The following is a 140,497-nucleotide window of genomic DNA, read 5'->3' as shown; positions in this document are numbered from 1 at the left end:
TTCTCTTTCTCTTTCTCTTTCTCTTTCTCTTTCTCTTTCTCTTTCTCTTTTTCTCTTTCTCTTTCTCTCTCTTTCTCTTTCTCTTTCTCTTTCTCTTTCTCTTTCTCTTTCTCTTTCTCTCTCTTTCTCTTTCTCTTTCTCTTTCTCTTTCTCTTTCTCTTTCTCTTTCTCTTTCTCTTTCTCTTTCTTTCTTCCTCTTTCTTCCACTTCCTCTTCCTCTTCCTCTTCCTCTTCCTCTTCCTCTTCCTCTTCCTCTTCCTCTTCCTCTTCCTCTTCCTCTTCCTCTTCCTCTTCCTCTTCCTCTTCCTCTTCCTCTTCCTCTTCCTCTTCCTCTTCCTCTTCCTCTTCCTCTTTCTTCTTCTTCTTCTTCTTCTTTTTCTTTTTTCTCTTTTTCTCTTTTTCTTTTTTTTCTTTTCTTCTTTTTTCTTTTTTCTTTTCTTTTTTCTTTTTTCTTTTTTCTTTTTTCTTTTTTCTTTTTTCTTTTTTCTTTTCTGGCTTCAGGACTACATGGAGACCAGCGTTTGCTAGCAATAATGCGGCAAGCAATACGTGAGTTATTAATTTTAGACAACAGTGTTTGGTATCATGAATATTCCATTCCAATGACTATTTAAGGGACCTTTCCATTGCCTTGCGGTGTTCAATGAAGACATGACATGTTCTGTTGAACATTATTTCAACCTTGTGTTTGATTATGTATTCTTCCATTTTCCTCATAAAACTACCCTTAATACATTACCATCATTAAGGCATATAAGAATTTAATAATACAGCACTAGTAATGGAATAAATCAGTCTAATAAATAATCCTTATGGCATAAATTATGCATTTTAGCATGGGTCTTCTGGGAGTAGTGGAGGAATGTAAGTTAAACTGTGACAAGGAATATCTGTTGCATAAACATTGGCATTTTTACCCACTTAGTTTGATCAATGGCTGTGTTACACAGTAGCCTTCATAATATATATAATGATTGTGGTGTAAGTACAAATGCTCATTTGTAGGAGACCAAAATATTTTCCTTTGGCACATTTTATTGAAATAGAGTCATTGCAAAGAAAACTTTAAAGGTAGGATTAGTGGTAGGACTTAAGGACAATTGCTTAGTGTGATGCATAGGTTAATGGCAATTCTGTGGTCGCTTCCTTGCACATCACATTGAATAATTATCCTTTTTTGCTTCTGGAAACATAATTGTCTATGATGGATGGGAGGTAAAATTCAGAACTTGGGATGAAGCCCCACCTTATGATGGAATAGCTGCAGATACTTTCTGCATTTGGAAGAATTCATTCAAGTCCAGTCTATATCTTTCTAGCCTTTCAGGTCATGCAAACTTAGAAAGTCATAGACTACCTTGTAAGAGAAAACTGATAATTCTTCTGCTCTTTTCACCCATCTACTGTGCAAACGAGAGTTGTGGAGTTATCCAGGATAGAAATAATAACCCCTCTACCTTTTATTAAATACTGCTTTCTATTTTTAGGACCTTGACATTGAACCAGGAGTAATGAATATCTCTGTAGAGTACAGCTGAGAGAATAATGAAAATGAACGTTCTCTCACAGTTGTTGGAACACATTTTGGCAATGTACTTCAGTAGTATTTACAAATGAAGTTGACTGGAAAATTTGTAATAAAATACTCTGAAAATATACTAATTGGATGAATTAAAAATTGTGGAAATATGTTGAAAGTTTTCAGGTGAAAAGTCCTTTTTTTTTTTTTTTTTTTTTTAAGTCCTGGAGCATCTCTTACCCAACTGAGACAGAACTTTAAAATCTGCCATTCTTATTGGAAATGTGACATGTTAACACAACGGCTTTATGAAAACATTAAAATCATTCTGGTTTGTTTCAGTGTAAAATGAAAACTATTGTTGAAAATGTAGTGGTTTTTTATGAAAAGTCAACTTTATTTGTGATTTCTTTCATTCTCTCAGCATTTTTCAGGGCATATTTTCAATGGGATGTTCACGTATCGTGAAATTCTTGACTGCACAGAGAGTTAAAAGAAGATTTATGTCATATTTAAGTCTTATTTCAGACTATGGAATAGGGATTAGGTGAAAGATAAATCATATCATGTAAGTTGATTGCCATGCCTAGGCATAAAGAATTTTTATTTTTTTCCTAAGAAAAGTTCTTGGTATTTATTTTCAGGGAAACAAACAAACAAACAAAAAGCCCACAAAAACAAAGAGCACAGTAAGAAATCTAAGTGCTGATTTATTTTAAACTTAGCTTGCCTGCTTGAATTGAGAATCTGTGCTACATGTACAGCTAATGAAGAAAGATGAGCTTCTACAGGAGTGATTGAGAGCAACTCTTGTGTGCCTTTGCCTTGCTAGCAGCTTGCTATCTCTGTAGACTTGACCTATCACATACCATGAACACTGAGTGTATCCTGCAAATACACAGCACTTGAAATGATAGCAGTTGGTAAGATTTCTGTAGACTGATATATTTCCATATTGATCATTCGTAAGAATTCATAAGAATGAGCTTGGGTATCAGTTAAAATCTTATCCTCTTGCCAAACAGATCAGTTATGGTGAATATTTTAATGAGGAAATTAAAAATAATTAGAGGAGTGTCAAACTGTTTCTGAGAAAATTAAGCCCTATTTTAAGACTGCATCTGCATCTGTGCTTGTGCCAAACAGGTATTTTTAATATCTGAAGATTTTTTCCATTTTAACACATACAGCATATGAATGAAATCTACTGGCTTTGATGAATTTAATATGAGGGTTTTGTTGCTTTATTTATTTATTTATATTTTCCTGTAATGCAAACCATGGGAACTTACCTTGCTGTTTTAGCTACATTATGAAATAACACCTTCAGAACATTACCATCTTCAGAGACTTTAAATATGAACAGACCTGTAAGTAATTAATTTATGCAAAAAGATCTTTATTTAATCATTTTAACCAAAGTGATTTCATTATAGGATAATATTTTTTTCTTCATAAATTTCCGTGGAGTAGTTGAGAAACTCACAACTGCTTCAAGGAAAAATTGAAGAACATTCAATTATTTTCTTTTGTATTAGTGGAATTTAAATGTACATTTAAATCTTTTGCTCCACTACATAGCTAATACTTCCTTTTTATTAGTGTTAGGGAGCTCTTGGGACTGGTAAGGGCTGGCAGTGCCTGCAGGGCACTGGCAGTTTGTATACATTATTTGTGTTTTAAAAACTGGCATTGCTCATTTTTGCAAAGGAGTTCTGAAGAATTTGTGCATCAGCTTTTATTTTTGAGTTATTTCTTTCCCTAAACAAAGCAAACAAACCACTCGACAATAGTCATTAGAACATCTGAGAAAAAAGTGGAAAGTCTTTATAGGTAAGTATGTGGTATGCCCAAGTAAACACTTAAATGCTTGTGCTTATTTAAAGAAAATCCATGCCTTGAAGGCGTGAATGATATTTACATAACAGTTTTACAGCTCCTGCATGACCTACTGTATAAATCTTTAATTCTGAGTGAAGTTCAGTGCATCAGAAATATACAGAGAATGCAAAGTCTGTGTTTTCATGGTTACCGCCTTCTCCCCCTTCATACTTACTGATATAGTTTTATTTTACTGCCATAGGTGAATTTTGATAACCCTCTACCTCCTTGGATACTTATAGACAGTTTTGAAATATTAGGTAGCTTTGTCTCCTAGTTTTTGGATCACTTCAATCTACCCATAGGCTGTGCTAATCAGTATTAAAATCCCCTGAATCATAAATTTCTTTCTCCAGTTTCAGTTTCTTTTTTTCTTCTTCTTTTTGCATATTACATAAGAATTTCTTGTACATGAAGCAGATAAATGGTTTATAATCCTAATAAATTCTGTGTGAGACAGATTAAATTTCTGCACGCTCAACACAGAGATTTGCAAGGCAGCGCTACTGGTACCAGGGAAGGCCATGGCTGCCCTCCAATACTGATGTTTTTCAGGTGTCCTTTGCATTTTCACCTTTGCTTTTTACATCCCGTCACTGTATCTTCTACCCAACAAAAAATTTTGTGGAAATCTGAGTTCCTATGGAAAAAAATGGACCATAAATCTTTTAGGAAAATCTACAAAAAATATCAAATTAAAAGTAGTATAATCTGCTGAATTTATTCTGAATAAATTTATTGAGCAAACTAAGCCCTTGATCAGTCTCAGCCTAGTAAAGACACTGGCCTGGCTGTCACAGGAATTGGGTATCGAATCACTCCTCTCAAAGTAAAAATTTTTTTTTTTTTTTTTTTCCCCAGAAGCCCACTAACTGTTGTTGGCCTAACAAGTTGCCTGGTCTTAATGCAGAACTTTACCAGGCCATTTTTCGAGAATCTATTTGGTTTATTTTTGTTCAGTTCAGGAAAATGAGATTGAGAACACAAATTGTTTATGTGGGGGGGAAAAAATCTATTTTTTCCAATTACTGGAGACAGTGAGAAATGAGAGTTTCCTAAGGAAGAACAAAGGTAATGACTGCATTTTTTTACATTTATAATTCATTTCCTGGATCTGCCTTTGAATGTGGGGTAAATCAACTTTGGTAGTTGCTAACAGCACGACACTGTTTTCCTGCATATTCATGCATACATTCATCAGCAGCTATATGGATGGGGGCGGAGGGAGACAGCAGGTTATGTTTATTCCTCATCTCTTTATGTTCCAAGCAGTAGTCTTGTCACCCATGCTAGTCCAGTCCTAATTTTGCTTAGATAGGGAATGCAGCTGGGGCACATGGAAGAACAAGAAATGCATTATTATGTCTTTACTCTCCTGGCCAGCTGTCCAGGCAAGTATAATAATGTTTTGATTATAACAGAATGTTGGAAACTAGAGTACTAGATACCAGAAAGCACCATGGCTGCATTGTCTCCACTCAATTCTACAAATATTATTTTTACTTGGAACTATATTTACTTTAAGCTTTTGAGAAGGGGTGAAAAAATAAGTCCACGGACAAAGAAGCTGATAATCAGGAAAAAAGAAAAAAGAAAAAAAAAAAAAAAAGGACAATGTATTATAAAGGAACTATATGTTTTTAACTTTCAGTTTTCCTGTTGACTGTTTTTAAAGGCAGCCACCTGAATAATGCAGACAAGTAACTTTCGATATGCTGAGTTCCTGGAGGGTAGGAAAGACACCAAAAGACTTTCCTGTTTTCTTCAGCAACAACTCCATTTAAAACTTTGCTGATAGTTCTGAGCAAATTCCCAATTACATGAATCTCTTGATCTTTCTCTTTCTCACTCAGCCATGCATATTATTAACTCTCTCACTAGCATCTGTTTCAGAGTTTCACTACCAAAGAGAATTTCTGAATAGGTTGATAATGTTTTCTGCAGCAAATATTTTCAGTTTCAGGATCCTCAGAGTTCTATAAGCATCTTCAGTCAGCAAAAATGTATATATATATTTATTTACTATTTCATGGTTACTGACAATTTCTTATTAGTTGAAAAGATAGGTTTCTTCAGAGTTATGAGGAGTGCTGTCCTCAGGTAGGCTTACTGAGTTATCAAAGAGTGGACTTTGGTGAAAGAGGATGCAATTTCCTCTTAACTGAGTAGCTTGATCTAGAACCTGGCAACCTACAGAGTCTACCAGCAGTTGTGCATGAAAACAAATAAATAAATAAATCTGATTCTTTTTATAAAAAATTTATCATTAAAAATAATATGGCTGTTTCTTGCAATTGTTCAATGGTTATTTTTCCAATGGAAATATACATATGTATTTTTTTTTTGGTTTTGTTTTTTTGACAAAGTATGTTCAATCTGTTTGTAGTGTTCCATGTAAATTTATGTTCCTATATAAATATTTATCAGAAATAGCAAGAGCGGGCTTGATTTAGGCCCACACAAATGCAGGAAGACCAGCTGCACTCTTCAGAAAGAGCTGGTAGCACATGAACTCTCTTTCAATCAAGGCTGATGAGTTTATTAGCATATGTGAGCTTGTGTGGGAGCTTCACTGGTGGGAAATAACACAGCAGAGGGAAGAGAGCCAATGATCAGGGTGTCTTGTCTGAGTAGTTCGTACTCTAACTTATTCCAGGTATGGAATTACCTAAAGCTTCTTCCAGGTGGAGCGTGTCTCACAAGCTGAGATGCTGGTCACCTCTATTGCTCTCCAAATATTTCATTCAAAACTCTGAAAGCCTCATCTGCTCTAATGGTTAAAAGAAACTTGATAGCACCTAGCAAGTAAGGTGCAGAGAGAGGCATATATCAATCTGGTACAATAATACTGTCTTCTTATGCTCACCTATCTGTTACAATCTAGATAAGAGATGGTAGATATTAAGTGCTTTGAGATAAGTTGTCGGAGTTATTGCAGCATTTACATTAGTGATTCATTTTAAAGTATAAATAAAGTTTTACACTGAAATAAAAAGTAGCCCTTTTAGTAGTGATGCACATGGAAAACAAATATGCCAAAAGATACACCAGAATTCAAGGCCACTAATTTCTATTCCTTTCTCATATCTACTTTTAAACTGTAAAATTAGTTCATTGCAGTATTTTTGATCTGCTATCTATTTCTTTAAAAATAAGCTATTGCATTCAGGCCCCTGTTTAGCACAATTCCAATCTGCCATTTGCCATTTTGGATGCCAAACATGCAACATGTTGCATCCTCTCCATGACAAGATGTCACACGCAATGGCTTATAACTTTTAAACAAAGAATATAAATTTATTTGGTGTCTTTGAGAGAAGTATCCAAGATAATACTACTGGCGAGAAATGCTCTGTTTTTTCATGATATGAGAATAAATAGGAATCGCTGAGGCGATCAGTTTTGGGTGGGTGAATTTTGCAGCAGAGCAGGAGATTGTGGCATAAAGGGGGGATTTTCTGACTCAGAGAAGCCTCAGGGAGTTCAGAGTCTTGCCAGGGTCCTGCAGCTCATGCAAGAGAAAGAGATAGCTGCTGGAGTCACTGCATCAGCTATGTCAGAGGTCTCGACCCTGAAGAACACTGATGATATCTTTTTGACACAGATGGTCGAGGACCCAATGAAGAGAGGTGTGCTGCTGGACCTTGCTGAACAAACAAAGAGGGTCAGGTTGGAGATATGAAGGTTGGGAGCAGCCTTAGCTGCAGTGACCATGAGACAGTGGAGTTCAGGATCTTGTGAGCAGGAAGCAGGGCAAAAAGCAGAATCACAATCCTGGACTTCAGGAGAGCAAACTGTGACCTAGATCTACTTGGAAGAACCCCATGGATTAGGGCCCTAGAAGAAAAGGGGCTCCAAGAGCTGGTTAATATTCAAGCATCACTTCCTCTGAGTTCAAGATTGGTGTATATCCATGAGTAAGAAGGCAAGCAAAGGGGGCAGGAGACCTGCATGGATGAGCAAGAAGCTCCTGGCAAAACTCAAAAAAAATAAGGAAGTATACAGCATCTGGGAAAAGGGACAGGCCAATGGGGGGAATATAGGGACATTGTCAGAGTAAGCAGGGATGTGATGAGAAAGGCCAAGGCACATTTGGAATTAAATCTGGCAAGGGATGTCAAGGACAACAAGGAGGGCTTCTTCAAATACATCAGTGGCAAAATGAAGACTAGGGAAAATGTGGACATACTGCTGAATGGGGTGGGTGTCTGGGGAAAGCCTGCCTGTGTCTCCTGTCAAAATAGCTTTCCAGGAACCAGGAGGCCCATCATCATAGTGAAGAAACAGCTGAGAAGTTTGCATTCTTCCTCCTTCCTTCCCCCACCCAATGACAAAGATTCTTGTGCAGTTTGGGGGACTTTCATTGCTTTCTAACTACACCCAAAGTTATAGGTTTTGGCCAAAGACCTAAGGTTCAACTTGCCAGATTTTCAAGAGTTTCTTCACTTAAAGCTGCAGAAGTACTTCAGCTTTTATTTTGCAGTTGGTGGAAACACCTCTGGCTGCTGTTTTGTCTTTGTTTCCTAAGTATCTTCACAAAACCTACTCAGGAGTTCTGACCATCCAGATACTCTGTTACTAGAGGAATACTGAAATTCAGCTTTCCTGGGAAAATTAAGATAATATGACTGTGAAATTGAAGCCTGAACATGTTAGTTACTGAAAAACAGAAACTTCACAGCTTTACTTTCAAATTTTGGCTGTAGTTCAGAAAAGTACTTTAACACATGCTTAAATCCTACTAACTTCACTGAAATTTAAATGTGTTCCTAAGTGCTGTTCTTACTAGGAAAGGTCATTTTGGTGGAGCCTTTCGTTTGGAGAAGAACCCTGGACAAAAGGAGGAAAAAAAAAAAAAAAGCTTTGGAAAAAAACAGCAAAGCTTTTCTTGTTGAATGGATTTCAATTAGTCACTGTAATCTGCGTGTAAAATAGGGTAACAAGATCTGTTCTCCAAGTGTTTTGAAAAAACACTGTTGGCATAGTGTTTCTTTCTACATCACCATAATTTCTGTCTACAAGATTTACAATTTTTGCTTTTAATCTATTATTTTATTAACACAAAAAATATTACTTGTTTTTGTCATGGTGGTAATGTTTACATGTATATTGCTATCTTCTATGTACTTCTCTTTTACTTTCCTCTATCTACATCTACATTGGAATTTAATTGATAGTGGATTCATGTTATTAATTTTATTCATACAAATATTTGAACAGTACAAGTCAGAGGCAGATTAAAGCTAACTGGAACCCTCACAAATCAAGCTCTTGGCTCTGTTGCACTTTTCAGTGGAATGTGAAAATTTTTGCAAAGAGAACAAAGTTGCCATCCCAGCTGAAGAGGCTAGTATTTGCGTACTTGGAAATGTTGTGGTAACCTGAACACAAATTAATACCCTTTTGATATTCAGTGAGAATGATCGCTTGTTTGGTAGTCTCTATTTCCCTTAGAAAGTAAATTGTTTTTCTTTTTACCACTGTGAGCTCAGTCTCTGTTCTTTTAGAATTGAAACAATTACTTCTGTTTTCATCAAGGGTTTGAACTAGCATTAGATTTTATATATTGGGCAGTGGAAGTCCCAATAAGAGACTTTGAATTTACAACTTTCCAAACACAAAAATTGCTGTCTAGCATATTTTATGTTGTTTCTTTGTTTGTTTTAAAAGAAGAAAACAAATGTACGAAATATGTTAAAAATAACAGTTTTAGTAAAAACTCCTCAACTGTTTCTGCAACGCTGTTGTAGGAAATTGATTCAGCCACTGTAAATCTGTGACCTTTGCAAGGGCTTCCACTCACTGCCCATGTCATTACTTGATTTCCAATGGAAAGTGAGGGCATGACAAGTACTATTTGCAGCTGGTTCCAGTCAGTGCTTATGATAGTTCTAACCTTGGGGTTAGGGAATAGTGTGTTTTTCAGTTTAGTTCATTGACTGTCTGGCCCCAACTCTAGAAATAAAAGAAACAAGGGAAAGGCAGATAGGGAATATGATTACAGGCAGCTTAATTCGCTGCCTGTGAAACAGTCAGCTATTTACCTTCCAGATGAACAAAGTACAGACAAGAGATACTTCTTATATCCACATGTCACTGTGTGGTGCTCTGGGTTTCTGATCTTGATTGTTGTAATATGCCTAGAAGATGTATTAATTGAATTGGACATGTTAACTTGTGTATGTGTGCCTTCTGATGCACATTCATGCACTTGAGAGTGGATTAAGGTTATTCACATCAACATAGCTGGTGTTTGTGTAATAAAAAGGAGTACGTGTATGTGGAGGAATATCATATATGTGGCAGAGCAAAGTATCAATTCATAGAGATGTAATTCTGTGTTGCAGAATGATGAATTCTGAACCTTGGAAAAAAGGGCAGGTAGCTTAATAGTCAGCTAATGGTTTATGTCTTGGCTAGATTTTCTATCACTCACCAGTCTATGAATGTTTAGTTGTCTTCAACTGTGGGAGTACGTATCACGGGTGGAAAAAGGAATGAGGAATGTTATGCACTTCACTCAGGAGAGGGAGAAGCAGGAATATGATTTATTGATAACAAGGCTTATGCGACTTACCAAAGATTTGATGATGGCAAGGTACACCTGATTGTAATTGGAAGATACACTTAATTGCACACTGTATAAAAGATATTATTTACTACTCAAAGACACTAAACAAAAGACATTATATACTACATAAAGACTATATAAGACACTGGGTTAGGTGATACTGCATCAAGGACTCTCCTATTGAGTCATGAGGTTCACAGTAGTACCCTTGCTTTTTAAACTCCTTGAACTGAAGAGGTAAGGAGCCTAGGTGATGCTGAATCCAGTCCTAGTCCCAGAGTTGGTCAATGGCTTATGTCTAAAGCATTATATGTATTATTCAAATCCTTTATGCTACTTAGCTAAGATTATAAAGTATGACCACAAAGCACCTTTACAGCATGTTAGCATGCTGTTACTTTCCCAATCCACTTACTGACTATCTGTAGTGGTAAGGGTCCTCTCAATCTGCACAGTAACATTAAGATGCATCCCTGCCCAAGGGAAGGCCCTTACGTGCAGCCTGCTGTTATGTCAGGAGAGCTCAAATGGTTCTTGGGCTGCACAATATTTATGTAATAAGATGACTGACTGATGGTCATATTTGCATAGAGATGTTAGTTTTCTTCCAAATTTGGCTCAAGTGAGGTTTTTTTCCAAATTTGGGCAGCACTAAGTGTGTGGGTTCATTGCTCAAACTAGTCCTTGGCTATTTGTCTTCTGTCTCCCCCAAATCCAGGACACAGCCATCAGGACTGCCACTGATAGTTACCTGCTTAGGCTGGATGTGCTGCTTAAGCTTGGAGTGTGGGACAGGGGAATAGGAGTACACTGTCATAGTATGTCTGGGGCTTTTTAGTAGTTACTCATGCTATTTTTGTGATTTCATAGAAATTGTGTCCCTGTGTTCTAGCCAAATATTTCGGCATCCAAATCACCATCTATTCTAGTTACAGCATCAAAAAGAAAGAAAAAACAAACAAACAAACAAACAAACAAAACAGTAAACTTTTTTTTCCCCAGAGATTTATTCCATAGCTTGTTTAAAGAGTAGCAACCCATCCAGGCAGGTTATACCTTCTCCCAAACACCACATATGTAGTTTCAGGAATTTACTGGGTTTGGTTTTGACAAGGAAAATGTATCATCTAAGTAGTTTATGTCCTTTTCTCCTCAATACAGTTAACATCTTGAACATAAAAGAAATCTTGATTTTGATTTGTATTACCTGTGGCTTGTTCCCTCAACCATCCAGATCTGTCGTACATCTTTCTCTATATTTGCTGTTGGAATCATTAAGTTGCAAGACATATAGGTAACTTTCTAGACCTGTACAACACTCATACAACCAATAAATTTAATAAAAGAAAAAACATATGTCTGAGAAGTAAAGTACTGGTACTGACAATACCAATAATATATATTCTTGACAGATTATGGGGCTACTAGAGGTCTTGCTAGCTTCTTTGAAGACATTTGTGGAAGGATTTTTCTGTGATTGATGTATACAAGTAAAATAAATATAAAAAGCAATAACTATAAAATAATGCATTGTCTGTAATATATATACAATATTTTATTACATATATGTACTCCAAAACAGGAACAGTAAAACTGATCAGTTGAAATCATACTTAAATAAATTAAAAATATTATATTAAACGATAATTTTGGTTTTGCTTGATAAGAAATGGCAATCTGATATTATTTCTGTACTTTTAGTTGTCTTTCTTTAATTGTGTGCTGATGTTTTTCGCCAGCCCAGCTGAAAAGTTTGAGGAACGGAACAAGAAAATAAATAAATAAATAAATAAATAAAGGATACTTAAAGAGATGTTTTCTTCTGTAGGTAAAGAAACGTGATCTAAATCTAACCACAGGGCACATGGCGCATATAACTTGAACATTATACTATTGAAAGCTATGAATATGAAAACTGCAGAAGCTTTTTTGTTCATAGTAGGTTAAGATGTAAAATTTGTATTTTAAAACTTTAAAAACTTTAATCTTGCAATGAATTAGTAGTTCCCAGTTCAATCCACTCAGTTTATGAAAATTAAAAAGATCTGTGCGGAGATCAGATTTTAGGATCACATCTAGACACTGATTTCTTTTCGCTTTTCTCAAATTTTAACATATTTTCCTCCTTTCATTATGTTCTTCCTCCAGTATATCGTTGTATCCTTCTGTCATCCTTGCAGAGAGCTATCTCCTGGCTAGCTATAGGAATTTACTTGATATTTGAAGAATTTATTTTGCCTTGTAGCATCTCTTTGTAGAATACATTTCTTATGCATTTCTTGCTAAGCCCTTTTTTCGTTGAAAACAAAATACCATTTTTTTTGGCCTGCAGCAAAAAAAAAAAAAAAAGTGTGATGGCACCCCCACAGCTCAGCAGGAGGTCACAGCACTAGAACATCCATGGTGGCCCTGCTGCCAGAGTTGGCACAGCTGGGAAGTCCCAGACTGTCCATAATGTACACTGAGGTGTCACTGCTGGGGAAGCCTTTCACAGTCAGGGACAAGAAACTGAATTCCTTCTCAGTCTAGCAGGCAAATGAAGGATTGGATAAATGCATTTATTATTTGAGTGTTCTCCTATACAGAAGACACTCCAAGCTTCAGAGCTGTTGATTTTCATTTGCTCAATCTATGTAATTAACCCAGCATACCATCTCCACAGAACAGCTGTGCAATCATTGGTAGTTATTATATTTGAATCACAGCATATTATATTGAACATATGAATAACTATGATTTTTTTTTCTTTTTTAATTGCATTTTTCCTGGAATGTTTCATTTACTAACAAATGTTAGGTCCAGCCAAAATGTAAATTTTTTTTCGTCTAGTTACTAATTAGCACTTAATGGACTCACATATAGATATGCTTTATTGTTATTAATATTATGTAAGGTGGGAAAGTGCTTTTTGCAGAAACAAGGAGATAAAATACCCTCACATGAATGGTAAAGACATCATATAATTCCATTAGGAATATTCAAAGTGCCATAGAACCATCTGGATATCTCTTTGTTGAGTTATTTTTCATGATTAATATATCTTATCACACATTTATTCATTGGTGAAAGTCTGGTTGATGAACACCAGACAAAGAGACCATGCTGTTTTCTTATTTTATGTAAAATCAAACATTCGTATTCCCTCGGAAATAGCTTTTTAAAAAGTTCTTTGTGTTCTACAGAACTTATTTAAAAAAAAAAAAAACCACTAAATGACATCAAGAAAGGTACTTTCCTTTTCTGAATAGACCATTTAGAACAAGCCTAAAAAATTAAAGAGTCAAGTTTTATGAGAGAAGGAATGTCAAAAGAAACCACTATATTCAAAGAGAAAATATCTTAGTAGTGAAGATTATTTGTTAGACAGGTTGAAAAGATTTCCTTTCCATTTAGAAGAAATCTAATAGCATAACTTGATATATGGTACCATTTCTTTCAGAGCAAGGCCCAGACTGGAATAACATCAAGAGTTCACTCACATTTTAACTGCATAATAATTAGTAGGAGTTTAGTGAGCAGCACAGAAGTGAAATTCTCCAAAAATATTTTAAAAGCTACCTAATAATCTTTACTGCTGTGGATCACAGAGCCACATTTTATAGGTTATGCTTAAAGACAATTTCTTTATCTGTTTTTGTGGTGCTTGTACAACGATACAATAATGTTTCACAGAGAGGCTTATAGCATGATCAGAAAAAGCTTTGAAATACTTCTATATTATAATAGACCTAAGAGTTACAGCCTTATAACACTGCCTTGAAAGAAATGCATTTTCACGTACATAAACAGCAGAGTTTGCCTGCCTTCCTCTTAGAAAATTGGTTCATACAGGCAGATCAGTTTAAGTCATTTATTACTGTACATTTGCATGCAACCTTTTATACTACAGTCAGTCAAGACACACTTTGTACATTCTCTTTCCACTGGGATTAAAAAAGCTTCAGCATCCCTTTGCTACCGTGGTTTGTCCCCTGTGTAACAGAATTTTCAATGGTTCAGCTAATTTGGAGACCTACAAGCTTTTTGTTCTTGTAATTGCTCTAGAAATGTCAAAAATTGGTGCAGCTAACATTTGGGACCTCTTTATTTCCGCTATGAAAATCAATATGGTGCTTAGAAATAAGCATTCAAAGAAAAAAAAAATATATATATATAAACTTTCTGTAAATTAATGTCATAAATACTAAATTGGGCAAAAAGTGTAATTTTACTTAAAGATCCTTGTACAAAAATATAAATTATACAGAGAAGTGCTTTGTGAAGCACAGTGCATCTGACATGTTTTATTGTTTTAATATGTTTTTAATAGTACATTTTTACCATTTTTCTTCTTGTTCACCGAGTTATTATTAGGCAACCACAATTAATAATTTAAAGGGGCATATTCTGGCTTTTAGTACATTTATACGGCTCCCCTGACAGTAATAAGAGTCTAAAACATGCTGTATATTCTGATATTTTGTTCATAGCATGAATCTGGTGTCACTTTCTATATCATTTTAGCTAGGAATTTTCCACATTAATTTTACATTTACGCTATGTATGTTTTTGGTTTTATAATACTTTTCTTCAGACAGAAATTATGGTCTCCAGAGTCTTAGCTACCTCAGTTTTTTCTCTCTAGAATTTCCCAACACTGTTACCTCTGGTTCAGTTTGCAGAACTAGAAAAGCTGGCAGCACCACCAGGATGGGAATACTGGGTAGAGTGGCTTTGAGAAGCTGCCGTGTCACAGGTACTGATGGTGCCACACTTGTGAGAAAACATCATGCAACTTCATGCCACCCTAGTGCAACTCTGCTGGGGCACCAAAGGGGTTTAGGGCTTTATCTGCACTTCTTAGGAGCTCTGCTTCAGTTTGGGCTCAAGTTCACAGACCAAATAGCTCAAAAAGTTGCATCTATGCTATTTAAAAGTAGAACGCTTGGATGTGAGCCATTTTGTCAGTTTTTGTCTGGCTTTCCTTATGTGGAAGTCCAGTTAGCTCACTTCTAATTAAACCTGAAATGTGGGCCAGCTTTGTGACAGTGAGAACAGCTAGGGAGTTTAGGATTGCGTTCTTGTTCCAAGGTAAAATGACAGAACTGCCATCGCTTAAATTACCAACTTGGCTTTTCCTATTCAACAACTCCGTTCAGCCTCATTCTTTAATCTTTTTTCCAGTGTTGTCCTTTCTCCTAACATACATCATGATAGCTACAATGTGTATATCTATATTTTTGTGTGCAAGAGACACACATATTTCTTGCGGTGAAATGTGACGGTCGTATATGACTCAGATTCTCAGGGAAATGATGACCTGTGCTGCCACAATGCAGTGCATGCACATTGTTTGTAGATGTGTTCCTTGTAAACTATGTAATCAGGAGGAGACACTTTCATACCACCTGCACCTACAACACTCACAAAATCTGTAATCATTACAGCATTTCAAGAAGCATGCCTTGTGAAGTTTTATTTGCAGATCCCCGAAGATTGAAAAACCAACCTATAAAATCTTACTGTGGGTTTGTGTGTGTGAGTGGTGAAAACTGGTTGCGCAAAAGAATCATCTTATAATGTCATCCTTTATCCACTTGGACAACCTTCAGTCCGAACTACTAATTTTTATAGTGACCCCAGATGTCAGGTTTTTACATGGCTCACAGGTAGCAATCTTATTGTTGTTATTGTTGTTTGATCTTTTTACTTTTTTTTTCCCCATCTTTTCAGCACATATCACTAAAAAACTTCAACAGTGCATTTTAGGCCCAGACAACAAGAAAAAAAAAAAAAAACACAGGATACTGTCATTTTTCTTATACCTTTTAACAATATACATGGCAAGGAGTAGGCACTAAATTGCAAATCCTGGGAAGTAAAGAAAATATATGTAGGCTTGAAGCCTGCAAGTTGATTTGATATTAATAAAATGTATTCATTTTGAACATAAAACCAGCTTCCCTTTTCTTTAAATTTACAGTTTTCAAGAACACCCTATACCCTCTATGGAACAGAATGATGAGTTAATTGTTCTTGCAAATGGCAGCTTTACTCGGCTGTGAGTTTATGAGGCAGTAAATTTGTCTCATAACTTGCAGCATTTACCCAGCATATCTCTATGATGCTGTGAGCTATTTATTACCAAGTGTGTTTGGAGGGAAGGGAAATGATCATATTAGTACTCAGAGGAGACATACTATGGTGAAAAACATATTTTGCAAATAGCATCCTTTTGGTCTCTCATTCTCTTCCCAGTTCTTTTCAAATACAGGTTTACTGAGATCAATGAGTTTACGGTGGTGTATGTCAGTTGGAGATGGCTAAATAACATGTATAACCCAAGAATATTCAACTTAATCTGTAGACTAGATACTCGTATATGCTGATGATACTCATAGAAGAAGCATAAATCAGCCTGAATGACTACAGTGAAATGTAATGAAGAGCCATCTAGCCAAATTGTAGATGTATGGGTAAGGTAGCAATATATATAACTATACTTCCCACGAGTTTCTCTGAGTTTCCAGCAATTTGGAACTTGCTGAATGCAACAACACTGGAGAGCAAATATTTTCTGAATCGGAAGTAGTGCCTTTTGTTTTATTTATTGTACATTTAAATGCCATCTGTCACACTTGTATCACTGAAACTGCCTATCCATTGTACTGGTTGTTTTTGTAATGCTTGCATATATGTAAAGCCATAAATAATTATCAGAGCCAGTAATTTAATGGACTCATACCTAAGTTCTGTGACAATAAAGATCTGTTCTCAGTACAATTCATTGTATGCAATGTATTGTAAGTGTAGTCATTTTCAGTGGTCCTAATGTATGCTAATGCTAAACAAAGTATGTAAATCCAACTTATGAAGTCTGTTTTCCCCTTGATATATACAAATAACTTCTCTTAACACTTGTGTGAGCTAAGCCTTATTTATTGTTAACAGGAAAATTAATAGCTCAGTGGCAAGAAAGACCTGACTAGTAATGCTGTTTTGCATGAGAATGAACAAAGTAGATCAGTTAAAACAATTTTCCTGCCTCTCCCTTCTTATCTTTTTTAAAAAGTTATACTTTAATTTTCTAGTAATATGTGCCTATACAGCCCAGTTCCTATTCACTGATATATTCTGTAAATTTATTCTTGGGGCTACTATCAGAAGAGAAGATTAATGTTGCTCTGCATGGAAGTAAGAGAGAATCACAGAATGTTTAAGGTTAGAAAGGGCCTCTGGAGGTGATCTGGTCCAACCCTCTGCTCAAGTGTGGACACCTAGCAGGTTGCTCAGGACCATACCCAGATGGCTTCTGAAGATCTCCAAGGAAGGGAACTACCCTATATCTCTTGGCAACTTATTCCAGTGCTCTTTAACCTGTACAGTAAAAAAGTGCTTCCTGGTATTTAGACGGAACTTTATGTGTTCCAATTTGTGCCCATTGGCTCTTGTCCTGGCACTGGGTGAAAAGAGCCTGGCTCTGACTTCTTTGTACCCTCCTTTTGGGTATTTAAACACATTAGTAAGATCCCACCCCCCCCCCCCCCCCCCCCCGCCCCGAGCCTCCTCCAGGCAGAACTGTGCCAGATCTCTCAGCCCCTCCTCACAGGAGAGGTGCTCCAGTCCCTTTAATAGGCTGCCCAGGGAAGTGGTTGAGTCAAAATCCCTGGAGGTCTTTAAAAGACATTTAGATTTAGAGCTTAGTGATATGGTTTAGGGGAGGACTTGTTAGTGGTAGGTCAGAGTTTGGACTAGGTGATCTTGGAGGTCTCTTTCAACCTAGATGATTCTGTGATTCTGTGATTAATCATCTTGGACTCTTTCTAGTATGTCTAGGTCTCTCTGTACTGGAGACCCCAAAACTGGACACAGTACTCTACAGGCAGCCTCACCAGGACCACCTCTCTTGATCTGCTGGTGATACTTTGCCTGATGTAGCCAAGTATACCGTTAGCGTTCTTACTGGCAAGGGCACATTGCTGACTCATGCTCAACATGGTGTCCACCAGTTCTCTCAGGTCCTTTTCTGCAGAGCTGCTTTCCAGCTGGGGGGCTCCCAACATGTATTGATGCCTGGGGTTTTTCCTCCCCAGTTGCAGGTCTCTACACTTCTCCTTGTTGATCTTCATGAGATTCTTGTCAGCCCACCTCTCCAGCCTGTCAAGGTCCCTCTAGATGGCTTCAGGGCCCTCTGGTGAGTCACACACTCCTGCCAGATTTGTGTCATCTGGAAATTTACTGAGGGTGCATTCTACCCCATCATCTAGATCATTAATGAAGATACTAAACAAGACTGTACCCAGTTTTGACCCCTGAGGTACTCTGCTTGTTACTGGCCTCCAACTAGATTTTGCACCACTGACCACCACGGACCTCTGGGACTGTCCGTTCAACCAGTTTTTGATCCACCTCACTGTCTGTTCATCCAGCCCATTCTTCAATAGCTTCATAAAGGATCTCATGGGGAAAATGTTGTCAAAGGCTTGTTAAAGGTCTTATGGAGAGCAAGGCCAGTTTTACTCTTGGGAGTATGGATTCATCTTGTGCCAGAAGAAGAGGTCTTGCCCTCTCAGTATTCTCAATTGTAACACAGACTTTTTAAACTGGAAATGTGCAGAGGGGCAGTGAGACTGTTTCCGCAAGATTCTATTCTCAGGCTGGGCTATAGCCTATGCTGCTGTGACACTGACTTTTAAGTTTCTACAATTTTCATATCTCCCTCACTCGTATTTGTTGCCATTTCAGTCCCTGAAACTGTCTGGACTTAGTAAATGCAGAAAACAGTTTTACATCAAATATATGCTCCCTTTTCTGGAGCTCCTGTCTTCTAAGTTGTGTCTCTGGGAACTTAAACGATGACACACAGACAGGTCTCCTTAAAAATGATGAAGTATGACACTCAAGCAGGCTGCAACTGTCACTGGGTCAGTAAGGATTTTCATTGCTCTAAGATCTTCTGTGAGTAGATCATTTTTGTATTTATTTTTATTTGTTAATCTGGCACCCAGTTTTAATGCAGGTGACATGTTCTTTTCACAATAATACTTAACTGAAACCATAACTAGCTGAAAACACAATGTATTTCTTAAAAATATGTTTTGCCTCTGAATACTTGCTTTATTACTTTTCATAGATCTTGCATTTACTTCCTATTTATAAAAACAAACAAACAAACAAACAAACAAAAAACCAATGAGCCAAAGAGAACAAAGAGAAGAGCCTGAACAAGCACATTTGTTCATGGGCCCTCTACAAGCAGAATCAGGGAGCAGCAGGAACAAGGTTTCCTCCATCTGGAAGCTAGTTGATGGCCCTGACCAGTCTCCCATGGGTCCTCCCCCCAACACCTCCCCATGACTCAAGAGCCCGATTGCAGCTCAGTCCAGGACTGTAAGTTCCTTGACCATTTATGCTGTAGTTGTGCTGGTATCCAGTCCTGCATAGACCTTAGGTTTATGTTGCAGCCTGGTTTCTAGCCAACCCTCTGTCCTAGTCTACTGCTGCTATGGGCTGGACAGCCTGGCTTGACTTTGGCCATGGTTTACCACTTGTGGTTCTGGCTATGGACCCTGCAGCCAGCACCCAGTTCTGCCAGCTCCACTCAGCTACTGTGGGTCTGCACCCAATCAGCAAGGTGGCCTGAAGTGGGCACTGCGGTTTCTTAGGAGTGTCCTATGTGTTGGCTAAATACCAAATTAAATCACAGAATCACAGAATGGCTGAGGTTGGAAGGGACCTCTGAAGATCATCTAGTCCAACCCCCCTGCCAAGCAGGATCACCTAGAGCACATTGCACAGGATGGCATCCAGGTGGGGTTTGAATATCTTCAGAGAAGGAGACTCCACAATCCCTCTGGGCAACCTGTTACAGTGCTCTATCACTCTCACAGTAAAGAAGTGCCCCCTCATCCTTTTCCATTCTGTCTAATAAAGAGTTATTCCTTATTTTAGGGAATAAGTATGGACAAATTTGGACTGAATGACTCTGAATGGCTCCTTTTACAGTATCGACTCGAAATGTAGTCATAAACATGTTCCAGTGATTATTATTATTGTGTATATTTTTCCCAGTTATTAACCGCAGTGTAACAGGAAAATCTCCATTCTGTATTTCTTGACCTTTCTAGATGACAGAAAAATAAATCTTCTCTAGAGGCCCTACTCACTTGCTGAGAGCTTTTGCCAACAGTTACCAAGCTTAGTGCCTAAGTCTACAAACTTGTACATATATGCATGTTTTGAATATTGGTGTTTGCATCCCAATTAGGAAGTAGGTCCTGTTCAAGAATAAGCAAGCAGTTGTGTAAGTAATACATCTAACTTTATTACTGCCAGTGATGTCACTTACTGAAGCATTGCCCTTTGCTAAGTTCTTATTTGCAAAAAAGAAAAGTAGCTGCCCATTATAAATATACTAAAACTTTTAGATGAAGAAGCCTCTATACTTGCGTCTGTTTTAGAAATAGCTATTTTTTTTTCTAGTTTAAAACAGATTTTTCAATTAACAAATTCACAGCTTCCTTTCAAACTTTACTTTTATTAATGTTATCATCCTTGTTGACTAAAAGTCAGAAGATGGTTAAATCAAATGAATCAAAAAATTATATCTAAGTGATATAAATACTAGTGCAGAACACTCCTTTTTGACAAGCAGGAAAAGGATCTAAGGTATAAGAATTTTACAAAGTGAATTACAAACTGTTTCATAATGAAGTCTGGCCAGTCAGCCAATTATCCATTAATCCATCTGTGCATTCAGGAATAAAAATAAAATTAAGTTTGGGTACCACAGAGAAAATCAGAAAGGCTAAAGCCCAGCATGAGCTCAACCTGGCAATATGGTAAAGGATAACAAAAAATGTTTTTACAAGTATATTAATGGCAAGAGGAGGGTCAAGGAGAATCTCTATCCTTTACTGGATGCAGGGGGGAACATAACTACTGAGGATAAGGAAAAGGCTGAGGTTCTTAATGCCTTCTTTACATCAGTCTTTACTTATCAGACCACTTATACTCAGGGTACTCAGCCTCCCAATCTGGAAATCTGGGATGGGGATCAGAAGAAACCCCCCAAAGTTCAGGTGGAAATAGTCAGAGACCTACTGCTCCACCTGGACTATCACAAGTCCATGGGGCCAGATGGGATCCACCCAAGGGTGCTGAGGGAGATGGCAGATGTGATTGCTGAGCTGCTTTCTAACATCTATCAGCAGTCATGATCATCCAGAAAGGTCCTGGATGCCTGGAGACCTACTAATGTGGTGCCTATCTATAAGAAGGGTCATAAGGAGGACCCGGGAAACTACTGGCCTGTCAGCCTGACCTTGGTGCCAAGAAAGGTGATGGAACAGGTCATCTTGAGTGTAATCACACAGCATGTGGGACAACCAGGGCATCAGACCCATTCAGCATGGGTTCATGAAAGGCAAGTTGTGCCTGACCAGCCTCATCTCATTCTATGACTGGGTGACCTGCCTGGTGAACGAGGGAAAGCCTGTTGACGTAGTCTATTTAGACTTCAGCAAAGCCTTTGACATGGTCACCCACAGTATTCTCCTGGAGAAGCTGTCAGCCCATGGCTTGTACATGTACACTATTTGCTGGGTTAAAAACTGGATGGGTGGCCATTTTACAGATGACACCAAGTTGTGGGGAAGTGTCGATCTGCTGGAGGGTAGGAAGGCCCTGTAGAGGGATGGGTCGATGGGCAGAGGCCAATGGGATGAGGTTCAACATGGCTAAGTGCTGGGTCCTGCACTTTGGTCACAACAACCTCATACAGCACTACAGGCTTGGGGCAGAGTGGCTCAAAAGCTGTGTAGAGGAAAAGGATCTGGGGGTGTTGGCTGACTCTCACCTGAACATAAGCCAGCAGTGTGCCCAGGTGGCCAAGAAGGCCTACAGCATCCTGGCTTGTATCAGAAATAGTGTAGCCAGCAGGAGCAGGGAGGTGATTGTCCCCCTGTATTCTGCTCTGGTGAGGCCGCACCTCGAGCACTGTGTTCAGCTTTGGGCCCCTCACTACAAGAAGAACATCGAGGCCCTGGAGTGTGTCCAGAGAAGGGCTACGAAGCTGGCGAGGGGCCTGGAACACAAGTCCTGTGCGGAGCAGTTGAGGGAACTGGGGTTGTTTAGTCAGAAGAAGAGGAGGCTCAGGGGAGACCTCATTGCTCTTTGCAACTGCCTGAAAGGAAGTTGTGGGGAGCTGGGGGTTGGCCTAGCATATAACTAGCAATAGAACAGAGGGAATGGCGTCAAGTTGCACCACGGGAGGTTCAGGTTGGAAATTAGGGGACATTTCTTCTCAGAAGGAGTAGTCAGGCATTGGAACAGGTTGCCCGGGGAGGTGGTGGAGTCACTGTCCCTGGGGGTGTTTAAGGAAAGGTAGGACATGGTGCTTAGGGGCACGGTTTAGTGGGCGATATCAGTGGTAGTGAGATGGTTGGACCAGATGATCTTGGAGGTCTTTTCCAACCTTAACGATTCAATGATTCTATGAACTGGAAACATATCAGTATTTTCTAGGCTTTGCTTATGCGCTATGACAGAACAATGGTCGCTATGACAGAATAATGGTCTGAACTTGCAAATGAAAAGTCCAAGCAGTTTCCAGCTACACCATGGAACCCCTTAAAGTCCCCCATAGAATCACAAATATTCTCTAATGTAATGCAAATTTAAAAATGCATTCTGCATCTTTGGCAGAAGAGATGATATTCTACTTTCCTTTGAAATATTAAAGTAGTCCTTTTGTTCCAAGGATCTTAAAATATTTTTTTCAAATACTAACGAGACTTTGAGGCACTCTTCTGGTTCAGGTATAAAAAAGATTGCAAATGAAATTGATGACAGTGAGATCCTGACTCTCAAGTGCCTCTTAAATCATTGAGATGATGATGACCTGTCTTGTTTTCAAGTTCCTGAGAGAGAAAGAGAGAGAGAGAGGTGGATGTATCCCAATATTTCTGTTACTTTTCAGTTTACTTGGTCCAAGTCTTTCTTCTGTTACTGAGACTCAATAGAGCATTTACAGGAAAATCCATGTCTGAAGATTATAAGGCTATGTTGCTGAATTCTCAGTCAACAGTCCTTTCCAGAAATACTGATTCCCTTCTTCTTATATACTGAAAAAGCAGCAATTATAACAGGGGATCATGTTTTTAAAAAGTGCCACTGGTTAAGATTTCCCAGCACTAATATAAGTAGGCAAAAATCCTTAAATAAACATATACTGTATTTAGATATCATAAGCCTCCAGTCTGTCTTCTTAGAAAGACATGAGTTCTTTCTGGAAATGTATGAAATGTATTCTATTCGGAGATAATCTCCTTTTTGTTGCACAGATTTAGACTATTTCACTTCCTCTGCTGTTTTTTAAGTAACGTGTTCTGGTACAAAATATTTGCAAAATCTAGGTGAGTTATCTTACAGATTTGTGTGTGGAGGGGTGGGAGTTCTTTGGAAGACAGGATATAAAAACAACCACTTAAATTAGTGACATATATAAATATCTGTACACAATATTCTTCTCTCTCCTTTATACCCACAGAAACAGCTAGATGCCTAGTGCCCACAGCCACCTCCAGAAATGTTTTGGTTCACATTCTGGTATCCTTGTGTCAGATGATGAAAACTTTAACTTCCTAGCACTTAGGTTGTGAAGCTGATTTTTACAACACAAACCTAAGGTCATAATACTTCAGGCATTTTTGGACACTGGAAAGGTTTTGGATTCTTCAGCCAAATATAGTGTTTATACTTCAGTCAACTGTCTTGGTGATCATGGACATCCTTTCTGCCTGTTTCAATGGCATGCAGTTGGCATTATATTTCTCTAATTCTGTTAGCATTAAAGAAACACGGAGATTCAGGGTAACCTTGCCCCTGGGAGGATAAATATAAGCACAACTTTGTTACAACTGGCCAATGCAGAAAAGTAAGACAAGGATTAGAAGTACACAACTTTGCATGTAGTGATTGTTTCTTTGAAATTTTCTTGGAGTGACATTGACATAGGATATTCCCTTGCCTTGGGGTAAAATTTATTCCTAATGAAAAACAACAACAACAAAACACACACACACACAAAAAACAACCAACCAACCAAAAAAAAAAAAACAACCACAAAACCCAACTCTGTTCTTTTATAAGGATATATACATATGTACCCAGCATATGAGTACTGAACGTACATGACCGCATATATGCTTATGAGTGTATTTATACATGCATCTGACTAACTGTATCTTCCTGGGGCAAGGTAAAAAGGGAGTAGAGGTTCCTTTTAAGTTTTAAATCACAATCTTGTCAGATTGTTGATCAGTCTCATAGAAGTTTGCCTTATATCGGTGAGACTATGACTAGTGCAATAACGCAGTGTTTGGCCCTCTGAACATAAAGCAGTTTGCATACAGCCAAAAGACAACTGCTGCCCTTTGTCTGCACTTCAGGTGATATTGGTAATGTGTTTTGCATTCACCTTTGAGTTGCCCATCGTAAAGGAAACAAACTACATTTTTGTTGTTACTTCTTTCAAGTGATTCCCCAGCTGTTAGTGGTTTGGTATACTGAAACTTCAGCATCCAATGCAGATGGAAAATAATGGGGGTATATTATCTCTGAATTTTTGGAGTGCAGAAAAACATAGATGGTGCTTTTTTTTTTTTTGGTGTGGGCTGATTCATATGGGACCACGTGTGTAACAGCCCTGCTGTTATGTAATGGTCTGCCCACACCATATCACATACCTTCCCATCTTGCCTGCCTTTCTCATCAGCCTTGCAATTAAGTCTGGGCTGATCCTTTCTGGCAGCTCACCATCTGCAAAACAGGAAACACTGGCTTTGCTGTGATTTCACACTTCTCTTGATTAACCTCATTTACGTCTGAGAGCCTTTAGGAGAGCCATATAACACATGGTGGCTGCAGCCACATTTTCTTTGGGGACAAACAGGCAGAAAGGCAACAGTGATGGAGTACAATCTGGAGTACGCAATAGTGCTGTCTGAACCTGTTAGCTTCTCTTATACTTCAAAGACTGTGTGTTATGAAATGAATGGTCTAATTTCAAGGCATACAACTCTACCTTCCTAGAGGGAATTGCACATATTGCTTTATGACCTTGCAGCCTACTTCCTAGTGGATAAGCACAACTGGAAGGATGAGGCTGGCCCAAGCTCTGCAAGCAGCAGCTTCTATTTTAAATGGCAATCACTAGAAAATCAAATTTTCTCTAATTGCCAGTGTTTCTGTAGATCGCTTTCTACTAGCCAAGCTGCAAGTCCACAGCAAGGAGTGTATTAAGTATTACTGTCAATTATCTGGCACTGTTACTTCCTAAGGCAGGCAGTACTGAGAACCAACTTCCCAATAAGTTTTGTTTGTTGGTTTGTTTTCTTCAGATGTTTCTACAGTCAAACCACATTTTTCTTCTTCTTTTAAGGTTGGTAAGGAGCTATTCTGACCATTCAGTTTGCTCCATACCTTAGTAAGAACCTCACTAGGTAACTGTCAAATCCCCTTTCTATCTCATGCTGACTCTCTAAGTCATAGCTCTGCCTGTAAGGAGATTTGTGTCTTTTCAATGAAAGATCCTGTGAAAAGAAATAACTACTGCTTCATTGCTGAATTTGTTCCATTTATTTTCAATATAAAAAAATACACATCATTTCTTGTTTAAGATTGTGTAACTTCCTAATATATAAATACTAGTCTTTTCCTAATATGTAGAATGAAGCACATAGCTTTTATTTATACAAACTTTTGATTCACTTTGCTGGTCTGACAGTAAGCTTCCCTCAGATGGATATGATTATGACAACTGCTTCTCTTCCCATCTTATTTTAACTTTTCTTAATTTTCTCTTTCTACTGCGAATCTCCTTGCTCGGTTGCCCTAGCTCATCATCATGGCCTTTTCCTATAGGAATAGGAGAGTTTCTCTTTAGCATCACAACTCTTATATAGTGTGTTTTGCAAATGTAACACACTACAATAACTCATTAGACCATTTTGGTCTTCTAGACAGATACTGGCTACCTTAAACCTCTTTCACAGTCTTTGCTTGTGATTCTGTCTCAACCCATCAAACTGTATCACCAATCTAATGAAGACTGGGGTGCAGAAACAGCATTTTCCATATCAAGAATGTGCTTTTATTTTGACCTCATGAACTCCCTGAAGTTGTGGGTGAGAAACTTACAGAGGTTTAAACCTGATTCCCTTTGATAGTGTATTTTCAGGATATTTTTTAAGTCTCAGGTTATTTCCAATGTCTCCAAGACATTATTCTCATCCAACAGCTTGTCATCTTCCTGCCTTAGCTTTTGATACTACCTGTAACTGTGTTTTTCCCTGTCCATGCAATTCCTTTTATGACACTAATGCTTATCTGATATTGAGTGCTTCTAACGTTACTGGCTCTGCTCTAAAGGTTGCTGGGGTTTATACTTTAAAAAAGTGTACAGTGGGTTTGAAATATTTTTGTAGGGACCAAAGTAAAAAAATATACTGGAACTCCATAGAAAATGGCCAGAGGAAAAAAAAAAAATAAAAATATTGTGATTTGGGGACTACATCTGAGATTAGAGACTGGTAGTTTTCATAGTGACATGATTTTTTAAAAAAAGCATAATAATATGAAACAGTGTTTTAATTACATCAAACTGAAACATAATTTGATGTGTGTATATGAATATGGTAAATAGATGTGATCAGGACCCTGTAGTGTTTCATTATTGAGTTATGCCATGTAAAACATGCATAAGAACTCATAGTGAACAAGTATTCCCGTAATAATTTTCTTTTAAGCTATACTCAAGCAAATGTTGTCTTCTGGAACCCCAGGAAATTCTCTATAGCTATCTATATGTAGATCCGCATATTGGTGGAGAGTAAGATGTTCAAAATCAGAAGACAAATATCTACTTGTAATGTAGTCACTTAGAGATACACTGAAATTTGCTATATGCCTCAAATACTAAATTCATTGGAGCTATCCATGTTAAAAAGACAAAATTCTGTCTTTACTGACAATTATATTTATGGATACAATTAAATTTATGCATACATGAGACTGTGATTATAATTTGTGAGAGTCCCTTTTTATGTTAAAGCTATCTTTATTGAATTATATTATAGTCTGCATAAGAAAGGCTGTTACTTTTAATTTCAGCAGTTCATAATCATTTTAGGACAACAAAAACTTCCCTTAGTACAGGAGTAACTTTTATGAAGATCATAATATGTATAAAAACATAAAAGGACACCAAGTGTATCATGTTATCATACCTGTGAATAGCCTGTTGCATCAACCACTTCTGAAACATGCTTTGCATTGGTGACTCCATTATTTCTCGACAATGTGAGATTGCATCAGAAACCTTACTAATAACCAAAAGTGAGGCTCTGCTTTGAGTCATTAGTCTGTTCTCCAAACATGAGAGAATTTATGGTAGAAAAAACAGCCAATACAAACAGAAGAAAAATTATTTTAACACACAGTCCACAACAAAATGTTGATGTTAGTAGGGTGGAAAAGAAAGGACGATTCCACAATGGGGCAATGCCTAGTCATCTGAGTCTTCATCATGTGAGAGTTTGCATTGCCTAATATGATTATCTGTGTAAAGGAAAGTTCCAGGGGCAGGTCTGTATTTTTCTGTTGCTCCAGAAGACAAACATAATTTCTAAATCTTCTCCATGCTTAAAAGATGCTGTGCACAAAGTGTTTCAGAGTGTTTCAGTGCATTTAAAGCCTACTAGGTAGACTCGGTATACACTGTAACTGAACTACCGAAGACTTAAAATCTGGGGAAGTTTCTGCCTTCATGGAAGGATGGGAAAAAGAACAAGATGTTCCTAGGTTAGTTTCTCCTTAACTCTACTCTTGGATCTAGCTCTTAAACAGGCTAGATGGTGACCTGATGGTCACCAAAATTATTAGAGAATCATAGAATCATAGAATCATCTAGGTTGGAAGAGACCTCCAAGATCACCTAGTCCAAACTCTGACCTAACACTAACAAGTCCTCCACTAAACCATATCACTAAGCTCTAAATCTAAATGTCTTTTAAAGACCTCCAGGGAAGGTGCCTGAACCACTTCCCTGGCAAGCCTATTCCAATGCCTAACAACCCTTTCAGTAAAGAAGTTCTTCCTAATATCCAACCTAAAACTCCCCTGGTGCAACTTTAGCCCATTCCCCCTCGTCCTGTCACCAGGCACGTGGGAGAATAGACCAACCTCCACCTCTCTACAGCCTCCTTTAAGGTAACTGTAGAGTGCGATAAGGTCACCCCTGAGCCTTCTCTTTTCCAGGCTGAACAATCCCAGCTCCCTCAGCCGCTCCTCGTAAGACTTGTTCTCTATTAGTTGATAAACTAAATTTAAAGGATACCTAGAACTGTTAAAAGTACAAACAAGGCTAAAAGTCCAGGCAAAAGCAGAGGAAAGAGCAAGGGTAAGAGTTCATAATACATAAACAGAAGCAGCAATTAAAGATAAGAGATTAAGCCAGACCCAGGATCACAGAAAGCTAAAATGGGAACAGAAACTTATATAGCAAGAAGGAATCAGACATAGTTGGGTGAAAAACAGAACAGGAGGATATATCATAATGCAGACCCAAGAGGAACAAACAGAAACTGGAAATAGTCACGCAGTATCATAGACTACCATGACATGAATCTGTGCTTGATAAACAGCCTTCTGGACAGTAGTAAGCATCTCTTCCTACAAATCTTGCCTCCACTAGACCATCAGAATTGTGGAAACACAGCTTACCAAATTAAGGGATACTTTCTCAGTTCAAGCTTGTGATCTGTAAATGCTATCTCTCATTTTACAGACACATTGTGAAAATAATATAATCAATGTTTAATAATGGAATCATAGAACCATGTAGATTGGAAAAGACCTTCAAGATCACCTAGTCCAACCATCAGTCTGACTCACATCACTAAACCATGTCCCTTAGTGCCATGTCCACAGATGTCTTAAATACCTTCAGGAATGGCAACTCCACCACTTCCCTGGGCAGCCCGTTCTAATGTTTGACCACCCTTTCCATGAAGAAATTCTTCCTAATGTCCCATCTAAACTTCCCCCAGTGCAATTTGAGATAATATTCTCATGTTCTATCACTTGTGACCTTAGAATAGAGACTGACACCCACCTTGTTGTAACCTCCTTTCAGGTAGTTGTAGAAAAGAATGACCTCTCCCCTCAGTCTTTTCTTCTCCAGAATAAAAATGATGTAGTAGATCACTTATATTTTCCTGTTGGAATACAGGACCTTCATCTCACTCCCTGTCACTGTCTTCGAACTCAGGGGATTGGGTACCCTGAGACCAACTGGTCTTACTAATAAAGACTGCTGTCCTTCTATGATGGACAAGCCTTAGCAGCCTCTCTCATGAGAACAGCCTGGTGGGCATCTCCATTAACCTGGGATTTCCCTGGCTCAGAAAAGAGCCCTGTACACCACGATCCACCACCCTGAACATCCACACAGCCGAACTGACCGTCTCCAGAGCAGCCTGCCTTGCCATGTGATGTGTGTGACAATTTACGAAATGCTATACAGAAGAGTATCATAGAAAAATCTGTGTGAAAAGTAATGCCAGATTTCTGAGCTGGATTTGAGTAGCATGCAGTAAATAAAGCACTTCAAACAACAAGGATAACACCAAATATTGACTAGCTGCTCAGTAAGTGAGCCACATCCATATTGTGCCCTGAGGCAGGCATTCTGTTGGAAAAACAGTGTGTGCTCATGTAATTAAAGAGTATAGCATCATACACCCAAACAGGGGGGTTAGAAATAATTGGCACTACAGACTGCAGTCTGGTATTTCATAACTTTGGAGTTTTTCATTTTACAGCTTTAGAGATGGTCATTTATAATGTTGCACACTGATCACAGTAAAGCACCTGAGTATCTGGAATGGCTGTACCTCTCTAAGTTTCAAAAGTCTTGTGAGGATGAATAAATTGTCATATTTCTTCTATTTATAATGGGAAACATCTCATGTTTTCTTCCCCTTGTTCTGAAAATGTCAGCAAGATTTAGCTGATTAATGAACAGTTGAATTACCTATTTGTTTTTTAGATTAAATAGTCTGCAAATAAGGTAATACAATACCTTGTAAAATTAACTACCAATTCATATTTTTATATACATTCAAACTATCTAATCTAATTTTAAATATATATACATATATATACACACACACATATGAAAGCTTGGCTTGGAAAATGTGGGTAGTTATATTGTCTACTATTTTGTTTTGTGCTAATGAGATTAACAGGGAATTGTTTTACTGACATTTTAATGTAAAGATCACATGACCTCCAGTATTAATTATTTCCATGAGCTAGTTCGCAAATGAGTCCTTCAGGGCCTGTGACATCTAGGAGTAAATTAATCCTCTGAGTTTTATATGATTGTTGGATAATATTTTAGCTGAGCCATTAATTTTGGAAGTTCTAGTCTTCCATAGTTTTTACAGGCAAAGGTTTTAAAACATCTCTGTAACTCTGTTAGCCTTGTGACCAACTTAAAATGAGACATATGGACCGTAGTTTGATGGAAAGACTTTAATATTTCCTAGACGACTGTTTCCTTGCTTTAATTCCAACCAAAGCAAGACAGAACGATACAAGGTTAGCACTGCAAACTGTGCAGTATATGTTGATTGCCTTTAGCAATTGTCATAAATCATAAAAGAAGAAGAATTGAGATAATATAGTGGAAAAAAATATGGGTGAATTGGAAAAGCATTGTTTTGCATACAATTATTTTTTTTAATATCTGATAGTAAAAGAAAAATTGACACTTGTCTGCTTGATAAAACAATGAATTACTGATATGAACTGTAAAAGGGGCAAAAATCTGCAGTTGTAAAAAAAGTGCAACAAAGCCTAAAAGTTGCATTAAATGCTGCAAAGAAGTACATTCCTTGGAATTTTAAGATGATAATATATTAATTGTGATCCCAATCATAATTCCCTGGATGGACCACCCACAGATCCTGGGTTATTTGGGGATTTTTTTTTTTTTTTTTCATCAGAACCAATAATTTATGAGCATTTTTAGGTCATCACAGTGCTCAAATTGGTGCAACAGAGACTTACACTATGTTGTATCCTTTGAAGACAGACAGATTAATATCATCCATGTGCATGCCTATATACTTTTATAGAGTCCTACTTAACTCTTACTGTACTGGATTTAACTTCAGTTAAATAACAGTATTGGGAACAGGCAATATGTACCACCAGTGACCAGCCTGTGTTAATGACTAGTGAACAATTCATTGAGCAATGCCACAAATACTGTGCTAATCATGGTTCTGATACTCTTTGAGACACTGACAGTGGCTGATAAGTAATGCTAAGCCCACTGGAGCAGAGTCATTTAGAGATGCAATGCCTATTTGCTGTCCAAACTCTCAAAGGTTAGAAAAACTGCACCTAGCCTTCACTTTCGATTTGACTGATGTTCCTAGTGATACTTTCTCCACATAAATAGATTGACTAATTGTTTCATTACACAATTATTCACAAATGATTATAGGCCATTTATTGTAAACTCTATGCTTTTTCACGAAGTGAATTAATCAGCCATCATTCTTGTTCTGAGACACAGGGAAAACAGATGGCTACAGCATATACGGTAGGAAAGACTGTCTCTTGCCTCTGCAGCCTAAATGTCTAGTCTGTCAAGAAAATTAGTTTATTCTGCCTCTGATTTACTTGAACTTCAGCTATTTTGCCTCCAAACTGCACAAGAATATAGAAGTTTTAAATTCAGATTTTGCATTCATGCATTTGAAAGAAAGGGATTGTTTCCATAAGAAAGCAAATTACAATTTCTACACCTAACTTAGATAGCTCGACTGATAAAATATTTCTCTGTATGTTTGAAAAAACAAAACAAACAAACAAACAAACAAAACTGAATGCAAAAGGAATCTGCCTAAGAAGTCATTGCTGCAAAAATTCAGATTTTTTTTGTCTCTGTTTTTGAGGATTAATGTTGATCATATTTGTGTGTTTTCATGTTCTAGTGATCTTATTAAGTTCATTGGATTTTCCTCGGTTTTAGAATGCTGCTTTTGAGCCATATCTAATATAGAATATGGACCTGCTTCTGATGAAGCCAACTGTCTAGGTTTATTGTTCAATTATGTCTCCTCAGTTACCACACCAAGGAGAAAATCAGAGGCACACTAAAAAAAGCATTGTATTAACTGGGTTTTCAGTGAGACTGAGAACAGCTCTGTCTCTTCACTTCATCTTCTGAGACAGTTGTCATCTGAAAAAAACAAGTCCTTCCAATACAGTTTCCTCATCTCTCTCTGGCCAGGCTTTGTTATTGGGCATTAAAAGAACTAGTGATATAAAAGGCTGTAGCTGTTGTCCTTTAGCCTTGGAGCACAAAAACCACAAGCCTGCCTTTTGCTGGTCCTTGTTCTGAAGCACAAGGTGATGCCAGCCTCACAGTCAACCTTCCTTGGCAGCAGTGGGATCACAAATAGAGACTTTTTTTTCCCTTTTCTTATTTTTTCCCCTATTTTCATATTTATCTTCAGAGGATTGTAGGATTGTGCAGAGATCAAATTGTAAAGGAAATAAATTATTTAGTGGCATTTGCCACTCCCATAGAAGAAAGAGGCATTCTTTATTGAGATCTGTACAGTGAACAAAACAGCACATAGTTTGATATTGGTGTACTTCCAGTATGCCAGTGTTTCACATTCTTTTTCACATTTGTAAAAAAAAATATGTGTTCTGCAGTGCAGCCCTGCTAGTGTTAAACTTCCAGACAGTTCATCAGAATCACTTCATTATAATGCATTGATTCATAAGGTAAGAACAACCCTCAAAGAAGGAGACAGTTTCACTCTGACAGATGAAGTATAATGGGCAACATCTCAGCTCTCAAAAATTAAGTGTATATCATTGCAAAACAAAGAAAATATATTTTAAGTTTATTTTTCCATGTAGAGAAGTGTCAGGTTTCATTCTGGTGCTTAGATTATGGCAAATTTATTTTGGGACCACGTAAGACTAAAAGGTTTCTGCTCTGTTCTCCATCTTGCATTTGCTCCAAAGGACAGAAACTTTTAACCCAGAATCCTTTTATTTCAGTGAATTCTGAGCAAAATCAAATTATATCTAAACCAAGTTCAGAAATTTCTAGATCCCCTTAAAATGGAATTTTCTGCTCAGCTACATTTATTATTACATTTAAATATATAATTCATTATTACATTATTATACTATTATTTAAAGATAAGGAACAAGGCTGTTTTGAGCAATGACCTATACAAATTGCAGAATGCTGTTAGGCAGCTTGCTTATAGACATTGCTACAGAGATATGACATGGCAGAATCCTCTTTTCCGTTTCTACATCGGGTCACACATTTTCGACATTTTTTTTCTGTCTGCATCCTCCAAACAATTGCCAAAGGACTTTTACAAAGAAAATAGATGTAGCTTTATAAATACAAGTAGGTCAGTTCTCCAGTCCCTCCCCTTCTAGTATTTGAGCACGCTTGCAGTTTGCTAGCAAGTTAGAGTGGGTAATTTCTAAGTATTGACTTTGTCTGTCTGGGAACAGTGCCCTGTCCATCTATTTTTTTTTCCTCCATCCCCAATATCCCGTGCCAAATTTTTGTTACAAGCCTTTATGGCAGGGATTGCAATCTCCTTCCTGCCATTACCTAGCAGAAAGGGGCATTGCAGTTGACATCCAAGTGCTATAGCATTAATACTTGGTTACAAAATACTTTTGTAGCCCTGTAACACAGACTCCTTTCAGATGCTGTTTTTGTGAAGGGCTACACTGTGTGTAAGAATGTGTAAACATTTCTTGTGGTAGTCCCTTTGAAAACCCAATTACTGAGCACAGCACTTTCACTAGAAGTGCTTGTGAATACTGTGCATTAATGAGGAGCTATAGTAACTATGTTTATGTGCTCTTGATTTAGCTACTTAATGTTATCTTACTATGAACACAATAAACTATGGCACTAGGTCTTCAATATGATTCATTCATTGTTTATGATTAAATAAAAAGAAATGTGTAATAATGCATTTCATCCCACGTTGGTAGATAAGTGTAAATCTTTTGTCATTTGTTGGAAAGATAATAACATATATCCTTGATTCCCACAATCTTATGAATTACTTTCAACTACTTAAATGTTCTCTTGACAAATCAGTAAATAAACAAATAAATAAATAATGGGATTCAGTAGTAGAATTCAATTTTTTATGTTAACAGAATAGAATAGTTCATTTGGAAAGGACCTACAAAGATCATCAAGTCCAACTGCCAACAGGAATTTTCCTAAAATGCAGCTAAAAAAACATGGGTACACACGTTTAATGTGCATGCATGCAATTAAAGTATCTAAAAATCTATATATTTAGAAGATTTTTGGAAGTGAAGTAGCAGAGGGTTTTTCCAATTAAATATTTTCCTGCAATATTAAACTGCTAGCTGCTGATATGTTTGTATATTTAAAATTTGTAAGTAATGTAACTAATGCAAATTTGTGCAATCAAGACCTCTGTGTAAGACATAATTTGAAGAATTTTGACTGAGTAAATATATAGAAATTTAACCTGTGACACTGAAAAACTTGGAGAAACTGAAAATCACTGGCTACCTAATTGGAATTGGATGAGGTAATTAATACTTCTGAAAAATCCACTAACTTCCTATTTGCACTTACAGACGATTTAAAATTCAGGACATCCTCTACAGTTATGATTTGGAATCCTGAGGATGTTGTGTTTCTAATGAACTAATTTTCAAAAGCTAATTACACCTGAATGATCTAGTCTGCAACAAAACAAAATTTAAGTTGACAGCATTTTACACACAATTTGGGTATTACTCATTAGAGCCCAAGGTAATAAAAAGTATATATTATTATATTCACAGTAGGCTAGATTATTTTATTTTTTTTTAGATTATCTGAAAATATTAATTTCAGTGCAAGTGCATTTGTTGTTTTTCTCTGGGCAGAGAGACAACCTGTGGAACACTTATTTTGTAAGTATATGATATTTTCAGAATTATAGGTACAGCCAAACAAGCTTTACAAGGATCCTCTAATACAAGTGAACTCATACATACTGGATATACACTGTTGATTAAGAAATAAGATGTAAGTAAAATTAAAGTAATGTTTGCTTTGAAATTGTATCTTAAAGTAGCATATGGTTTATATTCTCTGAAATAGGCAGGTCATTTTAGTCATTGACAAATACTGACGATAATTATATTGTTTAGACTGTAAAAACAGGTGTGAATATGAATTAAATGGTATGACTGTTAAAAAACAAAGGAAGGCTCTTCTCACACCATTAGGAAGAAAATGGAGATTGTTCCTGGGAAAGCCAGTCATATGACATAGCTTATAATGTTATATTATGGGCATTATATTATATATTATTTATATTATTATTTATATTATTATTTATTATTAGCATTATATATAATGCTATATTATGGGCATATTATATATTATTTTGGGCTCCCTGGTACAAAAAAGACAGGGATCTCCTGGAAAGAGTCCAGCAGAGGGCCACAAAGATGGTACAGGGCCTGGAGAATCTTCCCTATGAAGAAAGGCTGAGAGACCTGGGTCTGTTCAGCCTGGAGAAAAGAAGACTGAGAGGGGATCTCATCAATGTGTATAAATACCTGAGGTGTGGGAGACAGAGGGATTTGGCCAACCTCTTTTCAGTGGTTTGTGGGGACAGGACAAGGGGTAATGGCCATAAGATGGAGCACAGGAAGTTCCGCACCAACGTGAGAAAGAACTTCTTCCCGGTCAGGGTGACGGCGCACTGGAATAGGCTGCCCAGGGAGGTTGTGGAGTCTCCTTCTCTGGAGATATTCAAGGCATGTCTGGACGCCTACCTGGGCAGCCTGCTCTAAGGAACCTGCTTTGGCACGGGGGTTGGACCCAATGATCTTTTGAGGTCCCTTCCAACTCCTACAATTCTGTGATTCTGTGATATTACTGCTATTTCCAGAAGAATAATTCTGTTGAAAGATGGTTGTTTCCAGGAATATAGATATGCTGCAAATTAAGACTTCCTTATTATTGATAATTTCTTTCAAAGCAGTTTCTCAATTGAAGAGTAGATGAGCATTCCTAGTAGACTGTCTGCATGTTATCCAAACACAGAGAGTTTCAGGCTTCCTTCTGATGAATTTTGCTTGATTCAAGATAGTCCTTTGCTGTTTGATTTTTATTTTTCATTTTTTTGGAAACAGGTATTTGCACAAAATAATCCAAATTAGAATAAAACAATTATATGGCAATGTTAATCTCAGCTAATAATCATACTAATGACCTATTTTTAGACAAAACATTATTATTATTATTTTACCTCTGCTATAGTCTTCTTTTATGATTATGTGAATGAATCTTTCAAAACAAGCTGAAACTTCCTGCATTTGGCACAATACAGTAATTTTGATTGCCTTTCTTTTGTTCCCCCTAAGAGCTATTTTTCATTTCTGCTTGAGACTAAGAAGCCCTTTTTTTTCTTTTAATCTGTTTTTTTTTTTTTTTTTTTTTTTTTCCTGGCATAGGCACGATCAATAAGAAACCTGCCTCAGTACTAGGAGAGAATGATCTTTGCATTCTCAGCTGATGATACTGCAGAAAAGTTTGACTCTGGTGTCAAGCTATTATTTCTCTTTATTTTCCAGCAACATGGAATTTTCCTAATACATCTATATATAAAACTCAATGAGGTCATTTGTTAAAAATGAACACAGATGTCTATAGTTCTGCTTGACTGACAGCATTTGTCTTCACCAAACATTATTTAGAGAGTCATTAGAGGTTTTACCAGGAACAATTTTAAATGTGAAGAATGACTTGATAATACAGTTTTGAGAGTAGTCTTGCAGCTGTATTACTTCTCTGTTGGTGAGATGGTCAAAATAACGACACTTTTATTTAATCCCTTCTTAAACAAATATGTCAATACATATGTCCTATCCTCCTTTTAACTTTAATGACATATTTTGCCGAGTTCAAATCTTTCTTCCATTTGTAAATACCATAAACGTTCTTATGTACAGGATAGAAATAAGCCAGTGCAAACAGTTAATATTTCGTACTTCATTCTTCTACTCATGATGCAGGTAATTTGGGACAAACTGTTAACACCTATTAAGTATTTGTTCCCAGCCTGGTCTGCATTTACAAATTTCTGCTTGCATTTTGCAATTGACCAACAATAATGGCCATTTTTCAGTTTGTATTCCTTTTGTTCACATTTTGTCGACCCTCACAGACTTACAAATGGCTATTTACTGAAGTTGTTATTTATATGCTACTTGTACAGTTCCTGCATTGCCTATTGGCAGAATTTTCATAGCAAATGTATAATGTAATGAGAGCAAGTCCTCAGCCTGAGTGGAATAGCTGATGGTTTGATAAATCAGAGCCCAACACATCAATGTATTAGGAAATAATCCCAAGGGCAAAGACACTAGCTATAACACTGAGCTGCTCAGATTACATACAGACTTATGCTGTTGACTACCGCAAATATGTTGCTGAAACCTAGATACACTGCTTTTCTTTATGCAGTTTACCCTCTCACAGCTAATGTTACATACAGCAAAGTAAGAGGTACCTTTACAGCTCACCCCCAGGCTTCTCGAGGGTAGCAATAGAGCAATTTGATAGTGTTTAGCACAGTATCAGTCACTATTGCCCAGGTTTTGGAGGTTGCAGAAATGACTGGAATAACATGATAGTTGAGACCTTCTGCAGGCTTCCTGTGGCACTGCTGGATTTCACACATAGACCATTTAACAGTTTTCTTTCAATTTGTTTCTTAATTATGCTTCATTATATTCCACAATTTGCCAAATGCTAATGCTTTTTCATGGGGACATTTGTTTTAATAAACTGAGCATCATACATGCTGCAGCAAAAGTTGAACAGTGATCGATTTTATATTAATTATAAGTTTTCATTTCAGAACTGCAAAGAAAATGTACATTTTTATCATCTATGGCGAGTACTTCCAAGTAATTATCTGCTCAGATCAATTGTCTTTCATTTTTGTTCTGCTAGCAACACAGTACAATGAACCTGAGAAAGTAACCTCTGTCCTTATCGTAGGCATTGCACCATGGCATTGTAGCAGTGTTGCCATCCATAGCAGAACCACAGGAGTTCAGGAAATCTTCATGACAGTCCATGGAAAATCTGCAAAGTTGACTTTAACTCACTGTTTTATGGGAAGGCACCAGCTCATCTGAGCATGGAACACAATTGTTTTGTCCTAGAAGTTATGAATCAAAATGTTCTGCTGTGAATTTTCTTACTGACAAGATAGATTGAGCCAATGTATATAAATTGGTGGTTCAACTATCAGAGAAGATATTCAGCCCACTAAAAGTGGTAAAAAGCATTGCTTCATTGCTTATAGATTGCTTCAGTAGTTGATGGTAGTTCTCTGTAAATTCATTTTAATATTATCTAAAATAATAGCAAAGTGTGAGTAGGGCAAGATGTCATATTTGTCTTTACTGAAGTTATCCACGTGTCTAAATATAGAATTTTTAAGCATTGAATAGGAGATTTTAAATATGGAAAATGTTGTGATGGAGGTTTGATTTTCCAATTGCTAGCCTTAGGAAGCATTCCTCTTAGAAGTCCAAAAGAGGAATCATTCTAGAATGACAAAATTTAATCTTTTTTTTTTCATTTGTCTATACAATTAGACTATAGTGCCAAGCTACCTCTTGTGAAAACCTAAAGAAAATATTACTGGTGCACAAATAAGATATATTTCTCTTCAATGAAATAAGATAATCAGCTGAGGAAGAAAAAAAAACAGTCTATGTATTTAATTGGAATAGGACTGTGGAAATTAAAGGTGGTATTCACCCCATCTTTAGCAAAAATAATGCAATCTAAAAATTAAGAAAATGGCTTGTTACTTTTTTTGAGTTGTCTCAGTAATCTGTGGAGATAAATATTCCCATAGTGTTGTTCACCCCATTCCAAAGACAAATATCTGACTGGTGTGATGAAATAGTCATTCAGCAGGTATTTGTCTCTACTAGTAAGGACAAAGAAGACAAGATGAGCAGCTTGAATCAGACACCTGGCTTTCACTTACATAACTGTACCAAATTCCATTCTGAGTGTTAGCATTTTGAGAATATAGTGCATTATGTCTCTTTATTTTTCAGCACTGTATTAGGTGGGTTTTGTGTTTGTATTATAAATTCTTTAATTAAAAAAAAAAAAAGAACACTTAATCCTACAGGAAAAAAAAAATCCTCATTGATATTGAGAACTGCAGTTTTTTGTGCTGCTGAGAGTCTCTTTATGTACTTGCATCTGGACTGCAAGTCTGGATCTTGATATGCTGTCAAGGTTGAAGGCTGCATGTCTGACAGCCTTTTGTAGTTTTTGCCCATGCTTATGGCTTTTAAGATTACTATAGTTCACTGAATATATAAATACAAAATTTAGATCTATTTTTGCTCCATACCAAACTCACATTTATTGATAAATTTTGCAGATTTCATATATTTACTTATGATTTCCTTTCCAGCTATTTTGACAAACTGAAGTATGTACAAAACATAAAAGGCACAATGGAGGAAACAGCTGTAAAAACTTCAGAGCTGTGATGGAAAAAAAAAAAAAAAGCAGCTTTAAATTCTGAGTGGTACTTTTAGATACAATTTCAGTTTACCAGGAATATTCTTCACCTATAATATGTCTAGGAATGTTTCCTAAAAAACGTGCTACAAACAGCTAAGTAATGTCATTAATTTGCAGTTAATGTGCACGTTGACTCATTAAACAAATGTAAACTTCTGCGTAGTATCAATGTAAGTAGGTGCAGATTGCACTCTAAATGCATCAAGCGTATAGTTCAGAAGTTATCCTTTACTTTGTATGCACTGCAAGAAGGTAGAAGTCTGAAAGCAGGATATCTAGAATGCAATTTATAGCAACCACTCTCAAAACATTACTAATGAATTGGTTTTCAGGTGACTTAAAGTATATTCCTTGACTTTCAGTTATTTCTATATTCATAGCATATGAAATCGTATAATTAAAATGTTTGATTTATGGCTATATAAAATTGCAGTATTAATGTTATATGAAATAAATGAATTTTAAAATTTTAAAATGGATTTTAAGTCAACTTAGTGCTTGTGAGGTGCATTATATAGACAGCTCCAGAAAGCATGCACAGAGCAACTGTGGACTGCGAACTATCACAGGGGCCACAAGCCTATTATTGGGCACCCACTATTACAGAGCTAGGCCAAGGGTTTACAGAGCCATTTTTTGACAGGGTCAGTTATCCACTACAAAATAGAATGAGGTGAATAGAATGCCACAAGACCATCAATCACCTTTCAGATTATCATCATATTTAGTCCCTGTGGATGCAGGTCTCATTTGAAAAAAAACAACACCAGTCTTGGAATTAAGGAGGTATCATAGCCCAATGGACAAACCAAGGATTTGGACATGGAAATGCAGCACGCTGATCCCAGCTGTGCTGTGTAATCACTATGTCAGCAATGCCGAGGATCTGAGAAGAGTTTAGGAGATCCACCAGTTTTATTCAGGCCATTTGTTCAGAGATCATTTTCACTGTGAACAAATGTCGAACTGAGTGGTGTTTATGAATTGTTCATTTCTGATTTAATTCATTTATGAGTTTAATGATGTTATGAAGTCAGAATATGCTGACGTTCAGCTTCTGTTTTTTTCATCCTAAGTCTCAAGTAAAGTGTATAAACCAGCTTATACTGGACTGAGTTGGTTATTCCATAAATTCTAGCTTTGAGTTATGATTAGGTATCTGTATGTCATACTGCCAGGTCTATTTCTGAAAGGGGTTACTGAATACGATAATCCAGAAAATTATAAGAATAAATATCAGATAATTATAAAATAATGATTAATGAAAAACAAACAAACAAACAAAAAAACCCACACACATCATAAATGTATTCATTGATAAAATAGAGGTTTCAAAAATATTTGCAAATAACTTAGGAATATAACTTGTGCACTACCATTGAAACTACTGTTTGAGGCCTGTTCATAAATATTATGCTTCTTTAGATTCATGAAAAACTCTTCATTTTGCATATAGTGGCTTAGTATTAAAAATAATATACTGACAATACTAAATAATGAAGCTAATGTTCATTTTCAGAGTATGTCTTATTGCTTAGTTTGGATGCCTGTTGCATTATCATTTGGATGCTTTTTATTACTTTTAATGGTATGTATGTGACATTCAAAGAAATATACTATAACCATTGCTTTTTCATTGCTAAAGTTGCAGAAAGTAGTTTTAGTGCCCTGTTTCTAATAACAGTATGTTTCTAACAGCATTTGCATTAATGAGTAAATTGAAATATTAAGTTGCTGGCATATTTCATATTTCAAATACTTTATAAATCAGACTTTATTAACATATTGCTTAATAAAAGCAATTATAGGTCATTTATAAATCAGTGTAAACCGCTAATTTTCATTAACAAGATGTGGAAAATAGCTTACAATATTATTAGATACTGCAAATTTTCTTTCTATTATCAATGGGTATTTTGTTTTAGAAAAGTTTACTTACTGTTCAGTGGGATCTTTGTAGCTTAAAGAAGCTTTATTTTGTATTTATATTTGTATTTGAATTGTACTCAGATTACTACACTATTTAATAATAAACTAAGTAATAAGTGCACAAGTAATGACAAATATAGGAATATCCTGCGTAAAAGTAGATAGAAACATTTATGATAATTTCAGCCTAGTATCCACATATGTCTATACTGGCACACTTCTCCTAGGCAAAGGATGTGTCCAAAAGTTTTCATCTGTCCCATGAGAGCATAGTCTAGAAAACCTCACTCTTGATGGCATGCCAGAGCTCAGGTAAGAAAGCTCTGCAGATTTTTTCATAATTTCTGGTCATTTTCTGTCTCATCCAATATATTTTATTTTTGAACAACTTACAATCAGACAGATAGCTCTGTTTGGTCATTTGTAGTATGTATATCACTGTGATAAAGGAAACTGTGACAATGGCCCCCAGAACATAAACTGCTACAGGGTTGTCTTTTTTAATTTTGCAGGAAAATTAAAAGCATCCCTAAGTTCTTTTGGGTCACTCAAAATATTTTTCTGTAACGATAGTCCTTCAGATTTCAATGGGAAGCTTGGTTGCAGATGATTGGCAACACCTGACATTTAAAAAGATTATACTTCAAAGTCTAATTAGGCTCAATTGTGAACACTTTCATGGCTGATCATCACCAGTTGAGGCACCTCTTGCTGACGAACATTTCCAGAGTGACCAGATTTACTTATCTCAACTGACGTTTGACAGAAAAAAAATGCAGTTTTGTCCATGTAAAAAGGGAAAGTTCTATTGATTATGTGGCCAACTGCAATGCATGTTGCTGTCCCCCCAAAATTTATTATATATCTAGTTACTGTGCTTAAAATAAAGATGGAACAATAAGTATTAAATAAACAAACAAACAAACAAACAAACAAAAGAACTGGTTTTTTACAAAGTAGCTTTTGGAATTATAATTACATAGTCAAAAAAAATAATTTTATTAGCTAGCATCCAGTTATAGACCCTTTAAAAGTATATGATCAACATGATTCATCCTACAGGTTTTAATTTGTTCCCACTGAAGTCAAAAAGATGTTTGAATAAATGCGTGTGGTGAAAGTAGAGGACAGCAGCATCTTGGAACCTCAGCAGCCTTAGTACAGCATCCTGACTGACCAAGCATGCCACAACACGAAGACACAACATTTACCCCATATTTATGTGCAGACATTCACCCATGGCCCTCTGGTTTATTATCCATGTGTAGCTTAGCATGAGGAAGAGGAATGAAGCAACGTTTGCAAGAGACTAGTGAGCCAGACCTGGCAACGGTCCAAGGAAATCTCCCTGACAGTTCTTCATTTCATTGTCTTTTGCCCCTTAGAGAGGTGGAGGATATACTTGCTTGCTTATTCTCAGAGTTACCATCTGTCTGAGCACAGACAGATCTGGCATTCTACAAAGCAAATACTAAACCAGATGTCTCTATGCTTCTCCCTTAAGCTTGGAGTCTGCCAGAAACCAGGGACAACTGCACTGGCACAATACGTCTTTGTCCCTAAGCCTAATGTTGTTGGTACGGTCCTCTTGGTGCTGATGTGAAATGCTTTTTTTTGCAAGTGTGCTTCCCCGTTTGAAACGGGGCAAGATGACATCTGCAACCGTCATCTGCAGCTCTTGTGGATGCAGCAGAGTTCTGACAAGGTATCAGCTCACAGCTTTTGATTAATTTGGGGGTTCTGAGGAAGATGTTTTCTTATGCTATCCTAATTACTGATATGCAGTATTTTTATGTTCTATTTATTTATTTATTTATTTATTTTTGTAGCTATGCAAAGTCAAAAAAACTGAGTACTACTATCAAGTGGGAGGAGGGTATCCAGAATGCAGTATATTCTTTTACCAAAAAAAGGAGTAATATGCCATCCAATTTGAAAAAGGAGCTGTGTAGCAATATGGCATCAGCACCTTACCTCAAGTATGCGATTGCTTAATGCATTTTCTCCTCAGTATTGCCTTTGACCTGTTTGGTTTCCCAGATCTGACCTGTTGGGAATGCTAGAATGAATCTTCTTTCCCTTTACGTGAAGATAGAGATGGACTATATGAATGACTCTGAAGGCAGAATCTGATCTTGAATGAAATCTAGATTAGGATATAGCCTTTTATGATTTTAGAGCAGGTTATATTAAGAGCCCTAGAGTCAGAGTACACCGTTTATCCTCAAAGCAGGTAAAACAGGGGCAGCTGTTTATGTCTGTTCTTTTAAAAAGCTAATAAATATTCCTGAATACCACTCATGGTGGTTAGTGTTAAAATAGAAGTCTGTAGCTACGGAAGAAAGGAAAATAAAATTCCATGCTGAAATTCAGCACAGTGTAATCCTTTGGGTAGTGGTGCACACTTGGTCATGGAAAAAGAATCAAATTCATACATGTACAGCTGCTTAACTAAACCACTTGCATCAAGGCTTAAGGGACAAAATCTGGGAACTTTAGTCCCCCCCCCCCCCCCCCCATGCCCCAAATAATATATATATATTATATATATATACATTTTTTTTTCTGTTATGTCACTAAGGGATTAATTTCCTTTACCTTCTGCACTGAGTAACTAGTATGATCTAGCAGTTCGGTGAAGGCCTGATCACAAATACCACTTTGGATCTTACTCTATCCAGCAGAGGGCACTGATACACATATACAGTATTAAATGTATATTAAAGGTTATTTTGGCAAATAGTTCTTCAAAAACATTTATCAGAAGCCTAATTGCATGATTATTGTTAATACAATATATGTGTTTATTATAAAAGTTATTATTTCTATGCTTTTGTGTCACTAGTATTATTATTTTTACTGGCTAACAATTTAAATGAATATATTGAAAAATAAATTATTTTGTATTAGTACTGTACTGTATTTTGTCTTTTTTTTGCCATCTAAAATGCATACACTAAGTTTTTTCATCAACGATATTTTGAAGGAGAATCATTTTAAGGAGAACCTCTAATCAAATCCAGTGTCTTGCTGAAATCAGTACTGAAGCACTGATTATGGTAAGTGGTATCCTTTACGTTGCTTCCAGAAAGTCATATACTACGTAAGTATGAACCTTCTGCAGTTCCTATATTGTGGAAATCCATATCAGGGATGGTAAAATAATAAACAGCTGAGCATGATCACTGTGAACAAACTGAATTTATTTCTGACTTAATTAAAGCACGTTAATAGTTTGAGAGCATAACTTTATATGCCCAAATGTTCTGAAGATACAGATTACTAGGGATAAAATGGACTTAAACAAGAGCTACAAGCCTCCCAAAACACCTCATACGTAGCTCAAAAGATAAGATAAAAAAGCAAAATGTTTTGGCTGTTTTCAGTCTGCATGTGTTAAGACTGGCTTGATCAAGTGTAGTGGGTGAGCTTTCCTTTCAGAAGGTTAAGAGTTATCAGTCTGTTCATAACATTTCTGCTTTGAGTTGAATGCAGTTTCAGAGTTAACTAATCACACTGTAATTAGCAACAGGTATGCAAAGTCACACAGAGAGAAAGTGGAATGCAATTTTCATTAATCAATTCATTAACTCATTTTTTCATGGAAAGAAGGAAAAGTAAATGCCTACTTCTGTGACTTGAAATAATGATATAATCAAGGCTGCAACTCAGTAATAAAAGGTTGCAAATCACTGGACTTGGTTTTGTTGCCATCAAAGGCAGCATGCAATGAAGGTAGGAGTTGGCTGTAAGAAAGCAGGAATTTTCTCTGCTGAGGCTGAATTGAAGTTAGCTCAATCAGTGTTTGAATGAATGGGGAATTACAACTTTCACAGGCACTTCACATTGGCTGATCATTAAATGTCCTCACAAGCAATTACAAGGGCAGAATACAGCAACAGCTGTAATGATCAGTGTTTTCTTTCATTGCCATTAATGCTATTACCTGCTTTACTAAACAACTGTTCCTAGAAGCTGTCAGTTATCTTAGCAAACGATCTCCAGCAATGGCAGAATGGTTGGCTGGGCTAATAGGTATTTAATTCTACTATTCTCCACAATTCCAGAAATACTCGATATAGAACACAATTGTTCTCAACTGAAATCTCCTTTCTACTTTGACCTCTAGAGTTGCTTTTGTAGCCTTTTTATTTTCTTCCTCTTTTAAATTTAAACATCATCCATAGAAATAGAAACCTGAATCATTCAAACCTGACTGTTAGCTAACCTCACAAAAATTTTCTTGGTAGCTCACTAGATTCTCTGCTCTTGAAAAATGTAAGTTAAAAACAATTGACTTGACAACTGACTTGATATGCATCAAGTCTCTGCATGCAGAGAAAGCCTTTGACACAGTGGTGTGGAAATAATTTGCTGATCTTAAAGAGGTTCATGTTCTTTTCAGTTCTCTGTTCTTTGCTGGCAGAACAATGGCTGTTTGCTATTGATTCCAAATTGAATAATTATTTTAAGTATCCAGTGTCACTACTCTAGGTAATTCAAGTTTACATACAATTTTATATTATTATAAAAGATGAATTTACACTTTTTTTACTTCAAAATATAAATAACTATCCAGACCTTATCTCCATTGGACTATTTGGAAAAAGTTTTGATCATATTGACTTAAAACTATGTAACTCTTTTTCATGATTGCAGGGACCATTAGAAAAACTAGAGCTAGAGAATGAAGCTGCCTAATTTATTTTTTTTTTTAGAAAACATTTTTTTAATATATATATATATAAATATTAAAACATCTTAATCACACTTCACCGTCTTTAAGTGCTGCGCATTGTCCTTAAGTGGAAAGCCAATAGGGAGGCTGGGGAACCTCCCTGTGATCAGTCTAAGGGAGCAGATGCCTTCATTTGGAAATATAGCAAGCAGAAGGAAGGGTTTTGTGTGCTTGAGTGGAACACTGACTACAAGCATGAATGGCTGATAGAAAACCTTTAGGAATTCAGGTGGGAATATGTTGGCCTGTACTGTCTTTGTTGAATCTGGTTTTGAGCACTTGATACACTTTGAAGCAAGTTAAACTAAGCATACTGGCTTGAAGAGATATGTACAGAATTTTAGGGAAGGTAGATTAAGTCACTTTGAGACTACTGTGTAACAGGGCATCATTTTAATCTCACAGAGCCAGTGCTAGTGTTAATACATTCAGATTGAGGGTCATCAAAGACCTCTTGGAAATAGCTGAACTATAGGAACTTTACTGAGTTGAACAATTAAAATATGTTCTTGGTCTTAGCAAATAATTTTATTTTTTTTAATACTTTCAGTATTCTGTGTATGTATAGGGAATTGTGACTCTGGCATTAGCTGACCCTGTCACCCTTCAGAAAGATTATTAATTTGCCAAAGCTGCCTGAAGGCAGCTTTCATCTTTCTCTAGAGTTTTAAGTGAGTCAGATAGCTCTGTGGCAGGAAACGCCAGGACAAAACTGCAAGAAAACACATAGATCGACATAGAAGAAAAGACGTGAAGGAATAAGTATAAAAATAGTAATGAGATCTGTAGCAGATCAGATTTATGAAGCACATTTTCAATTTATACATAAAATTGAGCTATATAAGTCTTAATTTGTGGACTTAACATTCTCAGTATATTATAAACAAGTGTTCTTGTTCTTTCTTTAGCAATAATGAGATAGAAAAGTAGTTTTTCTGTACCTCTAAACTGAACAGTTTAGCAGCTGGTCTGGGCTTGTTATTGTTAAGAGAGATAGCCTTATCTAGCAGATCTGATTTGTGCAGCACAATGAAGTTTTGAACTCAGTTTGTTTGCTCCCAAATGAATTCTTGTCTGTTAGACAATACATCACTGACTGCAATTTGCTGACACTCCTGTTCAGGATAATTTTCAGTTATAGAAAAAGTAGAGCACCTATCTTTCTGTGAGATGTAGTGACCCTTGCTACAACTTTTCCTGGCATGGCAGATCACATAACAAAATCTGTTCCTTAGAAATTGTATGGGAAATATTCATCATTCATGTTGGTTTGTAAAACTCATGCTATGGAAGCCGTAAGGTCATTTTGGAATAAGACCCATGGATAAAAACTATGCCAAGAAATTATAGAAAGTCAAAGAATAGTTTTCCACCTGACCCTAGAGATACTAAGTACCTTGTACATCTACTGAGGAATACGGATTTTGTGAGCTGTCTTTAAATTCTCAGAAGGAAATTGTGTTCTTTTGTGATCTTATCAAATGCTTTTGTGGACAGTATAACCAGATCCAGAGTCTACATATCTCAGAGTATCCCAAATAATAAAAGTAGAGATTAAGTTATTTCTGAAAGCCTACATGAGACAATGCTTTTCCCTTCACCTACCCCTTACTAACCATGACATTTTCTGAAGCTAATAATCACATAAAGCACTATGATTTTCATGAAGCTGTTTGGAGATCTTTCTGCTGTTCATTACTACTGGTGATAATGCAGCATTAATAAAGCATTAATTAATTAATTAAGCATTTTAAAAATCCATTGGTTAAGGAGGGATGAGTTCTATTTTCCTCTTTTTATTCACAGGAGAAAAAGCCTCCTGGCCTCTGTGGTTTAAACCACTGAAACTTGCAGATACATTCCTTTCCTATATGTGAAGCTTAATGGTTTGTGCTGTTTTAACTACCTCAAATTTAGACAGGCATTAGATGACTGACTTACTGATTATATTTTTATGATAGCATTTGAATCAGTCTGAATCAATTTTGTATCTTGCTGTGCCCTTTTCCAACTGCCACTAGTTAAATACTATGCCAATGCATATATATTCATTACTGTTTGTTTTATTTACATTTTTTTCTGTTTTACTTCATCTATCTGAACACACAATGACCAAAAGCCTCGTTCTGTGGTGCGCACTGAGGCCGAATGAGTGAATAAACCCCTCTGAGAAGTGATATGCCTCTAAAAACATTATCTTCATTTAAAAAAAATTATTCTACTGTACGTTTGCCCACAGCACTTTCAATATGGTTCTACTTGATGTGTATGCATTCATTATCTTATCATAAGTGTAGGTTCATGGATTTGAACCAGACAGAGCTGGTTTGTGAATTCATTGAAGCATTACATTCAAGGAGAGGAAATTCTGCATAATAAAAAGAAACTGGTTGCAGCAATTATGACATTCTGGGAAGAGGCTTCTTGGTACATAATTGCCCTCGTCACTGGGAAAGGAAAGAAAATGGATGCTTTGATCAACTTTGAGGAAGTGCTACTCTACAAGCCAGATATATTGAAAAACATGGAATAAACATGTCCTAATAAAAGTCTATGATATTGTAAATCTGAGCTTGCTTTTTTAAATTTATTTTTTATTTTTATTTTTTTTTAGTGACACAAAGGCATTTAAGATAACATTTACTCTTCTGGAAAAGTGCAGTGAGTAGGATGTAGCAATTTAATTAATGATGCTGTGCAATGCAGAACAAAGGATGACTATTTTGTGCCATCTGACCCCTGACAAAGCTAGGGCATTAAGCATGCTAAGCTATACAATGTTTTTAGAATTAAAAATTATCAAAATGTCCCATATTTGGTATGCAGTGTATGCAGAATTTTTATTTGGTTTAGTTTTTGAAGTTCAGCTGCCTACGGCAGAAATCATGAGGACCAGCAATGTGCTACAAAATCTGAGAAGCAGGCTGGCACCAAAGTTTAAAAATGCAATCCTGGGTCATTTAAGCAGCATGCATACTTGTTACATCCTAAGTGATAAGGATTCCAGCTTGTGCTTGCATGTTATCAGTAAGACAGTGCAGGGTCTCAGGCTTGGTCTTACTAGCTTTCATCCCCAGTTGCCACCTCGTGGGACGCACCTGTATCTGCAAAGCCACTTTGATGGCTTTTGGTGTGAAAATTGTTCAGACATGCCCTATTTTCTGGCTGCATGTTTAACAGAGTCATTGCTGCTTAGGTCTCATTTGCCCTCCATGCTGCCTCTCCTTCTCTATCACTCAGTGTTTTTTATCCAAGTGTTGTGTCTGTCCTGCCATCAACCTCTAGGACAAATTAAATAAACAAATCCGCAAACATTATGTATTCTTTATAACATGGCCAAAATCTGAGACTTACTGTAACTCTTCATTTTAACATGCTTGTATATTTAATGTACTTTAGAATTCTCTGTTAGTTAATACTCCTTGTATTACATATAGTAAATTTTGAGTTAAAGTTCATACGCATCATTCATTTACTTTTGCTTTCTATGAATATTCAAAACCTTGAGTCAACTTCGCATGGAGATTTGTAAAAGTTGAATTTTCAGTATGAAAGCTTTAATTTTATCAACTACCAAAAGAAAAGAAAAGAAAAAAAAGAAAGCAGTACGTGTCATTTTAGTTATTGAAGCAAGTATCCAGTTAGGATGAAGGAATAATATCATTCGATTTGCATAATTGCATGTCAGCTATCTATCTGATTAGCAAAACACAAACTGTAAACTGACATTCTTCACAGATCACCAAAGGATAATGAACTTATTGTTAGCCAAGAGTCATTCACTGCAGAAACAAACAAACAAAAAAGTCTGAACAGCAAGTGCATTTGAAATGTTCTGGAAGTCTTCATCACACAGTTGTCAGAAAGAGCTGCAGGAAGAAATCCACATGTATTTTGTGAAAATTTACAGAGAGGTATATAATCCATAAAAATATCTCAGTTTCTCCTAAACAAGCACAATAAATTCACAGTTTTCTTCCAACAGCTCTGAGTATCAGAGTAAGATAAATGCACTGCATCTTGTAGATGTGTATGATTAGTATCCTTGCCCAAACATAATCATCACTGTAGCCCAAACATAATCACCACTGTAAATAAATACAAATTTAAATAGTATTTGATTTTTTAAATGGACAAGGAAGCATTGCTTCTTTTTCTTTTTCTTTTTTTTTTTTTAATATCTTATTTTCCAGATTCCAAAGTGACATTTCTGACCAGAATTATTATACTTAGATATTTTTTTCTGCATTTCTGTGGACAGCACTTGCTGTCTTTTGCCAGATTTTTTCCCAACCCATAGAAGAGCTGGTTGAGGACCAAGATAGCTGTAGCTTACAAGATATTGTCTTGCTGACGATAAAAAAAATTGCTGTAGCAAGCTGATCTGAAGAGGGATTGGCTGTTCTGCTGAGATTTTCATTTACGTGTCTGAGCTAGTTATTCTCATCTTTACTTTTATATTGCAAAACACTGGATTTTACTCAGGCAAACACAGGGTCTCTGAGTGCTATTTTTGGTCTCTGTAAATGTCTCTTGCACATTAATTATCCTATCTATAATTGACACAAAATGGTTTGTTATCAGTCCATAGTTTAACTATGTGGCATTACTTTGTTGTTTCATGAGGTTAATTTTTCTTTTTCTTTTGCTTATTTCTGTAAGGACAGACAATTCTTTTGTTAGTTAAGCACTTTTCTTGCCTGCATACTTCATATAAGTGGTCAACCAAACTCTCAAAACGTCACCTGGACTTTCTCCAATTTTTTCATAACTGCATTTTTTTCTATTGCTTCCACAATAGGGAAGGCTTAAGCACTTGCCTTAGGCTGGTATGAAGGTATAAAAGTACTTATAATGTGAAATGCCAAAGGTGAGCTAAAAGCTCCATATCATGTTTCACCCTGATTTTGCCCATATTTCAAGAAAATGCAGCAGTTCACACTTTTTACTTAGAAATGAATCATATAACAATAGAATCATTTATGTTTGAAAAGACCCTTAAGATCATCAAGTGCTTTCTGGAGGTCTGGAAGCTCCTATGAGGAAAAAAAAACAAAAAAAAACCAAAAAACCTATATATATATATCTATTTTTTTTTTTTTTGGTGTTTATGTGTATGTGTTCAATGATATTCCATTCTTAGGGCTTGTGCTGAAAACCTCTTTCTCATTTTCCATGTTTATCCCATGGACAAACAGTATCTAACTGATGTTTCAAATGATCTCCTTTCTCATAATGATAACTGTTTGCACTTCCATGATGATGAACACCCAGGATTCTTCTCACTGACCTCAGCAATGGTAGGGTTATTTAAGCATTATCTTTTCAAAGTTATTCCATTTAGAAGCCTCAATATGGCTTTAAGACCTTGGCTTCAAGTACTTAGGCCTGAAATCTCTTGCAGTGCAAACAAAATAATTTTTGCTTACATTTCATTGATTCCTGGCAAGTCTGCTCTACTAACCAATGTCTGGAGGATGTTTGTTTTGAACATGTGTTCTGTTAACAGACTAGGGAAATATCAAATTATTTTTCACAAATCTATGTAAGCCTAAGAGTTTTATTTATTTTATGTCTCACTTTTTTTTTTTTTTAACATGTTCAAAATACCCTGTAAAAATGAATTAGATTCTGATTCCACTCATGTCAGTATACCTGGACTCACATTCAGAAACAGGCTGAACAGGCATCCCAGCTGTAAATTATATGTATAAAAAGCGGTATGACTTGAACCTCCTTAAAGAATCAGCACTCAGATCTCCAAGGGTATATTGGCAACCAATCTGAATTACTTGTGCCAACCAAAATATGTTCAGACGAACTGCCTAGTGAAGTGTTTCTGGTAAATCTAATTCCAGAAAAAGTGACCTGAGATACCATCACTCATGGCATGAATGCTTCCAGTCCATCACAGTTAGAAACCAAACATATTAGCTTAAACCAACTGCAGTGGCTTACAGGCTCTCACAGTAACTAAATTTTAGTGTGTGACAACTCAAAAACATTAGAAATCATGCTTTATGCCACTCATCTAGAATTGCAAGTTTGTGTGAAAAACGTGTTTAGTTTCTTCACATGTAGAACTGATGAACAGGGCTTGAATGATCACTGTTTTAGCCAAAAGCTACCTCTAGTGATTGGAGTTTGTCTTGCCTAGGTAACAAGCTAGCTGGCATATGCTATATGAGCTGTGTGAAAGCAATCTATCTGTTTTGAAATTATACTTGTGATGAACTTGAAAGTAGAAGTCCTCTGCTTTTTCATGCTGTGTCATCTCCTACTACTGTTATATATCATCCTTTAGGTAATGTTCTCTATATGAAAATCAAGAAAGACATAGATTTCTAACCTTTATCTACTGAATATATTTACAGGCATTCACACATTGCTAGATGTGCCAGCTTTTTAGTCAAAAAACTGATTCTAACAACCAGAAAGAAATACTTAGTTGATGCCTATCAACTCCAGATTAACTATTTGAAACAACTTACTGCCATGAACTGCCAAGTCTTCTCAATTGAAAGTGTTTTTCATCCTGTTAATAAAGATTGAAACTGAGATACGTGGAGTTGGCTTTTCTATGATTATACTGCTGTTGACACTACAAAGGAAAGTACTACTTGGCAGATATAGGTTGTTTCTAGAAGATAACATACAGTATATTAGTATTTATTATTTCTTTCTGGTATTGTTTTGAGACCCTGGGCAGAACTGCAAGGGTCTTCAAAAGCATTTTTTTCAAAAACAGAAAAAAAAAAGTGTATACAAGAGGAGAAAGTCTTCACAAGAGGAGAATATCTGTGCACTAAGACTAATAAAATTGGTAGCAAATGCAAAAAGAATGTGAAGAGAACAAGAGTTGTACATCACATAGATCAATTTTAAAATTCAAAAAAGCATCAAGATATTCTGAGTACTTGCAGATTTCCAGTTCAGGTGAATGAACTTTCTAAAATCTGAAACATCTTCTTTGCATTGCTTTAACACTGAATACATTTGATTGGTCCAGAAATACATGAGTTCTGAACCACCAATTTATTTTCCTAAAGATAATATACAGTAATGTCCTATGTGAGACATCTTGAGAAGCAGACAATATAGGAATGGGAACAATTATATTGGGTGCTATTCCAGAACTACACATTAGTTATATTATATCCATAGATACACAAATTGTTGTTTTTGTAACAAGACCATTTAGAATAGATGCTATCTTTTTAGAGTCTTAGAATCATAGAATCACAGAATATCCAAAGTTGGAAGGGACCCACAAGGATCATTGAGACCAACTCCTGGCTCCAAACAGGACCACCAAAAAAATAAACCATGTATCTGAGAGCATTTTCCAAATGCTTCCTGAACTCCAGAACGCTTGGTGCTGTGACCACTTCCCTGGGCAGCACAACCACCCTCAGTGAGGAACTTTTTCCTAAGATCCAGCCTGAACTTCTCCTGTCTTCATCTCAGATATGACCATACAAAGTATTACTTATGATTCTGATTGCTCCATATGTGCAGTATATACACAGACTAGTACTTTCCTTTCTCTTTCCTGCTTTTCCATAACTATAGGTGATTGACTGTAGACTGTGCCATACACAGCCAAAGGCTTTGTTGCAGGTGGCATGGAAGATCAGAACCTCTTTGGATGTGAAGTTATGCCTATGCCATTATAAAATAATGGCGTTATGCCTATTTATACCTGAGAAGGCTCTGTCCCTAAATGTACAAATAGATATAATAATGGTGAAATGATGTATTCAAATGTCACTAGTTAACATTCCTGTCCTAGCCACTGATTATACCTCTTGAAGAGCTCCAGGTACTTAATTCTGCCAAATGTTCCCTGAATGTTATTAACCACTGTTGTGGTCTAAAAGAGAGTACAAATATTCAAGTGAGAGAGAATTAAATAGAAAATACATTTCTCCTACTCCTATTTGTGCACTTTGCATGAACCCAGACGTTGTTCATTACAGGCTCTGACCTGGATCAGGATGATAAAAATACCTGTTTCAGCAGACTGAAGAGTCAGTGGCAATGTATTTTCCCTTATATGTTATTTTTACTTGGCTCGTGCTCTTAATTAGCAATATATTCAGTGGTACCTTGACCATTAGTATAACAAAAATGAAACCAAAACAAGGAAATCAATTTTTATGACTGAGTTAAAGGAAGCTTTATTGGGTTGTGTGTTGTGTTTTAATTTTTGTAACAGACGTCTTGGGCAACATCTGTGGATGTTTACAAGGAATTTTGTAAATCCATTACAAAAATGTAAAGAAAATTATAGTGCAAATCACCATCAAATTAATGCCACAATTAATCAATAGGTTCACAGCTCTCAAGAAAGCACACTTGATTTATAATGAACCAAATAAACAGAGACACATTTCTTGTGGATGTTTCTTTCTGTAACTGTTTGATAGTTTTTGTATTATCATTGTATTTTTCATGTTATTCTGCATTACTGTCTTCATCTTTGATTACAGTAGGTTGAGAGGGTTTCACATGACTGAACACGGAATAATATTTAATCTGTTTATTCCAAATTTACATAAAATTTTATACTCCTGTTTTCCTGTGCAATGAATTTAAGAAAGGAGGAAGGTTAAAAAGCCTGTTCAAGATTCAGTGTCCTGTTAGTTTCTCTATCATGTTGATGAATCTTGGCAACCTTCATGTGGTAAGATAAGAGCAACCACATATACACATATATATTTCTCTCTAAATGTTTACCTATACGCATTATATATATAGCAGATTGTAACATTTATTTATTGTGTGCATATATGTATGCATGCATGTATCTGTGTATATGGAGGAATTAGCATTAATTAAGAATGTAATATCAAGTTCCTCCAGCATTAAAAGTTAAGGTAGTTCTTCAGTTATTGACTAAACCACAGTGTACATTTTCAGTAGGATTTTCAGATGTTCTTGGAATCAGTCTAAATATGCTCCCATGAAAGGTAATGGAGAAATTTCCAAAATCTCTCATGAGCAACTAAATACTTTTACATATCATATTGTATGTACAAGCAATGTACAGTAGTGGTTGAGAGCCACATTTTCCTTAAAAGATGAAATAAATTTTACACCAGAATGGCTCTAAGATTAAAACAAGCAAACAAACAAAATCCAACCCCTTTACAGCCCCAAGCTCCCACAAAAATATTATAAATGTTCATGGCTAGACTATGACTTTGATTAACTCTTAGCAATGAGTAACTTCAGTTAGGTTAGTTGCAAACTCTGAACTTCTTATTAATGGTGTCACTTCTCTGGAATGTATTTTAAAAAAATCTTAAAGGAAATAAACTGGAGCAACTGTTTTTCAAATTTGTGGGCCAATATCTCTAAAATGAAAAAAAAAAAAAAAAGGACATATACAACAGGAACATCCAACCTTACGTGAGTCTGTCTGAACCTGTCAATCTGACTGACATCCTCTTAAACAAAGTATCCACATTTTCAAAAGTGTTTTAGGTGCCCCAGCTTCTGTATGGTGAACTTCATACAGAGCAAGTGAAGGTAGGAGCATAATGGGCATCTGTGATTAGCCAGCAAGCTAAAGAACAACAGTAAGGGAGATATGTCATCACAGGCAACACCAGCAAGAGAAGGTGGCTTGTCTCAGATAGAAATGGATCTAATTTTTCTCTCCTGTAATGACATGAGAATTTTTCACCATTGTTCAGCTTGCTAGCTCATGTGGAAAGGCACCGAGGAACTGAATCAAAGGAATTATGAAAGTATAAATAAAATGAAGGATCAGAATCCAGTTTTAATGTTTTCTTTTACATATAAAGATCCCTTTGAGGCCATTGAGTTAATTTCACAGTACAATATTAAGAATTTCTTAATCTATCATACAGTTCTTCATGGTAGAAAAGAAAAGGTTAGTTCAGTAATGAGATCCCAAGTCTGTTGCTGTGATTATTGTGATTCCCTTTTTGCTTTTGATAAAATAGACCTTTGTCCCTATGGGGGTTGTACAAGTCCAAATCAATGAACCAAAATTGGTTCCAACACACCAATTTTGGTTCATTGATTTCCAGGCCAACATTCCTTTTATTTACTAGACAAAATCTCACAATCTGTCAGTAATATCTGTAATCCATTTTATTTGAGCTAGTTTCAGAGTTTTAGTCTTCTTTTCATTCTTCTTCTATTATCAGTAATTGTTTCAGGTAACTGTTATATTTTATAGAAGTCTACTTCTCACAGCTGAGCACATACATAATGAGTATTTCATGGCTACACTTAACTGCAAGTCATAAAATATACTGAACCTGAATTTATTACAGACAAGAGCGTCTACTGTTTAGGCAATATATATGTATACACATACATGTATATATACATATACACACACTGGATATTGTCATGCTTTTATCATGACCCACCATTGAGAGAAGTCTGCTGCTTACCAGGAGCTTGATATAGGGATGTCACTGAGAGACTACCAAGCCTTGTACAGTCTAATAACCGTTATCCACTGCTGTTGTCTCACATGGGCGACAGTGGATTTTTTTTCCATTACAATGTGGAATATAAAATTTTCACATTGTTAAAGACAAAAAGTGGCAATTACTTGACCAGTTTGAATTTTAGTAAGATTTTATGTTTTTCTCTTAAAACAAATAGCATTCCATTACACCCCCATGACAAATTTAGTATTTATTTGAAAACCCTTTTGTACATTATTCTGGGTTTTAACCTGGCAGGCATCTAAGCACCACACAGCCATTCACTTGCTCCCTCACTGCCCACAGTGGGATGGAGGAGAGAACCAGAAAAAAAGAAAGGTAAAAACTCATGGGTTGGGATAAAGAGAGTTTAATAGGACAGATAAAGAATTGATACTACTACTACTACTACTACCACCACCACTACTACTACTAAAAGAAAATACAAAGGAAGTGATACACAACGCAATTGCTTACCACCTGCTGACCAATGACCAGCCAGTCCCTGAGCAGCAGCACCTCTATCCCTGGCCAACTCTCCCCATTTTTGCTGGTCAGCATGACACCATATGGTATGGAATATCCCTTTTGACAGTTTGAATCAGCTGTCCAGCTCTGTCCCTTCCTAGCTGCTTGGGCATCACCAGACTCTTTGCATGCCAGAGAGTATGAGAAGCAAAAAGAGTCCTTGACTTGGAGTAATCACTGCTTTGCAACATTGGTGTGTTATCAACAGTATTCTCATCCTAAATCCAAAACACAGCACCATACCAGATACTAGAAAGAAAACTAACTGTATCCCAGAAAAAAACAGGACAACTGTATGTGAAAATATGTGTCTGGTATCAAAACTATCTTTCTTTTGTGGCCTGAACATCCTTATATAAAATCTGAAAGGCTAGAAAAAAAAAAAAAAAAGAATAATCCAAAATAAATGACCTCAAGTTCCATTTTAAATCACTATATGTGACTGAATGAAGTTCCTAAATTTTGTTTTAAAATCTCTCTCTTTTTATTCAAAACAACTTCAGGAGAATTGTGTATTCTGATTCAGTTAGTGCTCTTAAGAAAATATAAAATTAATGATTCAAGAGATCTTACATTGGTGCACTTTAAAACATGTATTTCAAAGGATAAGAGAAAGATACAGGCATCTGATATTTTTAATGTATTCATCTTTCTAAAAAGAAGTGAAAAGTCCAATTCATTGTACATTACTTTGACTTGTGAACCAGGAATGCTATGGAAACTCCAAGAATTCCTTTTCTGATTGCTAAATTGCTGTACTTAAGATTTATTTATTTATTTATTTTATTTTTTTAACATCATGGCTTCAGTTCTAATCAGAGAAAGAATATTTGCATATAACCTCACATTTCAAAAAAACCTGTGTTTTTATGCTTATGAAAATGGATGTTTTAGGAGAGGTGATAAGATGTATCTTCCACCTACTTCAATGGACATTTTTTTTCCAATCCATTCGTCTTTCTACCTCGCCTTTTTATTTTCTCATTCTGGCCTGAACCAAAGCTAACTGAAGTGAATTGAGTGACTTCCATAATTTCAATGAACTCCAGGATGGGACCCTGGAGTTGGTGTTCATGAAGAACTATATGTCTACTTTTACTTCACGAACAGCATCTGAGTCCTACATTGTAGGTACACCTTGATTCTCACTATTCTGACTGATAATTTTACTGTCATTTATTGTACAGAACACCCCTGGCAAAGGCATTCTAAAAATATTTTTATATAGCACAGTAAAATGAGCTACTGAAATAAGCACAACGAAAGAAGTAAAAAAATGAAAGAGAGAGTGCAAACTAGATTTATGAAAAGACAGGTGAAATGGAAATAAAAATAAGGGAGAAGAGATGACTATATGGCTAACAAGTTGCTGAGAATAAATGAGCTTTTAGAAAAGGTTTGAAAGAGCACATTGATGTAGGGGAATGAATTGAAGATGGGAGCTTATTCCACAACAGACAGGCAAGAATAGAAAGGGTGTGTGAAGTCAGCAAGGATGAGAGAATTAAAATTGCCTTTATGTTCTTGCTTTCTGCATCTCAACAAACAACATTCAGCAATCAAAGGTTAATAACCAGCAACTTGTCATAATTGTGCAGCTCTCCTCCCAGACTGGCACAGCAGCTGCAAGGCAAAACATTCATACTTGCCAGCTATGACATGCCTTGATAATTCCAAAGTAATACTGAGAAAGCTGGAATTAGATTAATAGAGACCGTAGCAAATGGAAGGAGTGATAAACAACCAGACCATAGACTATCACTGAAACCTGCCCAGAAAGAGTGACAAAAAAAATAACCAAACACACACACAAAAAAAAACAACAAAATATTCACTGCTGTTATATGAACTCTGACAACATAGTTAAGGAGCTGTTAATATATGTGAGAAAGTGCTTACAAACATTGAATTTCTTCAGAGAATTTTTTTCTTACTCTATGTTCCTCAAAACTGTATCAGCGTGGTTTCCTGACACTGGTATGTTTCACAGAATCACAGACTGGTTGAAGTTGGAAAGGACTTTTGGAGGTCATCCAGTCCACCCCCACCCCGTCCACCTCCCTTAAGCAGGACCGCCTAAAGCATGTTGCACAAGACCATGTCCAGATTGCTTTTGAGTATCTCTAAGGAGGGCGACTCCACAATCTCTCTAGGCAACCTGTTTCAGTGCTAGGTCATTCTCACTGTAAAAGAAGTGTTTCCTGATGTTCAGACAGAACCTCTTTAGCTTTGTTTTCTACCCATTGCTTCTTATCTTGTCACTGGGCAACACTGAAAAGAGCCTGTCTCTTTACTCATCTTTGCATCCTCCCTTCAGGTATTTATAGATATTGAAGAGATCTTCCTCCCAGCCTTCTTTACTGTAGGCTAAGCCGTCCCATCTCTCTCAGATTTTCTCATGAGAGACACTCTAGTCCCTTTAGCATCTCAGTGTCCCTCTGTTGGAGTCTTTCCAGTATGTGCATGTCTCTCTTGTACTGGGGGGCCCAAAACCGGACCCGGCACTCCAGGTGTGGCCTCACCAATGCTGAGTAGATAGGAAAAACCACCTCCTCTGACCTGATGGCAATATTTTGGATAATGCAGCCCTCCACTAGCCTTCTTTGTGGAAAGAGCACATCATTGGCTCAATTTGCCATTGTTATCATTTGAGCAAAGTAAGGACAAAGGCGATTCCAGTCTGTTTCGTGTGCCATCAACAGAACTGCCACACACTTGTTCATTACAGAATAATTACTGATGTTAGTAATATCTGAGACAGAAAGAACACGGCTTGATGCTTCTGATACAGACTTTGTTGACTTTGTTATGAATAGTATAACAAATATGGGAAGAGGTGTTCAGACAGTTTAAGCTACATACATCTTATAAGAAAATCAGTAATGGAACATAAACATTGTCAAGATGCTATTTTCAATGTTGCTCTTCTCATCTTAATTATATTTTAACAGTTGAAATCTAACATGAAAAAAAAGCAAGCAAACATGGTGAGCAAAAACAACTGAACTGATAAAGACACAGTGTGCACATGCAGTACAGCAAACACAGGATGTAGATCATGTAGTTTTTGAAGAGGGAGAAAAATAACCCAAGTATCATTGTGCTTCAGCTCTCTTTTCAAGATTTCTGGGTAACTATTGGAGTGTTTAGGGCAGGATAAAATCCATGTATTATTCATTAATTGTGCAAAACAAGTCATATAAATCTCAGTTTATAGGTCCTGTTAGAAAGATGCACCGCTTCTAAAAGTTAAATACAAGATTTTTTGTAAGTCACTTCTTTTAACATGTTAAATGGGTTTCAAAAAATCTTGATATGGTATTTTATTTTCCCTTGTCAAGAACATATTTATTTTCCTTCCTGATATTAAACTCTGATTTTCTTGATGCAGTGATGAATTCTCTGGATTGTTGCTTTACAAATAGTTTTAAAAGAACAGAATAAGCAGATCTTTATAGCAGAATTATTGTTTTCTAAGCCAGAAGTACTATTTCTGAGGCCCCATTAAGACATCAATAGGGGCACAGTAGCCCAAGAGTCAAACACTGACAGTGCAATAAAGGTAACTGCTTGTTTTTGTTTGTTGGTTTATTTTTCCTGTCTTCCTAAAGGAAGGTTATTATAAGATACCGGATCTTGTAGGAATTCCCCAGGTTGGTCCTGCCAGGAGAAGGGAGAAAAGCTGTGCAGCATGAATCATTCTTAACCAATCCCTCTTCATAAAACCTTCATTCTTTTGTACCCCACCAGAATGGGTCTACCATTCACAGTGTCTTGTCTCAGGGTCTAGCAGACACAACAATATGTGATCCCCACCTGTGAGGCTGGAGGAAAATTATTTAATATCTTCCCTTAGGGATCTAGTCAGTCATTTGTAGAAGACTTCATACCTGTCCACTGCTGGCGCCAAGAGTTAGATATTTTTTTTGAACAGAAGCAAAAATTTGTTATTCCTTCACACTAAAAAACACAGAAAATACTCCTTCCTCCACAAGTGTCATGGATAAAGCCTGCATTGACTGAAACAGAACCAAGATTTTATTCCTTATGCCATTGTAACAGAAAATTGAAAAAGGGCACAGCCTCAAACGCTGACAATTTGAGTCCACCCATAAGAAAGCATAGACAGTTACTCATGTAACTGGCATAGACAGGCAGGTAAATGGACCATAATATTTGATCATAAATTTTTAATTTTTGCTTTAGAATTTACCAGATCATGCTAATTCAGTACAGAAAATGTTAAATACATGTGTGTGTGTTTGATTCCATGCTTCAGTGCCACAGTGGCAACATGAGAATAGAAGACAATAGTGGTGTCATATAGACTCATTTCAAAATTCTCTAAAAAGCCTTTTTTTTATATTTTTATTTGAGACATACAATAAATAAGCATATTCTCATGATTTCACTGTTGTTCTTTTATTGTGTTTCTAAAGCAATGTTTTCAGTCTACGTTTGGCTTATATGACTTTTCATGAAACAGTGATGGGAAAATGGCTATTTCCAGACCTGTACACATTTTAATAATCTAAAATTTTCTCATTTACTCAAATGAAAGACATATAACAGAAAATAAAATCTATATAGTTACATAATTGGATAAGAATATCTGGTTCAGGGTTTTTCAGTTTTTTCATTTGTTGCTGTTGTTGTTTTCTTTGTTTTGTTTATAAATATTAGAGAAAGGTCTTTAAAATGTTAATTACAGAACTCAACATATTTGCTTATCACAGTCAGGAAACAGTGCTCTGATCCATTGTGACTTCCAGAAGAAAAAAGAAAGAAAAAAAAAAGAAAAAAAGAACTGTTATCAGATACCATACAATTCAGGAAAACAGTGATATTCCACATAATGTTAACATGTTTTGTCTCTAGATTGTGCTGAAATCAGTTTTCAATTCAAAGTCAAATCCCAAGATCTTTTGAAATGACTGTAGATGAAATATATGAACACAATAGCATCTCAAGGTCAAAAAATATTGCTCCCCTGTTGTATGATCTCTCCCCAGTGCTAAAGAGAAAGCTCTTATGCTGATCAACCTATATTCATCAGTTATATCAGACTCTGGATAAAGGCATTACATCATTACTTTGAAAAAATGTCCTGCTTCCAGCGTGATATAACACAAAGATATAAAGCATTTGTGTGCACATACAGCACCAGATTTACCCAGGGTTTATATTAGTGCAAGCAAGTTCATATGAGAAAAAAAGGTCTTAAAATTCTGAAGGCCATCTTTGAGGCTCCTGGCTAAAATCAGTCACTCTTTAGCAAAAGTTGAAGTTGTGGATGCCCCATCCCTGGAGGTGTTCAAGGCCAGGCTGGATGGAGTCTTGGCCAGCTTGGTCTAGTGGGTGGCATCCCTGTCTGTGGCAGGGGGATTGGAGTAAGATGATCCTTAAGGTCCCCTCCAACCCAAGCCATTCTATCATTCTATGATGAAAACTTAAAGCTCAGTACCATGATACAAAAAGAAAAACCCTTCAGACCAGCTGATGGCATCGGTTGCACAGGCTCCCTGCAGTCCCCTGCTGCATCAGGGAGACATGGGGGTGAAGGGTGAAGTCTGATGCTGGAGAGGCTCAGTGCTGCTTAGGCACACAGGATTCCTCTGTATAAAGCTTCCCTGTTTAAGTGAACAGACTTCATTTTGCAGAGGCAGCTGTGACTGGCCTTGGGATTTGGTCCAAGATTTTGTAGCCATTTTGTATCAAATAATAGTGAATGAACAGTGCTACAGAAGTTTTTAGCCTTTTAATGTAGTGTTTTGCAGGCATCTTAGAAATCACTATCTCAGTTTTCTCTGATATATTATATATATATATACACACACATATATATATAATGGACTGAAGGTAACTTGCAGTAAAATTGTTCACACAAAGGAATGTCTCTGAGAAACAGCTCAGCTGGCAGGCACAGGGCAAAGGTGTAGCAGAAGGGGGAGGAGAGGACCTATTTTTTGTCAATCATGTCTTAATTAATGAGTGGAGATAATAGAAAAAGTAGACAGCATTCCTAGACTTGGTTAGGAAAAATAACCTTCTTCCAAGGGATAATGAATAAAAATAATTATTTCTTGACAGTTTCTCCTCCTCTTCAAATGTCAAGTTAATTTTTTTCCATGTTTTTACTTATTAATACAGCAAATCCTATCCATCATGTTGTGCTTACTTTTATTTTGTCAGCAATTCAAGACAGAGATACAATTCAAGGAAATCACATTAAATGGTCAAAAGCAAGGTAACTGATATAATATCTTTGGTTTAAAACTACATTTTGCTTAAAGGTATTATTGTTTTTAGTATTACTATTTGATCACTTTTTTTTTTTTTTTTAAGGAAGGATGCAACTACTTATCTGATGAGCTTCAGGCTATCATAATCCTTTCAAGAGTGATTTTCATGTTGGGAACAAAATACACAAATGATCCATGAAGAAGTATATTTCAGTAAAACAGTGTCTATTTATTATTCTCGTGGTTCTTTATTATGTATAATATTTATTCATATAATATTTGTGTGTTAATCATAATTGATCTTATGGTTTTATTTTTAATTATATCTTATGCTTCTGCATACCTTTTTTGTACAGAGACTGAGAACTCTTCATGAGACTTCTGTATTACATGACTTCACATCACAGTAAATGGTCCTTATTAAATATTCATTTGTTTGCTTTGTTGGATTGAATTTTAGAATGGAAGTTAGTAAGTGGATTTCCTAATACAGTTTTGTGACTAGACCAGTTGGTGGCAATGAGAAAGTCATTAAAAATGTAGGTATCATGCTTCTTCCACTTCAGAATTAGGACACCAGAACTTATTAGAGGAATTATTTGCTGCGTAGAGTTAACTGGAAAATTAGCTGTAGTACATTAGAATGGTAAGAAATCTCACCTAACAGTTTTTTAATTCATTGCAATATTCTTGTGAGTTCTTTGCTGCAGTCTTTATTAGTAAGACTAATTGTCCTCAGGGTACTTCTCCCACTGGGCTGGAAGACAGAGGCAGGGAGCAGAACGAAGCCCTTATAATCCAAGGGAGAATGGTTACCAACCTACTACGCCACTTGAATACACAAAACTGTATAGGGCAGGATGAGATCTACCCAAGGGTGCTGAAGAAGCCAGCAGAAGTGTTCGCCAACACACTTTCAATAATTTGCCAGCAGTCCTGGCTAACTAGGGAAGTCCCAGTTGATTGGAAGTTGGGGAATGTGATGCCCATATATAAGAACAGCAGGAAGGAGGATGTGGGGAATTACAGGCCTGTCAATCTGACATTGGTGCTAGGGAAGGTCATGGAGCAGTTCGTCTTGAGTGCCATCAAATAGTACGTACAGGACAATGAGGTGATCAGCCCCAGTCAGCACGGGTTTATGAAAGGCAGGACCTGCCTGATCTCCTTTTATGACAAGATGACCCGCTTAGTGGACAAGGAAACAGCTGTGGATGTTGTTTACTAGGACTTTCAAAAGGCATTCAATAGTGTTTCCCACAGTCTTCTGGAGAAACTGCCTGCTCATGGCATGGATGGATGTACTGTTCACTGCGTAAAAAACTGCCTGGATGGCTGGGCCCCAAGGGTTGTTGTGAATTGAGTTAAATCCAGGTGGCAGGGCTAGGGAAGTGATTGTCCCTCTGTAGTTGGTCAGCACTGGTGAGACTGCCCCTTGAGTACTGGGTGCAGTTTTGGGCCTTTCACTACAAGCAGGATTTTGAGTTGCTGGAACGAATTCAGGGAATAGCAATGAAGCTGGTGAAAGGACTTGAAAACAAGACGTGAAGAGAGACTGAGGAAGCTAGGGTTGTTTATTCTTGAGAAAAGGAAGCTGAAGGTAGACCTCATTGATCTCTACAACTACCTGAAAGGACAACAAGGAGGGTGTCGGCCTCTGTTTCTCAGGTGACAAGTGATAGGAAGGGAGGAAACGGCTTCTAGATGCACCAGGGGAGGTTTAGACTGGATGTCAGGAAGAATTTCATCATGGAAAGGGAAGTTAGTCATTGTAACAGGCTGTCCAGGAAGTGGTGGAGTTGCCATCCCTGGAGGTATTTAGGAGACACGTGGATGAGGTGCTTAGGGACGCAGTTTAGTGGTGCATTTGGTAGTGTTAGGTTGATGGTTGGAAATGACGATCTTAAGGGTCATTTTGAACCTAAGTGATTTGATATTTTATGCTTACAAATGCATGAAGGATAAAAATACAACTGCTCTGGAGTGCAAAATTAAAGTTGCTAGTAAGTAGGGAGTGGCATAAAAAATATTATTGTGTTATGCACTGCATAATGTATTAATTAAAAGGCTGTGCAAGCGTAAGAAGATCTGACATTCTCCTCATGCTCCCCGCAAGTCTTGATTGACACCAGTGCATGTGCTTCTAGCTCCTACTGTCTTTCTCTGCTGAAGACGAATCTCTTCCACAATCTGTTTAGGATCTCTGATTGCTGAGTATTGGGACCAAGAGAGCAAAGAAGAACATGAGGAGAATAAAGAAACAAAAAGAAAGAGAAGTCTGGGAAAGGAGGGAGACCCTGGAGAAAATGGTAGTAGGTGGCAATATTTGTAGCACTGGTTTTAGAAACACAGGAAGCTTTTCCTCTCCTACAAGAAATGCTGTTTAAAAGGATCAGGTATTCCTTTGGTCCCACTGGCTGTGCTCTGTGAGGGACACTTCATACACACACTGGCGGGAGACAGAAATGGAACTCCATCATGCAATTTTTATGGGGTATATCTATATTTTAATACAGTTACACCGCTCTGCAGCAGTCTGCAATGTCTGTTTATCCAGTCAGTTGCTTGATATGGATCTTTTCTTCTTTTGGCCATGCTCATAGGTTTTTTTTTTGTTTTTTTTTTAATGGATTGGAACAGTATATACTGTACAGCAAGACCTTCTTCTACCCTATTAGAATATATTTCATCTGAACTAATACACAGTTCAATTTGCAAGGTGCATTTCTCAACAATAGAATAGAAAAATTCATCTCAGCTCATATTTACCATGAGATTATCAATTTCCACTCAGTTTGCCTCAAGATTCTGTCTTCAGTTAGAAATGCTCCATCAAGTCTTAGTTTAGTTTGGGAGCTGCTTTTCCAAGTTACTAGCTAGAGTTAAAGAAGAAGAAAAAGCTCAAGCTTTTAAATTTACAGCTGCACTTTTTCATTTTTACCTTTCTTCTTATTTCTTACTATTATTTTAAAAACCTCCCTAGAGGAACATGAGATCAAGAAATGTCAGAAAACAAACAGACAATTTGGTAACAACTACTTGGCTTTCAACCAAAGGAAATGAAGATGATTTTTACAGCAATTGTACAAACACATGAATAGTCTGTTATAATAAATAAGTAACAGTTGCCTTAGTTTTCATATTTTTTTCACTAGTTAGCTAATCCTCTGTTTAATTTCTAACAGCTAAAGGTATTCTATCTTGAATTTTCACATGATGTTTTAAATGAAACTCATAACCTTAGTTCAGAGCTCTCATATTAACAGGTAAAAAAGCACTATGTCTACCGCATCCCTTGTCAGAGCAAAACCAGCTGCAATTGGTGGATATGGGAATACCCAGTCTTTTATCTCCTGAATAACTACGATCTTAGTGTGTAGTTTGCTTCTTCGTGACATACTTAGTCAACCTGATGTATCTAAAATGCAAGAGTGTGTTGTATGTGTGAAGTACCTTTTCTCCATGAATGCTCTGTGGGGGGCTCAAGTCTTGATATTTCAGAGATTCAAGTTCTTCTGCACAAATTCATGTTATCCCTGTGAAACATGGACAACACAGAATGAGTAAGTACGTATGGCATGTATACTTTAACCTGAAGTAACAGACAAGTATATTTTATTTTGAAAAAAAAAAAAACATTTTTTTACAAGTGTTATATCCATATGAGTATCTGTAGTAGTTGTCACTACACGCAATCCATTAAACATATAAATAGTAAAACAAAACCCATAAAATATGCTGTACATATGGGAATGAAAAATAATAAAGGCAAGGCCCTATGAAAAATCTATAATCTGGAACTATTCATAAAACCTGGCATTTTATAGCAATCTATAGGTCAAAGCAGACATGAATTAATTCTCACAACTCCTTTGAATGGTGGATGCAAAAATACTATTCAAATTGCAGAAACTAAGCCAGTTAAATTATTTCATTTCCTTAGCATGAGATCTTATGCCCTGATGTTTGTTTCTCTTAATTTTTATACTATATTTATGTTAATCACTTTAACTTACTATCAGTTCTTTACATGCATTTGTTTGGAAGCTATATTTCTGTTGTAGCCACAACCTCACTATATAACTGCAGGAAAAAAAAACTAAATTTCTGTTCTGAAATTATGGTAGTAGGCAACAGTTCTTTACTTTCTGTGTTCTTTCCTTCCTGTTTCATTCATTAAACAATGTAATAATATTAGAAATAAATCACATTTAGATTGGCAATATTTCACAAGCATCAAGCATTTGTAACTACATTATGTATAAAATTGCAGTGATAAGGAATATTTTCTACACTGCAAACTGACAGACAGTATTGTTTTATAGATCCAGGCAAGTTTCTTGTATATCCTTATTAGCATTTGACACTCTCTTCCACAGTTCAAGGAGCGGCCAGTCGACCCAAATCTTGTACAGTCTCAAATATCAGGTTGTGCCAAACCACACTCTTTTTTTATATTGTCCTCTAAACCTTTTGTGTCAGAATCTGTGAAAGTACATAGGAATAATAAAATACTTATAATGACTTGCTATCGTGCTTCTTAGTCAAGATGGAAAAAGGGAGCTCAGTTCCCAAAGGAAAGTAAGACAGGCCTTTGGAATAAGGGAAAATGTTGTGATGGGACACACACGGTTTGTCCTCTGAACACATAGCAGGTACTGTTTTGTTTATTCCTAGGCTAGAATACTGTAAACTCTGAGTATGTGATGATACCTTTCTATTTGCCTGTCTACTCAAGGGACATAGAAAGCTATGTTAAGGAACAAGAAGTTGTGTTTTAGAATCATGGAACCATAGAACAGCTTGGGTTGGAAGGGACATTAAATATCATCTAGTTCCACCCCCACTGCCATGGGCAGGGATGCCACCCACTTGATCAGGTTGCGTAAAAAGTCACTGTCCATCTTTTTTATAGGCTCCCTTTAAGTTTTGAAAAGTTGCAATGAGGTCTTCCCCTGAATCTTCTCTTCTTCAGGCTGAACATCCCCAGCTCTCTCAGCCTTTCTTCGTAACTGAGTTGCTCCAGACCTCTAGAGGGTCAATGTTGTATCCCTCCTCTGGACCCGCTCTAACAGACCCACATCCTTCCTGTGCTGGGGGCCCCAGACATGAATGCAGCAGTACGCCAAGTGAGCCCTCACGAGGGCAGAGTAGAGGGGGACTATCACCTCCCTTGACCTGCTGGCCACTTTTCCTAGCTATCATCGTTGTCCCTGGAGGCACATCATCTAGTGTAGGAAGGTAGGGACCTCTGTTTCTCACCAAGTGGCAGAATTGGCAAGCTAAGAGGAAAAATTGTTGCCAGCCTTTGCAATTTTATATTGATCTTGGTATATTTGGTATTTTTCCCTAATCCCCTCTACAGGAATTGAATGATAATCAGCAAATTTCCACTCTTACTTAAAAATAAAACATCTTCATGCTTTCAGTGAAAAGATTAAAGGCATGACCTAAAGAGATGCAGAAAGCAAATTAAAAGAAACATTCCCCCCAAAGGAGAGAGACAGAGAGAGAGAGAGAGAGAGAGAGAGAGAGAGAGAATCTGTGTTTTTTATACTAATCACATTATTTTTGGGGAGCCACCATGTTAAACAGTTTCATTTTCTCAAACTGGAAGACTGCAATGCTCTGTTGAGGGAAAAAAAGCATGCCATCCTGGGCCCAGTGGTCACAATTAATATTCTCATTATTGTACTTTTTAAAACAGCACTCTGTTACATATAAATTCCTTTCTTCTACAAACTGTCAGTTTTAGAATCAAACACATCTCATGTTTTGAGTCTCCTCCTGTAACACAGAACTTGCTGCACTCTGTATCAGCAATAAGAGTCATCCTCAGAAATATTACAAATCCTCATTCCAGTGAACTCTATCTAAAGATGTGGATTAACTTTAGTCAGAGCTTTTGCATTTATGTCTAACACCATTTTGAGAAGCCATTTTAATCTGCTGCTCCTCTCATGCACGGAATGATTGCAGTGAAGTGATTTAGATGAGAACTGCTACAAAGAATTAAACTTTGCTAACATAGACAGACAGACAAGGGTTTAACATTAATAATTGGAGGTGCATGCACATATATGTGGAAGGGGGGAAATGCTTCATTTTTATTAGAAATAGAGTCAGCAAAAACTAAGCACTGAAATTTATATGTAAGACTTTACCAAGGAAATCAGGATATAGCAAATCAGCACTGAATTGTGCAACAGTATAGCTCCAACGGGAGCTTAAAATTAAGTCAATCCCCTGGTTAGATACGTGATTGTTGCTTGTGCAATTAGCCTTGCAGGAGTACTAACATGAGCTGAGAAGGATTTACTTACTGAGGCCAAGTCTTATCAGAGAAGCCTTTTTGGGTGTAGATTAATGGGGAAATGACTTCGGTATGCCTCAGTAAGCTAGTGCATTAGGTGTAAAGACTTTGCTAAAATGCATTACAAAGGCCATTTTGCCCTATACTAGAGAGAACATGTACCCTTTCTGTGACAGATGCTACAGATTGCCCCTGCACTGGGATTTAACAAATTTAACATCATAAAATTTAACAATCATATTATTATACCTGTTGTGACTCCACAAATCATCTTTCCTCATTTCCATGCACAGTGGAGCTTCTGTCAGAGAGGTGCAGGTCTTAGCTTGGCTTCAGTCTCCTGTTTGTGTCTGATGGAGACCTTGCTCTTCTCTGGAGCTTAAGTTTTCTCAAAACTGGACTGGTGTTTTGTCACATACTATGCTTGTTGCTCCTAGTACCTCCTGCAAAAGCACTCAGGCTAGTTTTTGCAGCGCAGTGCCAAGGCTCAGTGCCTAGCTTCTATGGAGAACAGTTAACTACTTCCTTGCAGGGCAATTAAGCAGCAAAGTGCAGAGTGGTTAACCCCTTCCTCACACAATATAACAGCAAAATGCTGTGTCTAAATGTAATCAGAACTTTATTACTCTGGGTATCCCTTGTAACAGACTGCATCATGATCTGATATCATGATTATTTAATACTAATGCCTCTTCCGTACTCAACTAACAGAGGGTGGGAATTGAGTCAGACTGTCCTAAAGAAGTCAGAGCTGTCAGGACAGATCAGTAAAGACATTCAATAAGTGAGGGCAGCATGAAAGGTCTTGATGTGTGTTCTTCAGGATAGAGCCAGCCACAGGGTCACATTCCTTGGAGCATGTTGCCTTTTTCTATAGACCGTACACAAAATACATGGTCTAAGAATGTAGTATAAGGCTAACTGCAACAACAAATAGAGCTGTATGAATGAATCATTGTCTCCTCTCTCTTTGCAGTTATTTAAAAGACAAAGAGGTTAGGAGGAACCTATAAAACTCATTCTTATTGACAATTCATAGACCACAGAGATAAAGGGCGTTTATTTAAAACCAAAGTTTCACAAGTGTTTTAAACTCAAGGCAACACTGACAACAGAATCAACTGGACAAGAAGCCATTTTCTCCTTTTCACAATGACAAAACTACTTGATTCAAGCATGTCTTGCCGGAGAAAAGAAAAAGTCAAGTAGAAAAAACTACACATCTGAAGTTCAATTACATTCCCCCACAGGGTCCACAGCCCACCCAAATTTGCTAAATTATGCCCTGTACCACCTTTCCCTTACACATTCCTGTAATTCTGGGTGCTAACTGGAAACCATGCAGAAACTTAAAACTTCCTGGTTCAAAATTGTATAAACTTTCTGCTTCCCATGAGAAACACCTCTGAGCCTCCCTCTTTTCACTGAAGAATGTAAGATTCACCCTAGGTTTCTGATATGTAATCCTTTTAAGCACAATCGCATTTTATGCATTAATTTGTCTGTAAATCTGGTGCAAGTGTTTCTGTGTATAAAAGCAAATTAAAAGTATCCAACTTCCTAAATCTGGATAGTGAAATGTAGTAAATTTTTGCTTCTAAGCAATGGAAATAGAAAAAATATTTGTAAGACAAAGGAATCATTTCAAAGGGACCATTACTCTGATTAGAAAAACTGCTATGGACAAGAAGATATTTCCATTATAAATCCTGGTTTTCAAGTACTTTTTAATTTTTATTGCAATATTTAATATTCTGTACTTTGGAATATATAAGTATTTAATTTCATATTTATTTATTTATTTGTAACGGAGAAGAGCAGTATAACCCTGTGACTTTAATTCTGACTCTAGTGCATGATCTGGTGGATAGGTCACTTCCTTGGAAGACAGCATATTTGATCATAAATTTAAGAATCAATGACTAAAGACCTTTGAGCTCTTTAGGCTTCTGAATCCATGTGGAAAACATGATAAAAGAGTGACAGCTACCGAGCTTTCTGAGAAGAGATACAGAGATACAACGATACAACTCTTTTTTTTTTTTTTTTTTTTTTTGGTCTGCAGTGTTGTAGCACTTGACATTTCATGAAACAGATTCATATCTTCTAGGTCACTCGAGAAGTATTTAACTAAATATTCATGTTTTATTACTATTCCTGTCATTCTGTGAAGATTTCTAGAGCAGTTGCCTTTGCCTGGGGAGTCCATAATGGTAACATGGTACTCCTCCTTCTTTTCAGCTGTTTTAAGAGGTGAAAAGGCTTCTGGAAATAAAAAGTCAGCTTCTTCCTTTAGGATAGCTGTGACAAAGGAGGAAAGTTAAGAAGAGATGAGAAACTTTTTTTAGGAAGACAAACTGTAGGGGAAGACCAAGTGAAAAATTCATGTTAATACCTGGGAACACAAAAGTGAATGAAAGTGCTTATTTCGTAAGAGATTTGTAAATTTTTGCCCATATGCTTAAATTGAGAATGCCTGTAGTGTGAGGGAGTTCCGTACGATTATTCAGATGTTTAAGGTATCTTATTAAATTGCAGTTTTGATGCAGTTTCTGTGCTGTTAGTGGAATGTACTTACATATAATTTATGGTATTATGAATAAAGCTTAATGGGAGACAATGATTTATAAAGAGGAGTTAATGGACTTCTTTCCCAGTGAATTAGAAATCCTACTGTGTTTCTGCTAACGCCCCCTCCAAATTGAATAACCCCTCATTACCATTATATTATAACTGTTCATAATGTACCTGGCTAACTAACATCTTTTCCATCTTAATTCTAAAGAGAGAATCCTCCTCCTCCTTCAAATTTATCATCAGTTGGTTAATCATTAGTAGCTTGCACTTGAATCCTAATTTCATAGAAAATGACTCCATCCATCTCAAGTGGACTAAATCCCCTTATATAGCTTGTTTATAAGGTACATCTCTCAGATGTTTCTAGAAGGAAAGACTTAAAGACTGAGTAAACAGTCAATTGAGCTGGTTTGCTCATGAAATCTAGTTATTTTTCCAAGCTTTTCTTACATTGATCAGTCAGATTCTTTTTTGAGCTTCAACATGGACACTAGTTCTCACTGAAAGAAGCATTATACAATATTAATCACTGAAATTAATAAAGCTCAAGTTCAGCAGTGATCTAAAGACTAATTTCAGTAGCAAGGGAAAATCTTTTATGCTGAGGTCAAAACTGGTGAGAAGATTTGCATGGACTTGGAACACTGCTTTGCACTGTGGATGGAAGAGACTTAAAATTTAGTCTGCATTTTGCTGCTGGCTGTCTTCACTGGAGAATACTCTAGTTTTTGTAACATGCTCAGGTAAGAAAATATCTTTGTTGAATACCACATTTTTTAATAGAAGTCCAGTTTCCTAGCTTGCATTATTAAATCATCATTTACAAAAAAAAGTTGTACAATTCCATCAGAGAGAATTAAATATCTGTTCTGAGTCAAATACAGATCTACATATATAGAAATTCAAATATAGAACCTTGCTGTTTAACTTTGTATAGATTTTGTGTGCTTGTTGATTCAAAATTGCATGCAGACTGTAAGTGGGGAGAAATCCATGGAAAACAGTTTCTCTTCATATCAAAATTATGGCACCATAAACTTCAAACCATTTGTTTCCAATGTTCATACTCATTTTGGCCATTAAATCTTATCTTTCATTGTTCAAGGTTGTCTTCATTTTTCTTATGTTCTTGCAGCCGGCTTAAGTGATAATTCACCATCCATAAAACAAGCACCGGATATGGAACCCAGGACAAATGTTATATAAAATTGCCATCAAAACCATTTCCTAAGTCATATTATCAGTGATTTAGGGATCATTTGTTTGTTAGATTTCAAGAATAAATGCTTGCTTCTTCATTAAACCATGCAGTTCCAACACAAGCATTTCCAATATGCCAGTACCAAACCTGTCATAAACATCCATGTATATAATGCAGCATTTCTGTCAAAAAAAAATATAATAACATTGGAAAATTCAAAATGAGCAACTCCACAATAAAGCTGTTTTCAAAAATACTGTTATTAAGTGATACTTACACATGCATGTCAGAGGATCATAAATAACTTTTCTATCTATGGCTCTACATTTATATTTATTATGATTCTTTTTCAAGAAAAAATACTAAAACCATGATACAGTGAATACACTGTTGTAGTATTTTGACCAGCTGCTCTGTTCTCTCTATGACTGTCCATTAGTTTGGGTTGTTTAAGGTTTAAATTGGTTCAATATTTTAATCAGATGAATCAGCATCAAAATAATCAATTTATTGAATGCATAGATTAAATCTAAAATTAATTCAGCATCTCAACAGGATGAATTTAAATTAAATTTACAATTTGATCAGATTTTATTTTTCCATTGAATCATATTTTATGCATCCATGTTGAGGTAGATTTTAATGATTAATAAGGCATATAACCTCATAAATCAACCATGAAAATATCAGTCACATTAGAAATCACACCATACTACATTTTGTTTAAAAATAAATGATTGCACTGTTTTGATCATATTCTCCTTACAGGCATTTTACTTTGTTAGTTGTCAAGAAAAACAGGTCATTGGCAATTCTTAAACATTTCTTCTATGCATCCTGATTTTCTGCAGTGTTGAGGTCTTGCAGTATCTACTCAGGTACATAAGAACTACAAAAAGTAGATTTTAGTAGTATTATGTTGTAGAATACATTGAGAAAGGAAATGAAAATAGTCAGTCATATGTCAGTGAATTACTTTTCCCTGTGTGCTCAAGTCTCTCCTCATATATGTTGCCCAGGGAGGTTGTGGAGTCTCCTTCTCTGGAGGTATTCAAGGCCCGTCTGGACACCCACCTGGGCAACCTGCTCTAGGGAACCTGCTTCGGCAGGGGGGTTGGACCCGATGATCTCTTGAGGTCCCTTCCAACCCCTACAGTTCTGTGATTCTTTGATATCTCATTGACATCAATAGCAATCACATATTCATTTTTGTGGAGAAGAAACTACTATTATAGTTTTCATTGTGAAAATGACATAACACTCATCTTCGGTATTTTCAGTCACTGAAGCCAATGTATAGCCAATGTAATGCTCAGTCCCTGGGCAGCCACAGTCAGTCACAAACATTTAGGAGTACTAGACATTTTTTTTCCTTTCCACCTCCTATTGCATTAAGAACTCTTCACAAATTCTTATCTCCTTGAAATCTGACACATGACATCTTTGATAAATCCACCTATTGATTCATAAGTTTTATAAATAATTCTGGGATAGTGGATATATTAAAATTGACTCACTTTCGACATATTAATATATTTTTTCACAAATCAGTATTGGAATTTAGGATTGCTTTAGAAAGAAGGTATGAATGTTTTCTTGCAGAAATATCACAGAATCACAGAACATTAGGGATTGAAAGGGACTTTGAAAGATCATCTAGTCCAATCCCCCTGCCGGAGCAGGAACACCTAGATCATGTCACACAGGAATACTTCCAGGTGGGTTTTGAATGTCTCCAGAGAAGGAGACTAGAACCTCCCTGGGCAGCCTGTTCCAGTGTTCTCTCAACCTCACCGTGAAAAAGTTTCTTCTCATATTTAAATCGAACCTCCTATGTTCCAGCTTGCACACATTTCCCCCTGTCTTATCATTGGATGTCATTGAGAAAAGCCTGGCTCCATCCTCCTGATACTCACCCTTTACATATTTAATAAGGTCACCCCTCAGTCTCCTCTCCTCCAAACTAGAGACCCTGCTCCCTCAACCTTTCCTCATAAGGGAGATGCTCCACTCCCTTAATCATCTTTGTGGCTCTGCATTGGACTCTCTCAAGCAGTTCCCTGTCCTTCTTGAACCGATGGGCCCAGAACTGGACACAATATTCCAGATGCGGTCTTACCAGGGCAGAGTAGAGGGGGAGGAGAACTTCTCTCAACCCACTAACCACAGCCCTTCCGATACATCCCAGGATGCCATTGGCCTTCTTGGCCACAAGGGCACAGTGCTGGCTCATGGTCATCCGGCTGTCCATCAGGACCCCCAGGTCCCTTTCCCAGCAGAGCAGTCCCCAACTTACACTGGTGCCTGGAGTTGTTCTTGCCCAGATGCAGGTCTCTACACTTGCCCTTGTTATATTTCATTAATTTTCTCCCCACCCAACTCTCCAGCCTGTCTAGGTCTCTCTAGATGGCAACAGCATTTTGGCATCAGCCACCCCTCCCAGTTTAGTGTCATCAGCAAACTAGCTGACAGTGAACTCTATTCACTCATCAAAGTCGATGATGAATATACTGAATAGTACTGGTCCCAGTACTGACCCTTGAGGGACTCCACTAGATACAGGTCTCCAACTAGACTCCATCTCATTGACCACAACTCTCTGGCTTCTTCCCTTCAGCCAGTTCACAGTCTATCTGACTACCCGATTGTCCAGACCATACTTCCTCAGTTTAGCTGCGAAGATGCTGTGGGAGACAGTGTCAAATGCTGTACTGAAATCAAGATACACTGCGTCCACTGCTTTACCATCATCTATCCATCTGGTTATGTCTTCATAAAAGGCTATCATGTTGTTTAAGCACGACTTCCCCTTGGTGAAGCCATGTTGACTGCCCCTATTGACCCTTTTATCCTTGATATCCTTAGAGATAATGCCAAGATAAATTATTCCATCACCTTACCAGGGACGGAGGTGAGGCTGACCAGTCTATAGTCACCTGGGTCCTCGTTCTTGCCCTTTTTGAAGACTGGAGTGACGTTTCCTTTCCTCCAGTCCTCAGGCATCTCTCCCGTTCCACGACTTAACAAAGATGATGGAGAGTGGCCTAGCAATGACTTCTGCCAGCTCCCTCAGCACCCGTGGGTGCATCCCATCAGGACCCATGGATTTATGGATGTCCAGATTGCTTAACTGGTCCTTAACCCAGTCCTCATCAACCAAGGCAAACTCCTCCTTTAGCCTGATTTCCTCTGCGGCCACAGGGGTACGGGGCTCCTCAGGACAGCCTCCTGCATTATAGACAGAGACAAAGAAGGCATTCAGAAACTCTGCCTTCTCTTTATCTTCTGTCACCAGGGGACCCACTTCACACATCAGTGGGCTTACATTGCCTCTAGTGTTAGTTTTATCTTCAATATATTTGAAGAAGCCCTTTCTGTTGTTCTTGACCCCTCTTGCAAGGTTTAATTCTAAGGAGGCCTTAGCTTTTCTAGTAGCCTCCCTACATCCTCTGACAACAGTCATATTCCTCCCAAATGGCCAGCTCCTCCTTCCATGATCTTCCATGACTCTCCTCTTCCATTTGAGTTTGCCCAGTAGTTTCTTGTTTAACCACGCAGGTCTCCTGGCTCCCTTTCTTGACTTCCTACCTGTTGGGATGCTCTGTTCTTGAGCTTGGAAGAAGCAGTCCTTGAATGCTAACCAGCCATCTTCGGCCCCTTTACCTTCAAGTACCCTGTCCCATGGGATTTCCGCTACCAATTGCTTGAAAAGGCCAAAGTTGGCCCTACTGAAGTTCAGGCTTGGAATTCTGCTTGTTATTCTGCTCATGCCACATGAGATCATGAACTCCATCATCTCATGGTCGCTGCAACCAAGGCTGCCCTCAGCGTTCACAGCTTCAACCAGCCCCTCCTTGTTAGTGAGGACAAGATCCAGCAGCGCTCCTCTTCTAGTCTGCACACCCACCATTTGCATCAGGAAGTTACCATCAATGCAATGGAGGAACCTCCTGGACAGAGGATGGCTGGCTGAGTAGGCCTTCCAGCAAACGTCAAGGTAGTTGAAATCCCCTATGATAACCAGGGCCTGTAATTGCGAGATAAACCAGCGCCCCCTCCCGTCAGCCTCTCTCGCGAGAGCCGGCGGCTGCAGCCTTGCCGCGCCGCTGTCCCGGGCCCACCCTGGCGAGGCACGGCCCCAATCCCCCCATAACGCGGGGTCGGGCGTCTGCGGCTGTGTCAGATCCGAGGCAGTCGCCCTCGACCGCTTTATATTCATTAATAATCAATAAAGAGAGCCTTTAGTATCAGTCTGGAAATTCACAATACTTGTGTGAAATTCTGAAGTACATTCTCAGACTGATTTTTGCACACTTCAATGTTAGACAGAAATTGGAAGAATGTGCTACAAATTAGTTGTATAAACGGTTAACAATTACAATAAATGCTCAAGTCCATGATTTTGTTGAAATAGGATGCTTTTTATATTCATCAAAATGGCAAGGTATGAGAGCCTATAAAGCTCCCCAAGCACACTTCACCTGGCTAACTACATTACAATTTCTCTAGTAAAATAAAACTATTTGATCTCTAGATTATTGGGTTTTGTAGTGTAAAAATATCCTTCTAGAGTAATTGAAAATGCCATGATACTGATACTTAGTACTTTTCCTTTGCTGTGCTTTCAGTTGTATTTTCTTCTCAAAAACATACATCCTTATGCAAATAACCAACAATAGAACATACCAATGAGGTTAAAACTTCTCTAGGGATTACAGAACATTACTAACCTGGATCTTTGATGGAAGCATGGGAAAATAATATGGGGTAGGACATATTCCCAATTTAGTCTTCTACCTTGAGAATGTGTTTAACTTTTCCAAAACTTATTTTATCATACATTATTAAACTCTTTTTTTTCTTTTCTTTTCTTTTTTTTTTTTGGCCAATTAGATAACAAGGTCTTCTTGTCATTTTACAAAACTCTTGGCCTGAAAGACATCCTCTGGCAGGTAATTCCATAGCGTAAAAGCACCTTCCACGACAGTATTTCCTTTCATCCTGACTTGCCATTTTTCAGTTTCATGGAGTGATTCCATTTTCCTTTTTTTTTAAAGTACTAGAGCTCCTCTATTATCATCTTGTCACCAGTTACTGTTTTATATGCTTTTGTCATGAACTTTCTTATTTCTTACTTTTCTAAGTCAAATAATCCTAATCTTTACGGCCATTTTATTTTATTTTTTTTCAAATGAGAACCATCCAAGGATGATAAATATCGTTATTGTCAGTCCTTGATCCTTTTTTCCTTTTTCAAGCTTTTTTTTTTTTTTAAACTCAGAGAGAACGAGTAATACTACACAATATCTCAGGTAACAGCAAACTCATGTATCTCTTCTATAGATACTTCTGATATGTTTACTTGGCCAAAACAATCTTCTGAGCAGAGGTTTTCATTTAAGTACTTTAACCTTAAAAAATACAGTTATTTATCACCTAGAATCTATATGTTCATATTTTTTCCATTGAGTGTACAGTACTTCCAGTTTATCAATAGTGATTTTCATGCAGCATTAAGCTATTTATTAAGGTCACTCTAATGTTCCTCACACTTTTTGACAGAGCTGACTATTATAGATCATATTTTATCTTCAGCAAAGTATTGTGGATTTGGTAGAATTTGGGTGTTCCATTCTTCCCCTTAGAATATTTGGACAGTTTCTGTAATTCATGATAAAATCTGTTACTGAGGAATAGGTCTGAAAACAGCTGGATATAATTTTCCTGGGCTACAGCAAAAGAAGCATGACCAGCAGGTCGAGGGAGGTGATACTTCTACTTGTGATAATCCACCTGCAGTACTGCGTTCAGCTCTGGGGCCTCCAGCACAAGAAGGACATGGACCTGTTGGAGTGAGGCCAGAGGAGGGATTTGAGGATGCTCAGATGGCTGGAGCACCTCACAAGCTGAGGGAGTTAGGGTTGCTCACTCTTGAGTAGAGAAGGCTCCAGGGAGACCTTAGAGCAGCCTTTCTGTACCCAAAGGGGGCCCACAAGAAAGCTGGTGAGAGACTCTTTATTAGAGAGTTTAGCAATAGGACAAGGAGTAATGGCTTTAACCTAAAAGAGGGTAGGTTTAGATTAGATATAAGGAAGAAATCCTTTACTCAGAGTGTGATGAGGCACTGTAACAGGTTGTCCAGAGAAGCTGTGGATGCCCCATCCTTGTAGGTGTTTAAGGCCAGGCTGGAGAGGACTTCAAGCAACCTGTTCTAGTGAAAGGTGTCCCTGCCCATAGGAGGCGATATGGAACTAGACAATCTTTAAGATCTCTTCCAGCTCAAACCATTCTATAATTTATGCCAAAGATTCATCATTTAATTCTGTGAGTGTTGGCTCATCTGTAAAGGCCCACGTGCATCCTCCTTGGTGACTTTGGCCTGATGCTCCATGGAGGGCTGCAGTCAGAGTCATCCACTGCTCTGGGGAGACATTTTCAGTAGCCATTTGGCCCTGCTTTGCCTACAGCCTCCAGGACATTCCTGGCTACAGGGCCCATTGCCTAGGCCTGCCATCCTGTTCCAACTTTGGCACAACCCTATCCCCAGGAGGGTGCCCAATGCCTAGTGCTGGGGCTTCCTCAGTGTCCCCTGCTGCCCAGCTCCTGACTGGTGTGGTGGGCTAGGCCCTGTCTGGTGAAGCCCAGCTGCCCTGAGCTACTGATCTATGCAGCATGTGGGCACTGTCATACAAGGGTAGATCTCAGAAACTCAACCCCAAATCCAAATACCGATATTTAATTAAATAAAGAAAGTTTTACTTACTTATTTATTTATTTATTCTGAGAAAATAAAGGAGATTGCTGGCCTAATGTTACAGTGTGTAATGTTACAGTGTGCAATGGTACAACCTTAGGAAATTGTAATGCTGACACTTTGAGAGATACCCTGGGAAATAATCCTGGGAGAAGTGAAAGCTGTGGCTTGCATCTGAGAAGTAAATCTTCCTGAAGTGGGAACATCACAGAAAACCCCAGGCTTCCCTTGTTGATGACTATTGGTGGTTTTGACCCATGGGAAGGATCCTGCAGGGTCTTAAAATATTGTGAATTAGGAGGGCAGTGTTGCCTCCCCCTGTGGACAATTTTTTTAATACTTTGCTGCAGAGATACCTGCAGCACTGGTGATTGTGGTCAAAGATTTCCAATACCAGGTAATAAATTACAGCTGAATAGGATCACAGCTAAGAATCTTGCTAGGCAGGATTGACAGGATAAAGTCAGGAAAAATATCACCTGTATGAATCTTCTATACAATGTTCATTTTGAATATTAAAAAATAGTATTTCATACATCAAACTGACATCATCAAAGGAAAGCATAAGCAATTTAAGCATAAAATGAAAGTTTAGGTCAGGAAACCGGTAGCTTTGAGTAGTAGTTAGCATATATATATACTAACATATATATACAGATATATAGTTTTAAATTTCTGTTGCCATTAATTCTATTGAAAACAAAATCAATCCTTCAACAAGCTACTAAAAGCACAGGAGGTCTCTGTCTGTGGTTTCTAGGTGATGAGACTGCCTGGTATGCTTTTTTCTCTGGTCTGCTACAGTGACTGAAGCCTAAGTTGTAAATCAGAGAAATCCTAGGGGATTTTCAATTCATGATGGCCTCATGGGACTTCAAAACTGCCCCAAAATTCCCTCAGGGCTTGCAGTCAAGCCATTTCTCTCACTTCTGGCAAGCTCAGGAGATAAATATTGACTTCATGCAGCCTCTACACCAAAGTAGCTGTCCTTGAGTCATGAATGCCTTGGTAGCCCTCATAATTTTTGCTTTTTTGCTTAAAATAAGATACCCTTGAATTAATAATTCTTTGTTAAATCCTTTCAACTGAAATTTTGGAAGATTAGACAATGTGCCATAGAGAAACGTCATCATATTTTCTATGTGTATTGTGAAACTGAATCACTATTTGACTCTGAGTCATAGTAGGACTACTTCTAAAGGAAGAAATGCAAAAATGACACTTTCTAGAGCCAGACTCCACAAAACCCAGGGCATACATAATAATTTAGTTCCACAGCAGCACTCTAGCAAGAATAATGTTTTGGTCATATGCCTATTTGTTGCATATTAAGTTTAGAGCAATGCTGCAAGGAATACTGCTTTAGAAATTGTCTCTTACCATTAAGGCTAGTCTTTGTTTGTTTGTTTGTTTGTTCATTCATTTAAAACTGTTAAGTTTAGATTGTATTCTCAAGAGTGCATGGGAATCTAGGGAGGTGAATGTGATGCCAGGCCTGCCTGAAAGGGCCATTCCCAATCAATCCGTAGGTTACCTATGTGACAGTGGTAAGGAAAGATATGAGAGTCAAAATACATCCTAAAAGTTGTTCCAGAGACTGAGTTGTTAAGCTGCTATTCTAATTTATTCCAGAAAATGTCCAAATTTATTAAGATTTCTTGCTTCAGCTTTGAAAGAAAATTTAAATCAAAAGCCTCCCATATTTCAGTATACTGCATATTGGAGTGTATACATATTTCAAAAACAGAATGATACATGTGTATTGAAATGCCAGTTTGCAAAAGAACTGTCGGTCAGCTGCTATATAGCTTCACACTGACTGAAAGAAATGGTGATTTATACTAATAAAACTGTTTCCTGGAAAAAGTAGTGGAGAAAAATTCCAAATTTTAGGTATTTGCCTTTGAAAGTTTAAAATAGATGATCCAATAAAATATGAGATAGTCACTGTAAGAAAAGAGTTTTCAGTACAAAAGTCCTCCTGAGTATTTCAGTCTGTCAGCAAGAGATAAAACAGCTTGAATATTAAATAAAAAAATATTCTCTGCTAAGTTGTAATATTACCATGGCATATGATATGATAAAATAGGATTACAAAAAGGCTTTTGACCTTTTGTAATTTAGTCTGTCTGATATTGTCAGATAATTCATTATAAAGGAAACAACATAAGGAAGGGAAGAAATAAAGCTGGTTAAAATCTTCTATTACAGATAAATAAATCTACACAAGTGTTTGCTATTTTCTGTGCACAGATTTTGGAGACAGCAAACTCTTACTAAGTAGTCTTTAAAGTTTGTTTTCCAACAGGTTTGAAAACAGATTGTTTTATGACTGGCTATATCAGTTTGTAGACTATGTGGTTAGTTGGTATAGTTTACGGTCCTTTGAAAAGGCTAACAAAGAATATCTATCAAAATACCCTTCTGCATAAATCAAGAGTTTTTAAGGACATTGGGAAAGACTATAAAACCTCCTTTACCAAAGGGAACCAGAAGTAGAAGTGCATGTTTCTGAAAAGGTACTTTATTTTCTGAGGGCAATCAGAAGTTTAATACATAAAATTTTCCTTTCCAGAGGTACCAGTTGGTAAAGTTACCTCTTCAGCTTACTAGTCTGGAGTTGCTTAAGTGGGATTTCAATGATAAAAGATTACTAAGCACCACAGTTTTGTGCCTGTTGTTCTGATAATCTTGAAGTAAAAACATGAGATTTATCAGACATTTTAGTTACCTCATTCTTCCTAATGTCTTTGCGTATGAATCCTGGACGCTTCAGAAGGCAATTAGTTTTGCTGCTGACTGACACAAACAATATTGTTTCTCTGGGTTACCACTTCACAAAAGTACTTCTGTGCATCTATCTGTGCAGTTGTGTGTTTGCATCTAATTTGAAAGGAAAGGATATCCTTCTTCAGTGTTCATGTTTATAGAGGATTTATATCCGTTCATGTATGTTGTTTCCAGAAGTGAAGTCTCTTCTCATGGCCTTTTACTTATGTGGGTAATCTAGAAACTGGTCTGAAAACTGTCTTTGATAAATAAATGGAGTAGGATAGGAGAGGGATTTAGCCTTTAAAAATATAAAGCCTATAATTCTCCTTGAATAACATAACAAGATGATCTCAACTTGTAATGAAAAATTCCTTATAGAATAGAAATTACAGTGGTTTACCATGCAACATATTTAGGGTTTAAGTACCAGAGATTTGGGTCCTGTTTCTTTTATGGTGTGAGGTCATCAATATCTCTCCCATTTATGTTTTAGATTTTTAAGAGTAAGTAGTGATATTGACCTTTAGAATTGTTTTGATGCCAAAGAAGCTCTGGAAAATATTTAGTTAAGATCAAGAACAGCTGATTGAAATGTTTTTTATTGTTGGATCATCTGCAGTGAAATTGGTTGACCAAAACAAAAGCCTATTTATTTATGGGATGTTAAGCCTCAACTTGGGAGATTCTGTAATGGAATGGAGATATAGTTTGTCTCATGGGTGTTATGGAACAGCAATACGAAGCTGTAATAAGTTACTAGATTTTCAGTGTGAATAGTTCTTTCTATCCAGCATACTTTAGAAATGGCACTTTACAGGTTGTGAATTCTGAAAGACATTTCTATTTGATTATATGATCAAATAAATTTGCCTACTGAAATGTGTTCATCTCCTTAATTAGTACATAAATGATTCTTGAGTTCTCCAACCTCATCCTGAGAGGAATTTTTCTCAGGTCAATGATTTTTGTACAGTCATTCACTGCAGTTTTTCAACATGAACTTCATAGTCTAATGAAAGAAGAAACATTTTCCAAGTGTGAGGCAGACGAGGAATTATTTGGAAGGTACAGGAAGCTTCTATGTCTTAAATAAACAGCACTAAAGGATTTGAGTTGAGAACAGCAAAGCATATGGTGTTTGTTTCAGTACTCAGTGTTTTGGGCAAGTACATTCTTAGCAAAAGCAAACATCAAGAATGTGGAGGTACAAGAACTTTAAGGAGAAGAACTAAAATCCTCAGCCTTTTGGCTATCTCTGGGAAGAATTTCTGTGCAAAGATCTGTTCAAAATTCATTTATTTGCTGGATTTCATTTTTTAGCTGTGTTTCTTTCCACAAGGGGGAGATGCGTAGCATGATATGTTTATTCAATATTTGTTCGTGTGGTTTAATACAATATTTATTGTATCCAAATATTGAACTAGTAACTTTTCTGGGTTGGATTTTTACTCCCATGAAGTCTTGGAATTTTTTCAAACATTAAAACTTCATTTTTTTTTTTTCAAAGAAACTTATGAAGATGTTTTACAATTTAAAAAAAAATTAAAAAAGGAAAAAGAGACAGACTTGTCAGGGTCTGTATAATTTAAGTATGAATCCATCACGTTGTGTAACGCTTCATTGGTAATAACTGATAACAATGATACAGGGCTTCCCTCAAATCAGGACACTTGCTGTGATACTTCAAAGCACAGTGCTAGTTTTTCTTGATCCTTTACTCTGGTGAAAGCACGCATTTCATTATGACAAATGGGCTAGCTACCTTAGCAAAATTTCAACTGGACTCATTCAAACTTACCAAAACCACAAACAATATGAATAATTTACTTTGATAGATGTTAGACAATCCTGATATTAACAATTTTATTTGCTTTGTCTACAAATTCAGCAATGTAGTTACATTTCTGATTTCATGTTAATATTATGCCTATAAATTATTTTCACCAAATTCTAGTACATTTTCCCGATGAAATTTCTAATTGATTCATCCACATGCACATATACACACATATTCATACTAGTCTTCTAATTACATATATAATTCTTTCTTTTTTTTTTTTTTTTAACTGAAAAAGTGGAGAGTCTCTGTCAAATTTCTGTGGCCGTCAACAGATACAGCTCTGTACATAGAATATTCATCAGTTATGCTTCTAGTTATAAGGTATTAAACAGAATGGTAGTAAATGCTTTGTGGTAGAACATGCCATTAAACGTCTGACTAAAATCTGCTTTTGCTTGAATCAGTGTGGAAGATCTGATTAGAAGTTTTTGAACACACAAAAAAAAATGTCCGTGAAAATCAGTAAGATGTTATTCCAGCTTTGTCAGACCTCATGAAACAATGATTATAAGACAAGCAATAGCTCCATAAATAAGAAGTAATAAAAATAATCAATAAAAATGATTATGGAATATGTGCTCAGGAAACCTTTTTTTTTTTTTTTTTGAACAAACAAGTTTGTTTGTTAGTTTTCAGTATAAAGTCTGAATGCCAAAGGAGGAAAGGAAATACAGATACTGATAGCAGGATAGAGGTTTAGAAATGAAGGGAAGTAAATGGTGATTTTTCAATGGCAAAAAATATGATAGACAATGTAGACAAATCATTTACATTATGGGCCTCATTATCTGATGCAAAATCCACATTGCTGTCTCCTGTTAGGAAATATTGTTGCTAATCTAAACTGAAGTTAATCTTGGCATGTTTTCACTCTTGAAGAGCTGTCTCAATACAGTGAGGTATGAGCCTCAGATGTAGCCTAGTTATTATTTCTCTGTGATTATGAAACTTTTCTTCCATTTGTAGTAAATATATTCCCTGACTTAAGAGATAGAATTTTTATTGTGTTTTATATTAGTCAGAAAGGATAACAACCCAACCACCTTTTATTTTGCTATTATACAGAAACATAAAATAGTGATATTAATAAAAAACAATCTTATTTTTATTTGTAAATACCAACATGAATAAACAACCCATTTATTATGTAAGGTGAAGTACACCTTCAGTTGAAGCATGCAGCATGTTGGCTGATGGTTTGTATTTGTCTAGTCAGGTCATTAGAGATAAGAGTTCATAGGAGTTCACTTTCATCTACTGTGTGTGTAACCATGTGATGTTAAATAGTGTAACACCACAAAATATGTTTCTGCCAAGTTATTTTTAATTTTTTAATCCTCATAAAGTACAAAGTCAAGAGGCATGTTAAGAAATGCTATTTAAAAAGTTGTTGGACATAATGGAAATTATTTTTTCTAAACTACACAGTCATAATAGTAATATACATTCACTGTGTAGTCTAATGTTAGGTTCCCAAAACCCACTAAAATATAGTAGAGCTCAGTTAATTACACATGGATATTTGTAGTCTGACCCAACTAGGGAATCAAAATGGGTACTGGCAATGATCATTCCTGTTTTTTTTTTTTTTTTCTTTTTTTTTTTCTTTTCAGTATTTATAGTGACATCAAACTACATGAACTAGGATGGTGTGTACTGAATAGATTTCATAACTGTTCTGCTATATAAGGTTGAAGTTTTAAATATGTTTCATTATATTTACTATGTGCTGTTGTAGCTTAGGCTGACTCGGAATAAAAACAACAACAAAAACTTTAAAACCAGTCATGGCCTTCAACTAGATTTCTTTCAGGAAAGTATCTATTACAAAAAGTTAAAAATATGATTAGAGACATTAAATAAGACATATGGAGCAAAAGTAGAAATATGATATAATATGATACAGCTCGCAGCAGCTATCTCTTTCTGTTCTGGCGGGGGGCAGGGGGAATCTAAATTTAAGCCTGGAAAGGAGATGCTTTGCACTTCCTGCATCCATATTCCTGTTATGCACAAAGACAAAGCAAACTTCAAAAAGAACTCTTGATTTACCTTTTCTGGGGGGAACAGGAGGGAGAAGAGATGTTAGGGAAACAAAGAGGAGGAAGGAAGAAATCAAGAGAGACTAGAAGTTAACAGTTTGCTCATTTCCTCAGAGAAGGATGATGCAAGAGTAGAAGACCAAGATTTCAATTGCTGTCTCTGACTGAAAGACTGTTCTTGCTCTAGATAGCTTTCATTCTGATTAACACATTCACATGGATGGAAAACCACTTCAAAGGCAGTCTTATTGCAAGTGGTGTGCTCTTGCATTGCATCTATTTTAGCAGATGGACACTTCCAATTTGGAACTTTTGTCAGAAAACTCTTGATCAGCTCTACTTTTATTTCTGATCAAAGTATTTCTTTGGCCTGCACATTCTGAAGAAAATAATTAATAGATAACAGCATTGCTACTGACATTAAAATTGAGAGATTTATTTTGGTTTCAAACTACTCTCTTGTTTTCCATGATATCTTTAGAAATAGTCTGAAGCAACATAATGTGTTTCTGTGTATAAATGCTTTCTGTATCATAAATAAAAATTGTCTTTGAAGTTTCTCTGAAAAATTATTGGTCATATGAGTACGGCTATGCTTTTTTATGTTTTTTTTTTTTTTTTTAATCAAATCTTAGTGCTGCATACTAGAACATCTGTGCAATTTAAAGACGGAAAAGGATCTCCTTACATTTAAAATCTAAACATGAGGCATGATGTTGTGGAGCCTAGTAGAATCATATAATCATAGAATAGTTTGGATTGGAAGGGATGTTACAGATCATCTAGTTCCAATCCCCCTGCCATAGGCAAGGGCACCTTCCAGAGATGGAGCATCCACAATTTCTGTTCACAGCTTGTTCCTGTGTCTCACCATATTCATAGCAAATATTTTTTTCTTAATATCTAATCCAAGTCTATCCTCTTTCAGTTTAAGCCATTATTGCTTTGTCGCATTGAGGGGTGTAGCTGATTAACCGTTATGGGTCCAGTTGGATTCAGGATACTGAACTATCACGGTTCCTTTTCTTGCCATTCCACATTTTGTGAGTTTTTGTTTGTTCTATTTCATCCTTGGTAATCTGAATGTTAAATTACACTGCTGATTTACAGTCTTAACCCTATTTCATGAGTCTGCCAAGTATATCTATCCTTTTCCTGTTGACAGCTTATTTTAAGTAGCACTTGAGTAATTTTTCTCTTTGAATAATTGCTAATCAAAAATTTCACAGCTTTCACAGGCTAATGAAATTGAGAAAGAAAGCTTGGATTTTTCCTTTCTTTGTCTGTCTTCTACCTCCAGGTGATAGCAGATACTGACAGACATTTCTATTCATTGACGCAAAATAAGTTTTTATAGTTCTTTCAAAGATTAGGGTGAAGGGTGAGGCACTGGAACAGGTTGCTAGAAAAGTCGTGGGTCCCCTATCCCTGGCCAGGTAGGTTGGGAGGGCCTTGGGCAACCTGATCTAGTAGGTGGCATCCCTGACCATAGCAGGGGGGTTGGAACTAGATGATATTTAAGGTCACTTCCAACCCAAGCTGTACTATGATATGATTCTATGATTAATGTTATTGCTGGATATTTATAGATTCATGTTTATAGCCTTCAGCTTAGTGATACATACTTTTGGACCTTTCATGGAAAAAGGATTTAATTTAGAAACTTGTCTTAACATAATATGAACACATGGTTTTGGGTTTCACTATCATAAATCCACAAATTACACTTTAAATCTGAAATAGCTTTGCTAAGATATTCCAACAGTGCAATTCGCTATTTAAAGTTATAACCCTAAATGGATGTTTACATACAACTCACTTTACATACAACTACTTGATACAGCAAGATTTATAGAAAGAAGCAGACAGTTGTGTTTTGTAATTTGCAGTTTACCTTGCACTTTATAGTCAAAATTAATATCAACATAATGAGCTTATATGCATAAACAAATAATGGTGTATCAATGATGTAACCTCGTGAAGTTCAACAAGGGCAAGTGCAGGGTCCTGCACCTAGGGAGGAATAACCCCAAGCACCAGTACAGGCTGGGGTCTGACCTGCTGGAGCGGAGAGGGACCTGGGAGTCCTGGTGGACAGCAGGCTGACCATGGGTCAGTAATGTGTCCTTGTGGCCAAGAAGGCCAACGATACCCTGGGGTGCATTTGGAAGAGTGTTGACAGCAGGTCAAGGGAGGTGATCCTTCCCCTCTACACAGCCCTGGTGAGGCCACACCTGGAGTATTGTGTCCAGTTCTGGGCTCCCCAGTACAAGAAGGACATGGAGCTACTGGGGCAAGCCCAGACAAGGGCTACAAAGATGATGAGAGGACTGAAGCACCTGTCATACGAGGACAGGCTGAGAGAGCTGGGCCTGTTTAGCCTGGAAAAGAGAAGACTGAGGGGAGACCTCAGCAATGTGTATAAATATCTGAGGGGAGGGTGTTGAGAGGATAGAGCTGGTCTCTTTTCAGCTGTGCCCAGCGACAGGACAAGAGGCAATGGGCACAAACTGAAGCACAGGAAGTTGCAGCTGAATATGAGGGGGCACTTCTTTACCGTGAGGGTGACAGAGCACTGGAACAGGTTGCCCAGAGAGGTTGTGGAGTCTCCTTCTCTGGAGATATTCAAAACCCGCCTGGATGCCATCCTGCACAATGTGCTCTACATGACCCTGCTTGGCAGGGGGGTTGGACCAGATGATCTTCAGAAGTCCCTGCCAACCTCAGCCATTCTGTGATTCTGCAATTTTGTGATTCTGTGATCTATATGTAATGATTAAAATGTGGGTGACAGGACAAAGGTTATATAATCCAGTGGGAAGGAATCAGTACTGTGTGAAGTGAATTGCCTGTTTCATTTTGGAGAATCACCTACACAAAATGTGTCCACTAGAAATAATCCTTTGTTGTGAATGCAGATGAAAAATTCAGATACAAAGTCACATTTACAACAAAGAAACCTCAGTCCAAGCACTAAGTATTTCAGGTTACATCTTGACTATTCATATTCTTCTTTTCTATTAAAAAATGCTGCAGTGAGTGGAAATATTGTCAAATATATAAAAAAGAATGCTTATATTAGTTCTCCCACATGAGAAATTTAATGATATTTCAAAGTTAAGGTGCAAAAGTCAAACAGTTTCCAATGTCTGCCTTTTAGGCTAGCAAATAGTGTTGTTTAGAAAACATTATTTTTTTTTCTGTGTGTGTATGTTCAAAAGACCTTTTTATTAAAAATCTTTTTATTATTATGTATTAAGATAGAAAGAAATCCAAAGTGCAGTTATCTAACAATGTGATATATGTTAGGGGAAATAAATCCAGAAGATTCAGATTTTATGCAAACATCTTTCAGGACTCGACTCATAAGACTGAAAAATATTATTTGAATTGGGCTCATGCCGTGTGTTGCACTTTACTTCAATACTGTTTTCAAAGTGAAGCGTCTTTTCCGCATCTTCTTTATGAAGTTCACATGTAGTTTGATTTCCATTTGGTTCATTACTCATTTTATACATTATTGTATAAAAACACAAATGTGCCAAAGAGTTGATTAGGTGAAGGCTAATAAAAATGTTTTTATTCTGCAATGGCAACTTATTTTTCAGACAACACTCTAGTGAGGTGACATTAAAAGCAAGCTAATAAGAGATATACTGCTGAAATATCCCAGGCCAATGAGTCACAGCATATTGTATGGCTGAGGGGATTAGAGTAACTATTTGAACAATAATTCATCTTGCAGCAATTCTTGTTTGACACCCCACATTTAGAAAAGGCAGAAATCATGTACAGTACAAAAGGCAAGAAACACCACGTATAACCTTGATCTATCAAAGACATCCCAATACTTAATGTTCTGTGAGTAGTTCCACTTAGACCACTGGTACCCCTTCCTCAATGCAAAATTTAGACTAATCAGTTAGATTTGTACATTTTTTCACTCTTCTTACTGTTAATAGAACTTAATCTTCTGAACAAATCTTTGCAGGGTAAAGGTCTTGAACTGCTCATCCCTTCAGGCTTAAGCTACCATTGAGACTTTAATGATTATGCATTATGGTGCAAACTAATGTGAATAGGGAATTAATATTTTTCCACAATAGAACTTAGAATTACTTCAGCAAAGGAGACAATGCTGGTAGCAGACTTGGAAAACACATTTTCCGTTTTTTATACGTCTGATTTAAACTAGTGTTTAATTCCCCAGAAGAGGGATTTAAATTTGATTTGCACCCGTCAGCTTCTCCCGCCCAGTCCCCAGTCCTCTGTCCCCCCCCCCTCACCCATCCCTCCCCATCCCCTTACATTTCTGAATCCAATGTCATGGTATTAGGCTAAAGACTCAAGGACATCTGTAAAGTGGAAGATACATCAGTTAACATGGCTTTCTCAAAATAAAAAGTTAAATAATATTTAGCAGTTGGTAAAAACGGATATAAAAATTTTATGGTTTTATTGTGTGGGAACTTCAATACTGTATATGCTTTCTTTCAAAGACTTTTTGTCAAGAGTGAACATAAAACCACTTTTACAATCTTCACTAGACTTGAAAAGCTTTTCAAGTTTAACACAGACTGACAAATACATTCAAGATCTCAAGAAAGCTAAATACCTGATATAGTGAAATGCACTATTATCTTTGTGTCACACAGTTTCTTGGTGAGAGTATCTAAGACACCAGTGAAAATGTTAAATGGTGAGAAACCTAGTATTGGTCCCTGCAAAATCTGAGTAGAAACTCTCATGTCATTCCCCATTGGAAACTATATTTGCAAATTAATTATTAGGTGGCATGTAATCTGTTTAACAGGTGCACTGTCAATGTTGTATCCTTCTGTATTTTTAATTGGAATATTAGATGGTACTGCATCAAATGCTAAGGTTCATATATATTAGCTTTAGAAAGTTATCTTTCTCTGAATACTAGAGGAAAAAATCAGTATTCATTTACTGGAAGTATTTTCTTTTGAAAACTAATCAGCATATTCTGATTATTTGGATTATTTTACTTGCCTGTTGTGAACATTCACAAAATATTAACACTCCTTCAGTGTTTTTGGTTTTGATAATTTTTCAAAATTTATTTTTAAAATTGCTATTATTTGCAGATATTCTCAGGTACATTTTTAGGACTGTTGAAGTTATTCACCATTAGATTTCTTAATATTTATCTATATCATATATTTTTTATCCATCTTTGATTGAAAATATTTTACAGGCTTGTGGAATGAGAGTATACCATACCTATACTGAAATGCAAAAAGTATTTGCTCAACATTTCTTTCTTTTTTTATAATTGTTGGCAGTTGTATTATTCTCATATTGTAAGCTTACATCACCACGACGTTTTTGGTATGCTTAAATCCCCTTGTTGTCCAAACCTCCAAAATGACAGATATTTTCCTTGATGTTTTTAATTTCCTGCATTAAAACATACACTTCATTTCTTGAAATTTGAGTTTATATATATATATATATATTTTCTTTACTAAGCTTTTTCTATTTTTTTCCAGTTTCTGCTCTTTGAGCTAGGGCAAACTTCTAGGCAAAGATGTTTTTTTTTGACTACGGAATCATGAGTTACTACTTATCTAACTGCTCTGTAAGTGACTACAAAGGTAAACACAGGCAATGAATAAATAAATAAATAAATAAATAAATAAATAAATAAATAAATAAATACCACACCAAAAAAGACCACTGATATATTCATGCATTACTGACTTAATATAAGCACATAAAAATAAACTTTTGAATCCTTGGATAGTGAAAAGCAATTATAAGTATATGAATTGTTGCAATTTATCCAGTGGATTTTGGTATTTTGCATTGAATAAAATATTAACAAGTCAAGTTTATTATTTATAAATTAGCTGTACCAATGAGTAAAATATTTATACAAAATTATACTATTATCAGGATTTCCTCGAACAGCTGAATAAATTACATATGAATATATGTTTTACATATTTCAAATACTACTTAAGTTCTGCCTGCATTACTGTGGAATAATGTAATATGAGCATAAATTCACATATTGCTATTTAAATTTGCCAAAGTACTTCAAAATTTCCATAACTAAGCTGTTAAATCAGAAAGTAGTTTATATTCTGATAAAACACAGTGATGTTATTACAATTTAGTAAGTTTTCTTCTAGACCAGGATAGAAATTTTCAAAATGTTGAAAAGGTCGTAGATGCCCCAAGATAAATAGGGACACCCACAGAGAATGCGGAAACTATGAGCTTGCTCCATGATTATAGCCAGAAATTCTAATTTCTTTTGAAAGGTTTGTCAAAGGTGACCTGTTTCTCTAGAAATTTAGTCTTAACTATTTTTTTTTATTTTAAATAATACTTCCTACATTAGGTTACAGTGACTTTATCAGTAACTTTATTAGCATGCAGAGCCAATGAAAGCAGAAGAAAAGTATAGCAGATCTGTTTTCAGAGTAAATGATGAGTATAATGCTAAATAAAGGTCATACAGTGAACATGGAGGTATCAATGAAAGTCATCCACCCACTGGTCATGTGGATAGAGATGGTATCTGTTAAGGTTTCTAGAAGTGCATTACTTTTTTAGAAATTATTGGTAAAAGGTATTATTGGTTTGTTTTGCTTTTATATATATATATATATTTTTTTTTTTTCTTACTCATCCAGTGTTTTAAATGTATAGTGAAATCAAAAAAGCTTATTTCAAGAATGCAGAAGACACTTGAGGTTTTGTTATGCTCTACTACATATTACTCTTTAGCAGATATATAAATAGCTTCCTATATATAGCAAAATGACACATTTTCATATTATCACTACACATATGTTCGTTTGTTTGTGTGACTGAACAAGATAATTTAGACAACTCTTAAATCAGTGTTGTCAAGTTATTCGTTCAGAAAGGATTGTCCTAAAATCAAAGGTCCAGATTTTTACAGATCAAAGTATATTGAATCATATAACCTCATTTTAAGCCTTGTCACAAATGATTAATACTAAACCCATCCTACCCACAGGCATTTACCAAATGTCAGCCAATCAGAGGCATCCATATCATGAACGTCTGTGCATACTGCCCACACTTGGTGAATGATAAAGACACCCACAGCTTAGTTTGAATTCATGCCTCTTAAGACTTCCTATATGATTACAATGGGTAGACTACACAAAAACATAACTTGAAAACTTCTATAGGAATTATCCAGGATACTGCAGATTTGCAGAGCAGACTATTTTGCAATTCCTAGAAAGGCAGATTAGAAAAATGTTCAAGTAGAAAAAAATGTGATTCCTATTAGAAGGAATTCTGCAAAATAACATTTTGTTTCTGCAATGCTAAACTGGGGAGCCACAGAATCATAGAATGTTTTGTGTTGGAAGGAATCATAAAGATCATCTAGTTCCAACTCCTTGCCACAGTCAGGAATAACCTCCACTAGTTCAGATTGCTCATAGAACGAACATCCTTGAAAATCTCAACTATTCATACAAAGGCTTTCACTTTGCACATCCTTTATATTGGTGTCCTTGGGCTAATGGCTAAAATCTACTGTCCAATGCTTGTTTGGATGCAGCTTTTCAGTTTTGCTGACAAACTGAAAGATCAGTTATTATCAGAGCCCCTGGAGGGGCACAAATACGTGTAGAAGAGTTCAACATTTATTACTGTTTTGGAAATAGACCACTTTGTTGCAAGTAAACATAATTTTAATATTAAAACTACATTTTAAGTCATGAAACACAAGCACAGCAATCTTACAGAAATTCAGTAAAACTCTGAATTTAGTCAGGGGATCTCTGATTCAATGGATGAGTCACTGTTTTTTGCCAATCCCAGTGAAACATTTTACAGGTCAGTAGTCTGTTATTTCTGTAATTCTAAGTTTTAAGCAGAATATCTGAAAGATACTATTCCTATTATGAAGACATTCAAAGCATTTATGCCATACATATAGAGACAGACAGGAATATAAGCATGGAAAACAAAGTTTTACAGAACAAATTATGGTAGATACTTGTGGCATTCAGTGGATGGAAGTGTCAGCATTGCAGTTTACGTCCATCAGGGGTCTTACATGAAGCCCATTATATTAACAGGGACGATTTAGCGCACTCTGCATCCAGTTCTGAATCAGTAGATTGCAACTAGTAGTCATTTAATTCATTCTCTTTCATAAAGGTAAACTTTAGTAAAAACTAAACCTTCTTGTATTTCTAAGTGCACTACAACTATCAGTTAAACAATTTTAGTTTTAATGCTACTTTAGGCATTTTTAATCCTAAAGCTCATAAAGAAATTCTAAATCCTAAAGAAATATCACTTGTTGCTTACCACTAGGCTAGCAGTAATATTCTTTAACTAAATATATTTTCCATAAGCTGCCCTTCTGAGATTTCATTTGCATAACAGTTCTGGATTTTCATCCTCAAATAAGCAGCAAAACCCACTGTTTATTTCTCTACAGGTCTCTTTTACAACCTCTAGCTATATTAAGTTTTTTTTTGTTTGTTTGTTTGTTTTTTTCCTCTTACTGACAGGATAATTTGTGCCTTGAAGGTGTGCTTTTTTGGTTGGATATGTGCAGAGCTGCACTGTCACTGAGGAAGCTCCTAAAGTCAAAGAGTGTCTCCTAGCACTTTCAACTATGCATTAACTGAAATAACTTTTATGGTCTGTATCCTACTTTACCTACTTTTTGGGCCTAAACAACTTCAAAAGACAGTTCTTGGAAGGGTAAGGATTAAAATCACATCTCTCACTCATGCCTAAACAGAGGATAAAGTACATATTGTCTTCTCTGAGTACAAGTGTTATAACCTCTGTGACTCTGATTATATCTGTGAAATAACACAGGACACTTGACCTCATTTATTATTTGCTCAATTCTGTGGTAAAAGCTGGCATCTGTTTTTAGTGAAACTGTTATTAGCATAGTTTTACAGATATAAGAGCAGACAGCAGAATTCATCAGAGCAAAACTATTTTTAGAATAACACATTAAAGTGTTTGGGATCTGGCTACTTTTAAAATATGCTGTGGCATACGATCATCATTCATAATAATTTGAAGGAGAATTATAGAAAGCTTTTTCTAGTGTCAGTGGAAAGACTACTACATGGTGGGAAACAATATATCTACAAAATATTTTGATTTGACAAAGTATGTAGTCATGTAAATTAGTAATACAGCATTGTTGGTGTTAGTAGTAGGCCACAAACTCAGTACAGAGTTTGCACTCAGGACTGAATTTTTATTTAACACTTACCTGAATGGATGCAATGTTAAAGTAGTTTCTAGTTTCTCTAAGGAGCTTCTAGGTGAAACTCACTAGCAACGGTGCTGAGTATAGACTTGGAGATGTCAGGCAGCTCTCTACCATCTACTATGTTATGATGGTTGCCTGCATCATATTCAAAATATGTTCATAGAATCATAGAATAGTTTGGATTGGAAGGGACATTAAAGACCATCTAATTCCAACCTCCCTGTAGGGACACCTTTCACTAGACCAGGTAGAAAGCCCCATCCAGCCTGGCCTTAGGCATTTGTAGGGAAGGGGAATCCACAACTTCTCTGGGCAACCTCTTCAGTGCCTCACCGTCTCCAGATCAAAGAATTTCTTCCATAGATCTAATCTAAATCTACCCTTTTTTAGTTTAAAACCATTACTCCTTGTCCTATCAACTACAATCCCTGACAAAAAGTCCCTCTCCTGCTTTCCTGTAGGCCCCCTTTACCTACTGAAAGGTTGTTACAAGGTCTCCCTGGAGCCTTCTCTTCTCCAAGATGAACAACCCCAACTCCTTCGGCTTGCTTTCATAAGAAAGGTGCTCCAGCCCTTTGATCATCTTCATGGTCCTCCTTTGTACTTGTTCTAATATGAGTTAATATGTTAAGTGACTTTGATAAAAATGTTTTACATAATGTGTAGTTAACATTGTTCATCATTGAAGAGTTTTTTTTCTGCATGTCAAATGAGATGCAAGTTGCATGACATTTTGTGCTGCATCTCTCAAGCAGGAGAACTTGAGGATTTGAATAATTGCTTAATTTATTAGTAAATAAAATGATCTGATATTTACTTTAAATATAAAAGATATATGCATTAGAAAACTGTTTACATGCTGAGTTTTTATTTGCAACTTTTCATAGTTGACACAAGGAACCTTTCACCTTTCCATGAACTTAGACTGTCTAAAAATACAACCATGAGAGATGCCATGTATATTTCTAAAACAAATCTGTTTAGACCAAACAATTTCAGACTTAAAGTTATATTAGTTATTAATGCTTTATGAAATCTTTATTCTGATAAATAACAGTTTTATGTTAAATGTTTACGCAGATGCCATGGTCCCCAGGAAAAAATGTATTATCGTATAGTTAATCAAAAATAAAATTATAAAGCAGAATTCATTTGGAAACCTTCTGAAATACTACCAGGTTTCAATTTTTTGTATTTCTGGTGAGCAGAAAACAAAACAAAACAGCAACAACAACAACAAAAAAAACACTGATAATGGCACCATCTTTTGAAATTCAAATACGTATTAGAATAGTGTCTTATCATCTGTTCAAGTTAACCCTAATGGTCCTATGTTGTTAATGTTAAAATATGAATATTTTATCTTTTGGCAATTGCCAGAAATATTTGCATAAGTAGCTAATGCTTCACAAGCTAAGTGAACTCTCAGAGAACCCCCCATACTTTCCAACATTTTTCTGCTAGTGGGTTCAACCAACTGTGGTTGGTTGTACCTCTTCTAAACACTGAAACTAACATAAAATGTTTTGCTGTTTGTCTGTGTTCAGTGATCTGCTCCTACAAGAAAATGAAAAAATGCATTTCTGCAACATTTTGATTTTTTTCCTTTAACAGCTGTCTGCACAACATACTACCTTTCTTTGTACTGCCATTTTTATTCCAATTACTATTTGAAAATGTCTTAATCACTGTTACTTCTCTAGTAGCTTCATGCCCAGCAATACAGAAAAGAAGGTATGAGCTAAAACTGTCTAATCCTAATGTAACCAGTTTCTAACTCTGGTAGACCAATTCAGATCAAGATTCTCATTTGTGCTACTTTGTTTATAAGCATGTTAATGTAGTGCATGGACACTGTCTACCTTCAGTCTCAAGGTTTTTCTGAAGTGAGGATGTCTATCCTTGACATAATCTTTGTACTTAATTCTTCCCGCTGTCATAAAGATGTTTTGGTGATGCAGCTTTGCTGTGGTTATTGCTCTTAATTGAGACTGGAAGGATTCAGCTGTGTCTTGGGCAGCTTCATGCTATCTTGTCTCATTTTAGAGTGGAGAGGAATAGTTACAGCCCTTAGAGATGGATTTTTAGAAGCCAGTCAGCTGAACAGAGACAGCAAACAATCAGATAATGCACTTTCAGTTTGTGCTAGAGTACTATTGACTACAATGCTTTAATGGACTGTTTCTTACTTTGAAACACAATTAACAGCATGGTCTACACAGGGAAAACTGAAGGAGACCAGACCAAGTGAAAGGACTTGGAGAAACAGACTCATAAAATTGAAAGTGATTTAGCCTGTCATATTTTTGTTTTACTTTTTATTACATACGTTGACTCCTTTGGTATTAAAAGTACATTTTTTGCAGAATTTGGCAAAAGCTGACTTTATTGATCAAGATCAGTTTTCAAATAACTGCTATTTGGCCTAGAAAAGATGGATATATATATATTTATATATATATGTATAATAAAAAGTATCTGGAAATATAAAAAAGAAGATAAAGTTGAATTGTCAGCATCTTATTTTCATGTTTATATAATTCCAGGCCTTAAAGTCTAGGCTATATATTTTATTTGTTTCATCTGATGGTTATTTTACAAATAAAAGGTGGTAATAAATTCATTGTTTGATGCTTATGTTCAAAAGTTGGTTAAGAAAGATGATTTAGGATCAATCACGTGAACATAATGTGCTTTTCGTTAAAGTCCCTTGAAATCATAAATCACAGTATTAAAGAAGTTACAACAGCAATAACTTTCCATACTACTTGTCAAGAAGCTGCCATATTTGTGGGACCATTTGTATGTAAATACAGAGTTTTTAAACAGAAATTGGTATTAAGGTTACTGGAAGAGGTTGCTTTATATTCCTTGTTTTGATTTATAATTAATTGTGATTATTATGTTTATCCAACAGACAAAATGTGTAAATGAAACAACCAAACAAATCTTCATTTGAAAACTCTCACAGAGCATGTTTCCTCCACAGTATTATGTCAAAGTTTCTTCAGAATGAAATGTGAGTTTTTTACATGGTGCAAAAATGCATACATTTATTTTCACACACAGGAAAAAAACAAACTTCTGAATTTTAAAACAGCCCTTAATTTATAATGGAAGTAGCTAATGAATCATAAGTCCATACTTTATTTCTAAATGTTTCAATGACAAGGTGTCATGGTTTTGACTGAGATAGAGTTAATTTCCTTTGTAGAGGCTCATATGCTGCGTTTTCAGTTTTTGATGAAAATAGTTGTGATAACACATCTGTAGCCTTGAGGTAAAGAAAACAAAGGAGACAAGAGATGAAAACAAGAATGAGGAAGTGACTTGAAGGAAGATTGCAGATTGACCCATAATAACCTTTTAATCATTAAGTGTCATTGCCATATTAAAAATACTCCTATGAAAATGGAAATGTATGGAAATGCCAAAATAGGTGACACTGTTAGCTATACCATTGGAGGTGTTTTGAATCATAGAATATCTGAGTTGGAAGGGACCCACAAGGATCATCAAGTCCAACTCCTGGGTCCCCAAAGGACCACCCCTTACCTCCTCTCTCTCCCTCCCCCCAGTAAATAAATAAAATCAGATCGTGTATCTGAGAGCATTGTCCAAACGTTTCTTGAACTCTGGCAGGCTCCATGCCATGACCACTGCCCTGGGGAACCTGTTCCAGTGCACGACCACCCTCTCAGTGAAGAACCATTTCCTGATATCCAGCCTGAACCGCCCCTGTCTCAGCTTCAAGCCATTCCTTTGGATCCTATCGCTGGTCACCAGAAAGAAGAGATCAGCACCTCTCTCTTTGCTCCCTACCATAAGGAAGTTGTAGATCGTGATGAAGTCTCCCCTCAGTCTCCTTCCTCTTCTCCAGGCTGAACAAACCAAGTGGCTTTAGTCGCTCCTCATACATCTTTCTCTCTAGACCCTTTGTCATCTTTGTTGCCCTCCTTGGACACTTTGTAACAGGTTTATATCTTTCTTACACTGTGGCACCCAAAACTGCACACAGTGCTTGAGGTGAGGCTGCACTAGCACAGAGTAGAGTGGGACAATCCCTTCCCTCAATCGATTAGCAATGCCATGCTTGATGCACCCCGGGATATGGTTGGCTCTCCTGGCTGCCAGGTCACACTGCTGGCTTATGTTCAGCTTGCTGTCAATCAAAACCCCAGATCCCTCTCTGCAGGGCTGCTCTCCAGCATCTCGTCCCCCAGTTTGTATGTATAACCAGGGTTGCCCCTTCCCGGGAGCAGGACCCACCACTTGCTTTTGTTAAACTTCATATGGTTGGTGATTGCCCAGCTCTCTAATTTAACTAGATCTCTCTGCAAGGCCTCACTACCCTCGATGGAGTCAACAGCTCCACCCAATTTGGTGTCATCCACTAACTTGCTCAAAACACCTTCAAGTCCTTCATCCAAATCATTTATGAAAACATTGAAGAGGACTGGCCCATAAACGGAGCCCTGGGGAACCCCACTAGTGACAGGTTGTCAACCTGATGTAAACCCATTTACAAGAACCCTCTGGGCCTGACCCATCAGTCAATCATTCACCCATCTTATTATCATTTTAACCAACTGTATTCTGGTCATTTTGTCCAGAAGGATACTGTGAGAGACAATATCAAAAGCTTTATTGAATTCCAGAAAGAATACGTTGACTGGCTTCCTTTGGTCAACAAGCTGGATGATCTTGTCATAGAAGGAAATTAAGTTTGTTAGAAGAAAATTAAGTTTGTTAAGTTTGACCTTCCCCTAGTGAACCCATGTTTGCTCTGACCAAGGACTGCGTTGTCCTTTAGGTATTTTTCAATATGTCCTAGAATAACCTTCTCCATAATTTTACCAGGCACTGAAGCAAGAATGATAGGTCAGTAATTGCCAGAATCTTCTTTCTTGCCCTTCCTGAGAACTGGGACCACGTTCACCACCTTCCAGTCAAGTGGGACCTCTCTGGATTCTCAAGACCATTGAAAAATAATTGAGAGACATAAGCCAGATCTCTAGGATGAAATCTGGTACTCTGGGATGAATCCCATCAGGCCCTATGGACTTGTATGCATGTAGGTGAAGCAGCAAAGCCTGCACAAGTTTGGGGTTAACTCGGGGTTTATCATTCCTGCAGTCACAGTCCTCCAACTCAGGGCAGCTGGGGTACCAGAGACCATCACTGGTGTTAAAGACAGAGGCAAAAAATATATTAAATGTCTTTGCTTTTTCTATGTCCCTGTTTGTGAGATGACCATCCTCATCAATTATCAGACCAATGTTTGGTCTGGTCCTCCTTTTCCCTTTAACATATTTAAAAAAAAAGTTGTCTGAATTGCTACAGAGTAGAGAGAGAGCAATTCATTATTAGAATGGTCCTAAAAATATCTCCCTTTAGAATATAGATGCTGAAAATTTCTAATTTCTTGTGTGGCAAACCCGAAACTTTGAAGAAATGCTGCCTCCAGCCCCCAGCTTCTGACATATTTAGGTTAATTCTCACCATCCTTCTGCTTAAAATGACATGGAAATTTGGATAAACTGTAGTTTTCACATTTCAAAAGCTACACTGTAAGGTGTCAACATTTAAAAGTGATAGTGTTACTTCCAGGGCAAAACTGTTAAGTGTTGAAAAAAGAAATAATGAGAGAAAAACAAAATTTCTGAAGAGGGATATCTGCAAGTGTATGAATAAAATAGTATGTAACATTGTTTCTTGCAACAGAAGGGGAGAAATACACAAGATCCAGACAGTTCCTTTCTCTCTAGAAGTGTAACTGTGGTATTTCCTAATGATAATACAGTGAAATGTTTGAGAAAAATGTATTTTTCTTAATCATTTTACCTATGCTGCTTTCTTATTATACCATTTTTACAACCTCATAATCTGTCTGAACACACAAAATCTCTCTACATGTTCAAATTTGAAAAAAGGCTTTGAATATATTTTAAAAAATTCTCTTTCTTTCTCTTATAAAATCAATCACTTCAATGTTTTGATCAAAATTAAAACAAACAAACAAACAAACAAAAAACTTGGGGGACTTATATACTCTCAATTTTCACATTTTCAGACATTTTGAAGGAATGATTTAATGATTTTCTGGCACATTAATGAATTTTGTTTCTTTTGACCACAGCAACTTAGAGGAGGTAGTTGCAGTGTTAGAATTCTATTTAGTTTTTGTTTTTTTAGTGAATGGCTTTAAGATTTTGGATTTGTTTTAAATTCTTAACATGTGTTAAATTCATCCAGATGGCAAATGACAATCAAGTGTTAACAATCCTCCTCTTTTCACCCTTCTGTTTTCTTTTATTGCAGAATTTGTTTTCATTTAGTTTGAAATTGAACTATTTACATGCAAGTTCACTCAAGGGTTGTACTGGTCTTAGGGCTGGAAGTTTCTCCTTATGGGACAGGAGAAATGTGTTGTTTTAGAGCCCAATATCTTGGGGGTAGGGGTGAGCAGCAGCTATTTACTGTACAATTTCCCCATGATCGATGACTCTGCACGTACATCTTCACATTTTTTTTTCAATAACATACCACTGTGTGGAGCTGGGTGGATGCTCATGAGCACTGGTTCACTGTCCCTGGAAGGTCAGATATGAAGAGCTAAATTAGGGCTCAGTACCTCTATATTCAGGTACTTGGCTATTTAAAGAACTCTTTGGAGAATGAGTGCTCTGTGTAGATATATCTAGATCCTTATAGCTATATCCTAAGGGAATGAATGGGAATGTTTACAGCTGCAAAATTATTCAGAATAATCAGAATCTAAATGTCCTCAGGGAAGATTTGGGGGAGAATTTTAAATATAAGCCAGGTTCAGGGGGAAATCTGATGACAGGTGGAGTTCTTGGTTGAAAAATATAAATTAGAACACACTGGGAAAAATTAATTTGTTATATATATACACAGCTGAATTCCATATTAAGTAATTCAGGAAAAGTGTAAGGATTAATGCAGTGAAAATCTCTATCTGCTTCTGAAAACTGTGGACAAAGTGCTGGACAAAGCATTAAACCAATAATTAGCTTACAGTAAAAAAGATTTAATCCTGTTTGACCACTTAATCTTAAACATTCTTAGAGCTGATTTTTTTTCTCCCCTTAGATTACACATTGCTGCATAATGGGAAGCAAGCAGAAGGTACTCAAAGTCTGTATTCACCAGCTGGCTCTGTCATTTCTTAGGTTGCAGTGATGTGGTGCATGCTTTTCAGATTACATGACCAAAGTTCTGTGATGGATGGATACAGACTGTAGGGAGATGAGGTGGGGAGTATGTGCTGGCCCAAATGCACAGGTACCTGCTGTGCAATGGGTGTAAGGTCTGATGAGAGATCACACTTAGGGTTAGAGGACACTTGTGATGGGTGACTGCTCAAGACCAACATGGTGGTTGGTGAACAACTGGAAGACAAATTAAAAAAAATGCAGCCAAAAGTAGTCTTGAATAGCTTAGGAATCAATATTTTAAAATGTGCAATGAGGAGAAAATATGTGTGAGAAATAGCACTGAATCAAAACTGAGACAGTGGTTTGTACTCCAACAGCTTTTTAATAAGCTGTATATATGAAGGGCAGCTTTTGGGAAAGTCATATCTAGGTTTTGAATTTCTACTATCAGAAACTTTTGAATCTACTATTTGAGCTCTTCTTAACTGAAGAGATAAGATTCTGATGTTCTCTATATGATTTTTGTCCATCTAAAGTATAATATTATTTTAAAGTAATGAACTACATGACTGATATATGTAAAATGATAGGATATTTGTTTCAAAGATGGCCCTCAAATTAGACCTAGAAACCAGAAACATAGAATTTCTAGAATATAATACCTTTTGAACTGATTGATAGATTTCTTTTTGGAAATGGGCCCATCTGGAAACTCAAATTAGTAGTGCTTTATATTTGGGATTTATATTACTACAATAAAAATTTAAGCTGGAAATGCAGTAGTCCCATCTTATTGGATCTTTTTTTTTGTTATCTTGTTTTTGTTTGTTTTACACAGTATCAATTATGTTTTTGCTAAATTATACATGAATACACAGCAGTTATAGTGTGTCATTGTTACAGTGAGTCTGAAGAGTCAATGATAACTTGTCTTTGGAAAAGGGGATGTCAAGAGCCATTTTATTCCTATTCTATATATAAAAACAACAACAACAACAACAAAACATTCCCGTTGGTGCAAGACTCTGTCTCCCTAAAGAATTTTCTTTGCAGGATGCAACTTCTGGTCATCAAAATTCAAGGTGTTTGCAAAGAATAGTTATAAAAGAAAGTGTTTTATTTTAAATATTTTGCTGGGATGAAGCTTCTGTAGTGTTACTAGGTACCCAGTTGACAAATCTGTACAGTCCGTTACGTACTATGAGGTTAGAAATAGAAAACTACAAAACAGTGTAAGGGACTAGCCTGTTGCACAAGAACATTTCAAATATTTCAAATACCTGTAAATATAGTGTCAGTTTGAAGAACACTCCTTGATTTTATTTTCTCCTCTATTTCCAACCCCCCCCCCCCCCCCCCCGGAAGGGTGCACCTGGCAATTTATTTATTAATTTATTAATTTATTGAGAATTATTTTGAGAATGCTGCTGTCTGCAAAGAATTGCTATGTCTGTGAAGACCGACTAGTTATGATAGTCTAAAATGATAGTCTAAAAGTTTGTCAATATAAGTCTTTATCAGCAAGACACTGTTTTGAATTTTGTCTTTATTCAGATACTCTATAGTGCGTGAAACTGGTAGTCATTTGCTAATTTATGTAACTTTAATTGTTTGCCTTGGTTCAGACCCTAACAAACCGAAAGCCTGTGTTACCTCAGTGGATAAATGTGACATAAAAGTTTGCATTGCTATCATTCGCATAGTGTCTTGCTCCTATTTTCCTGGTAGCAGCTAAATTAGGCCCCTATTTTCATTATCAGTGGTGCATTATGCCACCTAGGCACTACCAGAAAAAACAATTGGTGCATATCTCCTCTTTTCTATTTTTAATTTGTGAGTGGTTTTCCCCTTACTCTTCCCTGTTTTCATGAGTTTCCTTTCTCAATCTTTCTGGCTCAGGTTAAAGGTACTAAAAACCTTTTTAGCTCATACCTAACTGTGTGCCCTTTGTGTTTCAACTCTGTTAGTCTTCAGTGGGTTTTCTCATCCTTGTACAATCCCAAAGCTGCTGAAGTTAATTGGAGTCTCTTCCCGTACTAAAGCAAACTTTCAAGAAAAAATATGCTTCTCTGAGTACATGAAGACATTACACCTCAGTGGATTCATGACTGCTGCGTTGACTTCTTTTTACAACTGTTTTACTGTGAAAATCTATAATCTTGTCCTCTGTCTTGAATGAAGAGAGAGGGAAGAAAACTCACTTGTCTTCTGTTCTTATGGAAATGAATTGATTTATCCTTCTATACCTGACTTTCTTCTCACAATCTACAAATGAAAAATGAGGGACAGAAGAGAATTTTGAGAATATCAGTAGAGACCTTCTGGAAACAAAAATTTCTGCTGTGCTCAACAGAATATGATTTTTTTTTTTTTCCCCCATGGAAAGCAGAATTTGCAAGAGGTTTTCATGGTCAGAAATCCCAATTATTTTCAAAGTAACTTAGAGTGTAAATGATCAGATCTCAGCCTGAGAATAACTTTTCATTATGTCATGGCAAAGAATTGTGATGCCTAATGCTAGTCAGTGATTAAGGCAAAATGCTCCAGTCTAAGGCTGACTTGTGGAAACCTTCTTGCCTCTGGTGAACTTTTTCTCACAAATGTAGTATCTTTGAGATGGTATGTGGTATGTTGTTTATAGATTAAAAATTAAGAGTCATCCATGATTATAAGCAGATATAGTTTAACATAACATAGCTAAAGATGTTATTACTATTTAATAAAATGAATCAACCAAAAAGTTGGAAAAATAAAATAGAACATTTTAATATTTTTTGCAAAGCAAAGGTGGCTACTAATGCATATTAATAGCATAACAGTTAAGATCACAACTTGTTATTTCATAGTTTTGCATTCAAAGTAGCTAGAAAGTTTTGTTTGTTTGTTTGTGTTTTTGTTTTTCTGGATGGATTGTTAGCAAATGTGTACTACTAATAGATGGAGAAGCAAATACATACTTAGTAATGTCCATTATTTTCCTTTAGGAACCATGAGTATTTCTGATTTTATTATGCAACTCACATCTAAACTCCCATTTTGCATCACCATCTAAAATATTGTGCTCTGCTATTAATTAATTAATGTCTAGAAGAAATTACTTTATATAAACATAGTTAAAACCTTTCAAAATGTAGCTTAGCTGCACATAATCACTTATTTAAGATGCATTGTAATTTTATGGATTCAGCCGATACAAACTGTCCTGTAATAATAATTTTGAAATTATATAACGTATATCTATAAGAATATGCTTCAATTTAAAGGAGTGATACTTCCTACAAAAATAAAAATAAATAAATAAACTTACTTTATGTTGTCTGGAGAAGCTGATAAAGAAAAAATTGAATTCTGATCAGATGCTTTAGGCAAGGACAAGCAGTAAATTTTATTTGTTTAGAGAAATAGTAGGAAACAAAAGTCTAATTACAGCTCCAGTGGTTGATGAGTGGATGTGCCGATGTCACTTAAAACACTGTTTTTCTGCCTTTCTTGTTTAGATAAAAATATGTTTTGGAATCATATTCAGTGTTTGCATTTTAGTAGGGTACAAAATATATTTTTGCTACACCATAAAAAAAACCAGGAGAAGATTATAATAAAAATAATTCAAATAGAAACAGCAGGAAATAAAATTAAAACAAAACAAAACAAAACAAAACAAAAAAACCCACTACATTCTGTGGTTTGAATGCAAGAAGACACTCGGGGTGCTTCTGGAGGACTGTAACTGTATGTTATTAGAGTTGTTTTGTAATTTCAGATGACTGTATATGAGCATGACTGTAACCAGCTTTTTGACTCTAGCACTTGACTGGTAGTAGGACAACCCATCTTTCTATTTCTAATTTAATTATTTGTATCTGGGAATTACTGAAAATGAATATTCATGAAATAGTCAAAATTCAGATTCTGGAGCAGTACAGTCTCTGAAATAATCAACTATAATGGATCTCTGCTTTACTTTTAAAGATCATTATTCTAGTTGTCTAGAAAATGGAGTCCCTTGAGGTGAAGTAATTCTTGTATATGTAAATCACACATACGAGCATTTTTTTTTTTCTCCAGAAGATATGATTTAGTCTCCTAGTGGGTTAAAATAAGATTTTATGATAATCACAGGATGCAATGCAATTATTTACATGAGTTTTAATTGCTGGCTGCATCTACTTTTCTTTTGTGCAATTCCAAGAATTCTGATGTGAGTTTAAAACATTTTTTTGTTATTTCTTTGCAGACTGTTTATAAATTTATTGACATTTTGCACACTGTACATTTTTGCGGAGAGCACAGTTCAATATATCAAAGCCAACTTTATAAGTCCTGGTCAAGTTTAAAGTGTATGTCTCTGTTCTAAAAATAGTGAAATTTAAAGGAAATTTATTATTATTATTTTATTTCTTCAAAGGTAATAGTCCATAGCTTTATTCAAGCAATTTAATATTATTTTGGTGAGCAATAAACATTTTAAGTTTTTTTAAAAGTCCTGTTAGTTCTGCACAGCCAATGAGACAACAAAAGAGACAGTATGAGCACACATCACCATCATCAAGAAAATCATTAACTCTGGTCAGATTGCCCATCTCTTTACACTAGTCATAAGACACTACAGTAACAATAAAGTCAAAGATGCACTGGTGGAATACTGATACAGTTTACAGGGAGCTAATTTACCAAGCCAAATTATGTGTTTGTTCATATACTAGTCATCTGAATCTGCCCATTTAAGGCTAAAGTATGGCTCCAGAAGGACTGGAGCTATTATTGCCTAACACAAGACCTATTTTGCCTATGTAGCAGATCCATAGATACCCACAACTGAACTCTTCTAATCTTAAACATAATGAGTGGTCTTCATTCCAGCAGAAGTGGATGTGGCTCTTTCAGGGTAATACCACCTATTGGATCTGTTCTTGTGGAAGAAGACAAACTAATTGAGCATTGCTCTGCATGCAAGTGTGACAGGCAGATGGAGAAAATGTCACCATTGTCTTGAAAATGGTTAAATCTCAGGCTTCCTAATTGCAAGCATTGTCGTAGGGGTGTTATGATTAAGTAAGTTTTCAAACACAATTTATTTCTTAGTCAAATTTTATATGCAAATATGTAGATATGCACCTGTGTACATATATTGCAAATATATTTTTACAGTCAGGAAAGCCCAGAATTTAGTTAGCAGCTATTTTTCTGTTATATTATCCAGCAAGCCACTGGTGTAAAACTGGCAAAACAAGAAGCATTAATATAGGATTCAATTCCGAAGTAGGAAAACGCAAGGTTTATTGATTTATTTAAACTAAACTGACAAGAAACTTTGTTTTGAAGACACAACAGAAAGGCTCCAAAAGCCTCTCACATATAAACTGAACTACAGAATGGTGCAAGTTTGGCTTTATCTTCAGGCAGAGGAATTCATCAGCCAGGCTTTACAAAGCAATGAGGATGCATTTTGTCTTACTTTCTCTATTGACAGTGTAAGAGGCTTCTGAGGTTATTTGCTAGTGCACTTCCTTTCATAGGGAACAGTAGGGCTCTTTTCTGTGATGAAGGCAATTAATGCAGCCAGAACCAATAAGTATTCAGAAAATAAACAACAACCAACCCCCCACCACACGAACACACACACACACACAAGATGATAATTCACATGAACTTATGCACCTGCATAATTAACCTATTCTGAAAAAAAGCAAGCATGGTTAGAATAGGCAAATCTGCAAATGCCAGAGGGTATAGGATGGTACAAACAAGAAGAGACCTAAATTTTATAAATTGTCTTAATCTGTCAACTACAGATGGAAACAAAAGAGAGAAGCCCACAGAAACCATATAGAATCTGAGAGAGGACATCAGAAGATAAAGTCATAATTGTAACAGCCAAATTTATTTATTTATTTAGAATTTCTGAACAGAATTTCGCATTGCAGTTACTCTTACAGGGAATATATAAAGGATGCATTCATATTTTTATTAGAAAGGGTTAAACATATTTTATAAAGTTGAAAATTTCGGAAGTGTGTATAATTTAGTCAGGACATAAATTGACAAAATATTTGAGTGAGAACAGATATGCAGTGTTTCTGGGAAGACTGAGACTCAACAGTTAATCTGTTTCTAGTAAATGAACGTAGTACTCATTTTCACTGCAAAGCACCACAGTTTCTTGAGTTGAGTTGTTTGTGCTTAATTGCTTGGGTCAGACTAGAAAGGTTAATGCAATTTATGAGGCTGCTTAGGAAGGGAACCTTTATGAGGCTGCTTATGAGGGGAAGATGTCTAAGATATATAGAGATAAATAAAATTTCCCACTTGACCAGTCAGTAGAAAACCAAATTTTGTTGGCCAACCTCCTGTTATGTGTGAAAAAATGGAGATTCAATAATGTTTTTTCAAATTTCCACAGACTAATTTCCACAGTAGAAGTTTGGTTTGTATGAAGGGGAAGAGTTTGTATGGATATGAGCCATCACAGCAGTTTATCACCCCTCTGGAACAAGAGGGGAAGCGGGAGAAAAAAAGCTGCATCTTAGAGCCTTTAAGCCTTTATTTCTTGCCTGTTAATTGTGATAAATATTCTCTGCCTTCAGTAGGATGTGGATAATTCTATGCCATGCCAGACCAGAACAATACAACCTTTAAAATACACCCACATGAGGAAAAACAAACAAAAAAAAAAGTGGTGTAGTTTGTCTTGAATGATATAAAATGATATAAAATCAGAGAGGTCTCTTGCTCTCCCTTCTGCTTCTGTCTGTAGTAGTGGAAAATGTCATCATCCTGATGCTTTTTACACCCTTGCCAGCTGAAACAGTGTCAGCGTCAGTGCTCCACAGCTATCTGAGATGTACATTTTTCCCTGAATATAAACCACCAGTGAAATAGTTATTTATAGATCAGCTGCTTGAGGACGGAAGCATTTTAAGGAGTACTCACAAAACCTTTCTATGTAGCTGCATGTTGGGTACCACTAAGTTTCAGCAAGCAGGCAGTAATAAAGCTGTGTCTTCCCCTTGCAGCACTTGAAATGATCTCAGTTATTTGCAAAAACGTACTTTTCATGTGCTCACAGTAGTGCTTTTCACATTTACAGCTATTTACTCTGTTACCATACCCTAAACCAGAATACTTAGATAACATTTTTACAAATCACCTAATTTTCAAAAGTTATAAAGACACCTAGTGCTCAATGTATTTAGGCTAATATTTTAATTGATGGTTGGTTGCTGAAAAATGAGAGTTTCAAGGTTCAAGTATTCACAAATTCAAGTTAAATTTAATTTTTTAAACAGTCTTGTCTGGAAAAAAAAATAGGCAAAATATTCAGTATTAAAATACTTGAAATTCAATATGGATTTTACAAGAAAGTTTATTAATGTGGAAAATAGTGTAAATTCATTATATAAAGAATAAATATCATTAAACCTTGATTAAAATTCATTTTCGATAAAACTTTATTTTAACTGACATTTTTTGCAAGAAAATTAGAAAATAGGAAAGCATATCTAAGGCCAGTTAAAAGCCAGTTCATTTAAATAACCCTCTTTCAATCAGAAAATTGGAGAGAAATTGTTATTCTGTAAATTTGACCCCTAAATCCTAGTTGTTTTAAATTAAGAAGTCACTTAAATTTTTCTGAACTTTTTACATATAACAATTTGTTTCACTGAAGTGTCTATACCTACTAGAATTTAATTTGAACACTTAAAACTTTTATTTAACATGTTTAGAAATATTTGATTTTTTTTTGTGGTTGCTAGCTACTATCTAGTAGGAACTCATGCAATTCACTGACAAATAAATGCGATTTTTTTGATTAATACTCTTCCAAAATATTGTCATTCTATTCAAAATCATTAAAATTAATTTTATTTCCAAATCCACTGTAGGACTGATACTGTAGCTAAATTTCACTTTGTACTTTATATTTAGGTTCCCTGAGATACCTTTCACTTTCACCATATATATTTTAAAAGAAAAGTCCCTCACAGCACAATTTTTCATCTTTGGTTTACATATCCAAGGTTGCAGTTTGAACAAACTCCATCAAAGGAAAGATTGTTTTGCTGGCAAACTAAATGAAATAGGTGATGGAATACGATACTCAATATACCACTCAGAGTAAAGTGGAATTTAAATACTAATAAAAAAGATTATTATGTTTTGTATCATTGTTCTTTAAAGCAAAGAAAATCAATGAATAAATACTAATGAAGCATTGCTAGTAGGTAGATTTCTTGTGTCTTCTTTACAGTGTATTTCCTTGTGTGGCTCAGCTGCCCATGGGAAAAAGAACAATAGAAAAGAAAAAAAAGGCAACAGATACATATTAGCATAATAGATGAGCTTGAAAAGCATGTGGTTTTTGTAGACTGCTTCCATGTTTGATATTATTTGTCAATGGATTAATAACAGTTAGTGGAAAATGTTTTTATTACTTTGTGATCTCCAATAGCATTAGTATGGTCAACTCATACAAATAGAAAGCGCGTGAGCATAAAAGGAAGAAGAGAGCTTTGGGAGGTGCCATCATGAGCAGCAGTCCCATTCTGGGAGTAGTCTGTGTATAAAATCACTATTACATGGGTAGTATTCAGCTAGAGGTAGCCCTTAATAGTAGGACAGGGCAACATGAGTCCATAAAGGAGAGTGGACGGGAGGAAAGGAATAAAAGTTTCAAACAGGAAAATAAGAAATACAGCACTGTGTTTTCCCGTAGGAGAGATCAAACCTCTCCCTGACCCTGCCCCTTAAAGACTTAAATTTTAAGATTTTAGAAGTTATGGTACATTATGCACTGTCTTGTAACCATTTGGCATACAAATAAAGAGCGTGATATATATTAATAATTATGCTTGATCCAAGGTTACTTTTCCACTTGAAGAAAAGTATGTGTGTAATGTTTTTGAATCTGTTTTACTGGCTTCTGTCCCTCCCGAAATCCCCAGGGGCCTCAATGCTTAATGGCAAGTGGGAAGGGAAGGAATAATAATAATAATAATAATAATAAAGTAATTCTCCAATTTACTCTTCCACACCCCACTAATCATTCCACTAGGATTTTGAGAGAAATTTTGCATTTGGATTGTCTTTTTTGTTAAATGCACATGGCAGAACGATGGAATGGGGAGGTATTAAGAGCATAGGCCAGGACTGGGTGTAAAGAAAAGGGAAGATGTCCCTCCTTAATGACAAGGATAGCAGGATTTTGGCTGAACTGTTCTTATTCACAGAGTGTGCTTGTCTCAGAAAAGATGAATTTCTCAGTCTTCAGGTGATTTAAGAAGTTAGGCTTAGAAAAAGGACACATACATATCAGCAGAATTGCTATCCCCCACATATAAATAAACCTTTAGAAAAATAAAACTTCTTTTACAGGGAAAAAATAGGTCTTTTCCTGTTTAAGAGGTAGCTAACTAGGAAGGTCTTTGATTTATAATTTATTTCAGACATGGTGCTTTAACACTGATGGGGAGCTAAGCACCACCACACCAGTCTTTCACCCCCCTTCCTCAAGAAGAAAATATGATCAAAAAAGTTCATGCACTGGGGTAAGGACAGGGAGATGACTTACCAGTTACTGTTATGGGCAAAACAGCCTCAACGTAAGGGAGATGAATCTAATTTATTACCTATTAATAGGCAACAGAGCAGTGAGAACCGAACTAGAAGTGAACTAAAAAACCCTTCTCCTCCATACACCCTCTTCCACCTCCTCCGCCCAGGCAGCACATGAGAATGAGGAATTGAGGTTATAGTCTGTCCATCATCTCTACTGATCCTCCATTGTCACTCTTTTCCCCTGCTGCACTGTGAGGTCCCTCCCATAAGATGCCCTCCTTCCCAAAATGATCCTACATGGGCTTCCCACTTGCTGCAGTTCTTCAAGAACAGTTCCAATATGGGTACAAACCACTGGCTGCAGCTCCTGCAAGACTGACTACGTCACAATGTCCACCTCTCCACAGGCTACAGTGTGGAAATCTGCTCCACCAAGGTACATCATGAACTGCAGGAGGACAGCCTACTTCACCATGATTCTTTCCATGGTGTGCAGAACTTCCCAGCTGCTGTTGTGCAGTGTTTTTTCTGTTGCTTAAATGTATTGTCCCAGAGGTGCAACCAGAGTTACTCATTGGCTCACCTTTGGCCAGTGGTGAGCCCCTTTTGGAGCTGACTGGAACTGGCTCATCTTACTTATCCTCACAGAGACCAGCTCTGCAGCCCTTCCAATACTAAAACTTTGCCATGTAAACCTAATACAACTAAGACTAACAGTAGGCAACACAATCAAGTAGTCTGTGTGGAGGCAAAAACAGGTTATTCATCTTTCTTTTGTGGGATTTCATGTAATTATGGGCACCAAAAAATTATCTGTTTCTGAGTTGTCTGGTTAGAAGGCAATCTATAATTGTACAAGTGATCCAGCTGTTTTAAAATGGATAGTTTTTGAGTATTTTTCTGACAAATTCTTCTCCACTTCAGAGTATTGACATTTCTTTCTCCAGAAAAGCCCTTTTCTAAATAGCAGTGTGGATGAACACCTTTTTCTAAGTCAATGAGCAAACTTTTACTATGAAAAATCAAGGTATAGCAATTAGATTGAACAAGTTTGAGGGGAAAATTACTAACCAAAACAAATAGTTTTCTTTTAAAAAGATCTGGAAACACAAATATTTGAATTACTTTAAGATGAGAGAAAGGGAAGATCTAAGTCACATGTAATTTTGGTTATACCAAAAGTTAATGCATTCAGAACAATTTTGTACCATTTACGAAAAGAAAAAAGGGTTATACTTTAGTTTAGCCAACTTTTGAAATGGTTGAAGAAATATAATATGGTATCCATGCATAACCTGATAGAATAGTGATTCTTGATTTTTGGTATCTGCAGTGACTTGGGTTGTTCTGGAGAAAAAGAGATAGTAGTGAGGGAAAATGCTCGCTTTCACTTCTTATTTCTTTCCTAGCAAGTCTGCAAATTTTGCTGTTTTCCTCACTAAGTGATATAAAAATGTTCCCATTTGCCATGGTCACAATCCAAGATTTAAATTTTCCTTCAATTTAAATTTGACTAACTGGTTCTACTACTATATTTGTCCTATGTGACATTTGGGCTTACTATTTCAAACATCCTATAAATATATTTTCTCTACCTTGTGATTTGGAAAACCTTCAAATGTAAAGAAAGCTTTTGGATGTGGAAATACCAAATTTCTTATCCCAAACCAGGACTGAATGCTAGGACAGAATGGTATTCTGAATACAGAATGGTAGCCTCTAAAATCCTGCTGCACACTACTGCGACCATGACTGCAGTTCAAGAAGACAGACAGTCTGAATTACTGAGTGCTGTGGTATCCCCTGGCTTCATTTGGAAGTGCTAAGGGCTGTGGCAGCAGTACACACTACTTCCAAAACAAGGTCTAATTACGTAGCGGTAGTTATTGCATTATCAATAGGGATTTAAATACAAAGAAATTGGATATGCAAGTCTGAAAGCTGTTTGATTTATTGCAGTGCTATTGCACACAATGCTTTCAGAAGGGTTTTATTACTACATAAAAGCAGTTCTACATTAAATCTACAAATCAGCATCTGTTCTGCTTGAATATAAGTATCTCCTGTGCCGGGCAAGAGTTCAAAAAGACAGGGGGAGGTAAGCTTTGAAGCTTTAGATGATACTATAACAGACTGCTCCAAACTGTCTCCAAGCATGCATTTCTAGTATACAAATTCACAGTACACAAATTTACTTTGAGAGCCCTGATGAGAAATCTGTGTCAATGCTTCGGATTTTTGTCTCCCCCCCCACCCCCCTTTTATTTTTAAGTGCTGCATTATATTGTCCTGAATTCACAGTACTTTATGTCCTACCTTACTTCATTTAAGTTTGCAAGTCAAAGTTAAGCACGTTTTCTGTTAAATAGTAGTTGCCTCTCTCTACAGGGACCCATTATAATGCTCAACTGGAAATATCTCAAAGTAAGTTTGTATTAGTAATCATCAGCTGGTCAGATTGTAGAAGTAGTTTAGCTTTGGTTAATTACCTTCCAAAAGGAAGGAGGAGAAAAAAGACAGAGAGCAATAGCTCTTACGGACAGGGAAAATACAGGTAGAAATTACAGCTAAAATAAACATTTTCAGGAAAAAAAAAAAAATCTACCTTTCTCAGCTCTGCAAAAGCCAGTGTTTCTCAAACGGTTTGCTCTACATGTATTTAAAATACTGCTGTCAGGTATTCTTTCCTGTAAAAAAAGTCTGTGAATTATCTAAAACCAAAATATTTCCCTTTGTAAAGCTACCTTAGTGCTTTCTGAGGCTGTAATTTAGTAATTATGTTTTCATTCTCTTGTCTACTATGGTCTTAGGTTAGGTTATATCTCTAATGGTACCTACCTGTCAGTCCTCATAAGGAGTCTGTGATTATAGTCATTCATGGGAAATATGTGCCTGAGAGCTAAGTCCACTGCAGAGAATGGAAATACCGACACAGAAAAATAGGTCCTGTGAGATATAACTGTACGATATTTCTGTAGGGAAAATATTTTAATGAATTAAAAAGAAAACCCTGTACAGTTAACAATTTCTGTTTTTAAAAAGTTCCTTAGTTGAAATCTGAGTTTTTCACTGAGGACCTTTTATCAGTCTGATTGGAAAAATGTGGTCTCAAATGTATTCCATCCCAGGACATGTATCAAGTTGTTGACATGTTCTGAGACATGATACAGATAATTTCTGTCAAGAAAACGCATCCAGCTTCTGGGACCCAGCTATAACACTCATTTCTCTGCTTATGGTTTCACAGACCCATTTCCTCCTGACAAGGCCATTGGTGGTGAAGTCTGCATGCGGTCTTTCTGACTATTGGTGGGGTGTGTCTCTATGAGTGGAAGAGTGGAAAGAGGATAGGATATAGGGATATTGGATTGGAAACAGTAAATAACCAAGAGATTTGCTCTAATCTGTTCATTATATTCAGTTGCCTCCACGAGAAGAGCTATCTTTGCCATGTCATTACCTGTGTCCCATGGACACCTGTTTCTCCTAAGCAATCAGTAACTGAAAATAGCTTGTATGAGAGGTAAAACAAAACAAACAAAAACAAACAAAAACAACAAAACAAACAAACAAAAAAAACCCCACAGAAAAACAACACCCAAACTGAGGAAGTCATAGATGTAAGTTTCCATCATTAATAGTTTATTGTGTGTCCTTCCACTTTCCTGATATCTACACTGGTCATACATAGGTTGAGGATAGACCACAGGAAGCTGTGAAACATACTCAATGACTTTAACCATGGTCTCTGGTGTCATTCCAGTTGCTTAGGCTGCATTAGAGGGGAGTACAAAGCAGGCATCCTACACAGGGCAAGACAACCAGTGCCAGTTACTGCCCTGCAAAGAAGAAAAAGAACAAAAAGATCCAGGGGGCTGGTCTGAGAGCAGGCAGGTAAATGGGTGCAAATGCTGTTTTCTCCCACACTGCTCTCCAGCAGGCCATACTGCATCCTTCAAAAGGAGATATTTTCAATGGAATACCGGTTCCTGATGGACTTTTAAAGCTATATTGGTTAAACACTTTGTGCCCTTAGTAAGAAAGAGAAAAGGAAGATTGCCCTCTAAGTAGAATTTCACTATTTAAGTGGAAAAGTGCAGTGTGACTGCCAAGCACACACATAAAGAATGTATTTGCATGTCGAAGATCCATGTGATGGAGTTTGATTTTGTGATTCAGTCTTTTGAAAATCTTTGGAGAAGACTAGCAGAGTTAAAAATGGCTTGAAATTTTGGAATAGGCTTATCTTGTCCTAAAATAGGTCATTGTCATAACTGGGATGCTTAAAGAGATTTATCTGCAAAGATGTCTGCATCTTTTCCATAACAGTGAAGACATATAAAGGTTAGGGTACTTTTTAAAATTATGATTATTTTTTATGGCAGTCTGGCTGCTTTCTTTTTGAATTAATAATTTTAATATTACTGAACTTTAATTGAATTATTAATGGTATATTAGAGTGCCTAGAGCCTTGGCAAAAAACTGGCATGTCATAATCTGTCTCAACAGACAGATCTTGGGCCACCTGTAATGACTAGATACAGAAAACTACAGAAATAAAGCATTTTGTAATACTCTGGAAGATTATTTTTAGCTGAACAAATCAAGATGCTATTTTGCATTTCTTGAGTGTCAAGTGTATGCCTAAAATTTAAACTAATGATTAGCATGTATTCAGACATATGGCAGTGTTATAATAACACAGAAGCAAATTGTTCTCCCTCTTTTCCAGAGGTTTTCTCCTTTCTTCTCCACCCCCCGCCCCTTCTTTTTTTTTGGGGGGGGGGGGGGGGGGGAGTGAAGGAGGGAATAAGTTGATAGATAATGTTACGTAAATCTCACAGAAGATGAAGACAACTATGAGAAAAAGGGTTATTTTTTTTCAGACAAGGCTATCATGTCTTTAAACAGATGTATGACCCCATGATTGATCCCTAGATAAGAGCTTTAAGGTTTCAGAAAGGATATACTGCAGGCATCAGATAATGACCTTAGTGTTAGAGAGGCTTACAGTTTTAGTATTAGAGTAGATACAGAGACCACAAAAAAAAATAAAATAAAAAAAAGGGATTTTAATGTAAAATCATCATAATAGAATAGAGATATGTCAGAAAATGCCGTAAAAAAATCAAGCCAGTGTCAAAAACTATGAAACTGAAAATGGATTAACCTGCCTTTTTGGTCCATAATTGTACAATCCTTTGCAAATGCTGCTTGTCATTAATAGTATTTATTTTTTACACAGATATGCTGTAAGACTAATTCCCCTCTAGAATGTGAGAACTATATTGTATTCTTTTGTGATTGTTATTTTTTCTTCTTGTTTTTTGTCTTCTGTAAAACCAAATAGTTAATTCAAGATTTACAATTATTTTGATAACTGATTTCTCAGGACTGAAAAAATGTCCTCCCAAAACCAGAGGTTTCAGAAGTAAATGTAAAGACTGTTTAGTAAATATAGAAATCTAAACATAAATATGATGAAGTTTTCTTTAGAATAGTCTCAGTTCTTCATTATTAGTTACTGAAGATATGCATACGGGAAGGGTATCTGAGTGTGCATTTGCTACTTGTGTGAATTTGTTCAACTCCATTGCATTCACAATAGACCTGTACCAAGTATTCCATATGAAAAATTAATTATTTCTATATAACTTCTGTGTTCCCATGGTGTTTTCCTTTTAGTATAGCTTATTATTATTATAGTATATAGTTTATTATTATTATTATAGTGTATAGTTTATTATTATTATTACTATTATTTTTTGAAGGCGTATTAACAATTACAAATGAGAAAAAAACATAATTTTGTTTTGTTCTTCCACACCATTTTAAAAATTGAAAAAAGACAACCAGTAAAACTTACTTTGAAAAAACCATGCCCTTTTTCATCTGTTAGCTAGAAGCTATACTGGAATCAGTTATCTTTTGTCACTAAGTCTACATTCATGTGATTTTTTTGTTTAGTTAGTTTTGTTTTGTTTGGTTTTGTTTTGGTTGGTTGGTTGGTTGGATGTTTTTGTTTGGTTTGTTTGTTTGTTTTCAGAATAGGGGTTAACTTGACCAAATAGTCTGAATAACTTAACTGCACATACTCATTAGAATTTAGGAGCAAACCAGAGTGTTAATGTAATATAACAACAAACACCGTCATTGTGTCTCAGCAGTCTAGGTGGTAGCTTATTGATCTTACTGTGCATATGAGACCATGGCTTGATTTCCCAGATCAACAGTTAAGCTGTGAATTGAAACACATGGTAATTAGCAACCAGTTTTCAGATCTCAATGTACTGAGCAAGCAAGTTAGAATAGCTGTCTCCTGGGGAGATGGAAAAACAAGTGAAGGAAATTAGGGAGATGTTTCTGAATTGCATCTCGGGGAGGAACTACCAAGTCAGTGATTCATAGTACCCATGGCTGAATTTCTACAACACATATCACTAGGGACAATTTTCTGGGAATATCATGTACTTAAAGATTCCTACGCTTGTGCCCCAACAAATATGATTTCATAAAACTCTAAGCATCATGTATCTGAGTTAGTTTATTGCACCAAGACAGATCTGAATTATTTCTTTACATTTTGACTGCTACAGTATGCCAGGATTCCTACCACAAATATTCAGAGTAGTGTTTGAAAGCCTCTGTCAGTCAAAGTCCAGCACAGTGATTCATTTCTGCTCTGTTTTTCAGTTTCACTGGGGCTCTGGTAAACCTAGAGCTTGCATGGACTTTCTGCTCAGGTTACATTTCTACCCTCTGTGCAAATGTGAAGTGCCATTTGGGACCTTGGCCTTACTGAAGCTATTGGAAGCTTTGCCACTGACTCACTGGGACCAGTACCTTGTCCATTACCATTGATACACTGCTCAGAAGTGTGTCAGAAAATTTTTCCAGCAAGCCAAAACTGTCTAGCCCTTATAATAAGCAAGGATCAACATAACTCTACACCAATCCTTTAAATTCCAAATCATTACAATAAGGTGTGCCCTCATATCAGATCAGAGCAAGGAACATCTTCAAATGTGTCTTACGTGGTAAGTTGTCCCTTCCCAGAATGTGCATGCTGGTTCTTCTGAAAAAAAAAAAAAAAAAAAAAAAAGGGGGTCTAAAAAATGGAAAGTCATCACAAAAATGAAATCATATGCATCACAACTAAATTCTGCCTTTTTTTTTCTTTTCCCTGAAGAAGCATCTTGTTAAATCATTTGAAAGTAACAGTGAGTATAAGAGGAATTGCGCGTTTTTGAAATGCTCTTTTTTCTCTCAGATTCTGAAATTTCTTGCACTGCCTGCTTGCTCACACTGTCTACTTTTGAAGTTCATCATCACTGAAAATTTAGCCAATTATATTTTGATGCATAAACACTTTCCTGATTGTTCAGCATCCCCCTTTGCTTATATGATGGATTGAATGTATGACAGCTGTCCCCAGAGGCCATCCTGAAAATAAGATGTTGCAACTTATGAGTTTATTGAAGTGAATAACTGAAAATATTGCATAAGCACACAAACTGATTTTCTTTTTTTTTTCTGCTAGTAAAAAGAGATTAAGAAGCAATAATATTGGTCACATAGGAGAAACTTCTTTAAATACCTGAGCTCATTATAAAAATATGGAAGTTGGGACATGCATTGTATACTGATAGCAGGATGTCACCATGGACACCAACACACAAAAGTCAAGTATGATGAAGGAGAGAAAAGGGAAAGAGGAGAAGATACAGTATCCATGACAACAAGTGGAAAAGAATAAGACTAAAAAGTTGAAGTCCCTGTGCTTGTATGTATTATTAAAATGAAATTTGCAAAGATAGATGCACATACAATATTATTTCTGTGCAGCTGGATTTTGTGCAAATTGACAGTGTCAGACAGGTACAAAGGAAGTTCTGATGGTATATGAATATTTTCTATTATACCTGTGGAGTGATCTGTGTGTAACCAAACTGTAGCTGGGTGAACAGCAAAGATCACATCCAGTTATCTTTCTGTGTACATATGTATACACATAAACCTGTCCTTAATTTGAATGTCTGCATCAGTTAATGATGTGCCACAACATATTGTGAATGTGTGTGACAGCCTGTAATTTGATATAGTTCATTATGACCTGAAATAAAACAATGTGGTCTGGGGAGATGAGTGGGAGGGATTAAGAAATTATTTTTTTCTATTGATTTGACAGGTGCTCTCCTGTTGAATCTTGACTGTACAATTTGAAGCAAGTGCCATGGACAGAGAAAGAGTGACAGGATTAGAGCTTATGCTATCTGATGCCTAGATGATACTATACATTTCTGTCTCCATGAAATATTTTGGAATACTCCACGTGCATCCACATGGAACTGCTTTGCATTTGTTCATCACATTTGATTTGACCTGTTGAAGTTCTAGTGTGTAGCCCATGTGATATTATAATACCTTCTTGCAAGGAAAGGTGCTTTGGGACTTGGATTGATGTTGTAGTGAATATATCATTGTAGAATTTCTTTCTTAAAATGTAACTCTTTTAAAGCAGAAAATATTCCTGTACAGGTAGAATTTGTTGTTGTTGTTGTTACACTCAATTTAACAGTAAAAGTATGTGTAAATATTTAGTTAAAAAAAGGTGAAAAAAATGCCGTATTAAAATTCAAGGATATGAAGCAAAACTCCTAAACATATTAGTGAATATATTTTCTCTTATAATCAATGAGAGCTTGTATTCCCAAACAACATTGAACTTGAGAGCATTTTTATTTAAATGAGAAGTATATAGAGAGAGGATGTAAAAAGAAGAAAGGTAAAAAGCAAGAATAACAGAAATAGTAATGGAATTAATTCCTGAAACAACAAGGAAGAAAGTAATTTTATAGAAGATGCAGTAATCTTGTGCTACCAGCTCCACAAGATTGAAAGATTGTTATGAAATCTTGGATATGATCTACTTCATTTTGAATTCAGATAATGAACGTAAGATAAGTCCTAGTTAAGTATAATTTCCAAAACTGTGTGAAAATGTTCTCTCTCTCTCTTTTTTCTTTTTTCTTTTTTTTTTCTTTTTCTTTTTTTTTTTTAAAAAAAAGCAAAACTACCTCAGGACACCTTTCTAAAATTAATTTAAAGAGCTATACATTTTAGCATCCACAGAAGTGAACATGCAGATCTCAGAGCTATGTCACATGTTGAATGTTAATAGAATTACTCTGAATAAGATGAGAAGCAAAACATGAAAACTATGCTTTTAAATTATAGTTTATATTAAAAAGTTCATTTGTGTACTAAATGCAGATGTTTTGCTTCTAAAAATGAATTTTGTGTAGTGTTTAAATTGTTTGGTAGTAAAGGCACCAATTAGAAATTCAAATAATTTGTATTCAAGTCCTAATCTTGACACAGATTTGTCCTGATGAAGTCCACTAAGATCTATGAAATCTTAGTCGTAGAATCATAGAATCATAGAATATCCCGAGTTGGAAGGGGTCCATAAGGATCACCAAGTCCAACTCCTGGCACCGCACAGGTCTACACAAAATTTTAGGCCATGTGACTAAGTGCACAGTCCAATTGCTTCTTAAATTCAGACAGGCTTGGTGCAGTGACTACTTCACTGGTGAGCCTTTTCCAGCGTGCGACCACCCTCTCGGTGAAGAACCTCTTCCTGATGTCCAGCCTAAACTTCCCCTGCCTCAGCTTAACACCATTCCCGCGGGTTAAACTTCATTTGGTCCAGAGCATATCCTTGCAGCCAGAACTTCATCCACATTCATAAATTATGCATATTTATCTATTTATATATGTAAACCCAAATCTAGGATAATCCATCACTTCTAAATAATATTGCTTCCAGAAAATAAAAACCTCAGTAACCAACATTATCAAATAACTCCAAGCAAAAACATTCTCAGAAAGAGGCATTTAATTTAAGGCAGAAGGAGGGGTAATGGATGATAGTCAGGGACCTATGGAAAAAAAACATGATAAGCTGTACTCTTGTGTTCTTTCTACCTTACCACCCTATGTGCATACATCACCATGCTATTCCTAAATCACTTTTTTTTTTTTTTTTTACAAATATATAATAAATTACAGTCAAATAGGTGTGTGTGTGTGGGGGGGGGGATTGTGGTGTTTGCTTTAATTTTGATTTTATTTATTCATTTAAAATTGGAATTTGTATTTAAATATTTTTAAGTCTTGGCTCAGAATCTCATTATAGGCATACTTCATAACGCGTGTACCTGTCCAAGGATGGTTTAGTTCTTTAAGAACTTCTGTAATACTAAGATCTAAAAATTGACATTTTTATTTATAAGAGATAGTAAGAGATAGACTTTCTTTTTTTTTCCCCTGATATTTTAGGCATTAAAAAATTGTAATATAATTCTATTTATAATGTAGAATTGCAGTGTACAATTACAAATACAATGTAGTTACATTTGAGATTTTTGTAAAATACTTCTGTTTCACTTTTTCTGTTCTTTTTTAAATTAAAAGGGAAAATAAAAGATTAGGGTCATTTTTATACAAATATTTAATACTCTGATGGAAAGTTGTAGCTCTGAGTGCAAAGCTGTGCCATGTAACAGAAGTTTGAGACATCTGTCTGTGTATGTAAGTGGGACCTTGTATAGCTGTACATATTTCACAAGCATCAACTGCTATGATTGAAATCTTTCTGGATCTATTTGAGTTTGCACTTTGTGAGAATTACCATGAGAGGCTGTTTTTGACCTTGTCCGGAAAGTATTTAATGTAAATGCTGAATTTCTTCTTGTTTACTCAGTTTCACACAAGGGAAAGCTCCAGTCACAAAATAAACTTGAATACCCAAGACTTTGTTCTTAAGATTCTCAATTTTCATTCTACGATGGAGATATAATTGAGTCCAGTTTTGTGTGTGTTAATTTGTTATTGTAAATATTCTTATGACATTAAAATTTAGGGAGGGTACCTATATCTTGTTTTTATATATTTTATAAGAGCTGGAGTTTGGCTAAAATACTTCAGTATAGCACCAGAAAAAAATTCCCCAACAGGTCATGGTTTTTGACAGAAAGAGATAATTCAGGTAGTTTTAATGATTTCTAACAGCATGGAGATATAGAACAGCAGAAGTTCATCCTTGTTCAAAGCTAGTGTTGCTAGCATAATTTTCACTTCATAATGTTGCAGTTTGGGATGTAAGTTGTGTGTAATATTTGCATGTATCCTATACACACAAAATATTATGTAGATAGTTTAAATGACATTGAGTCAGCATAAACTCTTCTGTCTGGCAAGCTGTTTGACCACGTGGATTTCCCATTGTGAATAATGAGTTTGATAAACAGCAGGGAATTGGTGATACTTCTTGAAAATCTGTAGATTCAAATAGATTTACGATACTGTTTAGTACACTTTTCAGTGTTTTCTTTTTTTTTTTTATGTATTTTATAGTCTCCTGCTTGCAATGTGTTCACATAATCTTGCAAAGATACTAATGAAAGACCCTTTAGACTTATCCTTATTATTATTTACTAAGTGCCAATACTTCTTTTGGTGTATGTATCTGACAGAATGTGATGTGAAAGATCTGTGGAAGAAGAGTATTTTGTAAATGCATTTTTGATGGAGGCTTTTTGGTACAAGAAAATGAACGTCTAGAATAATCAGTTAAGCAGAGCAGAGACAGAGGAGAATTGTGCTGAGACAAGAAATAGAAGGAATCTTTCTTTCCAAAAACAAACTTTTCACTGCGTTTTGAATGCAGATGAGATTAACATAGCTGTATTTGTGGTCTTGCTCCAGCATTACTAATTAGATTGGGATAGTTCCCAGAGGATAGTGATTTTGGTTAACTATTGAGACAGAAACTAGAAACAGAGCATAAAGCTTTGTTCTGAAAGACAAATTGAAAGCTAGCACTTTCTGTTCAGTATCTGTTCCATTTTGGACTCTAAGTTCTGAAATATGTGGTAAGTCATCTTTGAATACAGAAGGAATGATTCAGCTGGATGAAACAATAGAATTCTGTGCTTAAAAATAACTTTCCACATTTTATATTTTAATTAGTGATTTAAAAGCAGACTGGTATCAGATAAGCATGAAAGAGTAATTAATACACAAGGGGAAGCATACATAGAACACAGGAAAAAATTTTAGTCATCTTTTCAGTTTAGAAAGTTTTCCTGGTGTCCAGAAAGTAGATGAGGCATATTTCTTGTTAGGTTTTATAATGAAGCTTTTATATTTTCTCTCTCTATGATGATCAATAAGTTAAAGCTAAATAAGCTAAAAGTTGTTCATACGGTGGGACAAAATTTCAGTAGCTATAAATTGAAATAGCTCTAATTTTAGTACAGCAAATGCAGTTCACCCTAATGATTAAACTGTTAATCTGCAAATAATCCCAGTTTATAGGTTTAAGAATACAATTAAAAACTAACAAACAATAACAACAAAATAACAGATACATTTCTAACGTAGATTCATATTTAGTGTGGAAGTAGTTTAGACCTTTATAAGGTTCCTTATACTGCAAATCTTAAAATTCTCAGATGGGACTGGAGATCTTTCGTCGAAAACACACAAGTGTACATCTAGGGGTGCAGCTGGAGATGCTCTTCTGACTGCAGCTAAGCAGCTCACTAGATCAATGCCTTGGGTATTTTGTTGCTACCTCCTTCGCACCCTCTTGTTTCTTAAACTGGAATTTATCACCCTTAAATCTTAAACTGGAATTTATCTGAAAGCTTAACTATGCATCTACTTTGCTCTCATGCCGCAGTTTTTGTTGTTTTTGTTTGCTTGTTTGTTTGTTCCATATGTTCAGACCATCTGACAGAACTGGAGCAAGGAGAGACTATGTATGTGCTGCAATACCAGCTGTTCTGGCAGTGGCCATCTGAGTGGAGGTAGAACAACAGACAGGATAGGCCTAGGCCCTAGCCATAGGCCCTTAAACCAGTGCTTGTCCTTTTGACTGTGTTCATAAAGGAGGGGGCAAACTGAAATAGTATAATGCACTACAGAGTGTAGGGCATAAGAATCTACCTCTAAACAAGTAATTCTGGGTGCCATATTAATTCTTAATTTATGCTGTTCCACAATAATATAAACCAGATCATATGGCCTCAAGCAATTACAAAAATAATAAGAAAAAAGGAAAAGGAAAGTGTGCTTGTATTCTCATATAGTGTTTCAGAAAGGTAGTTGTGGACTTGACACTTTTTTCAATGGGAAATTGCTTAGGAAACAAGTATCCTCAGAAAGGCTGTAAAACATGCTGGGTGAATGAGTATTTTCAGCTGGTTTCTATGAGTTCCTTGGTTGGAATTCAGGCTTCTATCCCCCCATTTAATTGTTGATATCTGGAAGCATAAGGAAAATATTCAGAAATTTATAAGCAAAGTGGCTTACTAAAACCCTAAATATCTTTTCTTTTCTACAAATACACTTTTGTGGTCCAGCAGGTATCTGTTGCAGTGTGGAAGTTTCAGGTTCAAATCATTTATCTCAAGTCCAAAAGGATTTCTAAATTGCTAGGATTCTTTCTTAATTAATCTGTTTCATTTAATATAACTAGTTAAATAATGCTGTTCTCTGCACATACCTGGTTATATGCTGGATCCATTGTGAGTCTGTAGAAAAGCCTTCTCCATGTAATCTCTCCTAATACAGCAGAGGATTTGACTATCTGCAACTGCCCTAACCTTTTGGCTAGCAGACTATTTATGAACAAGCATATCCTCATGTGCATGTACTTGTTTAGCTGGCTTTTCTTTCAGGAGTCCATAGTACTTCTGTTTGTATTCCTCCCTTTGTCCAGGTAAAATAAGAATTATTACCACATTTCCATGGATGCTTTTTTCTTTCTTTTTTTTTTCATTTTTGTGTCTATTTTTAAAATATATCTTCCAAAAGTATATTTTTAAAATATATCTTTCAAAAGTATTCATAAGCGCTTCCCTCTTTGATAGAACTTTTGCTTTTCTAAAAATTAATGAGAATAAAAATAGGGTGTATGTGTGTAGCATTTTAATGTAAAGTTTTAAAACAAGGCCCTTACCCAAAACTTATTGAAGTCACTGGAAAATTATCATTCTGATTTCCAGAAAATCCTAAACATTCATCACACATCTCGCAGTGTGAACGGCTTCAGTGTGATGAACAGCTTCAATATGCTATTGTTGTCACTGCTGGTTAGCTATGGAGATGGTCACAGCTTATTGAGGTAGATGAGCTAAAAGTATTGCATAAAACTCATGCTGATTGGAAGCTGGATGGAGAATACAAATCATGGGCATTGAAGGACTTAAGCAGCACTTTAGTGATTCAGAAGTTCACTGCTGTTTGCTTTGTGAACAGGGACAGTTTTACCCAAGTCTTTACTATACTTCCTTTCATCATTATCCAATTATTTACTGTTGCTAATGGAACTATCTGTCATTAGCCAAGATTTGAAATACCATAACTTACTAAAAACATATTTCTTTTATATATATATGATACAACAGTGGTTGTCATGAGTGCAACCAGTAACAACTGATTGATTAATTATCTGAATTATGTCTTAAAGAGTAACGTTTGATTAGTGCAATAGAGCACAAGCAGGATTTTGATTTTATTACCTCAAAACCATTAATTCCTCTACCATTTCCTTTCTAATCAGAACACAGCATGGTCTGTGCAGAAAATAATTGATTTTTTTTTTTTTTAGCAAGTCTTAATAGCACAGAGAAATGCAACGATTACAAGACAGAATGGAATCAGATTTATTTGGAAAACTGTCATATAGAACTTCAGTCTGTCTCACAGAGACAGGAATAAGTTGCAGGTAAATGATGCCATGCATTTGAGAGCTACTTTTTCAATGCCATACCATATATTACAAATGAGTCTCCTGCACAGATAGTTCTCAATGGAAAAAAAATAATATCCCCTGTATTGACACTTGCTTAAGAATATGAATACTGCAAAACTGATTTTCACATTATAAGGAAAGAGTGGGATACAATATGTGTCAGATTTTGTATAATTTCAGGATTTTTCCTCTCCCCCAAGAAAATATGATTATGAAATCAAGTGTTTCCTGTGTCAAAACAAGTGATAGCTCTCATTCACGTGCTAGCCACACTGATCATTTTCTGTATATGTACAAAACTCCATGTCACCAACTGTATTTCTTCTATCATATTTGTAAATATGAAAAAATATACCAACAGCTTGGTAATGAAACTGGTTTACCTTGCCAGGTATAATGGGCTTTTGGTACATATAAAAATACTGACACTAGAAAAAAATCCTTTGGGTTTTGCAGTCCACTACCAGCTGAATCCTATTTTTCATCCAATTGAAAAAAGTGTCAGGAAAAAAACAAAAACTCTTAAAATTCAGAGAACAATATAATTAATCCTAACATACATGATTTATAATATGTTAATGCCAGCAATGCCATTTTTTAAATGAGGAAGAATATGAAGGATTTTCATTCTGATTGATTTTTAAATATAACTGTGCACAGATGTGTAATGAGAAATTTTTGGGGGGATTCCATGTTGGAAGAGCAGAATGGCTATAGCAGTGTGTTGAATATTACATGTATGTGGAAATACCAGTAAAAGCTGAGCTTCTTCATTTTACTCTGCCTAGAGCAGAAGATAGGATTAGATGACTTGCTGAGGTTCCTTCCAGTCTGAATCATCCTATGGACCTTGAAAAAGACAAAGTTTAACACCGAGTAATTTAGCAGAAAGAGGCCAGATATACAGAAACAGAATATGTTCTTTACCAGTATTGCTCAGTCAATAGTTCTTAAACATTAAATTAAGATTTCAACGTAGACAGCTCTTCTGTCTTCAGAAGTTATATGGAAAACTTTAATCTTTTTATCGGGTTTTCACTCATACTAGCCTGGATGATTCAAAGTCTGTAATATTTCCTGAAAAGTCTTGGAAAAACTTCCCTGTTCTTCATCAAAAGACAGAATTATGGTACAAGAAAGGTAGAATTTTAATACTTGATATATGACTTGTCTTACTAAGCAGTTGTTCCTTCAGCCCCTCTGAACTCAGCTTCATACATGACATTTAGCCATATGAATTATTTTTTATGTTCATTTTATTATAAAAGATGAAGGCTTCCCCAAGAACCTACTATAATAGGAGTTCTAGCAAAAGCAGGAGAGGAGAAATAGGGTACAGAACAGACAAAAGATTTGGCAAGGTAAATTTTGAGGTAAAATCCTGATCTTTAGAACATTGATAAAATTTCCATTTGCTTCCCTGGAAGGAACTACAAAACCATCCCAGCTTTCAGAGAAAAAATAACTTATTTAAAATGCTATTTAGTGAAAAACTTCCCCATAGATCTTTAATATACCAACATTAACATTGGCAACATGGTAGAAACACCTTCAACTGAAAAGGAGAAGACAATTTTCAAAGACACATTTATCCAAATTAAGTATTTGATCAAGCTGACCATAAGATTTTCTGAAATTTTAAAATGATAAAGGTCACAAATTCTGTTTCAAAAGGCATCTTAATTGTTTGAAAGATAAAGTCTCTCAGGTTCTCACAAAAACTTTGCTACAGGAAAATTAATCTTTGGTTATGATCTTCAGTTGTGAAAAGCAGCTCAGAGAGACTAGCTAATCGCTAACTAACTTCCATGTTTTTAGCTCATACTTTTTTCCTTCCAGCACATTTGCACTGGATTTTTTAGATCTCTGTGTGGAGATAAGAGATGTGATTCTTAATTTTGAGTAATGATTTTTCTTGCTAAATCAAAACAAAGTTTCTTCACAATATTTATAAGCTAGGCCTCATTCTACTTATATGAATTAAAAAGTGAAGCTGAAATTTTCAAAGCAATGTTGGGTTCATCGGAAATTGAGTTGTCTGAAAGAGAGGGTATGGTGTTATCTCAGCTGAGATAACTGAGCTTCTCATCAGTAAACGCATCAAAATTTTTGTCTTGTCTGTTAACAGCTTTCTGTCTATGTGTCTTAGCCTTTGCAACTCACTATTGCTTTTTTTTTTTTTTTTCCTCATTTAATCTTTCTGGCTAGCTATCATCTACTCAGAATGATGAAATACCTCCTTCTTGTTTATATATACTGTCTATATATGTTGACTCCACTACACCTGTAAGACATTGTAAACAACATTACTAAAAGTCTTCCAATATTGTTTCCAGTTTGCAGGTATTCTAGTCATATAACAACATGCCATTCCTGTCTGTGTTATACAACCATACTGTGGAGGACACTCACCCTTTATAATGAAATTCAATAGCTATGCAAATGACTAAAAATCTATGTGTGTATAGCATGGAAATGACATGGTTAAAAAACTTACCTTATCACACTGTTGCAATAAAGGCACTGTCACATTTCATTTTGCTATCTTCTGCATCTCTTTGCATCTTTCTCATGTCATCACAATCTTAGTTTTTTACACAAACACATATATTTTAATGTACATGTTCAGAGCACTTGAGTTGCACTGACAAATAACTTGGGTAAAAATATTCCTATTGTTTGACTCTTTTTCTTTCCCCTAATTACAAATGAATTCGAGACTTTCCCAAGAGAGTATTTCTCTCTTCAATGAATTTAAAATCATATTTGTCTCTGAAAATATGACACAGACGTACCAGGAATTTTCTTCTTGTTTCTAGTTTTATATTCATTGTTCATATGAAAAGGTTTAGCTTTAATGCATTAACATAGAAGAGAAATGATATTTAGTTTTACCTATAGAATATCAATGAATAGCTGAGAATTGTTTACATATTACTTTTCAATCTTCAGTGAATCAAAACAAAATCAAAGCAGAAGTTCTAACAAATAATTCTAGTTTATGACTGCTAATTATAAAAAAGGCAAGCACTGATGAGCTTGTGCAGATGAAACAAAGTCATTTCAGGTACATAGTGTAAATTATCAACATGAAGAGATAACCACTACAAGTTTTATCTGTTTTATTTGCACTGCTTTCTGTAGAGAATTAAAAATAAATAAAATAATGAAAACAACAACTCTTGCTAATTTTTACTTTCAGGTAGTCTACTGATTTATCAGTTAGTTGTTATGAGAATGCTATCTCAGTCACTGGAATCTTCTACCAACTTGTGTCTTTTTCAAAGGGTCATGAGTTAATGACGCTGTTCATGTAAATGGAACATTTCAGGATTAGTCTATGAGAGGAGATGTGTAGCTGTTTTATGGCCGTGTGGATTAGCTTTCACAGCTGATGCCACAGGGTTGGTAGCAGTCACAGAGCTCCTGCTTATCACAGTTAACTTCACTAACACAAAGTTTCATTCTTCACGTCTCTTTCAGGTAAAGTCCTATAGAATGAGATTCTCTATGTAAGATTGACCTTGCAAATGGATAGAGTAGACATACACTGAAAAAGATGAAGAAATAAAATTTCCTGAGGGTTATTAATCAAAATATCCAGCAGACAACTAAAGTATAAATACTTCATTTTAACTGCATATGACAAACTAACTGTTATAACAGCAATTCAAATCAAATATGGGTAATAGTATATAGGTGGGCTATATTAGTACAGGTAATTTAAACTCGTATACTGATGAACTCTTAGCTAATAAAACCTTTAAATAAGAAGACTTAGACTATTTTGAGAAGCTCAGTGATTATGCTGAAACATGTGAGGTAGAAATTTATTTATTTACAATAGCTATATAAAGAAGGATAAAAGCAGAGTATCTGTCAACACTTACAACACTGTCTTACCTCTTGTCCTCCTTTCCTCTTGTCAGATATGAATGGAGATAAAGCATGGTAAACGTGAATAGTGAACAAATGTTGTTGTATTCTGAATTAGTCATTAAAAAAGAGAAACATTACTGGAAGTTTTTCTGAAGTATTTAAGGATAAATTGATTAATCACATAATTCAAAAAAAGTTTAATTTATAGAATTAATTTAAAGAATTCACTACATGTCACTGACAGGAAACCAACAGCACTGCAAATTCGTTGAGACTTTCTGTACCACACTCCAGCAATGGATGTGTAAATTCAAGGCGATGGGACATATGGTACATATGATTGGACATAAATTGAAATAAAAAGTAGAGATTTTTTTCTATGGTCTTTTTCCTTTTTCTAATGTTCTTGCCTTTGTAACAGTACTCTTAACTTCTTTCTCTTGAAACTTTAATGATGTAATAAAAAATGTTATAGTTCTTGCACAAGCTCCTTATTAGTCACAAAGAGAAAGGTAGTAATTATAGTAAATTGTGTAACATTTTTTCTTAATACTATATATGTTCTCATTTCTTATAGATTTTCACAAGAAGTTAAATATGAAATTATTTAAAAAATTTAAGAACTACAACCTGAATTAAATCATAAGTATATATCTGTATAGCTATTTATAAGTGTGTCTATAAACTCAGACAATTATGCCCATATGACCAAAAATAATGTTGTCTCTTCATAGCTAATGAACGTGTAGACAGTGGTACTAGTGAGCTATATCAGTATGTAGTAGGCCTGCTTAAGAGACATTTGATTGTTCTCAAGGTATTGGTACAGGATTGCTACTTTCCAAACAAGTCTAAGTGGCTTAGAATAGCTGCATAAGCATCGTGTTTTAAGGATCACCAACCACTTGAAGCTCAGCTGTCTGCCTGTAAAAAGAAAGGCTTTTATGAAGTAATTTCTTATTGCCATTGATGAGTTGTTCTTTTGTTTGTATTGCTGAAGGCACTTAAAATAGACATGAAATTGAAAGACTTTTCTCTTTCTGTCTCCCTTTCCCCCTAAACCTAGAAGGAATTTGAAAACCTTTATGCGCTACAAATCTCTTGGCAAAGAATATTACATATTGTGAAAGTGAATTATGGTAATTTCTTACTATATTTAATCATGAACAATATGTTCAGAAAGATACAGAGAATAAGAATAGAAAGGTCTTTCTGTCAATGGATTCTGGAGGACATCCTTGCCATCTGAGGTGCTATGTCTCTTGTAAATAGTTGTGCATTGGATTCAAAACTATTTTGTTTTTCAATCCCATTATTCCCTAGAGACACGTAAGAGAGACTACCTAGGCGAAACCTGTTAGAAGTTATTCATGGGAATGATTTTCTTACTTTGCCTTTTTTTTTTTTTTTTTTTGACATTGATATTTCAATGAAATGTATTGTCATTCCTTTACATATGACAGCCAGTTCTTGGGATATTGCCACAGAGGAAAAAGTCATTGACATACAGCCTTGATATTTTCTATATGAAACTCATTTTATCTGCATTTCTGGGAGAAAGATCATCAAAAAGAATAGAATGACAGGCTGTTTTTCAAGAATTTCATTCTAGCACCAATATCTAGGTCCAAGTGATGCTACATTGCTACCCAAATCACATGCAATCAATCAAAAAAACAAACAACAAAGAGAGGACAAATGTATTCCACTTTCCTGGTTTCCTCTTTTCTGTGGCATCACGGTCGTTTTTGGACTAAGACTGGGAAACTTCATGAACCAAAGATGTGATCAGGCATGCAAATTTTGAATTCCAAAAGACTGTGCCCTTTTTTCAGAGAGTGTGCTCTGGAATTTAAGAGGAATTCATTAAATGCTGTGGAAGTTGCATCATGTCTTTTACTTGAGGAATAATTGGGAAAAAATGGTTGAAAGGAAAGAGAAAATTTAAACATAACCCAATGAGAACCAGTCTGAGAATGAAAGGCTTAGGCTGTGTAAAAAACACTTAAGGAACCTGTTGACACTCTAAACAAAGTCAAGAAAACCATTATCATTTGAGTATATAACTTCAAGCAAAAGAAAGGAATACTTAAAATGACTTCAACAGCATATTTTGGGTTTTGGTATTTCTTTTCTCACAAGTACCTTTTGTTCATATGAAATTCCTGCCTTAAGTGCTACTGTTAAGAGTATACTTAGTTTCTTAGTTTGTAGACTAGTTAACAGAAAAAGAGAGAAAAAAAAAAAAATCATGAGGAAGAAGTTGAAATTACAAAAATGAGAACTGGAAAACAATTTAAATGGAAGATAATACCAATCTATTTGTGAATTTTAAAAGAAACTATGATTTTCTGCTGAGTTTGGACCCAGTTTAAGGTACGACTTATGGAATCATATAGTCCTGCAGATCTTTTTATTGTAAACAGATGCTGAGAGACAGAAAAACCATGGCATTCTTCAAAGTTGAGGCCTCTGTGGTCAGGTGCTCAATGCGTACAGGTGAAGATCTGATTTCACGCTATATCAACACCAAGCCATTCCCACATAATACATATGACTAGACAGTTAACATTTTGTAGGCTTTAGGGAAATTGGAAAGTTTGGATTCCAAAAAGGATTTTGTGGCACAGGTAGAAATTAGATTTTATTTTGTCATTAAAAGACACCCTTGCTTTGCTTCTTCATTTTTTTTGAAGAATTTTAAAAACTCAAACCAAACCAAAGTACTCTAAAAATGTTTTTAATTGAGAATTTTATTGTAGGCCCAGCAGAACAAGGATAATTAAGTCCATGCCTTGAGCAACGTGATCACTTCTAGCTGTGCTGCTCTTAAAAACAATTTCCATGCGTAGCAGAACTAATACAGAAATACAAATACACCTAGAAGAATAATGAAAATTACAAAAAATAAAATAAGAAAAAAAGTCCTCAAATCTGCTTAATTCAATATCTGAGTATCTAGGGTATATGCTAAATTAACAGCAGATCACTTTAATTAAGAACTCATAAACTCATGAGCTCTGAAAGCTGAATTTTTAAGTGAGTTCACTCATTAGGTAAGTCCTTCCAATATCTTACTGTTCTTTTACTTATTAAATATGAACTCCATTTAACCCCACACACATTAAGCAACTTCCTTAGTCATAAAGATTTTAAAATCAGTATGGTTATTTTTTATCTACAGGTTTTATAAGGATGAGCAAGGCCCGTTTTCATTCTTTCTAACATAGTGTCATATAAAATATAAAGAGGTTTATGATAGTTGTTTGGCTTGGAGGAGATGAAAATAAAAAGAACAGTACTGACTGTAATAATGACAATGTCTTTACGCTATTCCAGCATTCAAGTATAAGTGGTCCAAAATAACTTAGCTCAGGGACCTTCATAGTCTGCAGTCATGGATTAGGCAAGGATTTGGGGCAAGATGGGGCTGGGGAAGAAAAAGCTCATCTGTTCTTCTGCAATAATAGCTAGCTTAACAAATGTACTATGTTGTTAACATCTCCATGTAACTGAATGTTTCGTTTTGTTTTGGTTTGGCTTTTTTGCTTTTCTATTTGACACCACTGAGTTGTCATTAGTGTGTTAAAAGAAAAAAAAAAGTAAATATTTCAAGTTATATATATATTTAACAAGTATATGACTTGAAATTGATAAAGAATTATATCTGCTGTTACAAAAGTATATTGAAGGCAAAAACACAGGTAATATTATTTCCAGTCATCGCAGTTTATGATTGCATTTTTGTATACTTTTAGAAATGTAAACAACTGTATTTTAAAGCAATATATAATAAACACATTCATACATATAGTTTTGTGAGATGTCTCAACTGTTTCATTTCCACTCTACCAAGACACTCACATTTGCCTGGAAAACTGCAGCCCTTCAGATTCCAAACAGTTTTCTTTGGAAAGGAAAATAAATTTCTTTCTGATATGAAGATCATTCTTCTCTCATTTGCAGTGTCTTGAAGCTCAGTACTGGACCCATACTGTAACTAAGGTCTGCTGTATTTAGTGCTGGGCAGCAAGCATTTGAAATCTTGTTTATTACTACCAGTCCCAATGTGACAGTGACAGTGACAAGGCAGTTATTTTTAAGAAAGTTCACAGATAAGCTATCAACCCTATAAAAGAGGATATTTCACATTTATGCTCAGTTATAATTCTACTTTCAAAACAAAATAGTGATAACAGTTATTTGGTATCTTAGCAGAAAGCAAAATTCTATTTTAAATTTATTGGTCCACTCTCTTGTGAGAGATGAGTGTACAGGTGTGACATTATGGTCTTCAAAAGCTAGCTCTGACTAACTGGTATTAAACAATAGAACATGCTGAAAATAAGGAAGGTAGTACATCTGTGGTATCATATAGTTGATACACAACTAGTATAACTGCATAATTTGCCAGCGGAGAGCTACAAATATAATTTGCATCATTTGTAACAGCTTGCAAGCAACATCAAATGCTTTCATTCTAGCTTCAAACTAGTCTCTTTAATGAAGAGACAGAAAGAATTGCCCGTTACCTTTGCCAAAGTCAAATCAAAACGCGATGAAGTTAGTAGCTCTCCAGTAGATCTTATGCCAGCTCTCAGGACCACTAGTACAAGCTCAGTCTGTACTTCCTATTACCCCGCTATTACAGGTGGGAAAGGTTCTAACTAAATTATTTCCTGACTAGTCCAAAACTCCCTATACTTGGACAGTCTCTCCAGAAGGATAAGACAGCAAAGTTTGAATGCATTTGAACAACGGGCTCATTGGTCTACTCTTAAAGAGCAGGATACGTAATCGAAAAGTCATAAAAAACAAACCAAATTGCAGTTCTTGCTTTCAGAAAATTTCCCTTTTAAAGTGCAAATAGAAATTTTTGTGTTGAGAAGTCTGGTGACAAACAATCAAATCAAGCATGACCTCTCTGAGGCTTTGTTTCTTAGCTTGAAATGCATATCATATCTGTACTGAAACTGAGTTCTTGTCACACACTTACATCAATTGATCTATTAGTAATGTGTAATACTCTGTTCAACTCACATACCGTGAAGAAAATAATATAGAGTGTTTTGCACTTAAAATTATTTTTTACCTTTTGTTATTTTTGTCATATTCCTCCTTTTCCTAATGTGTAGTTTTTGCTGGATGTAAAATTCCATTCCTGCATAAATATCTTTTCAACTAGAAATAAAGTCAGTGTTTGCTAGTTTGTTCTTGTCTAAAAAAGCATAATTTTCTATTTACATAATCTGACTCTGCTCTTGAATGCACCTGTTTAAATTTAGTGTAACTCTGAAATCAGCAGAGTGGTACACGGTCTGCTTTGGCAGTCTTCATATGTCTATAACCCAATCCCATATACAACAGTAGCAATTTGCAAAAACACTGACCCTAACAACATGTGGTTCTGCAAATAACAGTGTATTGTATATACTTATGTAGCCATTTAAAATAATTTGATATTATGCAATATGCCAAACGGGCAGTTTAGGAGATTAAAAGCACATGCTTTACAGAAAAGAAACAAGAGGAACACACCTCAGTAAAAAGAATTTTGCATAATATTATTTCACACTGAGAACCTGCCTTCATACTTTTTTTTGGTTGTTGTTGTTGTACTAAAAAAAAAAAAAAGGGCAAAAAAAGCATCAGTTGACGTTAATCCTGAGACGGTTGCCCCAACTCAAGCATCCTCTCTTTGTCAGCTTCACTATTTCATGTGAGACAGGATTCTTTCTCTTGAACTTTGAGTGAGAAGATTTTGTTTCTTTTATTCAGCAGAGGCTTGGGCTGTTGTCCTAAATTTGGCTCTGTATCTGCTAGGAGAATATAGCAGCTCATCTGAGGTGAGGTAATTTGCTGTCTCCATGTCTGAATGTCTTTTGAGTATAACAATCTCAATTACAGCATCTACACTGATTAGTCTCCTTTGTTTTATCCTAAATAAGGATAATCAAAATAAGGGAATAAAAGTGTTCACAGACTTTTTTTTTTCTTTTTTCTTTTTTCTTCATCTTTCTTTCATTAAAATTATATTTGCAGGAGTAACATTTGTTATACAACAAATACATTAGTTCTTCATGTGCCAAAGCCATTGGAAACATGGACAGGGTGCTCACCTTCTTGTGCTTGTATAAATAAGGATTGTACTGTCAGAAGTTACTTTATGTGAACATGTGACTAAATTATGAAATGGGTGGTGAAAGTATTTTGATCCACTCCCTGTGGCCAAAATATGAAATTCAGAATTGCAAAGGTATGTGAGGAAGGGACTGAAAGGAGAGATACATAAACTGTTTCAAAGTCATCAGCAAAGTCCTTTTGGTGGCATATTCTCACTTTTTCCTGGAACTAGGAAAATAAAAACCAACCAACCAAACAACAACATCAAAAACAAAACCACAAAGAAACAGGTATAGAAATTCATCACTGAAGCTCAAAGCTGCTGGATACTCTTGCTGAAATAGAATAGCAGCCCATCTTTGTGATTGTCTAAAGCAAGACTGCTCCCAGTCTGTTAACCATTTAATTGAATTTCAGATAAAACCAGAGATGTGGTGAGTCCAAAACAAATGGCAATTTATGCACTGTCCTGAATAAAAACTAACACTAAATATCCAAACTGCTGTTTGTTACTACATTTCAGTTGCTTTTTCCTTGTAAAGAAGATATGAAATTGGGACTTTGATGTCGTACACAGTGTTGATTATCGAGATATTTTTGCTTTGTAGTACTCCATAACATGCTGTAAATGTTTCCATTTAATCTCTCTGAAATTTAGTACACTTCAGGTTGATTTTGCCAGAACATAAAAAAACCTCAGGGTATTCAAGGGTGTTAGATGTAGACATATAAATGAGGTGGACAAGGAGAATTTGTGCTCCCAAGAAACTTCCGTGGATTAAACTCAGTTCAAAGGGGCTCAGGAGTACATGTGCTTTTGGAAGGATTATAGACACAGCCATAGCTTTCTAACTATGCTATTGTGGGAGGTATTATTTCAAGAGTTAAATGATGGAATGAGAATTAAGATATGCATGAGCCTAATTAACCGATGAGTAACAATGGGTCATGATGTGCATGGGGGTGTGCTGTGGTTTTACTCAAATAGGCAGATAAGTGCCACACAGCTGTTTTCTCACTTCCCTTCCTCGGCAGGACAGGGTGAGGAAAAAAGCTGGCAGGTTTGAGATAGGAACAGTTTAATGAAAGGGAGAGAGAAAAAAAAAAAAAAAAAAAAAAAGCAAATGCCACGTGGAAGCAAAAGGAGAGAAACAATTAATACTTGCTTCCTATCAGGAAACGATGTTCAGCCACTTCTTGGGAAGCAGGGCCACCTCTTAGTGGTTTATCAGGAGGCAAATGCTTTCATAATGAGAGTCTCCCCTTTTTCTTCTTCTCCTCCGACTGATTTTTCTGAGCATGACATCTTGCAGTATGTAATACCCGTTTAGCCTGTTTAGATCAGATGCCCTGCTGTGTCCCCTCCTCACCTCTTTCCCATCTCCCCAGCTTACTGGCCTTCGGTGGACTTGGAAAGACAACCTTGCTTGATGCTGTTCCAGCACTGCTCAGCAATAGACAAACCAACGGTGTGATATCAATGCCGTTCTAGCTACAAGTGCAGAACATAGCACTATATGGGCAGCTGTGGAGAAAACTAACTCCATCCCAGTCAGACCCAGTACAGGGTCCAATTTCAGCCTGCAAAGCCTGAAATGCCAGAAATACTTGCAGAGAGTGGGAATAGTTTTTAAAATTTATTTACTTATTTATTGATATATTTATTTAAAGGAAGGAAGACAAAGCATCTTACGAATGTGAAAGGAACATGAAAAAAATGTTGTTTAAAACACCTGTTTAATGTATCATCCAAGGTGATATCCATTTGTGACTTTTTTTTTTTTTTTGAATGCTCTACAGAGTAACTAAAAAAAAATATGTTTATCTTGAGTTGGTCTTCTTCCTAGTCAGTCACATCCAAGTTATTTCAAAGATACTCAGCTTTGCTGTCCCTTTTGCTTTGTTTTTATAATAGCCAATTTATTCAAGATTTCCCTTAGATATTCTATCCAGATTAATAAAAGAACAACATTTTGTTTCAATATGAAGCTTACTAAAATGATCTATGTTGCTTGATATTTCAGTACAAAATATTATTTATATATATATTTATACTATATATATATATTTATATATATATTTATATACTATATATATAAATATATAATATAATCAAATATATAAATATAATATGTATATATATATAAAAATATACACAATGTTATATTATATATATTTATATTATATATATTATATAATATATAGTACAAAATATTTCTTTGCATCTGTTGACATATCTCAATAACTTCATTATTTTCAGAACAAAGACACTAAAAAATAGAGAAAAAAGTGAAAATGATTAATTACAGGAGGCATTCTAGTTTTCATATAGTATTTATATAGTTATGTACTGGATAATTCTTGATGACCTAACCACCTCAACAGTTTGTGTCTGTATATTATTTAAATGATTATGGCTACATAAAAATAACAATTTCTTAGTAAGTGGCCACATTCCTTGGAAGCTGATACCTCTCTGTTGAGCTGTTTCCTATATTGTGGTGGAAACCAAGGTTATCCAAAGTTTTTGAGGTATGGAAGAAAGAGAAAAGCATATTTGTCTTTTATC

At 36.0% G+C, this 140,497-nt stretch overlaps 1 protein-coding gene across 7 annotated transcripts; it reads right to left on the bottom strand.

Annotated features, from left to right (window-relative positions):
- Window positions 1–23,600: 23,600 nt before the first annotated feature.
- LOC308191497 (uncharacterized protein) lies at window positions 23,601–79,109 on the bottom strand. Of its 7 annotated transcripts, none has more exons than XM_080583948.1 (3): window positions 76,588–79,109; window positions 67,050–67,132; window positions 23,601–24,770 (listed from the first exon to the last, which is right to left on the bottom strand). In XM_080583948.1, exon 1 carries the CDS (start codon window positions 77,904–77,906, stop codon window positions 76,683–76,685), a length of 1,224 nt encoding a protein of 407 aa, XP_080440074.1. In that variant the 5' UTR covers window positions 77,907–79,109; the 3' UTR covers window positions 23,601–24,770; window positions 67,050–67,132; window positions 76,588–76,682. The 7 variants fall into 7 exon arrangements, 6 of the variants coding, with proteins under 6 accessions (XP_080440074.1, XP_080440073.1, XP_080440072.1 ...); XM_080583947.1 differs by lacking the exon at window positions 23,601–24,770 and adding an exon at window positions 54,648–61,373; XM_080583946.1 differs by lacking the exon at window positions 23,601–24,770 and adding an exon at window positions 54,648–61,014.
- Window positions 79,110–140,497: the final 61,388 nt, after the last annotated feature.

This window comes from Anser brachyrhynchus (assembly GCF_964034855.1).
Source record: "Anser brachyrhynchus genome assembly, chromosome: 3".
Classification (NCBI taxonomy): Eukaryota; Metazoa; Chordata; class Aves; order Anseriformes; family Anatidae; genus Anser; species Anser brachyrhynchus.
Note: the sequence above shows the minus strand (reverse complement) of the source record. Positions and strands in the feature narration are given on the sequence as shown.

Excerpts from the sequence above, each read along its gene's own strand:
- LOC308191497 (XM_080583948.1), bottom strand. The coding sequence starts at position 77,906 with ATGAATATAAAGCGGTCGAGGGCGACTGCCTCGGATCTGACACAGCCG.